The sequence below is a fragment of the Myripristis murdjan genome, chromosome 1 (genome assembly GCF_902150065.1).
Source record: "Myripristis murdjan chromosome 1, fMyrMur1.1, whole genome shotgun sequence".
In the NCBI taxonomy this organism is placed as follows: Eukaryota; Metazoa; Chordata; class Actinopteri; order Holocentriformes; family Holocentridae; genus Myripristis; species Myripristis murdjan.
Window position 1 is genome coordinate 4,602,501 of NC_043980.1, and position 110,054 is coordinate 4,712,554.

The 110,054-nt window shown below is 41.8% G+C and overlaps 4 protein-coding genes across 6 annotated transcripts; all 4 read left to right on the forward strand.

Moving 5' to 3' along the window:
- Positions 1–30,333: 30,333 nt before the first annotated feature.
- Positions 30,334–31,188, forward strand: LOC115357798 (lysophosphatidic acid receptor 4-like). The gene has a single exon (XM_030049496.1). The coding sequence runs from the start codon at positions 30,334–30,336 to the stop codon at positions 31,186–31,188; it is 855 nt and encodes a 284-aa protein (XP_029905356.1).
- A 10,936-nt stretch (positions 31,189–42,124) lies between these two features.
- On the forward strand, positions 42,125–42,970 carry LOC115357804 (lysophosphatidic acid receptor 4-like). Its single transcript, XM_030049509.1, has one exon. The coding sequence runs from the start codon at positions 42,125–42,127 to the stop codon at positions 42,968–42,970; it is 846 nt and encodes a 281-aa protein (XP_029905369.1).
- Positions 42,971–45,628: 2,658 nt separating this feature from the next.
- LOC115365763 (E3 ubiquitin-protein ligase pellino homolog 1-like) lies at positions 45,629–68,648 on the forward strand. 2 transcript variants are annotated; one of them, XM_030060918.1, is made up of 7 exons: positions 45,629–45,835; positions 57,408–57,569; positions 62,326–62,455; positions 63,574–63,675; positions 66,424–66,621; positions 66,863–67,051; positions 67,321–68,648. In XM_030060918.1, exons 2-7 carry the CDS (start codon positions 57,499–57,501, stop codon positions 67,894–67,896), a joined length of 1,266 nt encoding a protein of 421 aa, XP_029916778.1. In that variant the 5' UTR covers positions 45,629–45,835; positions 57,408–57,498; the 3' UTR covers positions 67,897–68,648. The 2 variants fall into 2 exon arrangements, with proteins under 2 accessions (XP_029916778.1, XP_029916785.1); XM_030060925.1 differs by lacking the exons at positions 45,629–45,835; positions 57,408–57,569; positions 62,326–62,455; positions 63,574–63,675 and adding an exon at positions 64,796–65,095.
- Positions 68,649–73,371: 4,723 nt separating this feature from the next.
- On the forward strand, positions 73,372–107,825 carry vps54 (VPS54 subunit of GARP complex). Of its 2 annotated transcripts, none has more exons than XM_030054487.1 (23): positions 73,372–73,504; positions 81,851–82,019; positions 83,254–83,495; positions 86,549–86,633; positions 87,577–87,611; positions 88,509–88,640; positions 88,924–89,309; positions 90,832–90,958; positions 92,243–92,350; positions 93,486–93,541; positions 93,833–93,929; positions 95,921–96,306; positions 96,937–97,066; positions 97,911–98,092; positions 98,930–99,042; positions 99,641–99,704; positions 99,982–100,087; positions 101,371–101,458; positions 102,322–102,443; positions 102,558–102,638; positions 103,331–103,441; positions 103,608–103,702; positions 105,197–107,825. In XM_030054487.1, the coding sequence occupies exons 2-23, from the start codon at positions 81,881–81,883 to the stop codon at positions 105,300–105,302; spliced, it is 2,991 nt and encodes a 996-aa protein (XP_029910347.1). In that variant the 5' UTR covers positions 73,372–73,504; positions 81,851–81,880; the 3' UTR covers positions 105,303–107,825. The 2 variants fall into 2 exon arrangements, with proteins under 2 accessions (XP_029910347.1, XP_029910354.1); XM_030054494.1 differs by having other exon boundaries at positions 103,334–103,441.
- The last annotated feature ends 2,229 nt before the right edge of the window (positions 107,826–110,054 follow it).

A 110,054-nucleotide genomic window follows, 5' to 3' on the forward strand; every position in this document is an offset into this window, starting at 1 on the left:
CTCACCTTTACTAAAGGACACGCTCGGGACCAGTGGTGGTTCTGCCCATGTTGCCGCCCTGGGCGAAATTGCTGCCTTGCGCCCTTCCGTGTTAACCCCCCCCACACACACACACACACAACGAGAACTTCCCAGGCGGTACCGCTACCGGTGCCCCTCCAGCCGCTAGAGGCGCCCCTCCCAGAGCAGGGGCCCTGGCAATTACACAAATACCTTAAAACTTACCTTAAATAAAATAAATCCCCCCTACCCATCCTTAAAATGCTAAATAAAATAAAAAATAAAATAAATTCCCTACCTATTCATGGCCTTAAATGCCGACCGGTGCCGCGCCCACCCTGTCAGGTCTGCCGGATCTGACAGGTGAGCGGCGCACACAGACTGCCATATACCTTTCATTATAAATCAACTTTTGTTCATACGCGGCTGCAGCAGCACAGTGGACAATGACACTGACAACATGGTTGATTATTGACTGCGCAATGCGGCTATTCGCCGGTAATCGCGGCATCAGGCGAGCCTACCTACTGGTTTACATATGCAACAATACATGTGTATTTGCTTAGACCCCAATATTAGACGAGGGTGTTTTTTCAGGGCATTTTCAATGGAAAAAATATCGTCTTATACAGGGACGGTTTTTGCTATAGGCAATGTGGGCAACCATCCAGGGCGCAATCTACTTAGGGGCGCACAAGAAAAAAAAATCGCCAGTTTTCTAGACTACCGTATTGACCCGCAATATGCCGCGGCACCATCAGTCGGCATCACGCGAGCCGGCCGCGGCACCGGCCGGTACCGCGCCCACCCGGTCAGGTCTGCCGGATCTGACAGGTGAGCGGCCTGATGCCAGCTGGTGCCGCGGCCGGCTCGCGTGATGCCGCCTGATGGTGCCGCGGGGGCGGGGGGGTTGGAGTAGTAACATGAAAGGGTGCAAGCCAGTAATTTCGCCTAGGGCGGCAACATAGGCAGAACCACCACTGGTCTTATATTCAGATGAATACGGTTATAGAAAACTGCTTTGCAGCGCTGATGATTTTTTTTTTTTTTTTTTTTTTTTTGGCGCTCGTGCCGCCCCCCACGTGACATGAAAAAATGCCGCCCCGGGCGGCTGCCTGGTTCGCCCGTGCCTAAAACCGCTACTGCTCGGGACGTATTTGTGCACGTCTGTCTCGTCATGTTGGCGGCTGTTCAGTCAAACTCCACTTCTTAAAAAGCTTTCCTCCAACTAGCAGCTTTAACAAACAAATTCATTCACATTCACATCTGGAGTGATGACTATAATAATAGCTCTGGACTGTAAGCACCCTTTGTACCTCTATTGTGAGAGGGGAACAAAACTGGAACAGATTAAAATAGTTTGAAAGTGAACAAAAGATAAAATAAAATAAAAACCATAATAAAAATACATAAATAATAAATAAATAATTAAATAAAAATGAGGTGAAAAAACTAACTAGCTTTCAATTTTAGATTATTCTGCTATTACTATAAATAAATGAATTAATTAATTTAAAATGAAATAAAATAAAATAATAAAAAATAAGTTGATTAACCCTATAAAGCCACACGTGTCATCTTTAAGCCATGATTGTTTTCAGCCTTGTACATCAGGAAAAATTACTGAGTTGATGCAATGTGAAATTACTGAACATTTCATAACGTTTTTGTTTGTAAAACCGTGTTGAAAATGGCTGTATCAAATTTAACACAGCAGCTACATTGAGGTCATTTTCACCAAATTGGTTAAAATAAAAAAAAGATAATAATACTATGTAATGGAAAAAGTGTTATATTCTATGTTTGGAAGGAAAAGTGCTCTTTTATATGTTTGGGATTACCAATGTGTTTTTGTTTGTTTAAAATAAAAAAAAATTGAGCACAATTGCCTGATGTGCCAAATATGATACAAATTTAAACTCATAGTTGGGAATTGATATTTGATTTTTTTTTTTTTTTTTGGCTGTTCAGTTGGACCAATAACGGCGCCAGTTTCAAAGAATTGGAATTTTCGGTCAATTATTTTATGGTTCAGGCTTTACAGGGTTAAAAATGGCATCTAATTTTAGATTATTCTGTTTTTATTATACATAAAACAAGACAAAATAAAATAATAAATAAAAATGAAGTGATAAAAGACGGCCTCCAAGTTTAGATTCTGCTTTTGCGTCTTTGAACGCATCAAAAAAACTAGATGGGCGAATACATTTGAATGAAAATGACACTGCAATTCAAAAAAAGAGGAAGCCAAACCTGGAGACTATTTTTGCACTTTTGAGTCTTTGTATTTGTGTAACATTTTGTTCATTTATTTATTTTGCTTCACACTTATTTTCTAAGCAAGAGAGCTTATGTCTCAGTGACTTACCTTCACACCGAAGACCAGCATGGCCAGGTATCCATCGCTTTCATCATGGCAAGGTCCAGGATGACACCTAAAAAAAAAAAATCTCTGTGCCACAGCTTGAACTGTGTGCTGCACTTGGACTGGACCTGACCTGGAACTGCCACACAGAGTTCTGGCAAGTCAGTATGATCCCCTTGGCTACATTCTTCCTTTTACCACCAGGGTGAAAATACTGTGGAGGAAGAGAAGACATATAAAAAGTGAATTAAAAGGTTACTATATATATATATAGTAACTTTTTAATTCACTGTTATATAGTAACCTTTTAATTCAAGGTTACTATATATATATAGTAACCTTTTAATTCACTGTTTAAATGGCTCTTCTGGCATTTATTCCTTATATTCCTTATTAGCGTATATCAAATCAGATAATGTGTGATATGCATGTGTAAACAGAATAATTCTAAGAACTTGTAATTGACTTTTTTTCTTGTCTTTATGTGTGTAATCAACTTGTGAATTTTTATAGTGATATCTGAAAGTAAAATTTGGAACCCCTTTCCCCTGTGTGTTAGGGTTACAGTGTTTTTTGTTAATATGTGGTCATAAATAGGTGATTTTCAAAACTTTCCACCCATAGGATTCCTTGGGACTTTTTTCTCCTCACTCAGGACAAACTGGGGATACAGAATCAGTTGAGTTTGCTTCTCTTGCAATTTGTCCTAGGTTGACCCCAATTTTGGCCTAAAATTACTGGACTATGTCTGCTTCCCCAGGCACCTTGAATGTCTCCCAGTGCAGCAGTTGAAAGGATGCAGTCACCACAGCTATCCCTCCACCAGCCCCAATCCTGCCTCTACCATGACACTATACATCCTGTTGTGTCAGGCGCTAGTCATCCTATTGTCAAACTTCTGATCCAGGGGTATGATGAGAACCTCCTCCATCCAGGACCTGAACTGTCCTTCCATCACTTGACTGGAATGATGACTCCACTAAAAACTGTGTTTGTTTTCAATATAGATAGATTGATATAATTTTTTGATTTGACTGAGGTAAAGCTGCCTCTCTTGTTCAAGCAGCAGATGAGCTGGCACTCTGATTTGTCTGGTGTTTCTTGTTATTACTTGATTCTACAAATTAGGAGGGAGATATAATTCACCTTTCTTTATTTTCCCCTAGGAGCTGCAGAGTCAAGATGGACAGCCTTGAAGAAAACAGAGTCAACAGCAGCAACCAGACCTCCTACATTTATTACATTCCACATGTTTGAATGTTTCGTGCATGGATGTGGCAGGTTTTGTATTGCGCGTCACTGAAACTGGTGTGTCACGTGGCCTTCAGGGGCCGTTGGAAAAATTACAACCACCCGAAGGACAGGAAGAGGGACACCTGACAGAGTGGTAAACAACGACCGGGAGAGTACAGTGTGTGTGTGTGTGTGTGTGTGTGTGTGTGTGTGTGTGTGCACACATGTGTTTGTGTGTGAAGCAAAATAAATAAATGAACAAAATGTTACACAAATAATACAAAGACTCAAAAGTGCAAAAATAGTGGGGCGCCCCGGTGGCTCACCGGTAAAGCACACGCACCATGTACTAGGGCTCACCTCAATCACAGCGACCAGGGTTCAAATCCAACCTCAGGTCCCTTGCTGCATGTCATCCCCTCTCTCTCCCCTGCCCTTCCTGTCTATCTCTACTGTGACTGTCAAATAAAGCAGAAATGCCAAAAAAAAAAAAAATAGTCTCCTGGTTTGGCTTCCTCTTTTTTTTTAATTGCAGTGTCATTTTTATTCAAATGTATTCACCCATATAGTTTTTTTGATGCGTTCAAAAACGCAAAAGCAGAAGAATTTAAACGTGGAAGCTGGTTTTTATCACTTCATTTTTATTTATCATTTTATTTTATTTTATTTTATTTTTTTTGTTTTATTTAAAATGAAAGCCGAATAATCTAAAATTAGAAGCCATTTTTAATCTTTATTATTTTATTTTATTTTATTTCAAATTCATTCATTCATTCATTTCTAATAATAGCAGAATAATCTAAAATTGAGAGCTTGTTTTATCACCTCGTTTTTATTCATTTATTTATTTATTATTTATGTATTTTTAGTATTGTTTTTATTTTATTTTATTTTTTGTTCACTTTCAAACTATTTTAATCTGTTTCAGTTTTGTTCCCCTCTCACAATAGAGGTACAAAGGGTGCTTACAGTCCATAGGTATTATTATAGTCATCACTCCATACGTGAACGTGAATGAATGTGTTTGTTAAAGCTGCTAGTCGGAGGAAAGCTTTTTAAGAATTGGAGTTTGACTGAACAGCTGCCAACATGACGAGACAGACGTGCACAAATACGTCCCGAGCGTGTCCTTTAGTTAAGGTGAGTCCACATTTTTAGGGAAGGTGGGAATCTTGTGGCTGCGTCATGATGCTGATGTCACATCTTAGAGGACAACAACCTCATGCCGGTCCTGCTGCTCTCTGATAGCCATACAAATGTGATCAATAAGACACGGCTGTCACTCATTTTACAGGCCACCAAACAGGGGCAAGTGATTTTTATGGGGTGGCACAAAACACTAAATCTTTAAATGGCATTTGGTTAAGTTGACATGTTTCCTAACGACATTAGACCTGTCTGAACTGAGGCAGAGACGAAGAAACACCAACACATCTACAGAGGAAGAGGCTGAACATTACAGTACATCCATTTTCAGCTGCTAACATGTATAATTTTACATGCCAAAGATGCAAATTAAGGATAAATTCACTGGTGTTTTGAACTCAAAGGAAACTTCTTCTTCCTCAACTTTTTGGGTGGGAAAGGAATTTCTAACAGCCTTAAAGTGCGTATAGATTTTTGTATTTGGTCAATTTATTCTTTGTATGAGGATGTTTTTACAGCTTAGATGCATAAAACACACAATCACAACATGTGTTACAGCCCGGCTCGGGGACTGCAACTAAGAACGGGAGGGGAGACGAGGTTCGAACGGAAAAACAACATGTTTATTGCTACATCCAAAATAAAGGCAAAGGATCAGTATCAGCAATCAGTAATGAAGGCGTGTATGGATGCATATGTATGAGTGAGTGTGCATAACAAAAGGCAAAAGAAGGAGAGCACAGCCGCGCTGTGGCGTCCTCCTCAGACGGTGTGGATGGAGTGAGAGAGAGTGACTGCCAGCGGGGGAAATAGGTGCGCGCTTCACCGGATCCAGGTGCAGCGCATCACCTAATGACAGTCCCAACTTTGCCTGAAAGAAACGTGAAAAAAAGAGCAGACCCCCCAGCAACCAACACACCCAGCGTAGAGGGAGGGGCCATCACATCTCACATGCAAAATGACAAGGTGCAACAATAAAATTCAAAATCACACATGTGCAAAATAGAAGAAGAAGCAAAGGAAAAGCAATGGAAACAATGTATCATAAAACATTACAAAGCTTTCTTTATTATTAGGTAAAGGAACAGAGGCTTTCATGAAACAAGACTGAAATCAAAGCTGCCTCATTCACCTGGATATCCACCTCAAACTGCTCTTCATGCAGACTTTGTGCTTTAGAAAACATCCAAACTTCTAAAACTTCTGTCCAAATCTGATCTAAGCCTGAGATCTAATAACTTGTGGTTACAAAAGGCTAAATAAAGCTTAGCTGCTAATTTCTAAGAATTTTCACCAGCAATAACCAGCCAATAACCTGATAGGCAATGACCTAAAAATTTAGCTGGACCTACAAGCAGAGCAGGTTACAGATGAGTGACACATGAAAGGGCAAACCAGCAGAAAGTGTCTTAGTCAGGTGTTGAACAGCTTCAATGCTCCTTGGCAGAGATTGTCCAAGTCTCTGGAAGTCTCCTGTTGGGACGGAGCTCCACTCCAAGTAAAGGTCAGCCCAGCTGGAGATTTTAGACTCTCCCCCGCCATCATCAAAACACCAAATGAGGAGAAATCGTGTAGAAGAATGGAGCTCCATCCCTCCAGGAGATGTCCAGAGATTTGAAGAATCTATGAAGCTGTTCATCACCTGACAAAGACTCTTCATGTTGGCTTTTCCTGTCGTTTGCCACCCGCCTGCAAGTGGAGTTCAAGTATGAGTGTCAACATTGAATGCAGGGCAGCTTCCCCGTCCTGTGGAGGTACAGGAATGGGTGGACGAACCCAGTAATAATAGCAAAACATGCACAAGTGCCAAAGGAAGCAAAAAACTCCTTCTGAGATATGTAATCATGAAGTGTAAATGTTATGATAAAAGGAAGGTAGGTCAGGACTGTGGACACGGTGATAATCAGAAGGACCTTAGAGGACTTCATCTTGACCTTATCGCTCCCCTCCTTGTCCCTCCCCCCTGTCCCTGGCCTGGGCTTCCTCAGAGCCCTGAGAACTGACAGGCAGCAGAACAGCTTCACTGAAAACAGCAGCAGGTAAGCACCAATGTAACAACGCTGGGTCAGGATCAGGTTGTTGAGCATTAACACTTGCATAATACAGGCTCCGAGCACCAGCAGCCAGACGGCTGCACAGCAGACCACCCTGTACTTCAGGGTCTTGAGCTGGAGGAAGAGCACAGGGTGGACCACGGCGATGTAGCGCTCCACACAGATACAAGTCTGGAAGAGGGGCCGGCCCATGAAGAGAAAAACGCTGAGGACCAGAGAGGCCACAGTTACACTGACTGACTTGTAAAACAGGGAGATGAAGGAGCAGATACTGGACAAACCAAAAAGCAGCTCGGACACGGTGAGGTTGAGAGAGAAGAACTCCAAGGCGTTCACTCGTCCTGCTCTGGTCACCATCAGCCAAAGGACGAAGGCGTTGGAGGGGAAACACAGGAGGAGGTTGACTGTATGTATAACAACATAAAGCCAGAAAAACCAAGACGGGACAGAATAATCAATGGAGATCTGGAGAAAGGAGATCTGGTTGCTGCTGTTGACTCTTTTCTTCAAGGCTGTCCATCTTGACTCTGCAGCTCCTAGGGGAAAATAAAGAAAGGTGAATTACATCTTCCTCCTAATTTGTAGAATCAAGTGACAACAAGAAACACCAGACAAATTGAACTTGCTTGAACAAGAGAGGCAGCTTTACCCCAGTCCAAAAATACACTTATATCAATCTATCTATATTGAAAACAGATGAGCAAGATATTTTTCAAACAGTTTTTAGTGGAGTCATCATTCCAGTCAAGTCATTGAACGATGGCTTCTGACCTGGTCTGGTGGACTCCTCTGTCTCTCCACTGCAGGTTTGCAACGGCTTGGTCTGTATTTAAAATTATTATCTAGCTTTACCTGACAGCACTTCCCCTTCTCTCTGCTGTCTCCACACCTGTTCAGTGGATCATATCAATCATGTTCATTTTCATGTCATTTAATTTTCAGTGTTATTTCTGCTCCATCCTGACCAGAGGACATGCAAATACAACCTAAACAAAACAGCACAAGAAACTTTTTATTAATTTGAGTAAAGCAGGCAGGAGTGGAAGGGGTAAAAGTTTTAAGTATAAAGTTTAACTAAACATACCATTTTTGTTTTTCTTAATACATTCATAAAAGACTTTGTGATAGATTTCATGAAACAGTTCAGAGATCTTTGATGAATATAATATCTAACATCCAATATTGTTCTGTGGAGTCAAAGTGTGGGACTTTAAGGAGGCTGAAGAAAATAATTACCAAAACAGAACAATGAATTGCCTCTTTACTCTAACCCTTGCTACAGAGGCATGTGAGCCTCATACACATGAGCCTATATGAGACTGCTCTAGTGCTAGATTTTGCAAAATGGTTATTCAGCTTAACCTCTTGGACTCCCTGACTGACAGAATCGCTGTTGATGGACAGGTGCAACAGGTGTGGGCAAGACCTCTGCTCTCCCCCTTCTCTTGAGCACTGAACGGCGTCTAAAGAGAGATCCACATTTGGCAGAGGTCCATTCAGTGGAATTTTGTAAACTTGTTGATGTTGGATATGTCACCCAGCAAGAGCCAGGCTCTGATGGCAACTCAGCTGGGTTCTGGTTTCTTACCATCATGTGGTCACACAGCAGAGAGGAAATCACCTCCTTGTATTCAACTGTTCTTACAAATACTGGGGTCAGAGCTTGAACGATAACCGGTCACCTGGTACCATTCTTAGTCTGTCATTAGTGGCCGATCAATGTTGACAGTGACATCAAGGCCATGTTCCATCAGGTGTGCTTACTTCCTGAGAACAACCACTCCTTTGTTTCATCTGCAGAGACCAGGAAGAAATGAGTAGCTGTGAGTGGCAAGTTTTACCTTTTGGTCCCTCAGACTGGTTTCCCAGTCTGAGGGAGAGCTACAGAGTTCTGGCAAGTCAGTATGATCCCCTTGGCTACATTCTTCCTTTTACCACCAGGGTGAAAATACTGTGGAGGACTCAAAGAGGCTGGGATGACTCCATTGAACCTGCTAGTCTTGCAGAGCACTGGATATCCTGGGAGGCTGATCTCAACCTGCTCTCGGAGGTGACACTTCCTAGATGTTATGACCTATCCCCTCTTGATTAGCAAGTGCATGAATGCCTCCAAGACAGCTTATGGCTCAGTGACTTACCTTCACTCTGAAGACCAGCATGGTCAGGTACAGAGTGACACCTAGAAGAAATCTCTATGCCACAGCTTGAACTGTGTGCGGCACATCGCTGTGCGCTGTTGGCTACAATGGTCAGACAAGAAATTAGCCTGCCAATAACAAGACCACCTTTTGGAGTGACTCCACCACAGCACTGCAGTGGCTCCACTCTAATTCTTGCCGCTATAAAGTCTTCATTAGCACATGAATCATCAAAACCCAGGAATTGACAACTACAGAGGATTTGAGATATGTGTAGAGTAACCCTGCTGATGACTTCACCAGAGGCAAAAAAAAAAAAAAAGCCAGCCACAGGGGCCCTCCATCCTTCTCCTTGCCAGTTCTCAGTGGTCTTGCCTTCTGGCACCACTCTGTGGGGAGGACCCTGGCAAAGTTGGAAAACCGACCAGATTCCTCAACATCTCTGTGAGCACGTTTACATGCACACCTTATTCCTGTATTAACCGGAATATTCGCAATGTTCCAGTTGCGCACGTGTCATGTAAACACGCACCGAACCCGATTAAGGTCATATTCCGGTTGGAGAGAATTCCGAATCAAACCCCTGGCATGTGCCTGTTCCAACCGGAATATTGGGGCATGTAAACACCTTAGTCGGAAAATGCCCCGAACCGGAATATTCAGTCACGGCTGCGCATGCTCAACCTACAAGGAATTCTGTGGCGTCTTTGTTGCTATGGTTGCTATGCAAGCGGGGAAAACGGCATGGCGAACTGCAGCAAGAGCCAGGAGACTGCAGTCTGCCTTCAGCTAATGAAAGACTTAAATATCATGGAGGATATCGATGGGAGAAAATATAGAACTAGTGACAGAAGAAAAAGAAGAAGACTTCTTCGTCTGTATTTCCGGCAGACCAGACGCCTATACGCGTTCTGCTGCCCCCCGCGGCTGAGTGTCGCATTACGTAAGAGAGTGGAATACACCGAAACACGGGGGCATGCCAAGTAACATGTAAACGGAATATTCCAGTTGCCGCGGTGCAGTTACCTTAACCGAAATATTGACCCAAACCAGAATATGGTGTGCATGTAAACGTACTCTGTGTGTGCTTCCCCAGGCACCTTGGATGTCTCCCAGTGCAGCACTTGAAAGGATGTAGTCACCACAGCTATCCCTCCACCAGCCCCAATCCTGCCTCTTAATCGCAGCTTGAAGCTTCGATCCTTCTCTTGAAAAAGGCCCTAACAGACAGCTCTCCAGCTGAACTGTTGGTACTCCAGTCAGACAAGCCTCTTCCTTCCAGCAGTAAGTTGTCATCCCTTGCACCGCAGCTGGATCGGGTTTTTGGCATTATCAGAGTTGGTGGGAGGTTCAGTAGAAGGATTTTGACCAGGAGTATGATGAGAACTTCCTCCACCCAGGACCTGAACAACCCCTAAAATATAAGCCCCTTGCATATGTCTCCTCAGATGTGGCTGATCTTGATCCTGTTACCCCAAATCTGCTTTTGATAGGGTGGCAGGATGCTTCCCTTCTCCCGGCTGTGTATGCAAACAGCCAGCTGATTGGGAAAAGGTGCTGGTGTCACAGCAAAAACTGGCTTACCACTTCTGGGCAAGCTTTGTCAGACATCACCTCCCAAACCTGCAACCAAGACCAAGATGGAACACCGACAAGGAGAAACTAAAACAGGGAAAAATCATGATGATTGTTCATCCCCAACTTCCTCGCTCACTATGGCCTTTTGGCTCCCGGAGATAAAGGAGGGTGACTGATGGGGATTTTGTATTTCAAAACCTCCATTTTGAGGGGGACTGTCAAGAAGTCCCTATCTAGGAGTCGCATGACCACACCTGAGGCTGGGAGGATAACACAAACTCACCTGCTTTGCAGGAAACCGCCCACCTCAGATGCAACTGTGGCAGGTTGAGTGCTGTTGCGCCTCCACTTTAATTGGCATCAGCTGTTCCTTATTCTCAGCTGTTCGGGCCTGATTGCGAGGCGGTGCCAATTTGACTTATAGGTCTTGACTTCACTGGCGCGCTCATTGTTGCTTGGCGTTCACCTGGCGAGTGCTGTGTTGGCGTGCTCCGGTGGCGTGCTCCGGTTTGTTGTGCCATCGGCAGGATATGAAAGGTAGGCATAGGATCATTGGGCTTATACTGGTGACAGTGTATCATGGTGTGACCGCAGCTGTGATGTTTCGATTTGCAGCGGGGTTGGCTGTTGGCGACCTGGCGTGCAGTTCGGAGGGCTTGTACGAAGCGCGGTGTCTGCCTCTTAATTGCAAGACGAAGATTGTGTTGGCTGTGCATTAAGCTCCCTTCGCTCCGGTAAGCTGCTGTTGTTTTGTGACATCTATTTGCTCTTCTAGCCATATGTTAACATTCACCTTGCTTTCTGTCTGCAGTAGCTGTCGAAGCCACAGGTTGTGGCTCCCTCTCTTCCCCTACGCTCGGCGCGGGGCTGCACTGCACGCCGGTGATGTGGGTTACCAGCTGGGCCTCCTAAGGACGGCTATCTAAAGCCTCCAACGCTGGTGCGGCCGCTCCGTCTCCTGCCGTTCCGTCTCCTGCCGCTGCTCACCTGCCAAGTTTTTCCCGGTTTGAACTAGCTCAGGCGCACCGTTACCTGTGCGCCCATAACTTTGGGCTTTCCGCCCCACCACAGTTTATTTTCTTTTGGGTTAATTAATTTCCTTTTTGGTTATTTGGTTTAATTGTGTGTAAGTTATTTGTTAACTATTTTCTCTTGTTTAGTTGGTTTTGATTTCTCAGGGGTTGGGTGATTTTTTTTTTTTGTTAATGTGATTAATTTATTATCCCTGGTCCCGCCCACAGCTGAGTTTATTTTGGGTTTTTTTTAATTAATATTTGTAATGTTGGGTTTGCTTTATTAATTGTCCTCCAATGAATTTAGGTTTAGTTAGGTTCTTTTTTTTTGCTTATTTTGGTTGTTTTTCATCAATTTTTGTAACGTTGGTTTGGTTAATTATTATTCAATTAATTTGGTTTATGCTATGTGGTGTGTGTGGGTGTGAGTGCTGTGTGTTTGGGTGTGTCTTTGTCTGGTTCAAATACTGTATTTTAACAGTATTATATCTGCCTGAGTGTCCCGCCACAAGCGGTGTTCATTTTCTTTTCTTTTTCTTTCAGGACAGGAGCTGGTGCAGTGCGTGACAGACTTCCCTGGTGGTGGTTTCCCCCCTGCACTTCTTTAGTTTGGCGTGGCACATGGTGTTTTGGTTTGTAGTGATCTTTGGTTTGAGTTACTCCTGTTTTTTTGTTTAGTCTGATCGCTGCACCCAGTATCCTCGTTCCTACCTTTTTTGTGTGTATTCATGTTCTACCGCAGTCAATTTTGTGGCCTATTTGGCACTCAGGCCGTGTTTTGACCTCTTTGTGTTCTTTTACCCTAGTAATTTTAACTAATAAACTTTTGTGTATACTTTTGGAAGTCCGTCTCCCGTCCTCTATATTATTGGTGTGACGAATCTGTGTGACCTTAAGTTATAAGTGTCTTGTTGAGTGTTCTATACTTCCTGGGGTGCAATTCCCCAGGTGGCGTTGTCAGGCAACTTCCTCTTGCACCCCTCCATATCGCCACACAACCACTTTGCCTAGATAACACATTATATAAATACTGCCTTCCTCCCACTGGTCTTTCTTTTTGACCTGAGCCATGTTGTGGCTCAGTGACTCTCTTTATTTTATGTGGGGTTACTATTTTTGTTGAGATTTGAACTGATGTTAATAATTTTTCTTTCTAATTGCACAGCATTAAATACACACAAAGATTCATGGGGAAACAAAAGCCAAGTAGAAATAAGAAAAACAATAAAACAGCTCTGCATGTTTTGAACTTTGGATTCCTCTGTCTCTCTCAACACACACTCACCCTAACCCACTTACCTTTAGATGTGAAACTAACAGCCTCCTTAAATTCCCAGACTTTTACCCCACAGATCAATATTCGATGTTAGATATATAAATCATACAACTCTGAATAAGTTGAATAACGGTTTTATGTTTAATCTATGACAAAGTCTTTTATGAATCTATTAAGAAAAACAAAACTGGTATGTTTTGTAAAACTTTATACCTTTACCCCTTCCACTCCTCCTCGCTTTACTCAAATTAATAAAACAAAGTTTTCTTGTGCTGATTTGTTTGGGCTGTATTTGCATGTCCTCTGGTCAGGATGGAGCAGAAATAACAATGAAAGATAAATGACATGAAAATGAACATGATTCATATGAACCACTGAACAGGTGTGGAGACAGCAGAGAGAAGGGGAGGTGCTGTCAGCAAACGCTAGATAATAATTTTAAATACAGACCAAGCCGTTGCAAACCTGCAGTGGAGAGACAGAGGTCCACCAGACCAGGTCAGAAGCCGTCCTTCCATCACTTGACTGGAATGATGACTCCACTAAAAACTGTTTGAAAAATATCTTGCTCATATGTTTTCAATATAGATAGATTGATATAAGTGTATTTTTGGACTGGGGTAAAGCTGCCTCTCTTGTTCAAGCAGCAGATGAGCTGGCACTCTGATTTGTCTGGTGTTTCTTGTTGTCACTTGATTCTACAAATTACGAGGGAGATGTAATTCACCTTTCTTTATTTTCCCCTAGGAGCTGCAGAGTCAAGATGGACAGCCTTGAAGAAAACAGAGTCAACAGCAGCAACCAGACCTCCTACACTGATTACTTTATTACTCTCCCGTCTTGGTTTTACTCACTTTATATTGCTGTAAATACAGTCAACCTCCTCCTGTGTTTCCCCTCCAACGCCTTCGTCCTTTGGCTGATGGTGACCAGAGCAGGACGAGTGAACGCCTTGGAGTTCTTCTCTCTCAACCTCACCGTGTCCGAGCTGCTTTTTGGTTTGTCCAGTATCTGCGCCTTCATCTTCCTGTTTCACAAGTCATTCAGTGTCTTTGTGGCCAATGTGTTCTTCGGCATTTTTCTCTTCATGGGCCGGCCCCTCTTCCAGACTTGTATCTGTGTGGAGCGCTACATCGCCGTGGTCCACCCTGTGCTCTTCCTCCAGCTCAAGACCCTGAAGTACAGGGTGGTCTGCTGTGCAGCCGTCTGGCTGCTGGTGCTCGGAGCCTGTATCATGCAAGTGGTAATGGTCAAATATGTGATTCTGACCAAGCGTTGTTACATTGGTGCTTACCTGCTGCTGTTTTCGGTGAAGCTGTTCTGCTGCCTGTCAGTTCTCAGGGCTCTGAGGAAGCCCGGGCCGGGGACAGGGGGGAGGGACAAGGAGGGGAGCGATAAGGTCAAGATGAAATCCTTTAAGGTCCTTCTGATTATCACCGTGTCCACAGTCCTGACCTACCTTCCTTTTATCATAACATTTACACTTCATGGTTACATATCTCAAAAGCAGTTCTCTATTTCCTTTGGCATTTGTGCAGGTTTTGCTATGATGACTGGGTTTGTCCACCCATTCCTGTACCTCCACAGGACGGGGAAGCTGCCCTGCATTCAATGTTGACCCTCATACCTGAACTCCACTTGCAGGCGGGTGGCAAACGAGAGGAAAAGCCAACATGTAGAGTCTTTGTCAGGTGTTGAACAGCTTCATAGATTCTCTAAGTCTCTGGAAGTCTCTGTTTTGATGATGGCGAGGGAGAGACCAAAATCTCCAGCTGGGTTGACCTTTAATTGGAGTGGAGCTCCGTCCCTCCAGGAGACTTCCAGAGACTTGGACAATCTCTGCCAAGGAGCACTGAAGCTGTTCAACACCTGACTAAGACACTTTCTGCTGGTTTGCCCTTTCATGTGTCACTCATCTGTAACCTGCTCTGCTTGTAGGTCCAGCTAAATTATTAGGTCATTGACTATCGGGTTATTGGCAGGTTATTATTGGTGAAAATTCTTAGAAATTAGCAGCTAAGCTTTATTTAACCTTTTGTAACCACAAGTTATTAGATATCAGGCTCAGATCAGGTTTGGACAGAAGTTTTTGAAGTTTGGATGTTTTCTAAAGCACAAAGTCTGCATGAAGAGCAGTTTGAGGTGGATATCCAGATGAATGAGGCAGCTTTGATTTTAGTCTTGTTTCATGAGTCTCTGTTCCTTTACCTAATAATAAAGAATGCTTTGTAATGTTTTTTTTTGATTCATTGATTCCATTGCTTTTCCTTTGCTTCTTATATTTTTCCCATTTGTGATTTTGAATTTTATTGTTGCACCTTGTCATTTTTCATGTGACATGTTGTGATTGTGTTTGTGTTTATGCATGTAAGCTCTGTAAAAACATTCTCATATAAAGAATAAACTGACCAAATACAAATATCTTTACGCACTTTAAGGCTGTTAGAAGTTCCTTTCCCATCCAAGAAGTTGAGGAAGAGGAAGTTTCCTCTGAGTTCAAAACACCAGTGAATTTATCCTTAATTTGCATCTTTGGCACGTAAAATTATATATGTTAGCAGCTGAAAATGGATGTACTGTAATGTTTCGCCTCTTCCTCTGTAGATGTGTTGGTTGTTCTTTGTCTCTGCCTCAGTTCAGACAGGTCTAATGTTGTTAGCAAACATTTCAAATTAATGCCATTTAATGATTTAGTGTTTTGTGCCACCCCATAAAAATCACTTGCCCCTCTTTAGTCACCCCATTCTGAGTTTTCTGCCTGCACCCCTGTCTCCAGGTAGCAGACGAATCATCTTGCATTTCAAAAATATTAATTTAAATTGACAATAGGCAGTAACAGTAATGCTGAATCTGTCCAGGGGTGAATTAAGGGCTGCTTGTTGTCCGACTCAGCTGCCTGGGTGAAAGCCTTCACTTATTGATTTTTTTGTGCATCAAGAGCAGCTCCATTTGTAGCAGCACGTCACAAAAAAGAAATTAGGCCACAAACAAAAATGCATACATTTACATAACACCACAATCACTGAGGACAAAACTCAGTGCAGATATCAAGATGCTTCAGAAGGCATTCGATCTGGGATTTTGCTCCTCATTTAACTTTAGGATTGACTCATACACAGAAATGATATTAAGGCTGTGTCATCAGATGAAATGGTTTTGTTCACCTTCACAATATGAACGCTGTTAGTGAGAAAAGATGCATACCAGTGAATTAAATGTGGATCATCCTCATTCAAAAATGCCAGGTTGCCAGAAGAAACTGTCCGTGTCCTCTGCTGTCCAAGATCCTGAAAGTGAAGGATGGTGTTTTTTTGTATGTGTGTGTGTGTGTGTGTGTGTGTGTGTGTGTGTGTGTGTATGTGTTTTTCTTTTATTTTTTATTTACAACAGAGAAAGGCCTGTGGCTGGCCACTTTAACATCCTGTATTGCTAAAACTGGTGCCACGATATGATATTATCACAACAAACGATATTATCATGATAAACATTTCGCAATATGCTGAGTATTGTGATAACATGTATTGCAATATGCTGCAATTTATTAATTTTTTTTAACTGCAAATGATGTCCAAAACGTTGTCAGCGTCTGTTTTATCTAAAAAGTCAAAGTTTTTATTCTGTTCATCTAACATCAATCATTTTTATTGCAGCAAAATGGGATGGACTGACCAGCTGTGTCATCACAAGCTGTCATAAGTGTTGCATGGATTCTTGGCGATACAATATTTTCAACAAAACACACCTGTCAGTCACATGTTCCAATACTTTTCTGACCTAAAAATTTGGTGTTCCGTTACAAATAATGCTATCTTCGAAATTGTGTATCAGATCCAGATATAAATACTTGGAAATGAAAGCTGAAATGTTGGTCTCTTGTCTCATATCCATCTTTTGATGCCAAATGCAAATGTGTTCAGTCGATAGCAAAAATAAAGGAATTGGCCTCACTGTTCCAATACTTTCAGAGGGGAGTGTATGTGGAAATTGCCTGCTCAGTCTCCAGTCGAACTGTATGTAGTTATTTTCCTATCTTAATTCAAGAGCGTATTATATCAATTTGAGAGCAGTATTTATTGATTTCATGTTCAGATTTTTAAATATTGTCTCTCAAAACTCTGTCCTCGCACTCAAAAGCCTCTGCTTGCGCTTAAATTTGCTCTGCTCGTGCTCAAACTGTGTGCATGCACTCAGATATGTTGCTGCTCACGCGGATTTCCTGCGCTCAAGCTCGAGCTTTGTGTGTGCGCTCACGAAACTTGTTCACTCGGATCTTTTCTCTGCTCTTGGATTTTTTTCTCTGCTCTTGGATTTTTTGTGCAACAACCCTGTCAAAATTCAACAGCGAATAGAGTTGACCAATCACATTATCACTGTTTCTTTGCGGATGCACTCGCTGTACTTGTAAGATGGGTGGGCACTCTTTTAACCGGGTGTCACAACTTGTACTGCGAGGATTGAACCCAATCGCACGACTCACAAGAGTTCAACTTAATTCTTTTAATGCCAAAGTAACAACTGAAGTATCAAACAAAGTTACAACAAAAATATACTAAGACAAAAGTATCAACAGAAATACTCTCTTAACGAGGGATAACAAACAAGGCAAGACAAAGTATCAAAAGAACATGAAAGCAAAACTATGGCAATAGCAAAACAAGGCAAAGTAACAAAGAAAATGCAAAACCTGACGTGGCGAGACTTGACATGGAACATGGAGCAAGGAGCAAGGAAGAACTGAGGTCCAAAACACATGACAAACAGGACGAACTGGCACAGGACAAAGGGAAACACGGACTATATATACACACACAAGGTAATGGGGAACAGGTGGACACAATCAGGGCGTGGCAGACAATCAACCAGGGGAACACAATAGGAAGAACAAGTTACCTGACACAAGAGGGAAGTGGGGTTTCAAAATAAAACAGGAAGTCACGAGACAAGACACAAGAACAAAACCTAACAAAACAAAACATAATTTTCATGGCATGACACCGGGTTTATCCACTTCCGCCCCCAGGACTGTATTAAATGTGGTTCCCTTTAGTTCTTTTTTACAAACATTTGGAATAAATATCAGTTAATTAATTCATGAGCGTCCGTACTTTCCATTAGCTACATAAAGTATAATAATAACCGCATGGCACAGCGCTCCTCGTCGGTGTGATGGCAGAGAAAACAATGTTTCCTTCTAAACGGTGGGCCGAACGCGTTTTTCATGTTGTTGATCGATCCCCATTGATAGAGTACACAGTTTTTTCCGTGTGGCATTAGACAATTCTATAGAGTCTAGGAAAAATTGTTGGCAGCTCTGGTTTGATCACATATTTTGACAAACTTGACTTTTATTTGTCGCTCTGCTCATGGCGCATGGCCCTAGTAGGACCCCAGTGTAAACACGCTAACCGGGAGGAAGCAGACTGACAGCTCGTCTTATTTACTTCTTGTGTTAAAATCCTACAGTCTGTGGTCAAAACGAACGATTACATTTTTATGGTACAGAATCATCATCATCATCATCATCATCATCATCATCAATACGTTTATGTAATATAATTGTATAACCAGACTGTAAATTCTTTTGCAAATGCTTAAAATTGCCAGTGCTGTGATTTTTATATGTAATCTTCTCATATTGTTCTAATATTCAAGATTAATTTTCATAATTTATTCATAATAGACCATAAACTGACGAGTTTATACGCTTTTGGTGTGTAACTTGATATGTTCAGAAGCATGACTTAATAATAGGCAAGGCAAGGCAAATTTATTTGTATAGCACATTTCATACACAATGCAATTCAAAGTGCTGTACATAAGAGTGCAAGAAGCATTAAAGCAGAAATTAAAAACACAAACTTAGAGCATTGTTTGGGTATTTTCTGTTCAGCTGAATATATTGTAGTCAGCTGACATCCTTTTCTTTCTTGTCGGTCTTGTTCTGCGTTCTTTGTACTCTGTGTTTTTCCAAGTGTGCCAGAGAGTTCTATATGCAAAATGCCAACAAAAGGAACATTGAAAGAGCTCGCAAGAGGAAAGAAAGGGCAATACAGCAGACTGAAGGTTTGTACAACATCACAGAACGAGACCGACAAGGAAGAGAAGGATGTCAGTTGACCACAATATATTCAGCTGAACAGAAAATACCCAAACAATGCTCTAAGTTCTTGTCTTGTGGTGACAACAAAGGAAGGAAGCTTAAGGAAGCTTGGAACATCTTTTCAATCCCCAACAAGAACTGTATGATGCAACTGAAGCTTTTACATGTGCCCTCTGTGACCTGAAAGGCTGTAGAGATGTCTACTATGCAAGAGGTCAAATGTTCAAGGGTGGAAAGTGCACAGACAGAAGTCTACCACCAAATAGGGATGCCTTATGGAAACACTCTCAGCAGGCAAACTACCAGGCAGCCATAGGCAGGTGCTTGCAGAGTCAGCCAGATATACCCCCACCAACGGCCCATGGCTGGAAGATCGAGGGAGACTTCTTTGGGATTGACTGGATGACACTACCCCCAGCCCCTGTTGGCATCTTGGAGCTTGTGTACTGCTCCTGTAAAAAAGACAATGTGTGGAAGGGAGATGTACATGCAAAATGAACGAGCTACCATGCACAGACATGTGTCTTTGTTTAGACTGTGAGAACATTTCAAACTAGGCCTAGATGTGTAGGCATGTTTTTTTTTTTTTTTTTTTTGCCTTTGGGCAAGTTAAAAAAGGAACTGTCTAAACTAAGACTGATAAATGAGTAAGATTCAGTTTAGATCTTTACCACTTCAATCTCTGTCTTGTCTGGTCACTTACATAAGTGAGGATAAAACTAACTTTGCTGTAATACAGTCTTGGGTTTTGTCTGGATTACTAAAAATGTCCACACTTTAATTCCACAGAGCTACAAACCAAAGAGCCTAGTATACATTCTGGTGTTACAACATGCTAGCAACATGCTAGCATGCTATTGTTAGACGACGTATAGCAGGCTATTTAAATACGATGAAAGTGCTTTGTGCGGGTGTCCAGTAGTGACTACAAAGATTTAGGATATTGAGTATTGCTATAACATGAAATTATGAATTTAAAAAGATATTTAAACCTTTACTTCCTATTTGGACAAATACCATTGGCAGACTTCAAGTCAGGTGATGCTGGAACTTGTTGTTGATTGGTTTGCGGTATAGCTCTCCGTAGCGTTTGCCTGAGTAGTTTATCAAACAGAAGTTCAGTTTTCATAAAATGTGATCGAATTAAGGCTGCCAACAAACGGAAACGTGTTCTGAAAAAATATATTAATATACTGTGAAAAAATCAGCTACTCTATCGCTGAGGATCGATCATTTTAAAAAAGAAAGCAGATAGCATCCTTCAGCAAGTGCATCCACAAAGAAACAGTGATGATGTGATTGGTCAACTCTAGCCAGCCCTCTATTTCGCTGTTGAATTTTGACAGAATTGTTGCACAAAAAATCCAAGAGCAGAGAAAAAACTACAAGAGCAGAGAAAAAAAATCCAAGAGCAGAGAAAAGATCCAAGTGAACAAGTTTCGTGAGCGCACACATGAAGCTCAAGCTTGAGCGCAGGAAATCCGCACAAGCAGCAATATATCTGAGTGCAAGCATACAGTTTGAGCACGAGCAGAGCAAATTTAAGCGCAAGCAGAGGCTTTTGAGTGTTAGGACAGAGTTTTGAGAGAGAATATAACAAAATCTGAACATAAAATCAAGAAATAATACTCTCAAATTGATAATAATTGATAATAATAATACACTCTTGAATTAAGATAGGAAAATAACTCCATAGAACTGCCACACAGATCTTTTGGGGAACGTGTCAACTTATTGAAGAAGAACCTCTTCTCATACAGCTCCCAGTCTGAGGGAGAGCTACAGAGTTCTGGCAAGTCAGTATGATCCCCTTGGCTACATTCTTCCTTTTACCACCAGGGTGAAAATACTGTGGAGGACTCAAAGAGGCTGGGATGACCCCATTGAACCTGCTACTCTTGCAGAGCACTGCATATCCTGGGAGGCTGATCTCAACCTGCTCTCGGAGGTGACACTTCCTAGATGTTATGATCTATCCTCTCTTTATTAGCAAGTGCATGAATGCCTCCAAGAGAGCTTATGGCTCAGTGACTTACCTTCACTCTGAAGACCAGCATGGTCAGGTACAGAGTGACACCTAGAAGAAATCTCTATGCCACAGCTTGAACTGTGTCCGGCACATCGCTGTGCGCTGTTGGCTACAATGGTCAGACAAGAAATTAGCCTGCCAATAACAAGACCACCTTTTGGAGTGACTCCACCACAGTGCTGCAGTGGCTCCACTCTAATTCTTGCCGCTATAAAGTCTTCGTTAGCACACGAATCATCAAAACCCAGGAATTGGCAACTACAGAGGATTTGAGATATGTGTAGAGTAACCCTGCTGATGGCCTCACCAGAGGCAAAAAACTCTCCGAACAGACCCAGCCACAGGGGCCCTCCTTCATCCTCCTTGCCAGTTCTCAGTGGTCTTGCCTTCTGGCTACACTCTGTGAGGAGGACCCTGGCAAAGTTGGAAAACCGACCAGATTCCTCAACTTCTCTGTGTCTGCTTCCCCAGGCACCTTGGATGTCTCCCAGTGCAGCACTTGAAAGGATGCAGTCACCACAGCTATCCCTCCACCAGCCCTAATCCTGCCTCTTAATCGCAGCTTGAAGTTTAGATCCTTCTCTTGAAAAAGGCCCAAACAGACAGCTCTCCAGCTGAACTGTTGGTACTCCAATCAGAAAAGCCTCTTTCCACCAGCAGTAAGTTGTCATCCCTTGCACCGCAGCTGGATCGGGTTTTTGGCATTATCAGAGTTGGTGGGAGGTTCAGTAGAAGGATTTTGACCAACGTCCTCTACCCAGGACCTGAACAACCCCTAAAATTTAAGCCTCTTGCATATGTCTCCTCAGATGTGGCTGATCTTGACCCTGTTACCCCAAATCTGCTTTTGATAGGGTGGCAGGATGCTTCCCTTCTCCCGGCTGTGTATGCAAACAGCCAGCTGATTGGGAAAAGGTGCTGGTGTCACAGCAAAAACTGGCTTACCACGTCTGGGCAAGCTTTGTCAGACATCACCTCCCAGACCCGCAACCAAGACCAAGATGGAGCACCGACAAGGACAAACTAAAACAGGGAAAAATCCCGATGATTGTCCATCCCCAACTTCCTCACTATGGCCTGTTGGCTCCTGGAAATAAAGGAGGGTGACTGATGGGGATTCTGTATTTCAAAACCTCCATTTTGAGGGGGATTCCTGCCTCTGTCTCTCTCAACACACACTCACCCTAACCCACTTAACTTTAGATGTGAAACTAACAGGCTCCTTAAATTCCCAGACTTTTACCCCACAGATCAATATTGGATGTTAGATATATAAATCATGCAGCTCTGAATAAGTTGAATAACTGTTTTATGAAATCTATCACAGTCTTTTATGAATCTATTCAGAAAAACAAAAATTGCATGTTTAGTTAAACTTTATACTGTCCTTTTTACCCCTTCCACTCCTGCTTGCTTTACTCAAATTAATAAAAAGTTTCTTGTGCTGTTTTGTTTAGGTTGTATTTGCATGTCCTCTGGTCAGGATGGAGCAGAAATAACACTGAAAAATAAATGACATGAAAATGAACATGATTGATATGATCCACTGAACAGGTGTGGAGACAGCAGAGAGAAGGGGAGGTGCTGTCAGGTAAAGCTAGATAATAATTTTAAATACAGACCAAGCTGATGCAAACCTGCAGTGGAGAGACAGAGGAGTCCACCAGACCAGGTCAGAAGCCGTCCTTCCATCACTTGACTGGAATGATGACTCCACTAAAAACTGTTTGAAAAATATCTTGCTCATCTGTTTTCAATATAGATAGATTGATATAAGTGTATTTTTGGACTGGGGTAAAGCTGCCTCTCTTGTTCAAGCAGCAGATGAGCTGGCACTCTGATTTGTCTTGTGTTTCTTGTTGTCACTTGATTCTACAAAGTAGGAGGGAGATATAATTCACCTTTCTTTATTTTCCCCTAGGAGCTGCAGAGTCAAGATGGACAGCCTTGAAGAAAACAGAGTCAACAGCAGCAACCAGACCTCCAACATTTATTACACTACACTGCCTTGGTTTTACCTGTTTTATTTTGCTGTAAATATACTCAACTTCCTCCTGTGTTTCCCCTCCAACGGCTTCATCCTTTGGCTGATGGTGACCAGAGCAGGACGAGTGAATGCCTTGGAGTTCTTCTCTCTCAACTTCACCGTGTCCGAGCTGCTTTATGGTTTGTCCAGTATCTGTGCTTTCATCTTCCTGTTTTACAAGTCGTTCAGTGTCTATGTGGCCTCTACATTCTTCAGCACTTTTCTCTTCATGGGCCGGCCCCTCTTCCAGACTTGTATCTGTGTTGAGCGCTACATCGCCGTGGTCCACCCTGTGCTCTTCCTTCAGCTTAAGACCCTGAAGTACAGGGTGGTCTGCTGTGCAGCCGTCTGGCTGCTGGTGCTCGGAGCCAGTATTATGCAAGGGTTAACGCTCAACAACCTGATTCTGGCCCAGCGTTGTTACATCGGTGCTTACCTGCTGCTGTTTTCGGTGAAGCTGTTCTGCTGCCTGTCAGTTCTCAGGGCTCTGAGGAAGCCCGGGCCGGGGACAGGGGGGAGGGACAAGGAGGGGAGCGATAAGGTTAAGATGAAGTCCTTTAAGGTCCTTCTGATTATCACCGTGTCCACAGTCCTGTCCTACCTTCCTTTTATCATAACATTTACACTTCATGATTACATATCTCAGGGACAGTTCTCTATTTCCTTTGGCATTTGTGCATGTTTTGCTATGATGACTGGGTTTGTCCACCCATTCCTGTACCTCCACAGGACGGGGAAGCTGCCCTGCATTCAATGTTGACACTCATACCTGAACTCCACTTGCAGGCAGGTGGCAAACGAGAGGAAAAGCCAACATGAAGAGACTTTGTCAGGTGATGAACAGCTTCATAGATTCTCTAAGTCTCTGGAAGTCTCCTGGAGGGACACTTCTTCCAGAAGATTTCTCCTCATTTGGTGTTTTGATGATGGCGGTGGAGAGTCCAAAATCTCCAGCTGGGTTGACCTTTACTTGGAGTGGAGCTCCGTCCCTCCAGGAGACTTCCAGAGACTTGGACAATCTCTGCCAAGGAGCACTGAAGCTGTTCAACACCTGACTAAGACACTTTCTGCTGGTTTGCCCTTTCATGTGTCACTCATCTGCAACCTGCTCTGCTTGTAGGTCCAGCTAAATTATTAGGTCATTGACTATCGGGTTATTGGCTGGTTATTATTGGTGAAACGTCTCAGAAATTAGCAGCTAAGCTTTATTTAGCCTTTTGTAACCACAAGTTATTAGATCTCAGGCTCAGATCAGGTTTGGAGAGAAGTTTTTAAAGTTTGGATGTTTTCTAAAGCACAAAGTTTGCATGAAGAGCAGTTTGAGGTGGATATCCAGATGAATGAGGCAGCTTTGATTTTAGTCTCTTTTCATGAAAGCCTCTGTTCCTTTTTTTTTTTTTTTTTTTGTTATTGTTTCCATTGATTTTCCTTTGCTTCCTCTTATATTTTGCCAATTTGTGATTTTGAATTTTATTGTTGCACCTTGTCATTTTGCATGTGACATGTTGTGATTGTGTTTGTGTTTATGTATGTAAGCTCTGTAAAAACATTCTCATACAAAGAAGAAACTGACCAAATACAAATATCTATACGCACTTTAAGGCTGTTAGAAATTCCTTTCCCATCCAAGAAGTTGAGGAAGAGGAAGTTTCCTCTGAGTTCAAAACACCAATGAATTTATCCTTAACTTGCATCTTTGGCATGTAAAATTATACATGTTAGCATCTTAAAATGGATGCACTGTAATTTTCGGCCTCTTCCTCTGTAGATGTGTTGGTTGTTCTTTGTCTCTGCCTCAGTTCAGACAGGTCTAATGTCGTTAGCAAACATGTCAACGTAACTTAATGCCATTTAATGATTTAGTGTTTTGTGCCACCCCATTAAAATCACTTGACCCTGTTTGGTCACCCCATTCTGAGTTTTCTGCCTGCGCCCCTGTCTCCAGCTAGCAGACAAATCATCTTGTGTTTCAAAAATATTCATTTAAATTGACAATAGGCAGTAACAGTAATGCTGAATCTGTACAGGATTAAATTAAGGGCTGATTATTGTCTGACTCAGCCACCTGGGTGAAAGCCTTCTCTTTTAGTTTTTTTTGTGCATCAAGAGCAGCTCCATTTGTAGCAGCACGTCACAAAAAAGAAATTAAGCCACAAACAAAAATGCATACATTTACATAACACCACAATCACTGAGGACAAAACTCAGTGCAGATATCAAGATGCTTGAGAAGGCATTCAATCTGGGATTTTGCTCCTCATTTAACTTTAGGATTGATTGATACACAGAAAAGATATTAAGGCTGTGTCATCAGAGCACTTTATGTATTGATTAGGTGCGTCTGTGTGACAGTTGTCAGTACAGAGGGTAAAAAGTGAGGCTGAACTCACACAACCCTGGGGCACACCGACATTTGTCGTGATGGGAGATGAAATGGTGTTGTTCACCTTCACAATATGAACGCTGTTAATGAGAAAAGATGCATACCAGTGAATTAAATGTGGATCATCCTTCCCAAAAATGTCAGGTTGCCAGAAGAAACTGTCCGTGTCCTCTCATTTCCAAGGTCCTGAAAGTGAAGCCTGGTGGTTCTTTTTTTGTTGTTGTTGTTTTTTTTTGTTTTTTTTTTTTCAATTTACAACCAGAGGCGTCACTAGGTTTTAAGGACAGGGGGGGCTTAGCACCCAGGAGATGCACAGGATATGAGCAAATGTAGCGCACAAGCACAAAATTTCACAAACAGAAAACAAAGACTGAGAAATTGCTTTTCAACATTTTTGGACAGATTTAACAAAGTTACAGTACAGAGTAAAAGTCTTAGGCCACCAATAGATCTGTTGTTTTATTTCAGTCTGTTTTTTGTTTTTTTTTTATTTGGCTAATTTGGCTCATATATATATATATCTTGGCTCTCCCCACTCTCTAATCTAGACTCTTAAATAAAAGCTAAAGTTAAATACATCTTATAAGGTGCACCATGACTGAAATGTTTCATATTTCATATCCATATTGAGTTCCATAAAAATCCAGTCACTGTCTGCATCAAAAATGATGAGGGTATGCTCCCACCGGAGAAAATTTTGAAAAACAACACCTTAAATAGTGGCTTGAGGGGACTTTTAAGAGACTTATAATCGTAGGCGGAGTTTGCAGGGGGGCAGGGGGGGCATTGCCCCCCCTAGCGTCTGAAATGTGTCACTACATTGAGTCAAAATAGGTCCAATATTTTTTTTTTCCTGTATACATATCTATAAATATTTAAGCAATGCAATAAAATAAGATTATTTTCAGAAATAAATCTGAATTACATTATGTTTGGTATTGTAATAAATAAAATAATAATAAAAAAAAAAATGTTTGCCCCCCCAGCGCAAATTTCAAACTCTGCCTATGCTTATAATAGCTAAATTTAGACTTAAAATATAATGCATTCAAGTTACTGTATAATCAATTATGGGTGTATGCCTAATTAGGGTCAATAGGCCTAGTAGGTGGCTCACTGGAATTGAAAACACTCATGTAGTTCTATCAAAGTCCTTTTAGGCCAAGCCTGTTCACTTGGCGGCCATATAGGTAAGGTAAGGTAAGGTAAGGTAAGGTAACTTTATTTGTACCCGGAGGTAGATTTGGGTTGCAGCCAGTGAGAAGGCTTTCTTCACACAAACAAGAGACAAGAGACAGGAGACAACAGACAACAGACAAAAAAAACCCAAAAAAACATAGCACTACATCAACACATAGCACGCCTTTTGGGCATCTATTTCAGATCAGTAAGTGCAGGTGCCTGTCAGCATGAATGGAGAATGAGCCCAAACTGCACATAGGAAGGTCATGGCAACAAACAAAGTATACCACACAAATCCTTGTTTAAATCTGAATCTGAATCAATGGGTAAATACATACATCTCCCCATAAAGTTAGAACAAGGCTTAAAAATGCCTTATTTTTCACATAACATAGGCTACTCATTGACAGAGTACACCCCGGCCTGTTTCAATTCTTTCACAATGTGCCCTATGATTTCTTGTGAGACACTACTTATCATTTCATTTTGGGAAAATTGAGAGAGATAGGTGGTATGTGACACATTGGATTGCTAACTGAAATCCAGTGTGAATAAATAACAAGTGCATAAATAACAAGAAGGGGCACTCTCAATTATTGCAGTTACAATACAAGAGATCTGTCATTAAATATTTATGTTTATGGCACTTTATTTATTTATTATTGCTGCTATCTGGGGTGGATTTCTCCAAACAAAATTTTGTTGTATTGTGATACAATGACAATAAAGATCAATCAATCAATCAATCAATCAATCAACTAAAAGCAACATGCATCAATATATCATTTCATTTGTCAATATAATACAATGCAATGCAATAATCTCTGATCTGACATTCATTCTGGTTCATTTCAAATCAATATAAGCACTCAATACCAGTGTGCTTTTCAGTTCAATTTTAGGTGAGAGCACAGAAATGAAAATTACAGAAACCCTAAATGCCACTGTGTGTTTCATCTAGCCAGTGACAGGCAGAATAATAAGAATCATTTTATTGTCATTGTTAACAGCAAAATCAGGCAATAATGTATAAATGCCCTCTTGTCCAGCCAGGAATTGAACCCTCGGTTTCCTGCATGGCAGGCAGAGATACTTACCGACTTGCGATCAGGGATTTTGTTCTTCAGACTAGTTTGGGCTCATTCTCTATTCATGTTGTGCCGCGCTTGATCATTATTAATATATTACTATTATCCACTGATGTTTATGATACAGCTCCGCTCCCTTTTTTCAGAGCTATGCTATGTATACCGGCAGGTGGTGCTGCAGGCGGGGTGTAAGGTAGCAGTGAAAACATGGACTGGATTTTCAGTAATGTGGGCGTGGTCTATATCAACAAGTGGAATGGACTGGATAACAAAGCACTGACGGCGCTCTCTACCTTATGCTGTGAAGTGAAGGGAAACCGACAGATTTATAATCATATTCAAGTGAATAATGACAGGTTATATTATTATTTATTTAAACTCATATTCTTGCATCTTTATATTGAATTTGTCTGCACTTTTTTGTAAATTAATTAATTAATTAATTAATTTGAAATAAATAAATTAATAAATTAAAAACCCACCAAATTATTTGGGAGGGCTTCAGCCCCCCTAAAATAGTCTTAACGACGCCACTGTTTACAACAGAGAAAGGCCTGTGGCTGGCCACTTTAACATCCTGTATTGCTAAAACTGCACAAATACAAGGGACGGGAATCACCAGAGGTGACACGATATGATATCATCACAACACACGATATTTTCATGATAAACATTTCGCAATATGCTGAGTATTGTGATAGCATGTATTTCAATATGTTGCAATTTATTAATTTTTTTTTAACTGCAAATAATGTCCAAAACATTGTCAGTGTCTATTTTATCTAAAAAGACAAAGTTTTTATTCTGTTCATCTAACATCAATCATTTTTATTGCAGCAAAATGGGATGGACTGACCAGCTGTGCAATCACAAGCTGTCATAAGTGTTGCATGGATTCTTGGCGATACAATATTTTCAGCAAAACACACCTGTCAGTCACATGTTCCAATACTTTTGCTGACCTAAAAATTTGGTGTTCCATTACAAATAATGCTATCTTCTAAGTTGTGTATCAGATCCAGATGTAAATACCTGGAAATGAAAGCTGAAATGTTGGTTTCTTGTCTCAAATCCATCTTTTAATGCCAAACGCAAATGTGTTCAGTCTATAGCAAAAGTAAATACCTTTGGAGGGGAGTGTATGTGGAAACTGCCTGCTCAGTGTCCAGTGGAACTGCCACACAGATCTTTTGGGGAACGTGTCAACCCACTGAAGAAGAATCTCTTCTCATACAGCTCCCAGTCTGAGGGAGAGCTACAGAGTTCTGGCAAGTCAGTATGATCCCCTTGGCGACATTCTTCCTTTTACCACCAGGGTGAAAATACTGTGGAGGACTCAAAGAGGCTGGGATGACTCCATTGAACCTGCTAGTCTTGCAGAGCACTGGATATCCTGGGAGGCTGATCTCAACCTGCTCTCGGAGGTGACACTTCCTAGATGTTATGACCTATCCCCTCTTGATTAGCAAGTGCATGGATGCCTCCAAGAAAGCTTATGGCTCAGTGACTTGCCTTCACTCTGAAGACCAGCATGGTCAGGTGTCCATTACTTTCATCATGGCCAGGTCCAGGGTGACACCTAAAAATGAAATCTCTATGCCACAGCTTGAACTGTGTGCTGCACTTAGCTGTGCACTGTTGGCTACAATGGTCAGACAAGAAATTAGCCTGCCAATAACAAGACCACCTTTTGGGAAAAGGTGCTGGTGTCACAGCAAAAACTGGCTTACCATTTCTGGGCAAGCTTTGTCAGACATCACCTCCCAGACCTGCAACCAAGACCAAGATGGAACACCGACAAGGAGAAACTAAAACAGGGAAAAATCCCGATGATTGTCCATCCCCAACTTCCTCACTCACTATGGCCTTTTGGCTCCTGGAGATAAAGGAGGATTACTGATGGGGATTCTGTATTTCAAAACCTCCATTTTGAGGGGGACTGTCAAGAAGTCCCCATCTAGGAGTCACATGACCACACCTGAGGCTGGGAGGATAACACAAATTCACCTGCTTTGCAGGAAACCGCCCACCTCAGATGCAACCACTTTGCATCTGATCATAGAGCATCATAGAGCTCTGAATAAGTTAAATAACTGTTTTTTGAAATCTATCATGAAGTCTTTTATGAATCTATTAAGAAAAACAAAAATGGTATGTTTAGTAAAACTTTATACTTTTACCCCTTCCACTCCTGCCTGCTTTACTCAAATTAATAAAAAGTTTCTTGTGCTGATTTGTTTGGGTTGTATTTGCATGTCCTCTGGTCAGGATGGAGCAGAAATAACAATGAAAGATAAATGACATGAAAATGAACATGATTGATATGATCCACTGAACAGGTGTGGAGACAGCAGAGAGAAGGGGAGGTGCTGTCAGGTAAAGCTAGATAATAATTTTAAATACAGACCAAGCTGTTGCAAACCTGCAGTGGAGAGACAGAGGAGTCCACCAGACCAGGTCAGAAGCCGTCCTTCCATCACTTGACTGGAACGATGACTCCACTAAAAACTGTTTGAAAAATATCTTTCTCGTATGTTTTCAATATAGATAGATTGATGTAAGTGTATTTTTGGACTGGGGTAAAGCTGCCTCTCTTGTTCAAGCAGTAGATGAGCTGGCACTCTGATTTGTCTGGTGTTTCTTGTTGTCACTTGATTCTACAAACTACGGGGGAGATATAATTCACCTTTCTTTATTTTCCCCTAGGAGCTGCAGAGTCAAGATGGACAGCCTTGAAGAAAACAGAGTCAACAGCAGCAACCAGACCTCCTACATTAATTACTTTATTACTCTCCCGTCTTGGTTTTACTCACTTTTTATTGCTGTAAATACAGTCAACCTCTTCCTGGGTTTCCCCTCCAACGGCTTCATCCTTTGGCTGATGGTGACCAGAGCAGGACGAGTGAACGCCTTGGAGTTCTTCTCTCTCAACCTCACCGTGTCCGAGCTGCTTTTTGGTTTGTCCAGTATCTGCGCCTTCATCTACCTGTTTCACAAGTCAGTCAGTGTCTTTGTGGCCAATGTGTTCTTCAGCATTTTTCTCTTCATGGGCCGGCCCCTCTTCCAGACTTGTATCTGTGTGGAGCGCTACATCGCCGTGGTCCACCCTGTGCTCTTCCTCCAGCTCAAGACCCTGAAGTACAGGGTGGTCTGCTGTGCAGCCGTCTGGCTGCTGGTGCTCGGAGCCTGTATTATGCAAGTGTTAATGCTCAACAACCTGATTCTGACCCAGTGTTGCTGCATCGGTGTTTACCTGCTGCTGTTTTCGGTGAAGCTGTTCTGCTGCCTGTCAGTTCTCAGGACTCTGAGGAAGCCCGGGCCGGGGACAGGGGGGAGGGACAAGGAGGGGAGCGATAAGGTCAAGATGAAGTCTTTTAAGGTCCTTCTGATTATCACCGTGTCCACAGTCCTGACCTACCTTCCTTTTATCATAACATTTACACTTTATGGTTACATATCTCAGGAGCAGTTTTTTGCTTCCTTTGGCATTTGTACATGTTTTGCTATGATGACTGGGATTGTCCACCCATTCCTGTACCTCCACAGGATGGGGAAGCTGCCCTGCATTCAATGTTGACACTCATACCTGAACTCCACTTGCAGGCGGGTGGCAAACGAGAGGAAAAGCCAACATGTAGAGTCTTTGTCAGGTGTTGAACAGCTTCATAGATTCTCGAAGTCTCTGGAAGTCTCTGGAAGTCTCCTGGAGGGACGGAGCTCCATTCTTCCAGAAGATTTCTCCTCATTTGGTGTTTTGATGATGGCGGTGGAGAGTCCAAAATCTCCAGCTGGGTTGACCTTTACTTGGAGCGGAGCTCCGTCCCTCCAGGAGACTTCCAGAGACTTGGACAATCTCTGCCAAGGAGCATTGAAGCTGTTCAACACCTGACTAAGACACTTTCTGCTGGTTTGCCCTTTCATGTGTCACTCATCTATAACCTGCTCTGCTTGCAGGTCCAGCTAAATTATTAGGTCATTGCCTATCAGGTTATTGGCACGTTATTATTGGTGAAAATTCTTAGAAATTAGCAGCTAAGCTTTATTTAGCCTTTTGTAACCACAAGTTATTAAATCTCAGGCTCAGATCAGGTTTGGGCAGAAGTTTTTGAAGTTTGGATGTTTTTTAAAGCACAAAGTCTGCATGAAGAGCAGTTTGAGGTGGATATCCAGATGAATGAGGCAGCTTTTATTTTAGTCCCTTTTCATGAAAGCCTCTGTTCCTTTACCTAATAATAAAGAAAGCTTTGTAATGTTTTTTGATTGTTTTTTTTTTTGTTTGTTTGTTTTTTTGTTATTGTTTCCATTGCTTTTCCTTTGCTTCCTCTTATATTTTGCCCATTTGTGATTTTGAATTTTATCGTTGCACCTTGTCATTTTGCATGTGACATGTTGTGATTGTGTTTGTGTTTATGCATGTAAGCTCTGTAAAAACATTCGCATACAAAGAAGAAACTGACCAAATACAAATATCTTTACACACTTTAAGGCTGTTAGAAATTCCTTTCTCATCCAAGAAGTTGAGGAAGAGGAAGTTTCCTCTGAGTTCAAAACACCAGTGAATTTATCCTTAATTTGCATCTTTGGCATGTAAAATTATACATGTTAGCAGCTGAAAATGGATGCACTGTAATTTTCGGCCTCTTCCTCTGTAGATGTGTTGTTTGTTCTTTGTCTCTGCCCCAGTTCAGACAGGTCTAATGTCGTTAGCAAACATGTCAATGTAACATAATGCCATTTAGTGATTTAGTGTTTTGTGCCACCCCATAAAAATCACTTGCCCCTGTTTGGTCACCCCATTCTGAGTTTTCTGCCTGCGCCCCTGTCTCCAGGTAGCAGACAAATCATCTTGCGTTTCAAAAATATTCATTTAAATTGACAATAGGCAGTAACCAGTAATGATTTCACTGATTAGTCCTCTGCCTCTCTGTTTGGAGGTAGGGTGATCAGTGAAATCACCTGGTGGAGTTGTTGGTTGGAATGAAAACCTGCAGCCTCTCGGCCCTCCATGGCACGAGTTTGACAACCCTGCCCTAGTAGCTAGCTAGTCCACTGCTATCCACTGCTACTGCCAGTCCAGGTAATAGCAGTGGATAGGATCATACCCACAAACCAATCGTGCTTAAGACTAATGTAAGAACCGCCCACCTTATTAACATACGACACAGAAATACAGAAATAAATAAATGTGGAAATGTAGAAATACAGAAATAAATGTAGGAATAAATAAATAAATGTAGAAATAAAAGAAGGAATAAATAAATGAATAAATGTAGAAATCAATAAAAGTATAAATAAATAAATGTAAAAATAAATATATAAATACACAAATGAATAAATAAATGTAGAAATAAATAAATAAATAAATGTAAAAATAAATAAATAAATAAATGTATAAATACACAAATAAATAAATAAATGCATGAATAAAAACAGAAATAAAGAAATAAATAAATGTAGAAATATGTATTAATTTAATTATTTATGCATTTATATATTATATGCATATTTATTTATTTATTCATTTATTTATTGTTTTGTCATTTTTCGTCCCTCATACAGTAATGCTGAATCTGTCCAGGGTTAAATTAAGGGCTGATTATTGTCTGACTCAGCCACCTGGGTGAAAGCCTTCTCTTTTTGATTTTTTTTGTGCATCAAGAGCAGCTCCATTTGTAGCAGCACGTCACAAAAAAGAAATTAGGCCACAAACAAAAATGCATACATTTACATAACACCACAATCACTGAGGACAAAACTCAGAGCAGATATCAAGATGTTTCAGAAGGCATTCAATCTGGGATTTTGCTCCTCATTTAACTTAAGGATTGATTGATACACAGAAAAGATATTTAGGCTGTGTCATCAAAGCACTTCATGTATTGATTAGGTGCGTCTGTGTTACAGTTGTCAGTACAGAGGGTAAAAAGCGAGGCTGAACTCACACAACCCTGGGGCACACCGACATTGGTCGTGATGGGAGATGAAATGGTGTTGTTCACCTTCACAATATGAACGCTGTTAATGAGAAAAGATGCATACCAGTGAATTAAATGTGGATCATCCTTCCCAAAAATGCCAGGTTGCCAGAAGAAGCTGTCCATGTCCTCTCATTTCCAAGGTCCTGAAAGTGAAGCATGGTGGGGTTGTTTTTTTTTTTTTTTTTGTTTGTTTTTTTTGTTTTTTGTTTTTTTGTTCTTTTGAATTTAGAACAAGGGGCGTCACTAGGTTTTAGGGACAGGGGGGCTTAGCACCCAGGAGATGCACAGGATATTAGTGAATGTAGCGCGCAACCGGGTGTCGGGTTCTGTCACTTGGTTTCCTGGTTCCATGGTTTCAAGCTTACCCTGTACCATACCACCTACTATCTGTATTTTTCATTTTTCATATTTATTGTTTTCATCAGTGTATCTTACATTTCTTACATTTCAACACTTAAACAACTCATATTCTCAGGCTACTTTATTGTATATACTTAGCCCTCATTGTCTTTAGAGTAATATTTTGCATATTTAGTCTCTATTGTATATACTTTTAATTTTAATGGTAATTATTTATTTATTTATTTATTTTTTTATGTTTTTATTGATGATGATGCTGTAACGTGTGCATTTCCCAGTTTGGGATCAATAAAGTATACCTATCTATCTATCGATCTAAAATTTCACAAACAGAAAACAAAGACTGAGAAATTGCTTTTCAACATTTTTGGACAGATTTAACAAAGTTACAGTACAGAGTAAAAGTCTTAGGCCACCAATAGATTTGCTGTTTTATTTGTCTGTTTTTTTTTTTTTTTTTTTTTTTTTTTTTTTTAATTTGTCTAATTTGGCTCATATATATATATCTCTTGGCTCTCCCCACTTTCTAATCTTGACTCTTAAATAAAAGCTAAAGTTAAATACGTCTTATAAGGTGCACCTTGACTGAAATGTTTCATATTTCATATCCATATTGAGTTCCACAAAAATCCAATCAAGGCAAGGCAAGGCAAGGCAAGTTTAGCACTGTGCCAGAAAGCCCCAACCACTTTTCCAGTCTGTCCATTAATATGTTGTGGTCAACCGTGTCAGATGCAGCACTGAGATCCAGTAATACAAGCACTGTAACTTTGCCACTGTCGGTGTTTAAGTGTATGTCATTAAATACTTTAACAAGAGCGGTCTCAGTGCTGTGGTTTGATCGAAATCCTGATTGGAAGACATCAAAACAGTTGTTTAGTGCCACGAAGTTGTTCAGCTGTTGAAAAACGGCTTTTTCAATGATCTTGATTAACAACGGGAGGTTTGATATGGGCAGGGACGGTTTTTGCTATGGGCAATGTGGGCAACCGCCCAGGGCGCAATCTACTTGGGGGCGCACAAGCGCCGTCCAAAAAAAAAAAGAAGTGCGTCCGCAAAAAAAAAAAAAAAAAAAAAAAAAAAAAAAAAAAAAAAATCGTTTCTACACTAATATCGCTCATTTCCATGTCAAGTTGGTGCTATCACCACACCAAGAACACCAAAGAGAAGGCAACCGCACCACCCAAACTGAGTAAATTCAAAGACAAGTTATTGTTTTTGTCTGTACATCCACATCAAATGCTGGCGTCTTTGAACCTATCACGTCAACTTGCTGCTGAGAGTCATGTATACAGGTCGTGTGTGTCAGAAGAAAAGGCAAGGGGGAGGGGGGCGCGGGGGATCAACTTGCGACTGCAGAGGCTGTGCGCAGGTTGAGTCTCAGGAAAAGCAAAGGGGAGGGGGGCGGGGATAGACTAACCTCTGATATGAAAGATCCCAGGCCAAACAACACAAACTGCTGCTTCCAAATAAATTGTATTTAATTCATAAAATTAATATAGACCCCTTATAGCTACATGTAATTTATTGGGTTATGTGAAAATGCCAAACAACAACAACAACAACAAAAAGTCAATGGAGTATCATGGACAAAAGGCCAAAAAAAAAAACATCAGGTGCCCAGTTCAGAAAGAGAAGGAGAGAAGAAGAGGAGAAACGTTCAAAAGATAAAGGTATGCAAGTCTCTATGTGTGACGTTAATTGTGCATGTAATGAAACAGTAGCCTATACCCTATTCATTAGCCTCTTGCTAATATGTTGCCACTTAGCCACAGAAGGTTTTTGTTTGTTTGTTTTTTTTTTGTTTGTTTGTTTTTTTGGTTTTTAGTTTTGCTGAACTAGCAACTATTAGAATTTTAGGCATCATGTCATGGAATTAATTTCACCCATAGGCTAGTTTGTGTTTGCAATACAACAAGTGCAAGTTCACATTGGCCTGTTAGTCTGTGGATTTGGTAAACAATATGTCCTGACTGTGGAATTTTTAATTTTTTTTGCTATACGTGGGTCTATGGTAACCTAAATAACTTCCTATACACTGACATGACATTTTGTAAGCTATATGTGATATAGCTTTATGAGTAATTTCTAGTGTGTTATTCTTAGTTAATAGGATGTTAACAAATGATAGGCCTGATGTGGTGGGGGTGGGGGACGGTTCGCCCAGGGCGCAAAACTAGCCAGGACCGCCTCTGGATATGGGCCTATAGTTGCTCATTAGTGAAGCGTCTAGAGTGTTCTTTTTTAGGAGTGGCTTGATAACTGCAGTTTTCAGGGCCTGTGGGAAGACACCTGAGAGAAGAGATGTGTTGACAATCTGTAGAGGATCTGGGGCCATGCAATTTGAAACTGTCTTGAAAAGCCTGTAGGCAGAATATCAAGGCAGCAAGAGGAGGATTTCAGATGTTGTATAATGTCCTCCAGGTTTTTATGGTTGATCGGATGGAATTGTGTCATACTACTCAAATTGATTTTAAGTGGTCACAGGGACAACGCATATCCTGCACCTGATATAGAGGCATTGACTGTTTGTCTTATTTTCTGAATTTTGTTAGTAAAGCAGGAGGCAAATTCATTGCAGGCCTTGGTGGATAGAAGTTCAGGGGCCACTGACACTGGAGGGTTTGTTAGCCTGTCGACAGTAGCAAATAAGGCACGTGCATTATTTATTTATTTTTTTTTCAGACTGTCTGCATCAAAAATTATGAGGGTATGCTCCCACCGGAGAAAATTTTGAAAAACAACACCTTAAATAGTGGCTTCAGGGGACTTTTAAGAGACTTATAATAGCAAAATTTAGACTTAAAATATAATGCATTCAAGTTACTGTATAATCAATTATGGGTGTATGCCTAATTAGGGTCAATAGGCCTAGTAGGTGGCTCACTGGAATGGAAAGCACTCATGTATTTCTATCAAAGTCCTTTTAGGCCAAGCCTGTTCACTTGGTGGCCACATTGGTAAGGTAAGGTAAGGTAAGGTAACTTTATTTGTACCCGGAGGTAGATTTGGGTTGCAGCCAGTGAGAAGGCTTTCCTCACACAAACAAGAGACAAGAGACAGGAAACAACAGACAACAGACAAAAAAAACAAACAAACAAACAAACAAAAAACATAGCACTACATCAACACATAGTATGCCTTTTGGGCATCTATTTCAGATCAGTAAGTGCAGGTGCCTGTCAGCATGAATGGAGAATGAGCCCAAACTGCACATAGGAAGGTCATGGCAACAAACAAAGTATACCACACAAATCCTTGTTTAAATCTGAATCTGAATCAATAGGTAAATATATATATCTCCCCATAAAGATAGAACAAGGCTTAAAAATGCCTTATTTTTCACATAACATAGGCTACTCATAGATAGTGTACACCCCGGCCTGTTTCAATTCTTTCACAATGTGCCCTATGATTTCTTGTGAGACACTACTTATCATTTCATTTTGGGAAAATTGAGAGAGATAGGTGGTATGTGACACATTGGATTGCTAACTGAAATCCAGTGTGAATAAATAACAAGTGCATAAATAACAAGAAGGGGCACTCTCAATTATTGCAATTACAAAGTGAATTACAAGAGATCTGTCATAGTGGGGCGGCTTAGCTCAATATATCACAACAATCGTTCATTTTGTGATAAAAGCACCAAATTTGGTAGATGTGTTGGTGGATATATTTCAAACAAATCTGGATATTAGGCCATCACAAAAGCGCCCCCTAGTGGCCATAGCAGGCATTTGATTTGTTAAAATGAATAAAAATATAAAAATGATTCATTAAAATATTTAAAAAATGTAAATACACATTAAATTAAGAAAAAATACAGTTATACACACTCAGTTTCTCAAACACTTTCTGCCCCCCCCACCACAACCACCACTGCAAGCCAGCTAGCCAACGAGCTGGCTAGCATATAGTCAGGACCGAAAATTGAAAAAAGCCCCTTAGAAAACAACATGGTAGGCATTTTTGAGGAAAAGCACTTTATCTGTTGTTTCTGTATGATTATTTAATGCTGAATCCATTTCTGCTGTATGCCAAGCTGTAAAAGTTACAATTTAGTCATAATTATTGATTAATTAGCATAATTATTGATTAGTCGCCCAAAGTCAGAAATGGCTATCAGTTTCCTATTTGTCAATATTCTATATATGATTGTTTGGTATCATTGTAAAGGGGACCTTCTCAGCTTTCATTTAAGCCCATGGGTGTCTCTTTCTGACAAACACAGAGGTCACATGACCTCCTTAAACCATAAATTACACACATTTTCCCACATTTTTTGCCTAAACTATATAGTTTCTTTTATCCCTGTGGAATCAAGGGATATCAAGGACCCAAAAGACAACATCCACAATACCTAATGGACTTTGAGGATTCAGGAAATGTATGATATACCCATACTATCTCTTTGTGAGAGGTTATTGTGAGCCTTAAAATAGCAGTAACTGACTCAGGCCCATTCACCTCCATTCATTCTCCAGCATTACATAAAAATGACCTCACCAATTGTTTACTGTAGATATAATGATATTATTACTAATACAAATGTAATAATAATCAAAGGCCAGGTAGACATTTTTCATCAATTTAATTAATTAGTAAAAATTAACTGAACGTGGCCACTAATTATTACAAATATGGATGATAATGATTGGATCAAAACAGTAGTGCAATACAATTTTTTTGTGATCACATTTTTTCTTCTTCAGTGATCTTCTGTCTTCCTGGTGTTTCTGCTGTCATTACGATATGTGTGTTTTGTTGTCCTCTGTATGTGGGCATGGCTTGTACACGCAACTCAGTCAGTGCGACGTAACGTCTGCTGCACAAAGGATTGTGGGTCAGAATGGCCAGAGCAGCATGCTGAAATCCATACTGTGAAATCTGACCGGATGTAGCAGAACATCCTGGTACTCTTGGCATACTGCATCTGACATACTATGTATTGGGACATACTAAATCTTTTTTTCCCCTACTAAATAGTATGGTAGTATGAGTATTGGAACGCAGGGATGGACTGGATTTTCAGTAATGTGGGCGTGGTCTATATCAACAAGTGGAATGGACTGGATAACAAAGCACTGACGGCGCTCTCTACCTTATGCTGTGAAGTGAAGGGAAACCGACAGATTTATGATCATATTCAAGTGAATAATGACAGGTTATATTATTATTTATTTAAACTCATATTCTTACATCTTTATATTGAATTTGTCTGCACTTTTTTGTAAAATAAATAAATAAATAAATTTAAAAAATAAATAAATTTAAAAAAAAAAAAATTATTTTGGGGGGGGGGGGGCTTAAGAATATTTTAGGGGGGCTTCAGCTCCCCTAAAATAGTCCTAACGACGCCACTGTTTACAACAGAGAAAGGCCTGTGGCTGGCCACTTTAACATCCTGTATTGCTAAAACTGCACAAATACAAGGGATGGGAATCACCAGAGGTGCCACGATATGATATCATCACAACACATAATATTATCATGATAAACATTTCGCAATATGCTGAGTATTGTGATAGCATGTATTTCAATATGTTGCAATTTATTATTATTTTTTTTAATTGCAAATGATGTCCAAAACATTGTCAGTGTCTATTTTATCTAAAAAGACAAAGTTTTTATTCTGTTCATCTAACATCAATCATTTTTATTGCAGCAAAATGGGATGGACTGACCAGCTGTGTCATCACAAGCTGTCATAAGTGTTGCATGGATTCTTGGCGATACAATATTTTCAACAAAACACACCTGTCAGTCACATGTTCGAATACTTTTGCTGACCTAAAAATTTGGTGTTCCGATACAAATAATGCTATCTTCTAAGTTGTGTATCACATCCAGATGTAAATACCTGGAAATGAAACCTGAAATGTTGGTCTCTTGTCTCATATCCATCTTTTAATGCCAAACGCAAATGTGTTCAGTCTATAGCAAAAGTAAATACCTTTGGAGGGGAGTGTATGTGGAAACTGCCTGCTCAGTCTCCAGTGGAACTGCCACACAGGTCTTTTGGGGAACGTGTCAACCCACTGAAGAAGAACCTCTTCTCATACAGCTCCCAGTCTGAGGGAGAGCTACAGAGTTCTGGCAAGTCAGTACGATCCCCTTGGCGACATTCTTCCTTTTACCACCAGGGTGAAAATACTGTGGAGGACTCAAAGAGGCTGGGATGACCCCATTGAACCTGCTCATCTTGCAGAGCACTGGATATCCTGGGAGGCTGATCTCAACCTGCTCTCGGAGGTGACACTTCCTAGATGTTATGACCTATCCCCTCTTGATTAGCAAGTGCATGAATGCCTCCAAGAAAGCTTATGGCTCAGTGACTTGCCTTCACTCTGAAGACCAGCATGGTCAGGTGTCCATTGCTTTCATCATGGCCAGGTCCAGGGTGACACCTAAAAATGAAATCTCTATGCCACAGCTTGAACTGTGTGCTGCACATCGCTGTGCGCTGTTGGCTACAATGGTCAGACAAGAAATTAGCCTGCCAATAACAAGACCACCTTTTGGGAAAAGGTGCTGGTGTCACAGCAAAAACTGACTTACCACTTCTGGGCAAGCTTTATCAGACATCATCTCCCAGACCTGCAACCAAGACCAAGATGGAGCACCGACAAGGAGAAACTAAAACAGGGAAAAATCCTGATGATTGTCCATCCCCAACTTCCTCGCTCACTATGGCCTTTTGGCTCCTGGAGTTAAAGGAGGGTGACTGATAGGGATTCTGTATTTCAAAACCTCCATTTTGAGGGGGACTGTCAAGAAGTCCCCATCTAGGAGTCACATGACCACACCTGAGGCTGGGAGGATAACACAAACTCACCTGCTTGACAGGAAGCCGCCCACCTCAGATGCAACCACTTTGCCTAGATCAGTGGTTTCCAACCCAGTCCTCAAGGACCCCCTGTCCTAGAGGTTTTTGTTTCAGCTCTACTCTTTCACACCTGATCCATTTAAGGGCTTCATGCTGATTGACTGAAACAGATCTACCTGAAGAGGGCATGCGTGAAGGTGCAAGGGCCTTAATTGGATCAGGTGTGAAAGAGAAGAGCTGAAACAAAAACCTCCAGGACAGGGGGTACTTGAGGACTGGGTCGGGAACCACTTTGCCTAGATAACAGATTGAATAAATGCTGCCTTCCTCCCACTGGTCTTTCTTTTTGACCTGAGCCATGTTGTGTGCTCAGTGACTCTCTTTATTTGATGTGGGGTTACTATTTTTGTTGAGATTTGAACTGATGTTAATCATTTTGCTTTCTATTTGCAGAGCATTAACTACACACAAAGATTCATGGGGAAATTAAAGCCAAGAAGAAATGAAAACAACAACAACAACAACAACAACAATAAAACAGCTCTGCATGTTTTGAACTTTGGATTCCTGCCTCTGTCTCTCTCAACACACACTCACCCTAACCCTCTTACCTTTAGATGTGAAACTAATAGGCTCCTTAAATTCACAGACTTTTACCCCACAGATCAATATTGGATGTTAGATACATATATAAATCATGCAGCTCTGAATAAGCTGAATAACTGTTTTTTGAAATCTATCTCAAAGTCTTTATGAAAAACAAAAATGGTATGTTTAGTAAAACATTACACTGTCCTTTTTACCCCTTCCACTCCTGCCTGCTTTACTCAAATTAATAAAAAAGTTTCTTGTGCTGTTTTGTTTGGGTTGGATTTGCATGTCCTCTGGTCAGGATGGAGCAGAAATAACAATGAAAGATAAATGACATGAAAATGAACATGATTGATATGATCCACTGAACAGGTGTGGAGACAGCAGAGAGAAGGGGAGGTGCTGTCAGCTAAAGCTAGATAATAATTTTAAATACAGACCAAGCCGTTGCAAACCTGCAGTGGAGAGACAGAGGAGTCCACCAGACCAGGTCAGAAGCCGTCCTTCCATCACTTGACTGGAACGATGACTCCACTAAAAACTGTTTGAAAAATATCTTGCTCATATGTTTTCAATATAGATAGATTGATATAAGTGTATTTTTGGACTGGGGTAAAGCTGCCTCTCTTGTTCAAGCAGCAGATGAGCTGGCACTCTGATTTGTCTGGTGTTTCTTGTTGTCACTTGATTCTACAAATTACGAGGGAGATATAATTCACCTTTCTTTATTTTCCCCTAGGAGCTGCAGAGTCAAGATGGACAGCCTTGAAGAAAACAGAGTCAACAGCAGCAACCAGACCTCCAACATTTATTATGCTCTCCCGTCTTGGTTTTTCTGGCTTTATGTTGTTATACATACAGTCAACCTCCTCCTGGGTTTCCCCTCCAATGCCTTCATCCTTTGGCTGATGGTGACCAGAGCAGGACGAGTGAACGCCTCGGAGTTTTTCTTTCTCAACCTCACCGTGTCCGAGCTGCTTTATGGTTTGTCCAGTCTCTGCAGTTTCATCTTCCTGTTTTACAAGTCGTTCAGTGTCTATGTGGCCTCTACATTCTTCAGCATTTTTGTCTTCATGGGCCGGCCCCTCTTCCAGACTTGTATCTGTGTGGAGCGCTACATCGCCGTGGTCCACCCTGTGCTCTTCCTCCAGCTCAAGACCCTGAAGTACAGGGTGGTCTGCTGTGCAGCCGTCTGGCTGCTGGTGCTCGGAGCCTGTATTATGCAAGTGGTAATGCTCAACAACTCGATTCTGACGTATTTTTATTTAGGTGTTTACCTGCTGCTGTTTTCAGTGAAGCTGTTCTGCTGCCTGTCAGTTCTCAGGGCTTTGAGGAAGCCCGGGCCGGGGACAGGGGGGAGGGACAAGGAGGGGAGCGATAAGGTCAAGATGAAGTCCTTTAAGGTCCTTCTGATTATCACCGTGTCCACAGTCCTGACCTACCTTCCTTTTATCATAGCATTTACACTTCGTGATTACATATCTCGGGAGGGGGTTTTTGTTTCCTATGGAATTTGTACATGTTTTGCTATGATGACTGGGTTTGTCCACCCATTCCTGTACCTCCACAGGACGGGGAAGCTGCCCTGCATTCAATGTTGACACTCATCCCTGAACTCCATTAACAGGCTGGTGGCAAACGACAGGAAAAGCCAACATGAAGAGTCTTTTTCAGGTGTTGAACAGCTTCATAGATTGTCCAAGTCTCTGGAAGTCTCCTGGAGGGACGGAGCTCCATTCTTCCAGAAGATTTCTCCTCATTTGGTGTTTTGATGATGGCGGTGGAGAGTCCAAAATCTCCAGCTGGGTTGACCTTTACTTGGAGTGGAGCTTCGTCCCTCCAGGAGACTTCCAGAGACTTAGACAATCTCTGCCACAGAGCACTGAAGCTGTTCAACACCTGACTAAGACACTTTCTGCTGGTTTGCCCTTTCATGTGTCACTCATCTGTAACCTGCTCTGCTTGTAGGTCCAGCTAAATTATTAGGTCATTGACTATCAGGTTACTGGCAGGTTATTATTGGTGAAAATTCTTAGAAATTAGCAGCTTAGCTTTTTTTAGCCTTTTGGAACCACAAGTTATTAGATCTCAGGCTCAGATCAGGTTTGGACAGAGGTTTTTGAAGTTTGGATTTTTTCTAAAGCACAAAGTCTGCATCACGAGCAGTTTGAGGTGGATATCCAGATGAATGAGGCAGCTTTTATTTTAGTCCCTTTTCATGAAAGCCTCTGTTCCTTTACCTAATAATAAAGAAAGCTTTGTAATGTTTTTTGATATATTGTTTCCATTGCTTTTCCTTTGCTTCTTCTTCTATTTTTCCCATTTGTGATTTTGAATTTTATTGTTGCACCTTGTCATTTTACATGTGACATGTTGTGATTGTGTTTGTGTTTATGCATGTAAGCTCTGCAAAAACATTCTCATACAAAGAAGAAACTGACCAAATACAAAAATCTATATGCACTTTAAGGCTTTTAGAGGTTTCTTTCCCATCCAAGAAGTTGAGGAAGAGGAAGTTTCCTCTGAGTTCAAAACACCAGTGAATTTATCGTTAATTTGGATCTTTGGCATGTAAAATTATATGTTAGCAGCTGACAATGGATGTACTGTAATGTTCGGCCTCTTCTTCTGTAGATGTGTTGGTTGTTCTTTGTCTTTGCCCCAGTTCAGACAGGTCTAATGTCGTTAGCAAACATGTCAACTTAACTTAATGCCATTTATTGATTTAGTGTTTTGTGCCACCCCATAAAAATCACTTGCCCCTGTTTGGTCACCCCATTCTGAGTTTTCTGCCTGCGCCCCTGTCTCCAGGTAGCAGACAAATTATCTTGTGTTTCAAAAATATGAATTTAAATTGACAATAGGCAGTAATAGTAATGCTTAATCTCAGCAAAAAGGGATGGAGTGACCAGCTCTGTCATCACAAGCTGTCATTAGTGTTGCATCGATTCTTGGCAATACAATATTTATACTTGGCGTCTGAGTATTAATACAGTATTGCCACACAAAATATTGGAATATTATGCTGTATTAATATTGTTCCCCACCCCTAACAATTACCTTCAACCTTATTGGCCCTGTGCAAGCTGTAGTACTGCCACTGTATATAATTTGTGTTTAAACAAAAAATGGTGCAATCTTTTGTTGTTGTGCAGTGAAGTGATTACACATTAAAACAGTTAAAAACGGAATGCGGCAAAGTCTTATGGGCTCAAGTTGTGAATGCTTTGGACTCACATTTAGTATAGGCATTTTGTGACAAAAAGGGGGTGAACCTAGGAAAAATTGCAACAGAAACTCTTTCAACCTTTTTAGTCTCATAAATATGTTGGTTATAACATATCAAAAGTCCTAAGAAATCCCATTGGTGGAAAGTTTTGGAAATCACCTATTTATGACCACATATTACCAAAAAACACTGTTTTTAACACACAGGGGAAAGGGGTTCAAAATTTTACTTTCAGATATCACTATAAAAATTCACAAGTTGATTACACACACAAAGACAAGAAAAAAAGTCAGTTACAAGTTCTTTGAATTATTCTGTTTACACATGCATATCACACATTATCTGATTTGGTATGCGCTAATAAGGAATTTAAGGAATAAATGCCAGAACAGACATTTAAACAGTGAATTAAAAGGTTACTATATATATATATAGTAACCTCAAGGTTACTATATATTAAAAGGTTACTATATATATATAGTAACCTTTTATTTCACTGTTTAAATGTCTGTTCTGGCATTTATTCCTTAAATTCCTTATTAGCGCATATCAAATCAGATAATGTGTGATATGCATGTGTAAACAGAATAATTCAAAGAACTTGTAACGACTTTTTTTCTTGTCTTTGTGTGTGTAATCAACTTGTGAATTTTTATAGTGATATCTGACAGTAAAATTTGGAACCCCTTTCCCCTGTGTGTTAAAAACAGTGTTTTTTGGTAATATGTGGTCATAAATAGGTGATTTCCAAAACTTTCCACCAATGGGATTTCTTAGGACTTTTGATATGTTATAACCAACATATTTATGAGACTAAAAAAGTTGAAAGAGTTTCTGTTGCAATTTTTCCTAGGACACTTTGCATAATGCCTATACTAATTGATCTGTTCACGGTAAAACGCTAATTTTTTTTTTTTTTTTTTTTTTTTTAATCTAAGAACGGAAGTGATTTCCGGTTGCTATGAAAGATGTCAGACGTTAATCGTTTTATTTTGAAAACCGACACCGGAAGTCAAATGAAGCACTGCTAGCTGCTAACTTGACAGCCAGCGGTCGTGTCTCTGAATGAGAGGAAGAAGAGCAGAACCAGGCGGACAAACCAAGCCCAATAACTTACCGAACAAACAGAAATATCATTTTTTTGGGAAACATTTGGACTTTTGGAAGCAGTTTACACCGCCGGAACCGGAGCAGAAATGTCGACAAAGTGAGAGTAGCGCTTCAGGACGGCGGTTAGGTGAGTTTGGCACAAGAAACACGGCTTTCCCCTTCTCTTCTTTCCTGTTTTATCACTAATTTGTTGGATTCACCCAAACCTGCCTAACACTCTTTAACTCTCACCCCCATTAGAGTGTATTTTTTCTCTCCACTTAAAGCGAAAACCAGAAAATGAGCTGCTTTCATACTGGCTTTAAACGCGAGTTTCACCAGCTAGCGTTATAATATTCATATTGTGATTTACAGTCACAGCGGCAACGTTAACATGGCTTTACTATAGCCTACTGTATGACATTAACATCACTTATCACTTTAATATTACTTAAATATTCCTATTGTAACTTCTCTGGCAATAGACAGTGAGTTTATTATAAATATATGGTGCTTCATGACAGTTTTGGCCCCTATAGTATCTCTGTAGTGTTATTATAGAGTCTGTAGTGTGTGTCTGTAGTGTGTCTGTGGTCCTCAGCTGTGAGTTTATAGTCATCTTATCACACTTTTATGTCTTATATGATATTTCGATACTATTCCTATGGAGGAAATGAATGTGATAGTGAGTCATAATTGTACTACTTTGTATTCAAGTTATCATAATTGCTCTATTCCAGTAATATTCCTGTAGTGTTGTACAGTGTGTCTCAGATTTTATAGTGAACTTGTACTTAAGTTATTTTTATCCCCTGTAATGTCACTATAATGTTCTACATTTTCTCCTGAAGGGACTTGTAGTGTGTTCGTGGTATTGAATCCAGAGTGTATAGTCAAGTTTTTATTTTTTCAAATGGTGCTCCCTGTAATTTCCCTGCAGGGCTTTGCTGTGCAGTCTGTATGGTGTATTAAATGTTAGTGCCGGGGAGCCACAGCCCTGCGGGACAATAGGCGGTGCAGCGGGGCTGACAGGCCGGTCTGTCCGGCTCCGTCTGGCCCAGCTGGCCTCTTTTGTTCAGGCCACACAGGCTGATTAGCATGCATCATCCTGCTGCAGCATCTGGCCCTGCAGCCGCTCCTTTGTTCCCCCTTTAAATTTTGAAATTTGGCCCATTTTGTTCTACTGGTCACCCCCCACACACACACACACCCACACACACACACACATACACCTCCCTCTATTTAGCTTAAACATACAGAAACTATTGTGTGGAGGGATGGCAGTTGAAGTTGTTGGTCATGTTAGAAGTAGGGCTGCACGATATGGTCCAAACTTCTCACCTCGATATTTGTGCCAAATATCTCAATAGCAATACAATATGCGATGTGACTATGGATTTACATGTATTTGAAATTTTAAGTGTAGCAACAGCGAGAATCAAGAATTTCTTAAAAATAAATAAATAAATAATAAAAAATAAAAACAGCATAATAACACCAGCTGGATGTAGAAAATGCAGTTACTTATTGATCAGAACAGACAAATCAGTGTTTTAGGCTAAACCTAAGCCTAAATGTGATATTGTCCTTATTGTTTCTTTTTGAGATATTAATATCATGCATGTTCATATCGAGATAATGATATAATTACGGTATATTACTCGGCCTCATTTAAGACCTTTGCTTGCCAAAAGTTTGTGTTTGTAAGGATGGAGTCATCTGCATAGCGTTATTTCACTAAAATTTATTAATACCAAGGGAATGAAATCTTTTCTCTTCTAAAGCAGCCAGGCTACATGGTGAGTTAGAGCTGGGCAATATATTGATATTATATCGATATCATGATACAAGATATTGTCTGGAATTTATCGTGATATGGCATCAGTGTTGTGTTTTCTTACTTTTAAAGGCTGTGTTACAGTAAAGAGATGTAATTTTCTGAACTTATGTTAGACCGTCGAAGCTATTTTATTATTTTCCTCTTCCTACTTGGTCATCATAATGATCGTTAATCAAAAATCTGATTTTCAAAACATCTCATGAATATCGATATCAAGGTACTCGGTCAGAAACATCGTGATTTGGATTTCGTCCATGTCGCCCAGCCCCGCTTTAAATCAATATCCTATAAATATAAATGATTAAATCTATGAATATCATATTACACTGCATCTTAATGCCATGTGTAATGTCAAACACAGCTCTGAAACGTTTCATAATAACAACTGATTCATATCTCATGTTGACACTTTTTGTTTTTAAATGAAGTTTGCTTATTATTATCATCATTTTAGACAACAGAAGTGTGTATCATGATATCACAGTATCATCACATCATCATATAATTCCACTGAAAAGATGATAAATGATAATATTGGTGATAAACAAGAGATTTAATGAGCCTGTCCTCAGTTTAACATGTTTTTATTTGCAGAACAGAGCTCACTGCCTTTATAGGCACGACATAAATCGATTAACACTATTCATCACAGTAAATGGTGTTGTAATTATATTACAGCATCAGTGTGAGCAAATTATTCAGGAATTTAGCATTAAAAGACACAAACTAATCCTTCTCTGGAAGTATAATTGAGTTTTGTGTGTTGGAGGCTGTTCAGGGTCACAGTTCCCCCTCGTGCTGTGGAGCATTACCTCAGCTGCAGCTGCATGTCATGTGGCCCCGCCGCTCGCTTTCGTTTTCCCCTCTGTGGATTTGGCCTCAGCTGATGTTTTCAAACTCTTAACACTGGTACCAACATTTTTGTGCTGAAGTTCCCGATACGTGATATTTTGTGCTGATATTCTGCCAAATTCAGATGCCTAGAGTGTTTCCCACAGAGTTTTCTTCTTGAATGAAACATCATCCAGACTGTCACGGGATACCGTTTGCTTTGTTCGTCTTGAGTTTCATTTAGGAGGCAAATAGTTTGTGTGGCTCTACGCTGCAAAAAAATCTCCATCTTTAACAGGTAATTCAGTCTCATCTTCTGTATTTAAATCTTCTTTTTCTTCAACCAAATTTTTAAAAAAAATCTGCCGGCAGGATGAAATAATCCTACTTGTTTCCAGCGCTAATCTTGGAATTTGTTTCCAGAATTTCCCTGAATTTCCTTGAATCAAGTGTTCCCAGAAAATTTCCCAGAAAAATTCCTGAAGATTTTTTTACCTTGTTTGCAGAAAAGCATTGCGTATGACACGAAAGGACCTGCCTTTCATTGCTGGCTGGTTCTCATTGCTTTTAAATGGGAATAACGCACTGTGCTGAGTGAACCTGTGTGTTTTCAGCCGAGGCTGTAGAGATTCTTCAGACTTTCTTGTTTTTAACCAAAGTGGATAAAAAAGCATTTTGGCCCTGAAGCCTTCATGTGTCCAGACGGAGCGGCAGTAGTGATTTGTGTGTTTTTCCCTGGCTTGATTAGATGATTAGGAGGCAAAACAGTTGAGGGTCGGAGAGGTGAGGGCAGGAAAACGTTCAGAGGATCAGATTTCTCCTGAAAGAGCCTCAGGGCGAGTTAAGCAATGCACAGTTTCTTTCCAAAACACTTTACATACATTTACTCTGCGGGGGAAAAGATAATTTCTCTGGTGTTCATTACTCAATAATGAACAGGAACATTAATATTATGAAAACTGATACTGTGATGTAAATAAATGTCTTAATTGTGATTTTTTTTTTTTATCTAAGTAATGAATCTAGACATAAGCATCACATTTTAAGATTGTAAATGTGTCATTTTGTAGTGAAACGCTTCATATGTTCAATGTAATGATATAATAAAAGCACTTAAAGGGGAATACCACCCATTTTCACTTTTAAAATAGATTGTCTTTCTCTACTCAGGTCACACGATCGGCTTACGTACCTTGGATGTTAATTTTCCCCGCTTCCTGTCTCAGTTTATTGTAGTGTCACTCTTAAGTTTACATGCACAGAGTATTATGTTTTATGCTCCTATTCCAAAAAAGACAGTATTCCTACTAAGCTGTTTACATGGCATATGAAGATGAATATTCCACCATTTTTCCCATTTATATGAAGTGTTGTGTGTATTCCGACTAGTTTGACCGTGCGAACACAGCCTCCCTCTTTCACTCCTTCAGCCGCCTTATTGAAAAGGTCGGGGTTGCGATATTTGCGCATATCCAAAAACCAGTTTGGAACATTGTCATATTTGGAATAATAGCGAAAAAATACTATGCATGTAAACGTACTGAATGAGAGTTTGGATTTAAAGCAAAGTTAGCTTTTGGTGTAGTGTCAGGTTGTCCAGCTCCCGGGGTGTGATTAGTCCACATGGCGGTAATTAAATTCCTCTTTTTTTGTTATTTTCCTGTTTGAACTGGAAAGTAGATGCGGCAGGTAGCATCTGCAGGAAACCTCCTTACGCCAGGAAGAAGCAACCTGATGGTACTTTGACAAATAATCATAATTACATGAAAAAAAATAGGTACCAGGACTGTTTGTTTTTTTTTTTTTTTTTTAAGAGTGTCATAATCCTCTTTGTTGGTGTTGGTTTCTGTGCTAAAGCTGAGCTGTTTTGCATGGAAGTGAATGGAGAGATACAAATATTAGTAATATACATATTAATACACAAATCCAGTGTTGTGGATTAGCAGCCCAGGGGAGCACGGAGCAGCTGATCACACCCAGAGAACCACACAACACACACACTACAGCAAAAGTACATTTTGCTTCAAGGTCTGAACCTGATAGGAAATCAAACCGGGAGCTTATATTTTTTTTAGCGTCTCTGTCCCAACGAGCTGAATAATCCTGAGGTGTCGACTGTTTTGTAAAAGAAACAGTGATTGCATCTCACGAATATCCTCCTATATTTTAGATTTTTGTATTTTAATGCCACACCACCAGTGGAAAAAATGTTTTACTCTCTTTATGAAAATAAGGTTTAAACTTCTTAAAGTAGATTAAGTACGGTGGCCTATTAGGGCCATTGTAGGAAGAAAAAAAATCAAACTGTGGAGCCAATGAGGGGGAGGTAATATTCAAAAAAAAAAAAAAAAAAAAAAAAGCCCAGAATCACGATATTGTTTTCTTCTGAATCGACCCAAGTCACCGGCAGTGTCTCCTCAAAGTCCAGATGCTGAGGAGAAGATTGTGATTCGTCGTGATTACATGACTCTTTAAGGTGGATTTTTTCTGTGTAAGCTCGGCGCCCCTCCCTGCTCTTCGTCCTGTTATCGCGTCGTCCTGATGTATCTGACAGGTTTATTCAGCAGACAGACTCTTATCTCTGTCTGCCTCCACGGTGAACTCAGGACACGGGGGGCGGTCATTTCCTTTTCAGGGCCGCTGTGAAAACAAAACACACCCCGACACGCTCAGGTCTCAGGCTGCCGCTCTGTAGTAGAGTCAGCAGCAGCAGTTTGTCTGCTCTGTCTTCATTTCAGGTTATTTTTAGCTGTAAAGTGTGAGGTCATGTTGTTCTTACTGGTCGTGTTCACTTGTCTGTTTCCTTCCTGATGCAACCGTCTCTTACATCAGGATGAATAATTCAGACGCTGAAATTTGCTGCCCGCTCTCCATCTGTCCGCTCCGAACTCTGCAGGTGATCACTGAGTCTTGAATCAGCACTTTTATTCTGAAATTTCTGCCGTGACAGACTGACACACTGTTCCGCTGCTAGAGGACGAGTTAAATAAATCGCTTGACCACTTCATTAAAGATAAGCGGAGCATTAAATTCATGTTTACAGACGTCAGATTGGGTACTGAAGCCGTGACGTAACCCAGAGATCAGAAACCTGAAGCTCAGAGCCTGAACCGTGAGAGGGCCTCTGCCTCGTCCTCCACACCACCGGAGCCCGAGGAGTTTATAGCTGGCTTTACTTATGACTTATTTTATTTTATTTTATTTTAGTTTAGTTTATTTTAGATTTGTTGCCTTTGTGAAGCACTTTGTGACAGATTGAAAAGTGTGCTATTAACAAAGATGGCTCTTATTTATTTTTACTATTGAAAAAAGAAAAAAGTACAAGAAAAATCAGCAGAAAGAAACAGAAAAGTAGCAGAAATATTTTAAAAATGACAATAAAACTCATTTTATAGTTATTAACATTATACATTTAAAAGTCAGATTCATTGTGTTCAGCTGCTGGTGAAAGCAGCAAGAATTTGAATGAAAGGGAAGTTAAATTAAAGGTTATTGTTATTGGTAAAGAAAAAGCAAAAAATTATAAGAAACTTAGCAGAAAGAAAGAAATGAGCAACACATTTTTTTAAATGACAAAAAACTCTTTACAGTTATTCACATTACTTGTTTAAAAGATTGAAAATCAGGTTTCTCTTGTTCATAGGCTTATGAAAGACATTTGAACACAGTAAACATTTAAATTAAAGGGGAATTTCCCAGAAGACCCTCTGGAAGACCCTCACCGACCCTCTTTGACAAGCACAATGCTCCGCAGAAAGACGATTAACTCTTTTTTTTTTTTTTTTTTCAAAATTAACTGGATGACCTCTGATGTTGTGTGTGTGCGTGTGTGTGTGTGTGTGTGTGTGTGTGTGTGTGTGTGCTCGGCTGAGTGGCCGCCTGCCTCTGAATGCTCTGCTGTGAGGCAGACTTTGACCCTCCTGTGTTAATCTGCTTGTGGAGCCGGGCTGTTGTTAATGTAAGCGACCCTCTTATTTGATTAAAGTAACTTAACACCCTCGGCCTCGGCTGGGCGGCCCGGCCTGATGACGCTGGACAGGAGCAGATATTCATCTCCTCGAAAAAGGTTTTTCCACATCTGGACACGAACAGGAACACTGAGCAGAGTCCAGAATTTACTTTTTGTTTTATCTGCCAAGGTGGCTGGTGGATGAAAAGAATTTACCAGCCGAACAAATAAATCGCTTTTTACTGTTGTGATTTGGAATTATTACGAGGGCTGGGACGATATTAACTCCTGATTCAGAACCGTCACGATACTTGGGTGTGATTTTTTTTTTTTTTTTTTTGTAGATGCAAAGTTTCATTAGGCTGTGATTATCCTAGAGGTCACTATAGGTCATTTTATATAGCGATGTCAAGTTTCAAAAAATGGTGCCACTACAATGAAATGGCTCCTATAGTCTGATAGCGTTTGATTTTTTTTTCCACCCCTCGTCTCTGCCTCCTGATCAGGGTTCACAGTTAAAGTTTTGGCTTACCTGCCAAAAAAATGAATTGGTTTTTGAAGTGGCAGCAAACCAGCAGCTCTCTGCAAAGCGAGTGGCGACTGCTCTCCATAATTTACCTGCCAGAGACTAAATTTGTAACGTGACTTTGAAGACTGGCGATTGTGAACTTTGGACCTGATACTGATCCCACTGTGACACTGAACCTTGAACTTTGTTCCTCCGATTTAAAAAGCAAAAAGTTCAATAATCAAAACCAAAACCGAAAATTTGAATTTCTTTCTTTTTATTTATGTAGTTATTTATTTTATTAATTTTTTGTTATTTATTTGTAAAAGATTTTTTTGGGCAATTCTGCTTTATATAATGGAATTACTTTAAACAACTGGACCAAACCCCTCAGAGAAAAGAGCCGTGGCTGTGTGCCGCAGTGTGTGTGTGTGTGCCACTGTGTGTGTGTGTGTGTCTGAGGTTCGGGGTTGGTCTCGTCTCCGTCACGAGAGCAGAGTGAGGCACAAAGCCTCGTTGTTGTGGCGGAGCAGCGAAGTGACTTCAGCCGTCGTCCCGTCATCCAGTTACAGCCAGTGAAAGGCTCTCTGTGTCACTGCTGGACTCACACACACTCAGATAAACACTGTGTGTGTTTAGTGTGTGTGTGTTTAGTGTGTGTGTGTGTGTGTGTGTGTGTGTGTGTGTGTGTGTGTGCTGGGGGGGGTCAAGCTTTTCTTGTAGTCATACAGTCTCAGTGGCTGGAGAGCCGCCTCACAGTCGCTGTCACATGTCAGGAGCAGAGTCACGGAGCTGCTTACAGGATGAATCCACACTGACACACACTGAGTTGTTTTCTCCTCACACACATTTATATCCTCTGTTTGTCCTTCATCTCAGTCAGTGGTTCTCAAATGGAAGTACGTTGGAGCACCGCAGGGAGTGTGTGAGATTTTAAAAACATCAGTCATACATAACTCCAAAAATAATCATTCTCTGCTGTAATAAGTTCAATAAAAATGTAAATGTAAAGTTGAGTTAAAAGTAATAAAAGTTAAAGTTTAAACCTGCTGCCGCGGTCGTCGAGCGAGGACGTTTGTTCACTGTGACCAGGAAGCTAAGACAAAAAAAACAAAAAAACATCCAGAAAATGGATTAGTGGTTGAAGCGTAGCAGCGATACATCTTTGTTATAATATTTACAATAAAATACAACATTTCATTATTTTATCTATTAACAAGCGCAGGGTCCCCACTGCTGGTGTAATTAAAGTTGTAGGAGAATGAGGCTTGTACATTACTATTTTTAAATTATTATCATAATAATTATTGGCTCATTATAGATGTATTGGTTGTGCTGTGTGTTGACCGATGTGCAAAAAAGCCAGTATGTATAGCTGTAAAAACCACCTGAGATCAGTTAAAAACAAAATCATAATTAAACAGTTTGTCCAGTTTACTTTATTGTTTATAGTACTTTGTCTTCGTGATGCTATGTAGTGTTACTAAATCCCAGATCTCATAAACAATTTTTATAAGGACAAACCTGAGCACGTAGCTCACTTTCCTTGATGTAAAATTAACTCTTAAGAAGGAAAAAAAAAAAAAAAGACGCTTGTGTTTTTTCAGTCAAAACTGACAGCTCACATCTCTCGCTAGACCTTACACCAGAAGTGGAGAGACATAAGTGACAAGACAAGCGGTGTAAATGTTGCCTTGGAACACCTGGTGCATAGCTGTGAGCAGCCGAATGTAAAATATCTCACTTTATTGATTGCCTAATCTGATGATCCCTTCCTTACAATCTGTGTTTTTATTCATCAAAAATATCAGTCAGTACGTAGTTACTTCATACACAGTTAGATCAGCCGGTCTTGGTACAGTAAAGTTCGGTAAAGTGCTTTATTGCCAATATGATAATCCAGCCACGGCTTCCAGACAAGCTTTGATAAATTTTTGTGACCTAAAAAGTTCTTATCATGTCTGGTGAAACAGTGAAAGCAACTGCTGTGTTTTTGAATCCACTGATCACTGTCACTGTTGGCAGAAAACTTAGTTTCCTGCCCTGCAAAGTTTAAATGTGTGGGAGTGTGTGTTGTTGAGAAAGAGCCTAAACCTTCCCTTGATAACTTTTAAAAATGACATCTCTGTTGCCCGGGGGGAAACTCTCTTCTCCACATCGTCCAAACGTGTTGGGATTGAAGAAAAACATCCACATTTGTAGCTGCACCGGCATGAATCTGTGATTCTCAAACCAGGGTCAGATGAAGAAAACCCTGCAGATTCATGACTAAAACTGCACACGCATGCTTTTAGTCAGATTTATAAAGCCGTCCATATGCTTCTTTTTCATAGGCCTAATCTCAGTCTTTGTGTAATTGTTGGCACGTGCATGAGCCTCATGCACGCTCCCATAATCAGCCATAAATGGCAGTTGAATCACCTCTAATTAGCTCATTTCCATTTAAACACCTGTTGCTGCCCATTCATTTTTTTTTAACAGGGTAACTAAAGGGACACCAAAGCCGACATCGCTGTCATTCCTCACAGCTCAGCCTGTTTATAGCTCATCATAATGACTATTAATTAATCACAAATGAGCCTCCAAATCAATCCACCCATCAATCACACCTGGATTACAGAGCAACACACAAATTCTCATTCATAAATATAATAATAATCTAAAAAATATATAAATAGGCTTGTACAAAATCATACACACACATTGAAATTGGATATTAGGGACACTTAGTATGTTGAAATAATAAAATTGCTATAATAATGTTGCACAAATTCCCGGTTTCATGTTATTTTCTGCCACTTTTCCACCAGCCTGCAGCTGAAACTCTGCAGGGTGTGGAGTCTGCAGGAAGGCATGCATGTTTCTGTGTGTGTGCAGCGTTCATACATCCCCTGACAGGTTGGAGTTGGTTTTCTTTACTTAACACACAGCAGAGCCTGAAATCCTTAAAGTTATCCATGTGAAAATCTCTTTTTAACTGCTGTGAGTTTCTCCCACACAACAGCAGTGATACATTACAGCTGATATCCAGAAAACAAAAGCCCTCTTGAATTTAATCCTACACAAAATAAAATGTTTATCTCATTTGTTTCATTGGTATTTTCCTCCATTAGGTCAGAATGGAGGTTTTTGCAGTGCTGCTGTATGTGAGCTGTAAGGATCGCAGAGGGGGAAAACACACCCAGACAAGTGTATGCATGTGTTTCCTAACTCAAAGTTCACATCCTGCGTCAGTTCTGCAACAATTTTCACACCCTTCCATTTTCGCTGAGAAAAACTGTAAATGAGGAAATGTTATCTGCGAACGCATCTGTGGCAGTTTCTCTTTTTCTGTGAAGAAAGTAGATGAGCTGCTGATTAAATCGAAAAGACAGAAGCTCAAACAAACAGCGACGTGTGAGGAGCGAAAGTGTCACTTGCGTTTGGTGAAATGTTTAAGCCGGTTATTGTGGGAAGCAGCGAATTCAGGTTCGAAATTAACTTTGTTCTTGTGTTGTCTCGGTTCTGTGTGCTAACTGTGCTCCACTTTGTGCTGCAGTCTGATAAAACAGGTGTGTTTCTGCACCTCTTAATTTAGATTTTGCCTGATACCATCATCATCTGTCACCTCATCACCAAGAGTGATTTCTCTGTAGTTTGTCACTCAAATGAATACAGATCCAGTTTTGTTACAGCTGCCTCTGTCAGTCTTGATTGTGGATGTTTAATTTTTAATAAAAGTGTCCACTAAACGGCAAATGAATGGATCTAAGGTTAAATTATTACTGCATTAACCTGTAAGAACTATTGTCATGTAGCTCTGACTGCTGTTTACTCTCCAACAGCAGCTCATCTGATGTTCTGCATGGAAAAGCTCTGCAAAGTAACTAGTAACCACGCCATCAGATAAATGTCAAGTAAAGTCTCACTAAAGGGAAATATCTATTGAAGGTGGCTGTAGTTGTCCAGACCTGCTGCCTGCGCCTTTTTATAAAACACACACCTAAACATGTGTCTGATCAGAGCCCGAAATGATGTCTTGAAATGTCTTCTTTAGTCTGAGCAGCAGCCAAAAAGAGAGAAAAGTACTGCCTTTATAAAATATGAATGGAGAAAAGTTGTTGTATATTTTACTTGATAAATGTCTGAAACCGCTCCTCAATTATCAAAACTATAATTGATTAATTTTCTGCCAGTTGAATGCTCAGGTGTTGTGTGTTGGTAAATGATTCATACCTGGTCCCATTTTACACCTGACAGCCTCACTTAGGGGATCGTGTGAAGACATATCTGGGCTTCCACTGTTGCTCACAAAGGTAGTTCATGTGTGTGTGTGTGTGTGTGTGTGTGTGTGTGTTATAGGACTGAATAGTGAACTCTTTGAGCCTTCATGTGTGTTGGTGTGTCTGTGTCTGGGGGGTTGTTTTTTTTGTTTTTCCGTAAATGTGATATCCACCGTTTGAACGAAGCGATGCAGCCCCTCAGGCCAGGCAGTAACATTTTAAAAATACCAGAATGGCATTCACAGTCACAGCAGCTTCACTGTCTTCAACCATGCAAAGTCCTCCTCCCCAACACTGTTGGAGTGTGTAACATCCAGCATGTGTCTGCAGGTTATGTGTGGAGCAACAGGCAGTGAGACGGCTGACAGAGGACCAGCAGACGGAGGGAAAGTCCTCGCTCTTCCCACTGAAGGCTGCAGCCATGTTTTCACCTGGCCAGGAAAACATCTCCGCCAAGGGGCCGGTGAAATACGGCGAACTCATCGTGCTCGGGTACGTCTCAGCTATCGCCACTCTTATTTATCTGCCTGTCTGTCTGTCTGGTAGGGCTGGGACGTTATGTTTTTCTCCTGATTCATTATTATTAGGTTTGGTTGCAAATTTTTTTTTTTTGAATTCTCCTCCAGTTTGTGTGTGTAAAGTTTGATGAGGCTGTGATTCTCCTAGAGGTCACTAGAGGTCATTTTCTCCAGCGACGTCCAGTTTGACAAAAGTCTCTGCCTGCAGTGAAATGGCTGCTATGGGGGCCAACATCATCACACAGGAATCAAATGTGGCTCATTGAATCCACAAGAGTCTCAGCTTTCCAGTCAAAGCCAACTGATGCAGCTCCAAGACTGTTTAGGCCCCAGTCTGCACACACACACCATTTTACAACAGGCCACAAGAACACATGTGGACTGCAGGCTTTGGGGCCCAAACTGCATGGGATTAGCAGAAGGTGGGCGTGTCTGCAAAGGGGAGAGCCGTGGCTGCCCAGAGAACCCATTTTCATTCACACATCTGGAGGTCAGAGGTCAAGGGACCCTGCTGGAAATGACCATGACAGATTTTTTCTTTTCAAAATTCAGCCGTACTTTGGAGCGATATTCTGCCCCCTTGCCGACAACCTAGCATGACATGCTTGGTACCAACGGATTCCTTAGGCTGTCTAGTTTGAGCATACCAGTAAATTTACAATATACAGTTTATTTAATACAATATATTTAAATCAGTTCAGAAATTAAAAAAAAAAAAAAATCGTGAAAAGAATCTTAATTGAATCGATTTTTCCCATCCCTATCTCTCTCTCTCTCTCTCTCTCTCTCTCTCTCTCTCTCTCTCTCTCTCTCTCTCTCTCTCTCTCTCTCTCTGTCTCTATACATGTGAAGGCAGCTCCATTTGTTATAAGTAAGAATTTCTTCATAGTCATGTTGCCCAGATAAAGCAGCTTAACTAAAGTGTTTTCATACATGTGATTCAGTCCAGTGGTTTTTGTTTGGGAGCAACATAAAGTCAACCTTAATCCAGCCGAATGCATTGAGCAAGTCGACCGCAGGCAGAGTAAAGTAAAGGCTGCAGCGACTTCCTGCCTGCAGACAGAGGAGAATAGCTGTGGCGCAGAGAGGTGGAAGGACAGCAGGAAAGATGTGGCTGTCGTGGTTTTAAATGTTTCTTGTGCTTTCGTATTGTGTCCAGAACTGCACTTGAACCGTCTGGGGAGCCGAACCCGCTGTAATTACACTCGTTGTAAGGTTTTTGTTTTGAAGAGCCATGTAGTTTGTGCAAACAGAGCTTTTTTTTCCCAGCAGGGTTTGTTTTTGTGGGTCACATCGGAGCCACATTGGTGGTGAGCTCTTTCAGTTTGTGTAAGTGAGGAAGTGTAGCTACTTTTGGAAGAGGAGGGAATTACATTGATGTTACTCATGTTACTGCAAGTGAAAAACTTTTTTTTTTTTTTTTAACTTGTACTTTTTCAGTTTTTTTTAAGTCAGTAATTTTGCTTTTCCTTTGAAGTGTTTTTGTAGTTGCAGTTTTGTATTTGCCTCCATGTGAACATGCAGCCAATCCAGAGAACAGATTTAACCTCAGAGAGTGACAGATTCATTCAGACAGCAGTCAGTCAGCACAGAGAAGAGGAATCTGCTGTCACTTTGTCACCTTTATTTTGAGACATTTAGTTTTATTTCCTATTTTTCCACTCCAGAGAATCTAGTTTGAACTCTGTCCTTTTAGAATCACATGGAAAAGATCAACATGGAGCAGCATTCTCTTTTCTAAAAACTAGCTCAACTTTCACTACCACTACGTTGTAAATCACACGCCCTTAACTTCTACTGAAAGCTGTTTTTACACCAGTCCTTTCAGCTCTGCTTAAGTCAGATATCAGCAGAGTAACATTAGATGTGCTTCAGTAGTACAGTGTAATGGTCTTTCCACCACAGCTTTTTCTGAAACGCAGGAAGTTCACATTATCCAGTGAGAGAATGGCTCGACTCAGATGTTTACTTGACCTGCTGCTGGAGGCGTGTGGGACCGCAGATAACGCTCTCTTTTAATTAAAGGTCCCACAGCTTTCACTTGTCACGATTTTGTTTTCAGATACACTAAGGCTCCGGAAGACAATAACAATTCTGTTTTGCGCATATATTTAGTACAGTTAGAACTAGGGCTGCATGATATGGACAAAATTTCATATCTTGATATTTATGCCAGATATCCCAATAGCGATGTACGATATGACTAAAGGTTCACACTTATTTTTAACGTATTTTAAAATGATGCATTCCTCAAAATAATAATACCAAATGGACGTAGACAATCCAATTACTTCACAAAATATTTTATTGGTCAGAACAGAACAATCACTGTCTTAAGCTAGCCCTTAATTTTATATCATCCAAATTGTTCCTTCAGAGATATTAATATTACACGTTTATATCCAGATAACAATATATATCGTTCAGCCCTAGTTAAAACTGCATTTAGGGGTTCAGTTAATGATTATTTTCATTGCTGATTAATCTATGTTTTTTGTTGATTAAATATCAAATTTGAAATTCTGGTCTAAGGGTGGCGCTAGAGGAAAGGTGATGGTGACACAACAACTGAGAGGATTCATTCACGGGGAAGCATGAATACACACTTACTTGGCAGTCCCTCCAGTACATTTAAAGAGATGTCATGTACAAGTCAGATGTTTTACTTGAGGTTGAAGCTAGAGGAAAAGGTCACCAAAGTAGACAGGGTTCATCCTCTGAGGAGTGTGTTCACCAAATTTAATATCAGTCAGTCCAGCTGATCTGGAGTGTAATCTACAAATGTTTGCAACCTACAAATATTTTTATAAATGACTAAAACAATTCACTGTTCCCTGAAATTGTAATCTATTAGTTTTGTATTGATTGATTAACTGACCAGTAGTTTCAGCCATAGATTCAACCAATATCCAGTTTTAGTGAAATTTTTCCATTTTCTGTTACTCAGTGTCTGTTAGCTCTGTCTGTTAGTGATAGATTAATCCACAATGAGGTATTATTTGCAGGCCTAGCTGAATCTCTTTTGTGTTGCGTGAGTGGCAATAGAAAGATGGAATATAGATATTTGTTTGTAGGAAAATGTCAGAAATCATAGGGCAAAAGAGAATGGCTGTGGCTTAGTGTTTCACACATGTTTCATAATATGAAATTCCTATGGTTTTTGTTTGGGAGCAACATAAAGTCAACCTAAATCCAGCCGAATGCATTGAGCAAGTTGACCGCAGGCAGAGTAAAGTAAAGGCTGCAGCGACTTCCTGCCTGCAGACAGAGGAGAATAGCTGTGGTGCAGAGAGGTGGAAGGACAGCAGGAAAGATGTGGCTGTCGTGGTTTTAAGTGTTTCTTGTGCTTTCGTATTGTGTCCAGAACTGCACTTGAACCGTCTGGGGAGCCGAACCCGCTGTAATTACACTCGCCATGAGGTTTGCTGAAGCCATAGTGTCACATTGTTTCTCGGCTGTCACACCACAACAAGACAAAACCCAACAAAGCTTGACTTCTGAGTGGGCTTCTGCCTGCAGTTAGAGTATTCACGCATCTGTGGAAAAGTCTGAAAAAGTTTTAAACTATATCTAAATCTCTATGTACATTTACCGCTTGACAAAAGTTATTAAAAGTCTCATTTTTTTACCCTGCAGTTAATAAGTTTACATGCACAGAAACCAGATCATTGTGAGTGACTGAGTTCTGGCAGGAAATTGGGTAATGTGCTTGTGTGTTACCTTATTCTGCTTATTCAAAACCCCAGCATACGTGCGCTCTCCGATAATTGGGTCACCCCGTCCAACCCTGCCGTTCCCAGGACGGTTACCATAGTGACAGCAGCGCTGCAGCCAACCAGCCGTCAGCTGGCCTTTTGTGGGGATTTCCCCGAGATGGTGACAGATGTATTTTCATCAGACATAATGTTGACATAAATTAGTAAACATTCTGCAGTGAATGCTTAATCATTATTCTCCCAAGCGTTGAATAGTGTGTGTTTATTGTGTTTATCCTGTCAGTTTCCTTATCTGTTCTCTTTTCCTGCACATGCTCAGACTTAGAAAGCGGATCAGAAATGCAAATAAAGGTTTCCATGGGCCAGCGACCAGGTTTCTCCAGCAGAAATCTACCTGTGCTAACCGGCTTTCTCTTAATCCCTCAATCTGATTATGGAAACCAGCTTTCTATTTGCATGGCATTTGAGAAATCCGAAAACAGCACATACATGACGAATATCACAATCACTAAATGATGGAAATGTTTTATTGTGCTCTTGACTGGTGTAAACAAATAAATATCATATAGTAAAAGAATTTGAGTGTTTTTTTTTTCTTATTTGAAATTTAATGGCATTTAATGAGCATATCTTATCTTTAGAGATGTGTGTGGATATCCGGTTAGCTGGTTAGTGAGTTGTTTTAAATTAACTCAGTATTCAAAACAATGATGTTATGTAGGCTAAGCTAGTATGTAGAACATCTCCAGCTTTCTGCCAAGAAACAGCTGAGGCAAAATGAAGAGAACAGGAAGCTTGGCTTTGGATCATTTCACAAGAAAAGACAGTGGCGCTCGTTGTACAGTTTTAAAATACAGCAACAGCACCAGCAACATGTTGCAGCACAGAAAAATGACAGCAGATAGCCACTTTGCAAAATATCTGTTATACCCATCTCCAGTTATGGCATGTGTCCCTGTGGTCTGTGTGAAAACATATATAGACTATTTAGGAAAATACTCTTTTTCTCTGTAGGTGCAACGGCTCCCTGCCCAACGGAGACAAAGGGAGGCGGAGAAGCCGCTTCGCTTTGTGTCGCAGGGTGAAGGCCAATGGCGTTAAGCCCAGCACGGTTCACACGTCCTGCACGCCGCAGGCCGCCAAGGTAGGAGCCAAAAAGCAACACAAATGCTGCTTTACCTAAACCTCAGTGGGCGGAGTCAAATAAGCACAGTTTGGATTGTAAGTTAGCTAGCAAGCAAAGTTTAATGGCAGAGAAAGAATTCTGAAATATAAATGGCAGTGAATTCTCAGCTGGCCGGCCAGGGTCCTCTCTGTGTGGAGTTGCATGTTCTCCCTGTGTTTGCGTGGGTTTCCACCAGGAGCTCCGGTTTCCTTCCACAGTCCAAAGACATGCAAGACAGGTGAACTGGAGATACTAAATTGCCCCTAGGTGTGAATGTGTGCGTGAACCTGCTTGTCTGTCTGTCTGCCCTGTGATGGACTGGCCAGCTGCCTTCCACCCAGTGAGTGCTGGGATAGGCTCCAGCACTCCCCACAACCCTTATGAGGGTAAGCGGCTTAGAAAAGGAATGAATAAATGAATGAATGGATTATGATGGGTGAAGTGAGCAGCCCTACAATGGAGTTTTTTAAACTCCACAGTAGGGCGGCGTGATATGGACAAAATGTCATACCTTGATATTTGTCTCAGATATCTCAGTAGTGATACGATCCACAATATGGCTATGGGTTCACACTTATTTGAAACTTCAGATTCAGATTCAGATATCCTTTATTTGCCATTGTGTAAACACACATAGGAATTTGTTGCGGCATTTACTTGTGCGCATTATGTACTTTAAACGTGGCAACAGTGAAAATAAAGCATTCTTCAAAGAACAGCATAATAATACCAAATGGATGTAGAAAATGTTACTTCACAAAATATTTTATTGATCAGAACAGACCAATCACTGGCTCAGGCTAACCCCTACACTGAATTTGATATTGTCCATACTGTTGCTTTTTGCGACATTAATATCACGTGTTCATGTCTGGATAATGATGTGATAACAATATATTGCTCAGGCCTAATCCGTAGTGTGTTCAGATATGAAATGGCTCTGTTATATGTCATTTCTCCTTAATTGTTTCCACTCATTTAACGGACAGGGCTGTAAATAGGACCCAAAAGTTCCATTTGTCTTTGATTTACATTTTTGTAAAAACTTGTCATCGGTGTTAAAACGCTGCCGCTCCCTCTCTGCTCTGTTCCTGCAGGCTATAAGCAACAAGGACCAGCACAGCATCTCGTACACTCTGTCCCGCTCACAGACGGTGGTGGTGGAGTACACCCACGACAGCAGCACCGACATGTTCCAGGTCTGCAGCAGCTCTTAACTGGGTCTCCTCAGTTCACACATGATCTGATTACACTTGTCATGATTGGGTTCAGCCTGGTGGATAATGTCAGCTCTCAGTGCGGGGATTATCAGAATTCAATTAATTAGACAAGTAATTTAAAGTAGGCGAGTTTATCGAAAATGTCCTTCAGTTTGTTTTAACTGGAGTCAGAAAACACAGAGCATCGTTCCCTGTGAAGCCTCGGCTCGTCTTCTCTCCTCACTCCGTCTATCACCTCAGACTGCCAAATGCTGGTAGGTTTTCCCCGAGTGAAGCACAGTCAGTCTTTTCTGACGAAGCCAAGGAGTAATTATCTTCGTCTTTTCCCCTGCAGTGTTACGACTTACAGTGAAGCCTCGACAGGCCGGGTGTTGCCACACTCAGTCACTAACATGCTGGCACTGTACGTGTAAATGTGTGTGTGTGTGTCTCTGTGTGTGTGACTGTTTCTTTTAAACATGAATAAATAAAGGTATCCTACATGCAGACAGGCTACGATAATGGAATTCCAGAGGGGCCATGGATTCACATATTTGTTTACTTCATCTCCCCTTGACCAGTTATTCTTATTTTAGTCTCAAGTTATTTATACTGTTTTCATGAGATAATGAATGTTGTTTTCCCACAACAATGCCAGTTAATTCAAGATCTTGAAATAACAAAACTTTTTCCCAAGATAACAAGATATGACAGTAACCTGGCCTATATTAAAACATCACTCTGTGTGGAATACAAATGTAGAGACAGGCTTACTTACACTACTGTTTAGGGTGTCTGTCAGTCAGTACGGCATTTCAGGTCTGATGGAAATGTTGAGACATGATAGGCCGGCAATTTCCATTCAGTGTTTTTTTTTTTTTTTTTTGTGAGAAGATAATTATGTCATTTACAGGATCTCAAGAAAATGATCCTGTTACCACAGAGACAGCGCTCATTATCTTGTGATAATGTCATGAATAATTTGTGATTTTGAACCAAAAGAAATGAACTTGTTTGGCTTCTGAATGCAACATCATCTGCCTGAGGCACCTCAAGGTGTGAAGCTACAACATGCAGCTTTTTACAGAGACAGGACGTGGATTGTTTGTCCCGCCCCTCTCTGCCCACCTGTCACTCATCCTGATGAGGGTTAGGGAGCCGCACATAATTTAATATGACTGTCAGCTGTGTGTTTTGTTGAATTGTCCTTGAGTGACTCTTTCTCACTGGAACACCGGGATCACATTACTCAAATTCAGCCTGATGCTGACACAGTTTTTGTGCCACAATATGAAATTTGTGGTTTATAGGTCGGGTTGCTTTTGTTACATGTGGCTGGTTTGCCTCATGCATGATTGCACGTGTTGTGGTTGTGGCTGCATGGCTTTCTAGTTCTTTCTCTACCTGTTTTCCTCTCCAGGTGTGTGCAGCTGAAACCAGTTAATTAAGCGGAGTGAAGTAACACACAGACTGAAGGCCCACAGCCTGCAGCAGCACGCTTTGGGGGGTCTTTTTTGTGTTTTGTTTTTTGTATGTAGAGTTTTGTTACTTTAGTTTGATGTTTTGGAGATTTCCGGTTCTCAGGTTTTGTTTCTTGGTTCAGTTTAGTTCTTTTTTCCTTTTTTATAGTTCAAAGGGAAGAGCTGGGTTCGCACAGCCCATTACGAGGTTGGCCCAGTTTCTTCCCCTTCTTCAGTTCTGTTTGGCCGCGATCTCCAGCCCCTTTTGTTTATTTTTACTTGTTGTCTTGATAAACTAATGGTAACTGGTGTCCTTTTATACGTCTAGGTCTCCTGGTTGAGCCATTATCTGTTGAGCCTGTTAGATCTTGAAACCTTGTAGTCTGACATGTTCCAAGAAGTGAGATTTGTGGTCTGAACAGTCGTTTTTTGGCTGTTGGCTCGAGTGTGACAACTCCTACGACCGCCAGACTGTCCGTTTGTTGATGCGCTGATTGGCTCTGTGTGTCAACAGAGATGGGAAGGAAGTGAGAGGCTTCACTCGTTAGCTACTTTCATCATCAACTCTGTAAAAAAAAAATGTGTTTGACTCAGAATGTTGCTCTTTAAATCTTTTTTAAAAATAATTTTAAAGCCTTCTGGGTGCAGTCTGATGAGGCAGCATGAGGAAGATTTGTCACTGCGGTTTGTAAACACAATATTCAAAAGCTAACAGCTGGCAGCCGGAGCAAACCAACCCCAGACTCACTCTCGCTGTGGAACCAGCTTCGTCCGCTTCGCGTCTCTCACCGCTAGATTTCCTTTTTTTCCACGTCTGCGATTTTTGTAGCTTCCTGTTGGATGTAGTGCTAACGATGTGGCACCGTGCTGCGCTCTGATTGGCTGGTAGCTACACAGCCGCTGCCCAAAGGCTGACGCCCAGAAGAGTCCCAGGGTCAACAAAACAAGAAAGTCCAGGCAGAGGGCAGGGTCTGTGCAGACACACACAGCAACACACACACACATACACCAACACACACTGCTAGTGGCTCACAAGTCATGATGGAGAGGATTAGTTTTGTCTATGCATTTCTTTTTCAGGAAACTCCTAATCATTCTGCTCTTAAAAGCCCAGTAAAGTCACTGTAAACAGTGTCAGTGACTAGAGTTCATAATGTATTCGTGTCTGTAGATAATAATAAAAGTTTTATCGTGCAGCAGTTGTCTGTCAGTCCTCAAACAGTATTTGCTTTTCCTTTGAACGCCTGGTTTGACTGCTGACAGCCTGACTCTTGTTGTGTTCTTGCAGATCGGCCGTTCGACAGAGAATCCCATCGACTTCGTGGTGACAGACACGCTGCCCGGCGGCCAGAACCTCGCCGACGGCCACGCGCTCCAGAGCACCATCTCCCGCTTCGCCTGCCGCATCATCTGCCAGAGGAACCCGCCTTACACCGCCCGGATCTACGCCGCCGGCTTCGACTCCTCTAAGAACATCTTCCTGGGGGTAGAGCTGCTACCAGATACGCTAGCTAGCATGCTAATGAGATGGGTTAACAACAAGACAGGAGGGTTAGCTGAGCAGATTCTGTGGTTAGCTAGCTAACAAACTGACATCAAACTCAAAATCTGTCAGATTGCTCAGTGATCAATGTTTAGAAACACCAACCAGCTGTTCACACAGTTTCCAATATGGCTGCCAGCAGGTGTGCTACATCACCTGAAAGTCCATTTCTCTGCCCCTGCAGGAAAAGGCGGCTAAGTGGAGGATGCAGGATGGCCAGATGGACGGTTTGACCACCAACGGCGTTCTGGTGATGCACCCGCGCCACGGCTTCACCCAGGACTCCAGACCCGGCCTGTGGAGGGAAATCTCTGTGTGTGGCAACGTCTTCACCCTGAGGGAGACCCGATCAGCCCAGCAGCGGGGCAAGATGGTGGGTGGCCTGCGCACACACACACACACACACACACACACACTGTGTTAACACACGCTGTACACAGTGAGCTAGAGAAAAAGTTCGGTCTCTCCTCCATTTGAACTGCAGCTGTCCAGTCGTGTCGTTCTGTGCTGTGATTGGCTCAGTAAATCAGCGCCGTGCAGGATTCTCACCTTGCTTCATGCTCCTTTATGTGGTGATGTCATGTCTCATGTCTTCTGGCTGGACATGTAGACAACCTGCAGTGACTCTGTGTTTCCCTGCAGGTGGACTCGGAGTCTCAGGAGCTGGTGGACGGCTCGCTCATCGACCTGTGCGGCGCCACGCTGCTGTGGCGGACGGCGGAGGGCCTGGCGCGCGCTCCCACCGTCAAACACCTGGAGGCGCTGCGGCAGGAGCTGAACGCCGGGCGGCCGCAGTGCCCGGTGGGCTTCAACACGCTGGCCTTCCCCAGCCTGCGCCGCAAGGACGTCGTGGACGAGAAGCAGCCCTGGGCCTACCTGCGCTGCGGCCACGTGCACGGCTACCACGGCTGGGGGGGGCGGCACGGCGGCGAGGCGGCGGACGGTCAGGAGCGAGAGTGCCCCATGTGCCGGGCTCGGGGCCCCTACGTGCCGCTGTGGCTGGGCTGCGAGGCCGGCCTGTACGTGGACGCGGCGGCGCCCACGCACGCCTTGGTGCCCTGCGGCCACGTGTGCTCGGAAAAGACGGCGGCGTTCTGGAGCCAGATCCCTCTGCCGCACGGTACGCACACTTTCCACGCCGCCTGCCCCTTCTGTCTGCAGCCGCTGGACGGAGACGCCGCCGTGGTCAGACTCATCTTCCAGAGCCCGCTGGACTAGACGACAGGAGCGGCTCTTTACTGTTTTTATTCGGCGCCCTGACTCGGCGAGCGGCGGGCAGCAGTTAGACCAGCCTCTCAGTTCTCTGATCTGACGTCAGCCTTTCATTACATATCAGATCTCAGTGTCGTTGCCTCTCATGTGACCAATATTTCTCCTGACCACTGAAACAGAAAACCAGCCTGCTGCCACTTACACGCGTGTTCAGTTATTTTTTGGTAACCAGTTCTTCATTTAAAGTCGGAGATGTGAGAGGCTGAAACGCTCTGACAACAAGACAGCTGTCAGGCAAACACAGAATAAGCAAGTAATAATATACATGGAGTATTTTTTAATATATGTTTTTAGCATTTAAATGGAATAAGTTATGTCACACAAAATATTGGCAATTAGCAGCTTTGGTACTAAAGATTTCAAAAACGCTGTATCTACCACAAAATTAAAAAAAAAAAAAAAAAAAATTCTTGGTTGATCCACAGATTTTTTTTTTTTTTTTTTTTTTTTTGTAAACCAAGTGGCCTTCCTCAGCCCTGCTGTTGCTTGTTTGAGCACAGCGTAACTGTATTTTCAGGATCTTAATGCAAAACGTGTGCGCTAACAGAACACCAAGAAGTCTGGGAAACCTTTCAACTGCTGATTGTGACTTGGAATAGATGTAGGATCTATATTTGTGTGCTAATGTTTGTAGTATTTTTCAATAAAAAAAAAAAAAAGTATAATAGAAACATGAATCTCTTTAGGCTTTAAATCCATGTTGCTAAATAAAAGTTAACTGCTTCAGTACAGGTGTTCAATAAAGGGCTCACTGCGATTTTTTTTTTTTTTTTTTTAATTATTCATATTGATTTCCTTGATTTTATTTACTGTACCAGGATACTGAGGATGGATTACTGAAAAATGTTTGTGTCCAGATGGTAGTGATGATTGTAATAAGCTGCAGAGTTCGTCCTGTAATGGGAAAGTTAACATGTTGGAGCCTTTTAGTGTCCCATCGACAGACATGCTCTCTGCCAAAGTGCCCTTAAAGGAACATTTCACCCCAAAATCAAAAGTTCACCCTTGAATTTCTGACCCTCACGAAGGTGGAGACTGATCTTGGTGCAACAAACACAGTTTGCTCGCCTGCATGGCTCCTTCTCAGCCCTCTAACAGTTATTGAAAAGGGATGGGATGATTCACTGAATTTCAATATATTGCAATATTTAAAACAATGTTGACAGTTTGTATTGTGGATCAGAAAAAAATGAATCACAATATCGACTACATTTTATTCAAGTTCTGCTGTAATAAACACAAAGTTGTCTTTAAATTTTTTAGCGAGCAAATGCCATCGCCGGAAGGATTCGTTCCTCGGAAATAAACATCATAATAATTCGGCACTGTCAGATTTTGTTGTCATTGAACGTTTATTTTGTGTCGTGAAGCTGATGTTGTGTATCCTGAGATGGAAGTTGTCAGAGGATGGTTTTTCTGCCTTTAGAAAAGCATAAATTTCATGCAGCTTGTGCAACATAACCCGAGTGTTTTGTAATCAAAGCTAATTTCTGGGAGTCTTGAGGACGTTAAAGGCTGAATGTCAAATAATTTCCTTCAGAAAAACAGGAACAATAACTGATTTATTTTTGCTCCCTCTAAGTCCAGAAGCCGTTTGACCAGTAAACAAAGTGACCCCACCCCGTGTGTGAAGTCACATGCAGGAAACCAGACATCACTTCTGCTCTTAAAAATAGTTAACAATCTTCTCCAAACTCGAGTCATTTCTGTCCTTGAGTGACATGGAAAAAGTTCTTCATGTGTTCATCACATCATGACTGGGTGACTGCAGTTCCCTTCACTTTGTCCGTCCCCAGTCTTCATCATCTGGCCTGCATACGGTCCAGAGAGCAGCTGCAGGACGTCGACCGGTACCCAACAGCACCAGCACACCAGCCCGGTCCTGCAGCCGCTCCTCTCTGGCCTCCCGTCTGTTTCAGGGTCCACTTTAAGATTTGTTTTAGACAATAATGCTACATGAGCTGCCAAACACATAACAATTTAAACAGACTGACAGGGGTTGAACAGACACAAAAATAATAGCGAAAAAGGAAGGTCAAATGGTCACAGTCACAGTGATGCACAATATTGCACATTTCCCAGGGAGCAGCACCAATTGTGGTGCGGCACATCCAGAATCATAGCACCTTAAAAGTCCACAATAGAGTGCGATAGTGCTAAAGTGCCAACAACAAAGATCCCAACAGCAGATAGTCAAGTAGAAACAAGTTTACAATAAAATAAAATCAATGAATAAATAAAGAGCAACAGCGAGATAAAAGGACTGAATAAAATCAAGATAAAAAGTGAAATACTAACCAGAAAGCAAATCCCGCTTGACATGAGACGTCCCTCCATCTCTGGTTTTAAATCCAGACCAAAGACACATCTTTGTTCACTTCTTACCTTCTTCTCGGCCCACTAACCGTTTAATTTGCTTTAATTTAATTTGTTTTTCACTGTTAACTTTGTATTTAATGTCCTTTCTTTAAATGTGCTCGCTTACATGTTCCTCGCTGACTGCTGTGGTGTGAACATGCTGCGGTGACAGAGTCGTCTTAAGTGGAAAACACAGGAGAAAGTGACAGGTTTTACTGTGTTTTACTCAACTTTCGGGTACAAAACACTTGGATGCTTCTGCACAAGCTGTCGATGCTGGTCATTTCATGCTCTCTCCTTTTTAAAGTTGTAAAAATTTGGCTCTTATCTCATTTGAGCAGCTTGTCAGGGGGCTGAGGTGGAGCTGCATAGGCGAGCTGTGTGTGTTCATTGAGGCTGTGCAGGTAAAGAGTGAATATTGATTTTGGGGGTGACCTATTCCCTCGGCGAGGCGCTGACTCCCAGCCCGCTCTGTCCTGCAGGTCGGCCTGGACGCAGCCTCGGCTCAGGTTTTGATCTCGTCACCAAAGGGATTTCAAAATGTCAACTGGCGAGCAAAACCCAGCCGAGGCGCTCACACACCAGCGGCGTTGGTTCCTCTGTCGTTCCCCCAGGCTCAGTGTGATTTGCTTTATCCAGGTTGAAGTCGAAGGTGCTCGCATTAATTATCAGCGTCTCCGGTTTGTCTTGATCTGCTTGTGCTCCTGTTGCAGCCGGATGCCCTGCCGTCACTCTGCAGGTTTTTATATGAACCACAACAATAAAAACTGAGTTTGTACACACCGCCGGCACCTGAGTGGCTGTTTCTGGATCTGCTGGCTGCTCACACACCTTTCACACAGGAGACTTTACTGATCCCTGTCAGGAAACAAGCCTCAGGCAAGAGTAACTGGATTCACTCAATACTGCTACTATTACTACTACAATCAGTAATAAAAATAATGATAATAATTTATTTGTAGAGCACCTTTCAAAAAATGCTTTACAATAAAATAATTAATACAAGGAATAAGAACCACATACAAATAACAGGTAGAATGAATAAAATAATAAAACAAACAAAAAATATATATATTCTGCTTTGACAAGTAGAATATAGGCACATAGATGTTACATTCACACTAAGGCAGTTAGTTAAAATGAACAAAAAGGACAAAATAATCACAAAAAAAATACTCAGCCTAACACACATTTGTACGGACCAACAAAACAAACAAACAAACAAACAAAACAAACAAACAAACAAAACAACAACGTGAATATAGTCAAATAAAATGCCTCCAGAGAGTAAACAGTTCTGGTGTTTGATTGTTTCAGCAGCAGATATTTGGAAGATATTCGCTGCATATAAATACAATCTAGTGTGTTCTATATACAATATGTAAATGTGACATGTAAAACAAACATCAGTATATACAGTAGAACTATTATGAAACATATGATTATTATATTAGTCAAGTGGTTCTCAAAGTGAGGTCCGGGGACCCTTGGGGGTCCTTGAAGGGGTTCCTTAGCAAAATGAGGAACATTTAATTTCACTATAATTTACTGTGAGGCTCTAGAAATAATGAGAAATCTGAAATCTGAATAATATGAGTAATTATTTAAAAATGATGACCCATGATTTTTAATCTGTTAATCAATGATCAATAATATCATCTGTGCTGTCCTGCAAAGCAAAAGATGGTAACTTAATTTGTGGTTGAAAATGAGTTATTACTATTTTTGGTTCCAGACCTGCCTTATGATGTGATTAAAAAAAAAAAATCCTTTCTGCTGTTTTACTTATTTATTTATTTATTTTTTTGAGAAAACATGAAGCAGCATCTGCGGTGACGAGTGACTGTGACTGTTCACCCACATCATTCAGCTCCTTCGGAAATTTGAATAAATATACATTTCATTTTCGATCTAACTGTATTTATTTATATCAGTGTTCCCTTTTTATTCACAATAATAAGAGTTTAGTATACAGTGCACCGTTATTATACCATAACAGACTAAAACTTAGATACACCCATCAGCAGAAAAAAAAAAAAAATCAGTGTTTTTTCAGTTCTGTTCTTCACAAAATTATTGTAGGACAGTATGAATACCTCACACACAGCAGATTATCTTTTGATAACAGTTTCTGATGCCAAATCACTTCAAATGTACAGTGGTGCTGTACAGAGAAATCAGAATCAGAATCAGAAATACTTCACTGATCCCCTAGGGGAAACTGGGTCAGCAGCTGCTCAGATTCTCAAGAGAAGAAGTAAATTATAAGAAAATAAAGAGAAATATAAAAATATGAGCCTTACCATTTTTGAAAGGTATGTGCATTATGTATAAATTGTGTCAAAAGTGTGTGCATTATGTGCTTTAAGTCTCAATGTGTGCATTAATCCTACATAAAGAAATAAGAAATTGAGCATATGTAAAAGAAAAAAAAGTATGACATCATGAAGGAAATAACTGCTGTCCAAAACTGCAAAAAACGCTGCAGCACATTTTGCAAAACCCGCCTGGAAGTTCACAAGACGTCTGGAACAATGTGCTGTGGACAGATGAGACACAAGTTAAACCTTTTAGTAAAAATGCACTGAGTTTGGAGGAAAAAACACGCCACACACACACACACACACACATACACCAAAACCTCCCCCCAGCTGTGCAGCTTGGTTGAGGCAGGTTCACACCAACCAAACTGTCTTCACAAGAACACACCTGGACACACACCTCTAACACACACTTCCAGTCTCATCACCTTCACTGGAGCAGATAACTCCATGAGCTTTTGGAAAAGTTAACAGCACAGAGGTTCACATACTTCTGCCTCACACAAATGAATACAATTGGATACTTTTCCTCAATAAATAAATGCAAAAGTTTAATGGTTTGGGGTAATTTGTTTAATTCGGTTCCTTTTATGTAAATTTAGCACTTGTGTGAAAATCTGATTATGTTTTAGGTGATATTTGTGCAGAAATCGAGAAAATTCCACCGGGTCCTGCAGCACGGTGAGCGCCAGCAGGGGGCAGCAGCGGGCTGCAGCGGCTGCACACACTCACAGCACAAGAAGAAACTCGCTCCCTCCTGCAATGCATGATGGTCCGCGGTGCCGGTGGATGTGCTGCTGTGTTTCTGCTGGTTCCTCCGGACTTTCTGTGATGGTGAAGCGGAGAATCAGCCGCCGCTGGGCTTCAGACGACAGGTGAGTGCCGTGGCCGAGCGCCGCCGCAGCCTCTGTCCGCTCCCGGGCTCCGGCTCGCCTTTCCCGCAGCCAGACGGCTAGCTGGCGGCTAGCTAGCATTAGCCTGCCTGCACGGCCAGTCTACGTGTAACCCGCTGGACTGCCTGACAACATTAGCATTAGCATTAGCATTAGCATTAGCTCAGGCCGTGGGTCTCCAGCGTCGTGTGAGTGTTGACAGCCTCGTCGTCGAAAGTGAAATCGCTGTAGTGTTTCTGGAGCTCCGGGTGGAAGCTCACCGGGCTGTCAGCTCGGTCTAACCCCGAACTGGGGCGCTAACCTGCGGCGCAGCTCCTGTAGGCTAGGCTAACCTGCTAGCCCGCTAGCCGCTGTCACAGGTCCCGCTGTCAGGCTGCGAGGCGCTGGATTGACACTTTGACATGCTCCCTGTTTGTTTGTTTGTTTGTTTGTTTGTTTGTTTGTCTTGTGAGGGTTTACCTCCTCAGCTAACAGATCATATCGGTCCCCAGCAGATCTCAGCTGCTGACAGTGACCCCGGGTCAGCTGACAGCAGTGCAGAGTCTGGGGCTGGTTTTATTTTCCCCTTATTTATTTTATTTTCATGTTTTTTTTTCACAAAATTAATTTGATTTATTTTTTGTAAATATTCTGCAGTGAGTGTTGTGTGTGCAGTATATTGTTTTACAGAATTTAATCATGATTGTTACTGTGTCTGTGGCACTTTGGACATGACAGTCTGTCAGTCCTCCCTCATTTAGCTGAACATGTCACATCAACTGCTTTGGCTTATGAAGATGCAGTGGTTTGTTCGTTTTTTTTTTTTTTTTTTTTTTTTTGGCGATAAACTGCAGACTCTTGTTTAAAAAGTTTTGGGGGAAAGATCTATTGCTTAAAAAAAAAAAAAAAAAAGTCAAATAAAAATATTTTTTAATTAGTAAATGTAGTAGAAAATAGCAAGTATTATAGTATCATAAGTATAGTCATGTTTTCGAATATGTCTGCATCCAAAAATATGTTCAACTATACCGAGAGAAGTAAACTAAAATTCCCTGTATTCCTTAAAAAAAGAAAAGAAAAGAAAAAAAAAAACCAAACAAACAAACAAAAAAACGTGGCTTTGGCTTATGATGGTGCAGTTTTTTTTTTGCTGGGAACTTCAGACTCTTTAAAATGTTGAAAAAACACTAAAAAAAAATGTGGATACATTTTTGGTTAAAAGGAAAAAAATGTATATTAAAATGACATAAATATATCAGAAAATACAAGTTTAAAAAATGTTGGAAGTATTTTTGAATATTTCAAAAATATTTTCAGTGTTGTTGAGAGAGCCAAAGTGGATGTCAGTCAGGTTTCTGCGGTTAAAGCTGATAATTTCCGTGAGCCTGGGGCCGTTAATGCAGCGGTGACTGGACGAGGCGGGGGGAGCAGCTGGATTTTGAACATGAATCTCGGTGAGCATCAGCCCAGCTGTTGGTGCAGTTTGGGCAGCGGCAGCCGCTGTGGTAGTTATGATGGTTTTAGTAGTAGCAGCTGAATTAGAGCTCTTCAGTCTTTGGCATTATATCTCGTGTGTGTGTGTGTGTGTGTGTGTGTGTGTGTGTGTATGTATGTATTTGTGTGTATAATTAGGAGGTTGGTGTTTTGTGAACTCTCGACACCCGGTAATTATCCCAGCCGGACTGAAAGTGGCAGCACCACGTACAGTTCATATTTTATCTCCTGTAATCCAGCTGGTATTTGATAAGTGTTTTGTACTTTTCCCTGCAGAGGTTCAGCGTGTCCACATGCCCACACACACACACACACACACACACACACACACACACACACACACATATACCCACTGCTGATTTTACAGCTGCTGTTATCTGTTGTTGTGCTGATGCTCTGGCAGGTGAGCGGGCTGTGGAGCTCGAACCTGTGACATTTCATTTTTGAGGCGTCAGAACTTAATTTGGTCTGAACTCGACTGGAAATGTCGACTTGAGGGATGGGAATCTGCGGGTAATCTCCTGATATGATACACATTCATGAATCCATTGATTCTGCAGTTAGTCACTGTGATTCGACACGCATTGTGTGATTTTTTTTTTTTTGGAGTAAACACAGCGCTGTAGAAAGCACTGTCAGTGAAATTGACTTTTAGCTTATAACATTTATCACAAGTGTAAAGATAGAAACCAAGCAGCAAAATAAAAACTGCATGGTAATTTTTAATAGAATCAATTCCAGCTGCATGTCACAGAAAACAGGACTTGCCTTCATATTTAAAGGCAGCAAGCCTAAGATTTGCACAGCATTTGAAACCAACATGTGTTGCAAAAGTTGCTCACATGGGTATCAGCTGTCAATATCAAGGTAAATGTAGTTAAAATAAAACTAAACTACAAACTAAAATTAGGTGTGAAGACATTTTAGTCATCTAAAATAAAAAAAAAATCAAAACTAGACTTTAGAAAAACCTAACAGAAACAATATTATGTGCTTACAAAACTAACTAAAATAAATAAAAATATGCAGAAAGTGTGTTTAGTGTTGCTGTTGGTCTGTTTGGTCAGATGTGTGGTTACAAGCAGCATGAGTTTGCGTTGGTGCTGATGTTTATTGAGTCTGGGACGGCGACATGACTGGGAGTCACTTCCTTCACAAAGTGAAAACAAAATGATCAAACTACATATTTTGAAATAATAAAAACTGAACTGAAACCAGCAAACTCATCTGGGAACTGAACAACTAAACTGAACTGAAAACAAAAGTTAAAAACAAAATAAGAATAAAAACTATCAGCATCACAGCACAAAACAAACTGAGATTATGTGAGTGTGGTGCAGCGTGTGGAGCGGTGCTGGTCTGCAGGCAGCGCTAAGCCAATTATAATCTGAGCGGCTGCGGCAGTGTGCCGTGTAAATGAGAAGAAGACCCTCGCCTGTAATCCCATCAGGCTGATGAGAGGATTAGATGCATTTCCTCTCCACGCGTCTGCAGCCTCGACTCGGTCTGACTTCCCTCCGTCTGTCTCCACGAGGCAGAAACCTCCCGGCTTCCCTTTGTGCCCAAAACCTGACACGTCACCGCGTTCTTGTTCAACCAGAAAACAGCCGCGCCACCAGAACGCGTGTGAGAGCGGCGACGTGGTGATGCCTGGCCAACCGGTTCCCCGGGTTGAGTTTTGATCTCTGGTATTTGCTCAGCTGCTTGGAGGAGGACAAACAGAGGAGACGAGGAGGAGCAGATCTGAATTCAGTCTGAAGTCAGGAAGCATCAAGCTGATGTGTTTCAGCGTGCGGCTCTGTGTTTTGTTGTCTTCCGGTACAAAATGCAGCGTATTAGGCTTCACCATGCTGTTACAAGGGCTGGGATGATATGTTCATCTCCCGATTCATATTGTCATCCTACAACTATCGGAATCTGATATTTCAATTACTGTTGTTTTTTTAATCCTCCTCTAGTTTGTGTGTGTAAAGTCTGATGAGGCTGTGATTCTCCCAGAGGTCACTAGAGGTCATTTTCTCCAGCGACGTCCAGTTTGAAAAAAAGTCTCTGCCTGCAGTGAAATGGCTGCTATGGGGGCCAACATCATCACACAGGAATCAAATGTGGCTCATTGAATCCACAAGAGTCTCAGCTTTCCAGTCAAAGCCAACTGATGCAGCTCCAAGACTGTTTAGGCCCCAGTCTGCACACACACACCATTTTACAACAGGCCACAAGAACACAAGTGGACTGCAGGCTCTGGGGCCCAAACTGGAGGTCAGAGGTCATATTCTTGGTACTGATTCCTTAGGTCGTCTAGTTTCACACAAATATCAGTATCTTTACTGTGGAGAACCAGTGGAGAATCTTCATACTTAAGTAATTTTTCCCCTCTCAAAGTTGTTACCCTGTTTTAGCCCTGCCATTTGTCCATTATTTGGATTTAATACAGGAATCCTGTTTAATAAGATGTGTTCATATCCGCTGATCTGGCATCAGCTGGGTAAATGTCCCTGTCACACAGCTGCTGAAGGTGCGTTCACAACCAACTCGTTCACAGCACTTCATTCAGACTTCAGTCTCCAGCCAAACACTGACTGATAAACAAGCTGTATTTCCTCTGGTGTGACTTATTCAAACCAGTGTTTACCTCCATTAGGGCCAGGCAGTATGTCGATATTATATCTTTGTCATGATATGAGACTCGATGTCATCTGGGATATTATCATTATATTGTGATTTGACATAAATGTTGTGTTTCCCTGGTTTTTAAAGCTGCATCACAGTAAAGTGATGTTTTCTCAGCTTACCAGACTGCTCCAGCTGTTATTTGCCTTTACCCACTTAGTTATTATGTAGGCATTACTGACGGCAATTTATCAAAAATCTCATGGTGTAAATATTTTGTGAGAGCACCACTAGTCGTACCCGTCACCACGACATTGACAATGATGGGTCAGAAATATCATGATATTTGATTTTGTCCCTATCGCCCAGCCCTAACTTCTGTAACATCGTTGGAATCAGGCCTGTTAGTGAAATCAAATAAAAATAAAGATGGAAATGAGTTCTCGCTAGACCTCCACACATTAAATCAAATGTCTTTGGCTTTGACGACAAACAGAGCCACAGAAAATCAGTTCTTGTCACATGTCATGAAACTTGACTTGGAGGTATGATTCAGCTGTTTTCCATAGTTCAGTTAATTATTTAAAAAATATGAATAATCCCAAATCCTGTAATATTGCTAAAATCGAATTGCAATACGTACCCCATCGCAGAACATACCAAATTTTTATCCTAGTATCATGAATCGTATGGAGGGTCCCTGCTGATTCTGCACAGCACCGTTTTGTTAAAGAAGCTTCTCTGTGAAACAGCTGGAAAAAAAAATAATTCTGTTTTTTGCGATGTGGAAGTTGCATGAGCTGATCCTGTGATTTTGGGAGGTGTTTTTTTTTTTTTTTTTTTTTTTGTGGCTGCTCAGGCCGTGGAGAAGCTGAAGAGACTAAAGTGTGGAGTCACCAGAGCGAGGAGCGCAGATCCCAGTCAGCAGACGTCAGCGGCGTCCTGCACACAGAGCAGCGTGTCCTCTCAGCGACGCTTTCACTTCTGTTTCTCAGCATGAAGGAGAAGAAGAAGCTGCTCTGAGCCGCCGTCATGTGAACCATCTGCAGCCTTTTCATGTGAATAAATCCAGCGTTAGTTTTGCTGCTGCAGACGAAGTGATGCGCTTTACGTTTCCGATTTGCTAGGAATAAAGAGAAGAAGAAGAACTGAGTGGTTAGTGTGAGCTGTGATAGCTACCATGACTAGACAGGCCAAAAAAAAAAAACTCAAGCAACAGGAAATATACCCTCAAAAAAACATTAATATAAATTCTGGCCAAAGTCAGAGGCCTTCATTCTGTTTATTTCTTTTAGGAGATCAATGGAGTTGAATTGGAAGATTGTATAATCAGTGCATCGGTGCAGTAAATTAATCGACACAGCGTAGTATTGCGATATTTTGTGTGTCAATATTGTATTGGTCAACAGATGTTAGGTATCAATATTGTTTTGCCAAGAATCTACAGGTTTTAATGCCAGAACTGGTCAGTTTGCTGCAGTAAAAATGACTGACATGAGATGAACGGAATGAAAACTTAATCTTTTTAGATAAAACAGGATTATCTAAAAAGTTTTTATTTAGGGACGTAAAAAGATTATAAATTCCAGTACATGTTATAGCAATAGTCAGCATATCGCAAAATGTTTAAAGTCGCAGTGCTGTTGCATCGTGATAATATCGTATCACTGAGTCACTAAAAAGCGGTGTAGTTGATGATGATGCAGTGATGGAGTTTGTCTACGGCTGATTGATCGTGCTGATCGGTTCGGCTCCTCTTGGCTCCTCTTGGTCAGTTTCTCTGGAACAGGAGCGAGTTTGGCAGAAAGCCCATTGTTTGGAGTTTCAGTCGCTGAAACTGGTCAATCTGGTTAAGTGCTGAAAGCCTCTGTATTCACGTGCACTTCAGTAGTCGGGTTAGCTGCCGCGTACGGGCATAAATGATGTGTACCCACCAGGCGCGTAGCCAGACAGGCTTAATGTGTTTTTCTTTTATTTTTTTTATTAACAATCGAATAATGATCGAGTGGTTGGTTGAGTGATTAATTCGATATGAACGTGCTGTATTTGTTTTTGTAAGCTTAATGAAAACATAATATATTTTTCATTTAAGTAAATATGTTCTGGTTTAAAAAAAAAAAAAAAAAAAGGCCCACCCACATTTGTTCAGGCCCACCCCCAAAAAATATTCTGCCTACGCCACTGGTACCCACAAACCATGCAGACGGCATTCTGCGCACATAAACTGTATTTATAAGAGGAGAAAGTGCAGCGAGAACGTGCACGCCTCTTCGCCTCTTTCATTCCTCAGACCGTGTCACTCAGGTCTGTCCAGAGCGATCTGAGGCTGGTGTGATGAGCTGGACATGAAGGGTAAAGTGAGAGACAGATTCTTTTAATGAAACATTTGTTTTAGGTTGATAACCATCTGCTCTGATTGTGCTGTTGATGAACGCATTTAGCTGTTAATATTCTTTTTATTGCATCCTTAGTTACGACATCATGTGACTAAGATATGAGCTAATCAATGAGATGATATATCACTGCTGATGGTGGTTTGCAGGCCCATGAATTAAATTATATGGACGCTATAAAGAGCCACACAGGTCACATGTAACCTGGAGGTGCAACACAATCGATGAAACGGTACTTTTTATTTCCTGTTGGTTTCATTAACAGCTGTTAAAGATGGTGGATTGATATATGAAAACAGCTGCTTGTGTCCTCATACATTTCTGGCTCACGTACACTCTTATTTTTATAAAACATAACCATGCATAAGCACAGCTTTGTAAGTCTTATGAAAAGAATATGTATGCATGTTTCTGGCTTTGTCCATACATATTGTTTTAGCCATGAATCTACTCAGAAGTCTTCTGCATCTGGCCCCTGATCTCTCAGTAGCCGTGTAAATGAGAAAACCGGTTTCCACCACCAACTTGTGCCTTCTGTAGCCGGTGGAAACAGAAGTGAAAGGTGCATGAGGCGGCTTTGGAGGTCGCTGGTTTCAGATGTCAGCAAGCCATGAGTCTGAAAACTGTTTGATGAAGTTATTGAACAAATTGCAGTGACTGGCAGCTCAGCGCTGGAGCCTCAGATGTTCTCAGATGGTCTCCTCAGCAGACCAGAATGCGTCACCACACCTGACAACTTCTCGGTGAGCAGGAAACGGTCGCAGACCACAACGCAGCCGCCCTGCCTGCCATCATTCGAGCAGCGTTTCTGTGCACGTGTGCTGCTGTGCTCTTAATGCTTTGGCAGTGTTTGAGCTTAGCGAGACAGACAGTGAATGGAGAGAGAGCTGAAGTAGGTAAAACAAACATTTTGCAAAGGTTTTGAATCATGGCAGCGATGAGAGGTTGTTCATCTGCACAAAATGCTGTAGCCTGATAGGACCTGTGGACTGCTCTCCTGGAAGCTTCCAACATTTGGTGTGAGTTACCTCTGAAGCTCCGAAGCCCAAAAAATTGTATCTGGGACGGCCCTAATAATAATAATAATAATAGTAATAATGATAAATGTGACACAAATTTGCTGAACTTAAATGAACCTTCATTTAAATTGAATATTATTGTCTGCATTGCCTCTGTTGCTTAAGTAGATCTGCACTCTGTGGTCCACTGATTAATCAGCCGACCACCCGTCTTTGTCCAGACTTGAGTTGAGTTTCTCTCCCTGCTGGTGACCAGTGTAAAGCCACAGATGCAACAAAGAAAGGAGCTTTGTTGGAAATCTTTTGGAAGCTGGTCAAAAGCAAGAGGGAAGCGTCGCGTGCTGCCAACAGTCGGCACTGCTGCCGTGCCAGACGTGTCTAGTATCGCGTCGTCAAAGCCCACAAGTTCCTGTGCGGCGACGACCGTGAAGTGTGCAGCCGCCCGGCCGCTCTGATGCTTCATGTGAGAACGCCAAAGAGACGACAGAGCAAAGTGATCTAATGCTTGTCCAGTCCGCTTTTCTCTGGACGGGGCCGCACTGCTGCTTGGAGACAGTTTGGATTTGTTGCTTCCTGTGCGGGGGAGAGCGATACCAGAGAATTTAATTTTAGCAAACCGAACAAATCTACAGCCTGTCTCAGTTTGCAGGGACGGCCACGCTCTGAGACTCAGCTGACAGTGATGTGTTTTACTTGAAGCAAAAAACATCGGCCTCGTGTAACCTCAGTTTCCTGTCCTGATTCTGATACCAGCTGTTCTTGTTTGTGTGTGTGTGTGTGTGTGTGTGTGTGTGTGTGTGTGTGTGTGTGTGTGTGCGTGTGCGTGCGTGCAGCTAGCCTCCTGGGAGGCGAGTCCCGATGCCATGGCGTCCAGTCACGGCTCCCCAGTGCCTCGAGCCAGCGGCGGAGGCAGAGATGGGATCTACCACAAGGAGCGCGATCCCTCCTCTCGCTGCCGGCCGGTCCGCTCGCTGCCCGACGTCTGCCCCAAGGAGCCCACAGGTACACACACACACACACACCACATTCAGCTAAATAATAATTAAATCATTTCCAGGCAGGTATGGGACATTATGACTTGAAACGTAACACAGGCGTCAACATTACATATAAACTCAACTCATTGTAATAGAAAGTCCAGTGTCTTGTCAACATCCGTTTTATCTACTAAGATCAAGTTTTCATTCTGTTCCTTTCACTTCAGTCCTTTTTTTTTATCGCAGCAAAATGCAACAGACTGACCAACTTGGTCAGAAAAACCAAGTTACCCCTAATAAATTTATGCTTTCTCTAGTAATTAAGCTGTGGAGCATGAACATAAGAACACACAGCCTCGTGCTTCATTCAGCTCCTTTGCTATTGCCTTTGCTGCAGTGTCCGTCTTACAGTCACACTCTTGTCTGTTAAAGGCTGAAGCTTTTGGTCTCCCTGCTAACCACAGCGCTTAGATTCTGGCCAACCAGGTGCTTTCATTTGTTGACTGAAGAGGAGCAGCCCGTAGGCACTGAAAGACGAGCATGTCAGAGGATGAAGTGAAGACGGGTTTATTTTTAACTAGAATAAATATTTGTTTGGTCATGATTCTGTGCTGCAGTCCCGGTCTGGCTGCAGGCGAGGCTGAGGATGACGATGAAGATGATGATGATGAACTCCCCGTCACGTATGGCTCCATCTGGAGGTTCATGCGGGCTCGTCTCAGAGGAGCCGGGGCAGGGAGGCACAGCTGTGTTGTTTCCACTGGCTGGGAATCAGATGTTACTGATGCTGTTTGCCTTTGGAACCAGGGACTTCTCAGCTGTCATGCTGCATTCACAGACATACGGGAATAACTAACTTGTTGAAGAGAGCCCTCAAAGTGCTGCCAAATGCACGGGTTGAAGTTTCCTATCGATTCTTGTTGCTTTTCCACATGTATCGCACATTCACTTAGTGAACGATAACATCTGAGTTCTTGTTTTGCAGTAAACCAGATGGTTCGATCTCAGCCACCAAAAAATGGGTCAGACAGGTGTTTCCTGCCGTGGTGTTTTTGAGAGAAATGATCACCAAATGATTCATGTGATAAAAATAGTTCATTTTGTTTGAGAAGAATGTCATCAGCGACGCGCTCGACTCAGATAAACCAGACGTACGATGTTTGGAGATCAGTAGAACAGGGAAATTCTTGGTTGATGTTTTTGAGTGCCGTCCCTCTCCTCATCGTGACACTGACTCTGTGTCCCATGTGGCCTTGCAGGTGAGGGGCGGGGCCTGTGCGAGGGCCCGTCCGTGGTGGCGGAGCACGACAGGTGGACGGTGTACAGCTCGAAGGTGAACCTGCCGGCGGCGCTCAACGACCCGCGGCTTGCCAAGCGGGAGTCGGACTTCTTCACCAAGACGTGGGGGCTGGACTTCGCCGAGACGGACGTCATGCCGTCCTTCTACCTCCCCAACATCACCCGGGAACACTTCAGCCCCTACCTGCAGGAGATGGCTCAGGTAACACGCCTCAATTATTCAGGAGGCTTGACTCAGTCGGGCCGGGGCTCGGGGCGCTGCGAGCCTCTGAGCTCACAGGGGACGTTTTGACGAGTCCGCACGGAAAGCACCCAGAATGCCTTGTTGTGGGCAGAGAGCCCGAGGGATGCTGGAGTTTTTGAGCCAATATTATCAACATTTTTATTATTAATTTAATTATTAACTGTAAATGTAATTCTAAATTAAACTATGATAATGTAATCTATTATTTAAATTAAAAAAGTATATTATTTATATTTATTATTTTTTATATAAAATAAAATATTGCAATTTAATATTTTAATAAAATAAATTCATTCTTAAAATTATTTTTAATTATGGTGCTGAATATTTGTTTATTATATTTTTATTTTATTATTTAACTAATTTAAATCTTTTTTTTTTTTTCTCTCTAAACGCTGTGTATATTATCATTCAGGTGCAGAAAATGATGGTGAAAATCAAACTTTCTTCTCAAATCTTTATTTTTTGATAGTATTTTTTGCCCACTCAGCACTTAATGCATCCAGGTCGGCTGTTTTGCATCAGCTGTCTCATATTACTGCCAGTGCCAACAGGGTGATAGTTGCTTTTTTTAATATATTTGACTTACTTGCAAGTTATGCAAATGAGCAATATCACAGACTTGTTTTTCTCTGACGAGTGCAGGCGTAGATCGGTTTTGTTCGTCTGATGTTCATGATCCTGACTGGATCTGGGATTTTAAAAAATCTTACTGTGTGTAATAAATGTGTTTAGTGTCTTAAATGTCTTAGCCACAGGCGTTACATGGCTTACCTTTCTCCATGCAGTGGCAGCTCTCTGTGCTGCACGTGCGCTCTTGATTTAATCTGCAGTAGATGAAGGTTAGCAGCACAATCTGCATCTTATCTGCTTGACTAAACACAGACTTCATGTCCTGTCACTGTCATCACCATGTTGACCTTTTTCTTATTCTGCCTATCTTATTTACAGTTTTTGAACATTTGCTAGATTTGCTTAAGCAGAAACGTCCTGCTTTTGCTATGTCTTTTGTGTCTTTATACATATATTTTTTAATTGGTGTTAAATTCAGTCCCAGGCAGCTTTAAAAAAAGAAAAAAAGAAAATAAAAGTCTTTGCCTTGGCTTGGTGAAACCCGCAGACACACTGATATCAGCTGCAGTTTCAGGTTTGGGTGTAACATGCAACATGCTGTTATTTTAATTTTTTTTTCAGTTTGACACCTTTCCTGCCGTCTTCCTGGAAGACAAAAGGCACTGATTCATTGCCCTTTACTTTTTTAAACATAGCATTGTGTTCGTTTCCTTTCTGACTAATAGTACATGTGGTGCTCAGTGAACATGCTTGCATGTCCGTTCTGAGCGCCGTGTAGCGCCTCACTGGGGTTAATGCTGTGGTTTATTTATCTGACATGACTGAAGAAGGCGTGATGAAATGTTTCACAGAAATAAAACAATAAACACTTGGCAGACATACGACATGTTCTCTGCTTTTTCCTCATTCCTGTCATGAACCAGTTTATTGTTCTCACTTGGCAGACAACAAGCACTAAACTGTGACCTCTGGAAGCAGTTTGGTCTTTTATCTGAAGGTCTCAGTGTTTAAGTGTGTGTGTGTGACAGGAAACACACTGTCTGCTGCAGAGATCAAACCTGTGACGTCTCTGGTACAGGAGCATCTCCTCAGTGCAGGGGTGGCTCGTCCTGCTGTGCACGGCCCAGAGTCTGCAGGTTGTCATTCAGCGGCTGATTTCACTGATGAGCTCCTCCTCTCTGACTGAAGGTGTGTCGATCGGTGAATCAGCTGCTGCAGTGATTGGCGGGAATGGAAACCTGCAGCCTCTCAGCTCTGCAGGGCACGAGGGCCCGTCCCTGCTTCACTGTTCAGGACAGGAACAGGGAACTCAAAGAGTGAAGAGTTTTTGGTTCCATCCATAAACTACCCCAGGTGATTTCTCAGATTAGTTCCTCCTCTGCAGTTCAATTACATCAGTGGCTGCGATATCATGTTTGATGTATGACTGTATGACGATCACACCGACAATGATCAATATACAAGAAAACGTCATCAGCGTACGTCATCCAGCTGTGCTGCTGTAGTGCTAAACACTGGTGATCTGCAAGAGTGGAGCCTTGCAGTAGTGATTAATAAATTAGTATTTATTATTATCAATAATCAGTATTTATTAATGTTAATTATTAATATGAAATGTTATTAATATGAACAAAAATCCAAAGAGGAGGAGGAGCAGAGTGTTGTTCCTGTCATTTTCTGTTTTTTTTGTTTTGCTTGTTTCACCTCCGTCATTGGGTTTAGCGTCAGTGTCGTGTTGATCAGTGTGTCATTTTGTGCTGCATTACTATTGGATGGTTGGTTAGCAGACGTGGGTCGTAGCAGCGGTCACATTTTGAGGTGGTTATCCGAAATGTCAGACAGTCAGAACAGCCGTCTTTGAACCTCCTCTCACATAGTGCAACTTAGGGCTGCCGTTTTGGAGCCACGACCAGAGATTATCACCATGTTTGATGTCACTTTGGTCATCTTGTGTCTGGGACAGCCCCGGATTGCACAGCATATATACCTAGCTTTAGGTCGGTGAAAAGTTTTGAATGTAATTGGACCGTCTTCAGTCAGGAAATCTGCTGTGTTGCTTAACGGCACAGAACAGGAAGAGGGCGCTGTGCTTCCAGAGCAAACCGAGCTAAAGCGTTCACAGTTTCTGGCCAATCATGCAAGGAGTGAAAGGCTGATCGGGAAAAATCACTCCCAACATGTTGAGGGAGGGGGAAACAGGAGTGGAAGCAAAGGGGCTGATGGGAAATGTGGTCTTAATGTGGAGAAACGCTAAAAGTACTGCTGCTGGGAGAGACAGAGGCTGACAGTCATCTCCAGTGTTTATACCAAGTATTCGCCATTAATTTGGCAATAAGGTGTTGATGTTGAAAGTGCTACACACGGCACCTTTAATGTCTTTTTCATTTGTGTGTGTGTGTGTGTGTGTGTGTGTGTGTGTGTGTGTGTTTTATTTTTAGAGAGAAAGGATCCATGAGCGCTGCAAGACGATCTGTCCCAACAAAGATGACGTGGATGCAGTTTCCAGCATCACCACCAACCACGGTATGAATTATTAAACACCTGTGTGTGTGTGTGTGTGTGTGTGTGTGTGTGTGTGTGTGTGTCTCCGGTCCCGACTGTACGGAGGTGGAAACACACATCAACTGCCAGAGGCTTGAAACACACACTTACACTTACACACACACACCCTGCTGCTGTGTGCCACGCTGACAATTATCTGATTTCCTGTTTTTTATTATTTTTTTCAATCCATTTTTTCTCCTTGTTGGGTTCTAATACTGTTGTTGTGTAAGTAAAGGAAAGTAAAATTGAATTGTTTAGCCGATATTACAAAGCGCTGCACAATAATAAGAGCAGATGAAATAAATGTAAAAGTAGAAAAACATCATGACATGAAAACAAACAAAAAAAAAACAGTTGTCGTCATTTGCCATCATTTTATCTTATGTCATTTCTTTTAATACTTTCTTTCCAGCTGATATTTAAATTTGGGTTTATTTTATCATTCTTTAATTGTCATTTGTGCTGCTAAACCAGGTGATTTGCCGTTTTTGCTCCTGAGATACATCATACATCTGTTTCATATTGATTCGACTCCTCATATTTCCTTGGAGAGGCGTCGTCTTCGTCGGTCTCTCTCAGTACCAGATTAAACAGCTAAATGAGGACGACCTTCCCCTCTCACTTCAGATGAGATGTAGAGGTTTTCAGACTGACGCAGTTTTTATTTTGTGCTGTTTTCCAGTGAGGAAAAAAAGCCCAGATGTGCAGATGTGTACTTTGATTTTCAGCTTCAGTCCACACCACTTCATTTTAACTGGCCTGACAAAGTCTTTCAAAGTCTTGCAGACACTCTAAGTCAAATGTGCTCTGTAACTGAGTTAGGATTATTCAATCAGTTTTAGATTTAATCACATTTCCTGCTTGTCTCGGTGTTGTCGGCTGCTTCACTGACTAACACAGAGCCTTTTTCTTTCCCTTCCAGAGAAATCCAGAGCCGAGCTTGAACAAGTCCCAAAGGTAACGCAGTTTCTCTAGTTTTACGTCATGTTCACGTTTCTCTGTGAAACTGGAGTCCGTTGCAGCCAATGATTCTCAACAAATGATTTTGAAAGTTTATCCAACCCCCAGAGCTCCAAGTTTTGTCTTCAAATACCTCCCTCTGTCTGACCAGCGGCCAAAAAGCCCAAAGTCTTAAGTTGATAGATATGAATGCTGAAAGACATTCCTAGCATTTTAATAATCTTAGTGACACTGGAAACACACAATATTTGTTTTTTCTGCTCGATAAATGATTAAAACCATTCAGCGGTTATCAAGTCATATTTATGTATAAAGCCCATTTATAACATCCGGAGCTGACCCAAGTGCTGTACCATAAAAGAAAATATTATTGCCACAAGCATAGACACAAATTTGAAAATAACTAATAAATAGCTGAATGGATAAAGGAACAAAATAGGAAATAAAAAGCAAAGAGTAAAGAGTAAAAAGTGGAAACTAAGACCTTAAGGACACCCAAAGGCCTGTGAAAACATTTAGGTGTGAAGTTTCAGAACCAGATCAGGATCAGATTTAGAAACACTTTATTGATCCCAGAGAGGAAACTGGGTCAGTTTCACTGGCTCAAATGCTCGAGAGAAAACTACCTATAAGCATAAGTGCAATGATAAGAAATAGAGAAGGAAAATGAAAAATATAAAAATGTGCATTATGTAAAAATATATACATTAATCCGACAATAATATTCCAATATACACAGAAATAACTATATATTGTTTAGCCTTAAAAGCGTCAACAGGGGGGAACACTTAAGTGATTAATTGTCTGTTAGTCGACGAATTCTCTAAATCATCTAATTGTTGCAGCTGTAATGTGTTGATTCTAACCTGCGTCATGCTTCCCTCTGACTGGCAGATCTTCATGAAGCCCGACTTTGCCCTGGACGACCCGGCCACCTTCAACACCGTCCTGCCCTGGTCGCACTTCAACAGCGCCGGGGGGAAGAGCAGCAGCGATGTGGCCTCGTCCCGCCTGCTGCAGGAGAAGGTGGAGACCATGCACAACACGACGTGATGCGATGCAACACGTCACATCATGATCATGTCATGACATGACAAAACAAGACACGACACGACCACGTGATGTTCATTCAGGGCGCATACGATTTTTAGAACGGGAAACGAACTAACACCTTGAGTCACTTCCACCTCTGTTTATTACAAACAAAACAGACAGCACACAGGCAGTTATTTACCTGGTAGGTGCAGGTGCACCTGGGTTAGGGTCAGTGTTGTGAAGCTGATCTCTTCCTGTCCCTCCTGTCCTGCAGCTGAGTCACTACCTGGACGTGGTGGAGGTGAGCATCGCGCGGCAGATCTCCCTGCGCTCCGAGGCGTTCTTCCACGCCATGTCGTCGCAGCACGAGCTGCAGGACCGGCTGCAGGAGACGCAGCGCGCCGTGGCCGTGCTGCGGGGCCGGACCGCCGCCATGGACCGGGTCATGTGCCAGGGGCCGCTGAGGGCCCTGCGCACCGCCCTGACCCGCAACAACTGCGTGAAGCTGCACAACAAACTGAAGCTGATGGCGGCGGTTCACCAGACGCAGCCGACCGTCCAGCTGCTGCTGTCCACCTCCGAGTTTGTCGGAGCGCTGGAGCTGATCGCCACCACCAAGGAAGTGCTGCAGCAGGAGCTGCAGGGCATCCACAGCTTCAGGTGAGGGTGTGTGTGTGTGTGTGTGTGTGTGTGTGTGTGTGTGTGTGTGTGTGTGTAAAAAAGACAGTATATGATTGTGTAGAAGTCATCAGTATATGATGTGTCTGAATGAGAAGATTTGTTTGAGAGATTGTGAGCAAGAGTGACACTTTTCCCCAAAACATTATCTTGATCACTATTTTATTCATTTATTTTTTATGCATTGCACCTTTTTATGTTTTTTTAAATCTGTAGTTTTATTGCTGTTTCATCATCACTCCCGTTTATTGTTGTGATATGAAGGACTTGTGTTGTACATTTTAAGTTGATTAGCATTAGTACTGAAGTGATTAATCAGTTAGTTGATTAATGACCTTAATGAGAAAAAATATTCTGTCTGGCATCATTCATTACTGTTGATCATTCATTACTGTTGATCATTCATTACTGTTGTATAAGCTTTCAACCACTGGCTTTGACTCTGTTGCCTTTCGTTGGCTTCAGAAGATTCAGATTTCAGGGCAAAAAGGTGAATGATGTTTCATATAAAATAGTTTTTAAAGAAAGGTGTCCCTCAAGGATCTATATTGGGGCCACTACTGTTCACTCTTTATTTTAACAATCTTCCATCTGTCTTAAATATGCCATGGCCATCTTTATGTCGATGACTGTTATATTGTGTTTAGCTGATTCTGTACCGCAGGCCATGGTGAACCTCCAGTTATCTTTTGCTTTTCTGACGGCTTCCCTCTCTGATCTTACACTGTTATTAAATTAACAAAAAAAACAAAGTGAACGCTCTTTACTTGAGCCAGAAATATTGATAGCGATACACTCTTTATCTCAACTGTGTGTGGCGACACTATTGAGAGTCAGTGAATATAAATACCTCGGAATCTGTCTTGATGAAAAATTGTCATTCAAATGTCATATTGGTAATCTTGTCAGGACGTTGAGACAGACACTTGATTTCTTGTGTTGAAGCAGATCCAGTGTTTTGCAGAAAGAGGAGCACTGAGGCGGTTTGTCTTTCTGTCCTGGATCACACTGATGTGATCTAGGACAGAGAGAAATTACTCATTATGGTTAAATTTAGTACACCGCCTTCTTGTAGTCACTTTAGACGTCCCACCACAAGTGAAGAAGTGTCCGCCTGTTCTCATTTTATGTTGCCAGGTGCTGTTTTGATTGTACGTTTATGTATATATTTGTATAGATACATAGATATATATTTTTATATTGTTTCTCTTCTTCCCTGGCTTTATGTAAGTTGTTTTGCTTTGTGTATATCTCAGCACCATTTAAAATGAGGATCAGTTGATCAGCAGAACAGAAAAAAAAAAATCAATCACCATTTTGGCGCTTGATTAAATGCTTCAGTCATTGATTAAGTAAAAATACCAAACATTTGCTGGCCATAGTTATTTTTTTCTGTTTCACATCCTTATAAAATGCCTTGTGTAAGTCACCCAAGTAGCAGCCCAAGTAAAAGTGACATGTATTGTTGTTGTAAAAGATCTCTCTCCCTCTCTGTGTGTCTCAGACATCTGGGCTCTCAGCTGTGTGAGCTGGAGAAGCTGATCGACAAGATGATGGTGGAGGACTTCAGTATGTACGCCCGCAGCGACCTGAGCCGCAGCCTGAAGGACGAGCCGCAGGTCCTGGAGAAGGTCGGCACCGAAAAACACTCGGATAATCCTCCACTGACCTGTTTCCTCACTGAGATTAGACCAGTACTTATAAAAAAATATCAGATATCAGTCAGTCAGTGTCGACATGATGGAGGCTCTTCCTCACCACAGAAACAGAAAACCTGATGTGATGTATAATTATTTTGGCAGATTTTATTTATTCAAGTCACTCTTCCATAATGGCTTTGTAAATGAATTCTTTATTTAAAAGCAGTGAACTCTTTGAGGAGCTGCTGACTCTAACAGAATCTCTTCAGTCTGGTTTCAGTGGAGAGTTTCTGTGTCCCATGATGCTCTAAATGCTGTTTCAGAGGTTTACACCCCGATGAGAGGAAAACTCAGGGAAACTTTGAATCGTTGTTGATGTTTCACAGGAAAACCTTAAAAGATCATAGCAAACTATCAGCTCTCGGCCTTTAAAAGCTTACAGTGGCAGAGAGGTGTTTCTCAGCCGCAGCAGAAACAACAAAACAGAATTTGTGTGAGAAATGAAATGAAGGAACTTGCTCTGAAGGTCACAGACGTCTGAAATGTGAAACTGTCTTAACAGCTGCCGTGCCCGTCACAGGTTCACAAACCAAACGCCATCACACAGAAGGTGGGACACACACACCTCGCTGCATGTAAAAAAAAAATCATATCTGTCTGACAGAGGAAAACTGAATCAGAAATCAATCACTGATCGCTTCCAGAGCCGGATCAATCAGGAATATGTGGACATAAAACTCATCGAACCTGTCTGGTCCTGAAAGATGAATGATTGTTGTGATTTACACTTTCCTAAACATAAATAATAAATGTAATGATGAGAAAAAAATAAGTGTAGGCCGGGTGGTAAATCAGTATTACTGTTGTCTAAATTAACAATTAAAGCTAATTAAAATCTCACAAAAGAGGATCTGCTCAGGAATATGAATAAATAAATGAATAGAAAGCATGAAAATGAGTTTTATTATTGGAACTATAATTATTACTGTGTCCTTGAATGTAATCCATCTTTTTTTATCACATAGCAGGTGATTTAGCAGATGTTTGCAGATATTAGCACTATTTTTCGCTATTGACATAATTTTTTATAATCATCTTTAATTAATTTTGTCCACTCTGCTTTCATAGTGAAGCTGCTGGTTTGATGTTTTAATTCACATCATGTTAAAGCATACCCTCCTGTCAGGATCACAGATTTGACCTCTGACCTTTTTTAAAACAACACAAATCTGAATTGAATGTAGTAATCGAGTATTTGCGTGTGTGTGTGTGCAGGAGCGTCTGGAGTCGCTGGTGTTCGGCCTGCTGCGGCAGAGGAAGCTGGACTTTCTGGACATTTACAGCGATGAGATGATCGTGGCGGCCAAAGGCATCGTCACTCAGGTGCGACGGGGTTTTGCAGCCGAGACAGGAACTCGTGCTGACTGTAGCAGCTGTAGTAATCATTTTATATTTTTATAGCGCTGTGACGACCTTTTTTTTCCCTGACGATGACGCTGACAAATTGCTCTGGGAAAACAAAAACAAACAAATTTTTTATTACCGCCACAAAAGGAAAATGTTGGAGGTAGACCAATACACAGGCAAATAGACATAAATTTGTCTCCCTTTGCTGATAGATAGGCCTATTGGATATTTTATGTAGCATTTATTATGGTGCAGCTTTGTCAATATCAGTTTGTAGTTAAACAGAGTGTGTGTGTGTGTGTCTGTGAAGCTGCTGTCACATCCGATTGCACAATATCCATCGTGTAAATTTGTAACCGTGGCGATAACACAGTGTGTATGGTGTAACCTCAGGGGAAATTAATATTTTCAAGAGGAAGAAGCTGTTTAGCAACACCAAGGTAGAGAGCGTCTTTCTGACGCAGTAAAACACCGAGTTTGGGGAAGTTTTACACATGATACTCTGACGTCCCGCTCCCGTGAAGGCAGCACGGAGCTGCGAGACAAACTGTCCCGCTGACAGAAAACACCGATTTAAAGATAGTTGTTGCTATGGAAACATTACACTTTCTTGCGTAGTCGAAACTTGCAGGTTTCAGAACGTTGCAGGCCAGATATGTTGACTTTTTTTTTAACCCCTTTTTTCAAGTTTCAATTTGTTTGGCCTGTGATGCACTGAAGCTCCAACGGTCACATCACATGTTGTTGTGTTTATTTATTGGCTTTAATGTTGACATTTTTGAGACACGGTTTATCTTTTGTAATGTTTCAGGTGTGAAGTTAATACGGTGTTAAAATGATGCTCACTTAGTAAAGAGAAATGTTAGTAAAGAGAAAACTCCACACCTTAATGCAAAGCAGGAAAACGGCCAAAACAATAGTGTCCTGTCATTGAGTAAATTCACTCAAATTATTTCAGGTGTTTCTGACTAAAACTTGACTACGACTGCTGTAAAATAAATGACTAAAATCTGACTGAAACAAAAAAAAAAAAAAAAAATTCAAGAAATGACTAAGATTAAACCTAAAACTCAAGCACCTGTCCAAACGAGTGTCCTGTTGCTGTTTGCAGTGTGTGGTGGACAGCGTGTCGCAGATCGAAGAAATTGACACCGAAGTCGTCACTAAGTGAGTAGAAACACGTCTCGAAGCAGCAAACACATGTAAGGAATGTTCAGTTTTACTGTGTAAGCACATTAATGCATAAACCCCGAGCAGAGGATGTGGCGTGTGATGAAGACTCAGATTAACACCAGATGTACAGGGGGGCTCAGAGATTATGAAGTACCTCATCAATAACATGAAGCCCTGGTTAAACTGGAGTGTCCTGCACGTGCATCCTCTGCTACCCAATCTAAAGTGTGTGTGTGTGTGTGTGTGTGTGTGTGTGTGTGTGTGTGTGTGTGTGTTGCCCTGCAGGCTAGCTGACCAGATGCGTCTGATGACGTTCCCTCAGTGGTTCGAGCTGCTGCAGAGCGTCTTCTCCAGTTTCCTTCTGTTCCTGCAGAAGATCAAGGTGAGTGACCCCGTCCGCTTTTACTTTGTGTCTCTATTTGTGCTCGTGTTTTTGTCTTAAACGGTCAAACAGGGTCTGAGCAGACCTGTCGCACTTACTGCATGCTTGTGTGATTATGAATATTTGAACTGACCCTGATCATTTTGCATTATATTTGCATTCTACAGTCGTGTTTCCATCCAAACGTCAGGGGGATTTTAAGCCGGGGTTAGAAACGCCTCCAGAAATAGAAACTAAATCAGCCGTGTTTCTGTCAGTTGGGCTTGAGAAATGTTTTCTTCCTCCTTCTGGCCGTATGGCATCATCCAAATGAGACCAATGCTCACTCACACAAGGAAGTGCATGTGTGTGTGTCTGTGACATAAAAAGGCATGTTAGCCATATGTGAGCTGGAAAAAGACAAATCGTTAATCACAAGCTTTTGTGTGACATCATTTTTCACCTTGTCAGTTAGAATGAGCAAAACTGACTCTCACATTTTAGCTGCAATGAGCCTTTATCAGGGTTTAGAACAGCAGGTGTAAAAGCTTTCCTGGAGCTGGATAGTAGTTGAATTAATTATAATACTACTACTACTAATAATGATAATGATAGTAATCTTTATTTATAGAGCACTTTTCAAAGTCAATGTTACAAAGTGCTTCATAAAGGCAATAAAATAAAATAAATAAAACAAGTCATAAACCCCATCAGGTTTAAAAAAAACAATTTTGTGTATAAAAGACAAAAAAAACACTCAAGTAAAATCAGGAATGACTCCGATTTAGGAAAAAAAAAAAAAAAAAAAAAAAAAAAAAAAAGTATGTTTTAAGACGGGGCTTGAGAGAAATCTCTGACTCGGATTATCAATGTGTGTTATCAGTCTGTTGTGTTATCGGTGTGTATTATCAGTCAGTTGTGTTATCGGTGTGTATTAGTCAGTTGTGTTATCGGTGTGTTGTGTTATCGGTGTGTATTATCAGTCAGTTGTGTTATCGGTGTGTTGTATCAGTTGTGTTATCGGTGTGTATTAGTCAGTTGTGTTATCGGTGTGTTGTATCAGTTGTGTTATCGGTGTGTATTAGTCAGTTGTGTTATCGGTGTGTTGTATCAGTTGTGTTATCGGTGTGTTGTGTTATCGGTGTGTATTATCAGTCTGTTGTGTTATCGGTGTGTATTAGTCAGTTGTGTTATCGGTGTGTTGTGTTATCGGTGTGTATTATCAGTCAGTTGTGTTATCGGTGTGTTGTATCAGTTGTGTTATCGGTGTGTATTAGTCAGTTGTGTTATCGGTGTGTTGTATCAGTTGTGTTATCGGTGTGTATTAGTCAGTTGTGTTATCGGTGTGTTGTATCAGTTGTGTTATCAGTGTGTATTAGTCAGTTGTGTTATCGGTGTGTTGTATCAGTTGTGTTATCGGTGTGTTTTAGTCAGTTGTGTTATCGGTGTGTTGTATCAGTTGTGTTATCAGTCAGTTTTGTTATTGGTGTGTATTAGTCTGTTGTGTTATCGGTGTGTATCAGTCAGTTGTGTTATTGGTGTGTATCAGTCAGTTGTGTTATCGGTGTGCTGTATCTGTTGTGTTATCGGTGTGTTGTATCAGTTGTGTTATCAGTGTGTATTAGTCAGTTGTGTTATCGGTGTGTATCAGTCAGTTGTGTTATCGGTGTGTATCAGTCAGTTGTGTTATCGGTGTGCTGTATCTGTTGTGTTATCGGTGTGTTGTATCAGTTGTGTTATCAGTGTGTATTAGTCAGTTGTGTTATCGGTGTGTGTTAGTCAGTTGTGTTATCGGTGTGTATTATCAGTCAGTTGTGTTATCGGTGTGTATTATCAGTCTGTTGTGTTATCGGTGTGTATTATCAGTCAGTTGTGTTATCAGTGTGTATTAGTCTGTTGTGTTATCGGTGTGTGTTATCAGTGAGTTGTGTTATCGGTGTGTGTTATCAGTGAGTTGTGTTATCGATGTGTTGCTGCTGTGTCTCAGCTCGGCGTCTCGTTTCGTCCTCCAGGCGACTCTGAACGTCATCAGGAACGTGGTTCTGGAGGTGCTTGACTCAAACCAGAAGACCCGCCTCCTGGAGCAGAGCACGGCGGCGGCGGTGTGTTCAGGGGCCCCCGGCCAGGTGGCGGCCCCGAGCCCCGCCCCTCAGCTCCTGCAGGGGGAGGCGGAGCTGGCCTACCTCACCCACGAGGGCCTGTTCATCAGCGACGCGCTGAACGAGGCCCAGCAGCAGCAGCAGGCGGCGTTGGCAGGAGGCGGAGCCACGCAGGATCCCAGCGGCGGCGCGGGGGCATCCAGGCTGCAGGCCGCCGGCAGCGACTCGGCCTCCGGCACCACGGAGTCGTCCTCCAGCCGAGAGCAGGGCTTCCACACAGCAGGGGGCGCCACCATCACGTAAGGCACCAAACCCTTACCTCATTGGTCAGCTCTGTCAGAGCTTGACGTTGTGTGTCAATTTTAGATACAATTTGGTGATCTGGCATAAATGCTGTCTCTTCCTGGTTTTAAAGGCTGCATTACAGTAAAGGGATGCATTTTTCTGAACTTACAAGCCAGTTTGATCCTGTCTAATATCTGTCTCTAGGCGGTTAGGTCATAATATTGGTCATAATATCCAAATGACTAATGATAGCTCATCAAAAATCTCATGTGTAAATACCTCCTAGTACCAGTAGTCATCCCTACAATATTCATATTTGCTCAAAAATATTGTGATTTTGTCCATGTTACCCAGTCCTCAATCTTTTTTTTTTTCCACACCATCGTACTGTTACAAACTTCATTTTCCCTGCAAGCGTGTGTGTGTTTATGGGCCGGGTCCCATTCAAGGGCAAGTAGGAAAAAACATTCATGCATTTTAGGGTTAAGTAGATTTATTTAAGGTTTTTTTGTGTTTATATTTCTAATATTTTTGTTATGTCTTGGAGGGAAACTGTTGCCATGGTGTGGATTTAAACTAAAAAAAAAAGGGGCTTTGTTTTCATTTTGGTATTGATACATACAGTGGGTGTTGCTGTTGTGCAGGTCTGGTGAGGACATGATGCCCACGGAGCTGGAGCTCGGCCGCGTGGCCAACAACATCCAGGAGCTGCTGTGCACCGCCTCCGACGTCAGCCACGACCGCTGCGTCAAGGTGCTGATGGCCAGAGCCAAGGTGAGAGATGGGAGGAACCAGCAAACGTGTCATAACTTATATTGTAATTTTGATAATCAGTTAACCCTCTGAACCCCAAGCAGTTTTTGGGTGTTTTCTGCTCCCCTCACATTTTGGCTCACTGTGGGCTTGTTTTTCACTGCTGCACCTCTATGGAAACAGCACACCTGTGGCTATCACCTGAAGCCATTCAAAAATGTCTTTCATACAGTATGAAAGAGTTATAGTGCCATAAATAATAAAAAAATAAAAAAGGCAAACTGATTTTTTTTTGATAATTTATTTTACAAAAATCGAGAAACATTGCAATAAATGTACAGAACATTTTTTCAGGTGCCCACAAGTGTCACTGATCCAGGAAAAAAAAAAATGTAGGGCTTCACATGATTTATTTCCTGAAATATTAACATTTTTCCAACCTGTATAAACTTAGGCGTTTTTACTGCCTTGCCCCCTTCCATGTTACTACTGCTGCCTTCACACTGAAATTCAGTGAATTTTTGTCACGCGACTGTTGGGCTCACCTGAATCAATCAAGATGTCTCAGATCCGCTGAAGACCGCAGAATTTTCTGTTTTTTGAATGATCTGGATTGAGTAAACGACTATTTTTTGGCGAATTGTTGAATGAAGCATGTATAATAAAATGATTCGAATGAAAAATCACTTTTTTAGGCTTAGTTTCGTCCTTTTTTCTACTGCTAAACGGAAGTCAAAATACATGTCTTTCTATCCCGCCGGCGGGTTTGGGGTTCAGGGGGTTAATCGTCATTCATGGGGTGAAAATGTTGGTTTACTAATCATTTCAGCTCTGCTTAGCTGTGTGGTTTCCTTCCTCCCTGCAGGACGGCTCTCTGGAGCGTCTCAGCTCGGCGGAGTTCGTGTGTCTGTCCCAGGCGGTGGAGGGTTTCGTCCGGGACACCGAGGAGCTGTGCTGCAGGCGCAGCGTCTCCCTGAGGGGGGCGCTGCAGAGCCAGGCCAACCGCTTCGTCCACCGCTTCCATGAGGAGCGCAAGACCAAGCTCAGGTAGCCACCAGCGAACACAAACAGGAGGGAAGAGGAGAGAGAGAGAGAGAGAGAGACTGTCAGTGTGTTTATGTCTGTGGTCCTGCAGCACCACATCAACTTCAGCTCAGACGCACCAGCTGGAATTTTTTTTAATGCAAATCACAACTTGAAACACCTCTGCAAGGTGTGAAGTCTTGTGTGAAGTAACTGTTTGGATGGAGCGCTGACAGATGGAGAGTTTGGGAGCAGTTTACTTTGGCAGCATGAAACTGAGCCAATCCAGCAGTTAAATAAATCCCCTTGCACGACCTTGTTGATAAGGAAAGTTAGCCTGTTAGCTGTTAGCCTGGTTAGATTAACAGTTACACCACCTGATGTCACTGTTGTCTGTTTTACATCAGATACACTCATGTCTGCTTGCACTGAGTGTGTGAGGAAAAACTATAAATGAGTCCTCATACTTTGTCCTTGATAATGTGCCAGTGTGTTGACGTCTGCAGTAAATTAGGTGTATCTTTTTTTCTCATTGTGTCAGTTTGATGTCAGCAACATGGAAATACTTGCAGTCCAATGAAGGAAAGACACATCCACTGCATCTAAAACTAATATAAGGAGTATTTTTTTGGAACATATGACATTTTCTGAGCACATCATGGCAGAGTGAAGATTGATTGACAGTGTGAGTTTGTGTGTTACATGGGAGAAAAGCTCATAAGGAGCGATCAGAAAACTGCAGTCCCAGCTTTAGTTTGAATGTGTGGAGTTTGTGTGTCCCGTGGAAACACCGGCAGCATCCTGACTGTGTTGTTGGTGTGTTGTTGTTGTTTTTATTGTGTTGTTGTCGTGTCCCTGCAGCCTCCTGCTGGACAACGAGCGCTGGAAGCAGGCCGAGGTTCCCGCTGAGTTCCAGGATCTGGTCAACTCCATCGCTGACGGCAGGATAACACTACCAGAGCGCAAAACCCCAGGTACCCTGAACGCACCATACCTACACACACTTTGACAGTGCCAAACCCCAGGTACCCTGAACGCAGCACCCTTCCATGTACAACTAATACTACCAGAGCGCAAAACCCCAGGTACCCTGAACGCAACACCCTGCCATATACAACTAACACTACCAGAGCACAAGGCCACAGGTTCCCTAAACGCACCATCCCTACACATACGTTTAACTCCACCACAGTGCCAAACCCCAGGTACCCTGAACGCAGCATCACTCCACCTTGTAGCTCCTCAGCATCACTGAAGCTGCTCGGGTGTGATGTATTTTAGATCTTGACTACATTTTGGATCATGCTGCTGCTTAAATTTGCATATTCATGAGGAAATACTGATTTCCTCGAAACAACCGCAACTTCTTTTGTCTTTAAAATATAGAGCACATATCAATACTGCTGCTCTGTAAAGTGAAGACTCGTGGAAATACTTAATATTATAAATGTTTAGTGATGTTTGATGTGTCAGTAAATAAAATCATCTCAGCTCAGAAACAAACAAAACAACATTACAGCTCCTGACCTGCCAGAGGAAACATTTTTTTACTTGAGCTGGTTTTGTCTGCAGGTCCAGACGACAGGAAGCCCAGTGAGTTTCTGCTTGTGGACGGACAGAAATACGCCGTTGTAGGGTGAGTGTGTGCACGGAGTCTAATTTAACCGTTATTCAAGGAATTTAGTGGACATGCAAACCAGTTTATCTCTGGGAATAATAACCAGGGTTCCTGCGAAGGTCTGGAAAGTCTGGAAATGGAAAATTTGCCTGCACCGTCCCGACATACAACACCAAATCCAAAGACATGAAAGTCTGAAGAAATAAATACTTTATCTCGAAATTGACCTGAACAAAAGCTCTAAACGTGAACTGTCCTCCTCGCTGTGGCTCTGACAGTCTTCTCTTGTCTTCAGGACGGTTCTGCTGCTGATCCGGATCTTTCTGGAGTACTGTCAGTGTGTGAACGACATCCCGTCCATCACCACCGACATGCTGACCCGCCTGTCCGACCTGCTCAAGGTCAGAGCTGCAGCCTGCGCCTCAAACGGGCCCACAGCACGACGACGGAAAACATTACAGAATCAGTTTCAGGGTGCTTTCAGACCTGTCCCGTTTGGAGCAGTTGTTCCGAAACATGGAGCGTTTCCCCCTAAAGATCGGTTCGTTTGGACATACGTGAACACAGCAATCGCGCTCGGATGCGGGACAAAACAAGCGGGCCGAGATCGCCTAGAAGAGGTGGTCTCAGCTCGCTTCCATTTGAACCCTGGAGCGGTTCGTTTGCAGTGAGAACATAATCGACACAGCAACCAACACAACTTATTCATAAGGTTCAACCAGTGCCAGAGCCCATCTTCGTCGGCGATTCCTTGTCGCGGCACGTCTTCTTCTCAGTAGATGCAGTATGATATTATTTTCCCTGCGTAATCTTGATTCCGGGTAGAACGGGATGTTTTCCTCGGTTACAGAACACCAGTACATTAACCACAGAAACACAGAGAAACAAACTAGCCACACGCTGAAGATGCTCCATGGTTTTTGTTTTTCCGGGGTAAGAACGGAAGAGGAAACTTCTTCTTTCGGGGTAATTTCTGACCAATGAGAGAACAGCTGGTTCGCGCATGGCATTTGTTTACAGCTTTGAACCGCTACAGACGGTCGCCCTGTGAACACAAACGCCCCAAACGAAAAACGAAACAACTGTATCGATTTAGCCCCTGAATCCGAACAAAGCAAACGGGCCACAGGTCTGAAAGCACCCTCAGTCTGGTGATGCATCGTGTGTGTGTGTGTGTGTGTGAGGTTGGAGAGCCACTGACTCCCAGCCCATCGTTTGATTGATTGATTGATTGATTATACTTTATTGTCTGCCAGGGTTTCTACTTTTAGTGCATCAGCAGCAGCTTCATTTGTAACAGCAGATATCAACAAAGAAGTTAGGACAAGGAACAGAAAAAGCATCCATTTCCATCAGGTCACAGTCAGTGCAGATATCGAGGCTCTCCAGCAGACGGTCGCTCTGGGTTTGGGCTCCTCATTTGACCTGAGGAGTGTTTAAGAAACGTCGTCTTGGATGGAGGTGGCAGCAGAGTGTGTTACAGCCCATCTGCTGACATGATGAGTCAGGAAGCACAAAGTCAATTGATTATAGCTTCAGTAATCAGTGTTTTAGTGATTTATCCAGTAAAGCTGTCAGCCACTGTCACTGAGATGCTGAGAGTGTCTTCCTTTTCTGCTTTCATATCATGAAGACATTCTTTTTTTTTTGGCTTAACTCCAGTTTGTCATCCTCTCTCCTGCAGCACTTCAACTCTCGGAGCTGCCAGCTCGTCCTGGGAGCCGGAGCGCTGCAGGTCGTCGGCCTCAAGACCATCACCACCAAAAACCTGGGTAACTCGTCTGTCTGCACGCGGCGCACCACAGACAGTCTCTGTGCTCGGGTTTACATTAAAGCTGCATCAGGCAGCAGCTCGTCCGCTCGCTGCTTGAATTTGCACATTTCACAAGTTCACATGAGGTCAGCTTGTGGTGTTTGGACGCTGTTTTCTGTCAGTACCACAGCTGGGATGGAGACAAACTCCCACCCAGCTCGGCGGGTCATCCTGCTTCAGTCATGATACACACAGCCTGTGTTAGGTTTTGCTGGCAGCATGTGTGTATTGTTACGTTAATATGCAGCCTAGTGCTGCTTTAAAGATGCTCACCTGACAGATTAGAGTTGTTTTGTTTTTTTTAGCAGGAAATTTGCATCTCGCTGTGTGGATGTAAATGTTTTCTTAGTATTTTTAGCATTTCTCATTGAAACCAAAGGGCCCAGCTGGCTGCTCAGCACATTGGTAGGATGAAATTACAAAACCACAACAGGAGCCGGGCAATAATTCAGTGATTACATTTATTTAGATTCGTAACAATTTTCTTATCGTCAATCAACAGTCTCATATGGTAAAATAGTTTTTGAACACAGTCCTGTTGTTATAAATCAGTTACTGTTCTAATTAAAATCTCGTGAAATGACAGCTGAAATCATTTTATTTGAAAGTTCCAGCTAAATTTGATTTCTTTTCCTGACGTGATGTTGCATAGCAACTACAGCTGATCCAGTTTTCACCTCAGATCAATAAAGTATTTCTGATTCTGACTGTCAGTTTGTACAAATTTCCCATTAATGTGAGATTAATTTTCACTAGTTGGTGACTTACCTTTCTCTCGCTCTCTCTTTCTCTCTCTCTGTGTGTGTGTGTGTGTGTGTGCAGCGCTGGCGTCCCGCTGCCTCCAGCTGGTGGTTCACTACATTCCTGTGATCAGAGCTCACTTTGAGACCAAACTGCAGCCCAAGCAGTACAGCGTCCTGCGCCACTTCGACCACATCACCAAGGCGAGGCGACACACACGAGCACACACACTTCACACATCACCTGGCCTGAAACTGACCACCTGCACTCTGACGGCATCTCACTGATTTTTTTGATTTGTGTGTGTGTGTTTGCAGGATTACAACGATCACATAGCAGAGATCTCAGCTAAGCTGGTGGCCATCATGGACAGTCTGTTTGAGAAGGCTTTATCCAAGGTACAGTCGCGTTTCTGCTTTTAACACCAAACCTGTTTGGAGCCATTTAGCACGTTCTGTCCTTTTAGTTCACTTTATTTTGCCCAAATAACCCGAAAAGATCTCAGTCGTCTCATTAGCAGTGAGAACATCCCAAACAACTGCAGGAAACAACTCAGAACGTACCATTTTAAGTTTGTCGTTGGCTGTGAAAGGAACTCCATCCTTTTGGGCAAAATCCCCACCTCTGCACATCCAGTGGTTCAGTTTCTATGGGTAGCATTTTTGGTTAGCTTAGCATAAATACTTGAAGTCTATGGGAGTTGTTAGCCTGGATTTGTTGAAGTGGAAAAAAAACCCTTAAAGCAACTCTAGGCTGGTTTCCACAGTGGATCATGTGGACTGGACATACAACAACAACTTGTCTCAGTCTGTGGCAGTCAGAAAAAGGGGATTTTGCCCAAAAAGTTGGACTATTCCTTTAAACGGTTGTTCTGTACAGTTTTATGATGCAAAGAGACAGTTTTGACCTCCGTTAAGCCCCTGAACTAACAGGAAAGAATAGAAAAGACAATTTAATCTTTTAAAAGTTTGCATTCCAAGTGCAGCTCCACGGCCCAAACCCGATCAGGCTCGGGGGGGTTTGACTCCTTCAGGACGCACGCGGCGACAGTAGAGCGATGCACTCTGGGTAAAAATCTGTGTTGTTGCAGCAGTACGAGGTGAAGGCCCCGATGCCCTCCGCCTGCTTCCGGAACGTCTGCAAGCAGATGTCCAAAATGCACGAGGCCATCTACGAGCTGCTGCCCGAGGAGCAGACGCAGGTGAGCTCACACGTCCACATGAGCAGACTCAGGTGAGGTCACACGTCCACATGAGCAGACTCAGGTGAGGTCACACGACCACATGAGCAGACGCAGGTGAGGTCACATGACCATCAGAGGCTCGGGGAGAGGAGGGCGCTCTCTGATCGGTCTGTTCCCTGTGCAGATGCTGTTTCTGAGGATCAACGCCAGCTTCAAGATGCACCTTAAGAGGCAACTCGCCCGGCTGGGAGTGGTCAACGACGGGGGACCGCAGCACGGGTACATGCTAACACACACACACACACACACACACACACACACACACACACACACACACCACTGATTCTTGGGAATTTGGATAAAACAGGTTTTAATTTTGAAAAAAAAAAAGTGCGTTAAATTACAAAATCTGAAGGTTTATCATTATAGGCCAAGGTCTTGGCTGTTCAGCAATGTACCGGTGCAACCTCCTCATTTTGCATTTTTTTCATAAAATAGGCGTTTTCCCGGTTATTAGGCTACTTTGTTTTTGTCAGCACCGTCACCGTAATGTTTTTTTTTTTAATTTGAAAAACATATTTTTGTATTAAAGAGACTATTTCTTTAATAACTCAACAGCACCAAAGAGACATATTGTAAGCATATTCATTTAAAACCAATATAACTGCCTCTGACGGTGGTGACACTAATCTGACGGTGGTGACAGTGGCCTCATTAAAACATACATTTCCAAAATTTATACCACTCAAGTCAATGGCTTCTTGCTTAACAACTTTATTTAACTATTTGGTACAAAAAATAAGAATCCTGAGCTCTGTTATAAGCATTTTTCGGACTTCAGTCATCACCGTCAGACAGAAAACCTGACGGTGGTGACGTCTGACGGTGGTGACAAAAACCTGCTCTTTCACATGATAAGCATGAGTTGTTCACATTAGCCAGCTTGTTTCCCCCCTGTTGCTACCTGCATCAGACCTCTTCTTAAAAAGTATACATTGATTCCATAATCTAATCTTTTTTATACAGAAGTGACGGTGTTGACATGTTATGGTTGTGACAGTAGAAGTGTCCCAAAATATGAAGAGATTTAAGAGAAAATAGCAAACTTCCAGGAGCCTGAGTGGTCTTGAAGCATGCAGTAGAGCTGAAGATTTGAAAAGGGCTCCTCAGGAATGTAACTGACCTTGTAGTTTTTTTATTATTATTTTTTAAATAAATATCTGACGGTGGTGACGAATATCTGGGACACATTTTGAGCAACCACAAAATAATAGTAAATATTGTTCAAAACCCATCGTTTGTAGTTTTTAATACATATTATGATGTACTCTTTCATGTGGTAAAGATATTATTCAATGAAATTATTACTTTTTGTTGTTTTAATCAAGTTGAAATGATTATCTCCTATCCGAGGACAACTGGTTTTGTAGGCCATGGGCCAACATATAATCATTAAATTAATACAAATTAAAAATAAACCTATAAAAGACCCTTACAAATGTGCAAAGGACCCCCTGATTATGCCCTTGATTCTTTTATTCATTAAAATGTTGTAAATTTCCAGCAGAAATAGCATTTTTCTTAGTGGGACGTGATTTATCCAAATTCTCAAGAATCAGTGGACTAATGTGTTGGGCCACACCTCAACAATAAATGCAGAAATAAGAAATGAGGCTTGTGAATTTTGTTGAGGGAAACTGAAACCTTTGAGGCCCAGGAGTCAGTGGGCCGGCTTTTATTTTGAAAGAGCTGACTGTGTGCGTGTGGCTGCAGGCTGGTGGTGGTGGACGTGGCCTTCTACACGGAGAACGTCCAGGCGCTGAGGAGCCTGGAGCGGCTCGACCTCAACATGGCCGAGATCTGGGAGCAGAAGAGGTGATGGAGGAGGAGGAGGAGGCGACGCTCCGCCCGCCCCGCCCCGCCCCGCGCCGTCAGAAGGAGGAGCGCTCAGCCCCGCCACGGTGGACCAAGCTCTGGCCCGACGGCAGAGGACACCGGCCGGGACGGAGGAGGCCGGAGAGGGACCAAAAATAAAAAAAAAACAAAACAAAAAACAAAAACCCGGACATGAGCGGCGAGCCGGGGCGTCCCGAGCAGCTCCACCTGCAGGACGTTAGCAGAATCACAGAGCCTCCTGACAAACTGTCACCTCATCTCACTGTGTGCAATTCTACAGAAGTGATCTATGGATTCAATAAATAGTAAATTATTAGCGACGGTTTTTAGAGGGAGCCGAGGTCGTAGGTCGTGTTAAAGAAATGGAGGGTAATTTATTTTTCTGTCGTCTTCAGACTGTTGTGCACCGCGGCGTGTTCGCAGGACGCCGCACACAAGAAGCTAAAAGGGATTTTATAAAATCTCACGGGGCGCGGGGTGAGGAATGATCACACCAACATATTCTGTTATGCTAAATGATTTTTTTCAGCGAACCTCTGCAGGTGATGAGAGATGATTTGCAGCTTTTGCCACCGTGTGTCCTCATCTCTGATCAGCCGGGTTCCTGCACCTCCTCTCTGCTTTTCAGCTCCACAAACCCCAAACCTCAAACCTCAAACCTCAAACCTCGAGCGCACCTGGCTGCTTCCACTGGCAGCAGCTGGGACACTTTAAAGGGATATTTCACCCATAATGGATGGCGTTTATATCAGATACTGACCGTGTGCTGCTTCCACTCCCTGATGAGGAAAAGTTGTGTCTTCATGGTGAACTCATTTATCATAAAACACCAGCCATCTTTATCCAGTGGTAAAAAGCTGACAACTCCATAATTTAATCTCCATAATTGAACGGATCAACAGCAAAAAGCTCACACACGGGATAATCCAAATCTCCAGGATCCAGTTTTATGATCAGAGCATGTTTATGCAAAAAGGTGTATGTAGGAAGAACCGATGCTGCGTTCAGGTGTCACACAGAACTTGGGTTCACAGAGTTACTCGGACCTCTGAAAGCTCTGATGTCTCATCATCATGGCTGCTCACATCGTGCACAGTCAGAAAACATTCACTTTTATACTTTTTAACTGCGTTTTAAGTAGATTTTCAGCCCCGCCTGTCTTCAGACAGAGTGCTGACAGCAAAACACCGACTGTGGTGGCGCCCGTGGTTTTCTGACTCGGTGTGGCTCAGACACACTCAGGTTGTAAATGATTTCAGTCCGACTTAAATCAAACAGCAGCATAAACATGCAGCCGGAGCCTGGAGACCTGGATGATGCAGCATGACGTGTGTGAGCTTTGTAAACTGAACTTCTGTACTTTTGGTTTTAGTTTTGCACAATTTAAAATATAAGAGAGCGAATAACATCCAGTGCAGGGAGAGGCAGCTGGCTCACCTGAAGCCTCCACCTCACTAAAGTTAAAAAAAATCACAGCAGAACACAGAATTGTCAAACATACTTAACACGACTAGACTTAAACTTTTGACAGAGTTTTGCTCAAAGTGTGGAGCCTCTTTTTCTCTTTTTGAATCAGAGATGACCAGAGGAGTGAGACATTTCTTCATCGGCGACTGAAGGCAGCACACGTTCAGTTCTTGATATAAATATGGTACTAAATGGCTATAATATCCATTTAAAGTTTTCTTCACGACAGATATCACAATACTTGGGCTATCACACGGCCACAACAAAAAAGCAAAGTCGTGTCTACTGGGACAGAACTCGGTTTTCCAGGCTTCTTCTGCAGTTTCCAAACTATCCAAGACCTGGAAAAAAAAAACATGAGTTTAGTTTCCAGAGCTGCTCCTGCGGTGCAGAGCTGTGCAGGAACTCGCTGAGACGGATCCGGACGTGGACGAGCCGCTCAAGGGTTCAGGTCCTAAAAGCTACAGATCCATTTTTCTTTGGGGCGAAAATTTCCCCCAAAATTCCAGAGTTGTAAAATTTACAGCATCCAGACTGTGAAAACATGACGTCTGTCCGTCGAGCACAAATTGTCGTTTTGGACCTGAACTCTTCAGCCGCTCCGGAAACACCTGAACCCTCGACTCTTTGATCACACACATGAACTTTCCTCAGCTGTGCACAAACACTGTTAGCGAGCGAGCGGACGGGACGGGGCGGGGCGGCAGGTCGGCCTGGACGCCTGCAGGGGCCGGGAGGAGGGGGACGGGGAGGAGGGTGGGGGGTTTGGGTGCATGACGACTGGCTGGACTGACTTTGACTCACGGAGCTTCTCCCTACTGTATTTTTAATATGCATGAGCCTGAGATTTCTGTCTTTTCTGAGGCTGGAAACACGGAGCAGAGCGGAACATCTGCCGGCTGTTTGAACACGGACAAAAAAAAAAAAAAAAATCATTTTTCACGTGTTTCTGCCTTTTTATGAACAGTCGCCTCAGAGTCCAGAGTTAAAGCTGCATTGGACAAGATTTTCATTTTAAACCTGAAACTTCCCTTAAACACTAAGAACAAGCCCTTCACTGTGTGTTCACGCCATAACGGTTTTATTTTGAAGTCCCGGGAGGGCAAACTGTGGAGTTTTACCCTCCGATAAGCTCTACCTGTGGGATTTTTTTTTTGTAGCTCTGGGTTTTCCCACTTGAACTGTGGTGGATGGAAACACTAAAGAGAATCCACTAATGTCCAAGATCAGATAAAAGCTTCCAAACTGTAGCAGTGAGACAACATCACGTTTTTCTGAGGCGACTTGAATGCAACATCAGTTCACGTTTGGCGGCAGGGTTCCCACACGTCCTGGAAAACCTGGAAATTTATCGACTCGTTTTCCAATCATAGAAAACACCTGGTACTTTTGAAAATACTTGGAAATATTCATGAGATCTTGCAAAAATTATAAACTGTGTAAAGCTGAGGAGTGGGAACCCTGGGTGTCTGGGTAATGTAGTCTTTGAAACATCAGGCGTTACCTCTTGCCGCCACTAGGTGTCGCCAGAGAGCAGTGTCATCCAGTGCAGCTTTAACGCCCTGAGAGCCGAGCGGCGTCACGTTTCTGCTGTTGAGCTTTTAACCCTCTGACACCCGAGCAGACGACTGACTGACTTCTTTGAAAAACATGAAACGAGGAGAATGAGCAACTTCACATGAAGTGACCTGAAAATTTGCAAGAAATTAGTAAAAAGTTACAAGAAGATGACCTGCAGTTGCAAAAAAAATACCTAAAAATTTACAGAATTTACAAAATCCTACAGAAAATGTCCACAAAAACTATTACGGCTGTATATTTAAAATTATGTTAAAGGATTTTTTTTTTTTTTTGACAAATTATCAGGCCTTTTTTGTTGCATTTCAGGTCATTTCCTTAATTTTATTTTATTTTATTTTTTTTTTATTACTAATTTTTGAGTTATTTCCTTGTAACTTTTGTACTAATTTCTTGCAGATTTTGTGTCATTTCTTGTCAAGTGGTGTGTTTGCCTTTTTCCCATGTTTTTGAAAGAAATCAAAGGAAGCTGCTCAGGTGGATTTTTATTTTTATTTTTTTATTTTTTTTTTGTGGAAGCAGCCCGATCAGCCGAGCTCCGACCCAAAACTCCGTCTGTCAGGTTCCTCCTGCAGGACGAGCTGAAGCACCGACAGCCAGACGCGCTGCTGCTGCTGCACAAGTGCCTGCTTCTGGTTTCACACCTGAGCTCCACGACAGTCAACTGTTTGTTTGAGTGCCTACGATACCACTCTGTGTGTGTGTGTGTGTGTGTGTGTGAGAGAGAGAGAGAGAGTGTGTGACTGAGCAAGTGACAGCATGCGTGAGATCTGAAAATGTCTTGAATCCTTCGACCCGTTTCTAAAATAAAAGCAGGATGATGGAGCTGCTGTCTGTCTGTTTGTCTTAAAGGAAAATTCCACCTAAAACACCTCAACACTGTCCATGACGGATGAGCTGCGATCTGCGTCTCGGGCTCCGTCTGTTTTTTTTGTTTTTTAATTATTATTATTATTATTATTATTATTCTTGTGGATGAAGAAAATGACAAAAAAAAAGCCAAACAACAACAATAAAATCATTCTGTTAGTGTGTGTTGATGTTTGCGAGGCAGTGGTCTGATTGGTCTGATTGTGTTCAGGAAAGCGGTTGTTGGTTTCTGGTCACAAGATGAAAAATGTTTTCCTCTGACAAAAAGCAGTCCAGGAGAAAACTCTCCGCTCTGCATGTTGCCGCTGTCATTTGGCTGTTTTATATTTTCCATTTGAACCATCGCTGATTTGAAAAAATCCAAAACTGTCCTTCACTTTCCCTGCAAATCAATAATTTATATTTTAAAACAGGAAAAAGAAACAACCAAATGTACATTGTACAATATCAAAAATTGCCTTTTTCATTTTTCTGACTAAAAAAACCCCATCCATCCATCTTCTGCCGCTTATCCGGAAAAAAAAAAAACCCTTAAGATTCTTTTTTTAACTTTGACTTCTGAGCTTAAAGGTTAAAAAAAACAACAAAAAAAATGAAACACTCCTCCAGTGGCCCGACAGCACAACTGTAATTTAATTTCACTGTAATTTAAATTCTTGTGAAAAGAAGCAGAAGAAATGTAAGTCGCTGCAGCTCCACCGGTCTGACGTCTCAATAATTAGAAATAGTTTTTGTTTTTTTTCCCCCACTCATTTTTAGGAATTTCTTTTCTAATTTACAAGTAATTTTCCTGTATTTTTACCCCAAATTTTTATTATTT

What these genes read in the sequence shown, in the direction of transcription:
- LOC115357798 (XM_030049496.1), top strand. Translation starts at nt 30,334, where the DNA reads ATGGACAGCCTTGAAGAAAACAGAGTCAACAGCAGCAACCAGACCTCC.
- LOC115357804 (XM_030049509.1), top strand. Translation starts at nt 42,125, where the DNA reads ATGGACAGCCTTGAAGAAAACAGAGTCAACAGCAGCAACCAGACCTCC.
- LOC115365763 (XM_030060918.1), top strand. Translation starts at nt 57,499, where the DNA reads ATGTTTTCACCTGGCCAGGAAAACATCTCCGCCAAGGGGCCGGTGAAA. An exon ending in GGCGAACTCATCGTGCTCGG is followed by an intron (nt 57,570 to 62,325) that starts GTACGTCTCAGC and finishes TTTTCTCTGTAG; the next exon opens with GTGCAACGGCTCCCTGCCCA. An exon ending in CTAAGAACATCTTCCTGGGG is followed by an intron (nt 66,622 to 66,862) that starts GTAGAGCTGCTA and finishes CTGCCCCTGCAG; the next exon opens with GAAAAGGCGGCTAAGTGGAG.
- vps54 (XM_030054487.1), top strand. Translation starts at nt 81,881, where the DNA reads ATGGCGTCCAGTCACGGCTCCCCAGTGCCTCGAGCCAGCGGCGGAGGC. An exon ending in CAGGGCATCCACAGCTTCAG is followed by an intron (nt 89,310 to 90,831) that starts GTGAGGGTGTGT and finishes TGTGTGTCTCAG; the next exon opens with ACATCTGGGCTCTCAGCTGT. An exon ending in CAGAAATACGCCGTTGTAGG is followed by an intron (nt 99,705 to 99,981) that starts GTGAGTGTGTGC and finishes TCTTGTCTTCAG; the next exon opens with GACGGTTCTGCTGCTGATCC.